The sequence below is a fragment of the Molothrus aeneus genome, chromosome Z, assembly GCF_037042795.1.
Source record: "Molothrus aeneus isolate 106 chromosome Z, BPBGC_Maene_1.0, whole genome shotgun sequence".
Classification (NCBI taxonomy): Eukaryota; Metazoa; Chordata; class Aves; order Passeriformes; family Icteridae; genus Molothrus; species Molothrus aeneus.
Window position 1 is genome coordinate 5,577,786 of NC_089680.1, and position 144,179 is coordinate 5,721,964.

A 144,179-nucleotide genomic window follows, 5' to 3' on the forward strand; every position below is an offset into this window, starting at 1 on the left:
GTTGTGCTGTTGTCAGATAATAAAAACAAAATATGTATTTTCTTGTGTTATAATTATCATTGATAAGTATGGTGATTTCAGAGATTTCTGTCTGCCTGTGTCAGTGCTGTGGTGGATGGACAGACAGATTGTTCTGCTGATCCTTCAGATTGACCAAAATCACCTCAGTGAGTGCTCAGCTGTTGAGTTCTCCTAATTTAATCACAGCACTGAGCTAACATATCTGGTTACATTAAAGACTTAAATTTTTTATAAAGGGTGTATAAAAAGAAACACCCTCCATCTTAAAATCAGCAAACAAAAAATATTTTAAAGTACCTCAACTCCTCCTGTGTCCTGCCATGTACAAAATGCTCCTCTTTCTTTTCCTGCTTTGGATTTCTCGTGGGATCTTCACACACCAATTCATATCTACATATCCTATCAGTCAGTGCTTCTTCACAGCCACACTGTGAAGAGAAATACATGCAAGACTTTGAGTTTGCTGCAAGATCCAGAAATGAAACCTCTATGGCTTGACTAGGAATACTCACTAAAGGGCAAGTGCTGTATGCATTCATGTTTTACACCATGGCAAACCAGGGTGGAAGGAGCAGCACCCATTGAATTCAGTTGAATTTAAATTCACTGTCAGTGAATTTAGTCAGTGGCTATCTGGTTTTGGTAGGACTGATATATTTTTTACACTTGTTTGTACCTCCCTCTTTCCTCTCTTTTAGGTGGGTTATTGGGTTGCTCCATGTGAAAGAATGTAAAGTGTGTTTCAGCATGTATATGAAGCATAGCATTCTAATATCCACTGTCACCTTTCCACGAAGCTACAGTAAGATAAATAGAGCAATATCCATATTTTACACTCTATAAAACCCAGATCCTCTTTAAGAAATGCCTTATGTGCAATGCATAGGCTTGCTAGCTTATTTATCAACATACACTTATGCAAAATGTATACAGATAGGACATTTTGGTTTAGTGATAAACCAATATTTACTTGTGGAAAGCACTCAAGTGTATGTCTGAAGAATGGAGGAGAGCCTGAAAAGGTTCAAACACTTTAAGAAACAGTGAGGTATAAAACCTCAACACAACAACCTTGTAATTAACCCTGTATCTCCCTGAAGAGAATATGGATTAGGGTCTGGTTTCCAATGCCCACTTGCAGAAGGGCATCTCCTGAAATTCTGTGTTCTAAGCCAAAGCTGACCACTCATGAAACATATTTCAGAGTAATCTTTCCTTTCTTTTATTGTGATTTTTTTTTTTTTTTGATGGCAGTCAATCTGTTTTGGGGCTGCAATTTAGAAGGTATAAGCCAATAATTTATTTCACAATGAAAACAATCAGCCTGTGGAATAATCTCCCCAGGGAAATGGTGGATTCTCCAATGCTGGAGACTTTTAAGGTTCAGTTGGACAGGGTGCTGGGCCATCCAAGGCTGGGCTTGCTTTTTCCAAGATGTGCTGAATCAGATGATGTTTGAGTTCCCTTCCAACCACGGAATATTCTGTGATTCAATAGGGTCTTGTATCTACATTCAGATTGGGAGCTAAGTTTGCATTATTATTGGAACTGCATTATTTTTGAAAGACTTTAAATACATGAAGATTCCTTAGAGACCACTATAACTTTCAACTCTCCTGAAGACCTAAAGTAGATCTCAACTCCCTCACACGCGAGAACTGCAAAGACAAAGGTCCTAGCTGTTTCTCCTTTCTGTCCCCAGTTTCAGACAATATAGATTGTAGATATAATATCGGAACTGAGAAAAAGGAACAGTTAATGAAGCCTGAACTTGAATTTATGAAGATATGGGTCATTAGGCAGGGCTTCAAAGTTTGTATGGTGAATCGGTATTTCACCAGAATTTTTGAGAACAGAACTTGACTTTGAATTTGACTTAAAGAAGTTAAAAAAAAAAAAAAGGTAAGGCAAAAAAAAAAAATCTTAAAAATTCTTAAAAGTATATAGGGTAAGAAGCTTTTAAATCCTGTTTTTCCCCCCTCTTTTTTTTTTTAATATTTCTTTCTGGAACTGATTGCACCACATAAAAGATCTGTGAATGCAGATAAAATTCACAAGTCCAAATTCAGTTTGGTTCTTCCCAGTGTTGATATGGTATACTTAGAGTACTAACTTTTACATTGGTAAGATCATTTTATGTGACTCATCTCCAGTTGCTTTATAAAAGCTGTGGAGAAGTGCTTTAGAGTTCTTGGAAGAGCTGCAACATCTTCTATTTTGGGGTGAATTTCGCAGTTGTACTATGAAAAACTTTTCCAGTCATTCTCAAGACTTTTGTTATATCATGGGAGCTGAAAAATCCATTTTTCTGAGTGATTTATCAAAATTGGTGTCCTGTTTTTGTCCCTTCTGGGAATTTCATCAATGTGTTCTGGATCCCATCAATGTAACAAAACAAAAACAAAAAACCCAAAGCAAATAAAATTAACCCACCAGAACCATCCCCCCCCCTCCCCGCCAAAAAAATTGCATATTTTCTCAAATAGTGGTGAAACATTTCCCTTACTTTTTCCTCTCCTCAGGATCTCTTCTTCCTTTATTTCTGTATGTGGCCCCAACTGCTGGAGCTAACAGAGTGAGACACTGAGCTGAAAGTTGCCTATAGTACCAGAAGACATTGTGACACTGAGGATACATGGATTTAAAGATCTTTGTGAATTGGCAATGGCATGCATGTAATTTTCAAGGATTCTGAAAGTAGGTAGTATATGCAAGTGATTTATAAATTAGAACCTTAATCTCTCAGTTGATTGTACTAAACACCAGATTAGGCTGATTGTTATTTTGAATTAGTCTTGTTATGTGATTATAGCCAGGCTTAAGGATTCACATTAAAATAGCTTCAGCTTAGAAAGGATTCTCTATCACACTAGGAACAATGGAACCTCTTGACTAGTTCAAATTTGGGTTTATTTTGCAACACTGTATTCTCATCATCAGTGCTCCAAATTTGTCTTTGAGACTGTATATTCTGTTTTGCCACTAATTTGGACTTTCAGCTGCATTGAACACTACTGCAGACTGTTCCTATCATTCATATCCCACTGCATTATGCAAATTGCTGATTCCCAGGTGTAGTGGGTTGACCCTGGCTCGATGTCAGGCACCTCCCAAAGCTGCTGTGCCACTCCTCTGCTCAGCTGGAGAGGGGAGAAAAAAATATAACAAAGGGTTCATGAGTTGAGATAAGGACCCAGAGAGATCAAGACAGACAGACAAGTTATGAAAAATTTTAGGTCAACTTCCAAACTGTACTTTGGAATTAAAGGGTAAAGTGGAAAAAGAGAAGCCTACAGATTTGGGAATTTTATCTAAACTCAGGATATTCCCTTATAATTTATTAGTTTAAAATAACCTGTAGAAACAGGCAAAAAGAAAACTGCAACAAAAACTTGTCTTGCTAATTAAAACACCCCTGAAGCATAGCCAGTAGGTGAGATATTTAACAAACATTAAAGAAATTGTAAAGGATTTATTTCTCAGATAAACTCTCCCGATAAGCTCTGAGGTTTTAAAATTGTTTTCTGGAAATCAGACATCAGACACAACTCAGGAGTTTCCAGGAAGTCTCTGGGCAATTATTTGCACTTACACCAAATATGCTGCCTCACAGATCACTGTGCTCAGCGGTCCCAGTGCCCTGAGAGTGCTCTCCTCCACTTTTACTTTGGATACCCACACTTAAGCACAGCTCTCTGATATGACTCAGATGTCTAATTTTGGTTGAGTCTGTTGTGTAAAAGTATTCGGGTGAAGCATCTTCAGGGGCTCCCTGTTCTTGAAATTTGCTTTATTTAGTTCCTCTGAGCTGTAGGAGCTCTGTTGCACTGTGTGGCAGCCGTGCCCATGCCTGGTTGCTCTCCCTGTTACTACAGGCCCTTTCCTGAATGCTGATTTACAAACCTGACTCCCCAGCTCGATGTCAGGCACACCCCATTTTCTTGGACACTATTGGCTGTCATGGGACATGATTTTGACCCAGGTTACTGTCTCCAGCTCTCACCCTGATCTGGGATTGCTTATTTGCCTTGGATTTGTCTCAGCATTTGGAACCTGTTTGGAGACCACTGGATGATGACCTCAGCCTAGTTACCCTCCCTAGACCTTCTCCCTGGCTGGACACTAAACATCTCTCCTGCAATGGGAAACAGAAGAGATGGACTCTGGAACCCTGAACTTTTGCTTTTTGAGAGTGTTGTAATTATTGGCCTCTTCTTCTGCTCAGGGCCCAGAATGTGGATACTTCTGTTTGTTATGCCCAAATTTAAGATCACACTGATGTAGAACATGCAAACTTGGCTTGTCTGGGGATTTCAGGACTTCTTTCTCTTTTGTAGGATGGTGATTTGTCTCAGTGTTTAGGGAGGTGCCATTGTAACTTTGCATTTCAAAATTCAGATGGATTTAATTAATCTGGCTTCTGAATTAGGTGATTATTAACTAAGGATTTTGTAGACTTGAAATCAGGTACCCTGTACCTTGCCTTCTGAGAGTTCAACTAACTGACTTTGGGAGCACCTTCTGGTTTAGGTAGCATAACTAATCTAAAAGAAAAATTGGTAACTACAACTCCATATTTGGACACAAATATTAACTTCTAAAATATAGCACCTTAGTTCTTCTCGAAGGTAGGGACAAACTCCCAAACATTTAATTTTAAATGAAGTGGCCTGAGTTTTAATTTTCAGATAAAAGCACAGACTATCCAAGGTTTAAGATTTCTAAAAGGCTGTTTCTCCCATTCCTTCTTCATGTTAAAGACCATGGACTTCAGCTGTTTTTGTGTTGGGTGTAAATTAAGGGCCAGATGGATTCAGGGAAAGCTTCTTCCTTACTGCAATATTGCCCAATTAGATGACATACTGCAATTGCAATTAAAAAGTCAACACTTGCCACAGCACAATATGAAAGACACAGCACAGAAAAATAAAGCAATACATCAGATACTATGGTTTAGTGACTGTAACTGATGGCATTTTAATGACACTTATATTGTTATTTTAAGTCTTTATTGGGAATATCTAGTAGAACCAGATTAAAGTAGCAGTCACAGTTATTCTGTGTATTATATTATTCTGACTTATTCATTTAGCTGTGTAATTATTGCTCAGTTTTGGATATGAAGCCAATCCATAAGATTTCAAAAAAAAGTTCTGCAGGATGATGGTTTTTTGGGACGAAAACAATGCCATTAAAAAAAAATGCTAAACTGAACTCTCTCTGTTGATATATCAAGGTGTTTCATTTTGCTTGTGATGCTATGTACATAAACTATTTTTAATAGAGAAATAAAATCTGAAGAAAAAACATAATGTAAACCTCTCATTTGTATGGAGATAAAAATATTTTCCCTTCAAAGTCAAAGCTTCATCAGACCTAATATTGTCCCATGGGATATTTTTACTCTTGATAAGGGAAAATGTTTAGCTTATTATGTAGATTCAAATTTAATTCTATTTACTTTACGAGAGACAGAGGTGTAACAGCTTTTTAAAATTATTATTATTATTTTATTTTTATGATACTTCCCGTGGCTTGCTTTTAAGTCATTATGTGACAAGGAAAATTCTGCAAAGACTCTTTCACTCTATCATAAATAAGCCTTTTTAAAGTAGATGTATCTAATCTTGCAAGTTTCAGGATAGCTTCCATTGTCTCTTTTACAAAGCTACAATTCATTACAAATATGGCAACTACCATGACTCATTTTTCGTTATTTATTATGTCCAAACCCAGTGGTGGATTCTACATGCATTTTCAGGCATCCAGCCACAGAGATTTATGAGTCAGTGCAGCCCTATTTATGGGTGGAGTTTGGCTCAGAAGATATTCAGGATAATGAATGAGTTGCTATGTTTGGTATCAACCAAATATTGGGACAATGCTGCAGAAATAGAATAAGAGAGGAAAAGGAAAAATAAAAATCAACACTTGCTCATAAAGTGATAAAATATAAGACTAAGTCCTTAAGACCTTCCTACTTTTATTTTTCTGATTATTTCACTTATCCTCAGGGACAAGCCTCTGGGAATACTAAGGTTTTCCACTTGTTTGTTTTTACTTTGTTTTGTTTTGTTTTCCCAGGATGAATAAAAATTGAATAAGAACTTAAGTTTATCTTATTATGTTATGATTTTTTACCACAAGATTGAAAACAGGTACCATACTCATGGAAAGAACTAGGAGTTAAATCTCCTAGAATTTCTGCATTTCTGCGCAAATGATTGTTGAATGCTTAAGTGTCTCAATTTTCCTTGACTTAAAGCAGACTCTCACCATAAAATTATTAATTGTGTTTGATTAATTGTCATTTTAAAATAACAGTAAGCAATTTAGATTAAAATAATTCCCCAAGGATTATAGGGGAATTCAGGTCCTGGCCCTTCACAGGACACCCCAATAATCACACCTTTTTTTTTTTCTTGAGAGCATTGTCCAAATGCTTCTTGAACTCTTTCTGACTTAGAGTTGTGAACACTTCCCTGGGGAGCCTGTTCCAGTGCCCAACCAGTCTTGGGTGAAGAGCCTTTTCTGGATATCCAACATAACCCTCCCTTGACACAAAATCAGGCCATTCCCTCAGGTCACCAGAGAGAAAAGATCAGTGCCTGCCCCTCCTCTTCCCCAAACTTCCACAGCAGGGTGGGAGAAGGGAGGATGAGCCTGTGGCTCTGCCCTCCATCTCACAGCTCTGAGCTCAACTTAAAGAAACACAACAGGCCTGTGGCACCTCTGTGAAACCTGCAGTGGGTCTTGGTGCAGCCAGGAATTGACCACATCATCTGACTTTGCTCCTGGAGGGGTGATCACTGGTGGAGAAAAGATGTGAAGGGCTAAATGGCAGCAGTATTTTTACCTCTTCTGCTGTTTAGTCAATGGCTTTAACTCTGGTCCCTGTGTTTTGTCTGAAAAGGAGGACTTGGCACCAGATGAGGCTCTTTTTTGAGCTGCCTGAAGACACACAATGTCATTTGACTTTCCACATTTCAGTTTCTTCCCCACTGAACAGGGAGACCTGCAAAACCCTTCAAGTGAGTTAAACACCAAACTACTTTTGATTCAAAAAGCATCTCATAGTCAGCACGTTTTCCTTCTTCTACAATTCACATGGTACAATTTGCTTTTTTTTAGAAGGTTTTAGATAACAATAAAAATCAAAACAGCTAATTAAATTTGATTGTAGGTCCACATGGTGGGTAGAGGGGTAGATAGGGTGGGCCTGACTACAGATATGTCAACATCAATAGGAAATGAGGGCTCCTAGTTCGTCTCCTTTGTTCCCTCAAAATTAGTGAACACCCAGGGAGCTGGCAGGGTAAAGAGAGAAGATAAATCACCTGGCTACAGACCTTGTGAAATGCAAGCACATTCCACACTTCTCTTTCTTAATAAAATACATACCAGTCCCCAGGAGACACCACTGGTAGGGAGCTGGGGAGAAAGTCATTTTTAATGGGTTCATTTCATTTATGAATGGAACGCTTTCTCCATTCTGCCTCCCCTCTCTCTCTGACAAAACATTCGGCTTCTTGAGATGTGAAATAGGTGAAAGAAAATACAGTTTGGGACCATTAATTATGCTTTCTTATTGAGTATATAAATTTGCTGTCAAGCAGGCCAGGCTGAATGGTATATATTTATTTCAAAAATATCTCTGTGAGGCATTGCTGCATCATCCTATTGATTTAGGTATTTTTGTTATTGTGCTTGATGCTTTTATGAAAGGCAGGCTATTAACAAACTAAATTGAAAAACTAGTGAGTCAGACTTATCTCAGATGATCCTGAGTGCTACTTGCAAGCAGCTTTAAATTGGAAAATACTGTAAAAGACTTTTTTTTTTTTTAATGGGGCAGTCTCCTCTTTGCAATCCACATGCCTAATTTGTTGTAAAGAAAAAAATAAAAGAAAGAAAAACAAGATAGAATTCTCATGCTCCACTGCAAGTTACCTATTTTTCTCTCCTATCTATAAAATTGTTAATCTTTCCATTTCAAAGGGTCACTATTTTCGACCTTGTTGGACGCTTGTATTAAAATCCTGTGTAAAACATGGTCGCCTTAAAAGAGCAACATTGAATATTTTGTGTTCATGCAAACAGGACCCAAGAAGCAGCAGATTGCTGCTTTCCTTGCTTTCCTTTCAAACACAAATTTATGCAGTTAAACCTGGGTGGGCTGGTGTCAAAGGAACCGAAGGAATGAGGCTGACTCTTTTGGTGCCACTTGCAGCGGCTTCCTTCCTTTCTCCACCACCCTCTTCCTTCTCACTGCTCATAGTGAGTTCTGAATTTCATAATCAAAGAATTGAAAAAAAAGTCTCAAAGGAAAATTAATCAAAACTCTAATATTTCACTTAGTTACTTTGGGAAATCAAGAATCACCACGTGGAAGTAGATCAGCTGAAAAAGTCTTGGGAACCTTTGTCACAGGGTAAGTCCAAATCTTGTTGCTCTTTCTTGTGTGAAAAAGAAAAATTGGTGAATAGTGCAACTGTAGGGACTCTATCAGTCTGTTATCACAAATCATGAGCAATGGGGGGTAGTCTTTGGCTTTGGTATCTGGTGGCAGTTTGAATATCAGGGTTAATTTTTTACCCAAACCTGTAAGCACAGAGGAGTAATTTATTTTCTTTCTCTCTCTTTTTCCCTTCCAGTATAGGAAAGACTTACTGGATCAGATTGAAGTTCTGCCCACAGCAGAATAGCAATAAAGGATACTTATAAACCATATAATAAGTGAGGTGACACTACTGATGCTGATTCCATCACACTCTTTTATAAGTTGGAGCTCCAGGAGCTGTGCAGTCAAATATGGAATATTCATGTTTCAGCAAATTTTTCTTCCAATAGTTTTCCCAGTTACCCTTTCAAGTTACAAAACCTTTCAATGCCCACAATACCTTTTGGTATTAAGTATAACTCTGCTCTGTTGGAGAAACTCTCCTTTGCTCTTTGTTTTGAGTCTCTGTGCTCCAGCTATGATCATCAACTGGGGTCATGTTTGAGAGAAACAAGCAAGCAAAAAACACTGCTCCCCAAAACCTCAAAATGAGAAATTTGATTAGGCAGGACCACAGTGTGTTTTGGTTGCTAACTACCAGCTTGAACCAAAACAGCAAATAGTGAAAAGCATTGCAAAAAAAAAAAAAAAAAAATCAGAAGATTCCGAAGTCATGCTGGTCTTATTGTAAGATTATTTGCAAAATATTTGTAGATTTTTTGGTGATAAGCCCAGAAAACTTATTTCTGAAGGTTCTTGGATACTTCCAAATCAAATATATACCAAATCACCAGCTGTGTGGTTTGGATTTTTAGCTGTCCTTCAGCTCTTAGATGAGATACAGCATGAACCTAAACACTGAACCTTGGCCACAGGCTTGAATTCCTCCCAAATGCTTTGGAGTGTCCTTATCCAAATTGTACCCTGAAAAATCATTTTGATATGGCCAATGTTAACTTTCATTTTACCCTGAACTTTCTAATGGCAGAACACCTTGAAGATACTGATTCCAGTTTTTTTGGCACAGGATAGAGAGCCTTGAATTTTCTATGTCCCTGTTTCAGGTCCTCACTTGTAATTAAAGTATAACAAAACATAGCATACATAACAAAAGGAGAAGTGTATTTCTGATTTTAAGCAGTGTAAACTTCAGATGGGAGAGAAATGTTTTCTGTGTCTCAGGAAGAGTGACTAAACACAGTGTTTAGTCTGTATTTTTACCTATCAGAACTAGTGGCTTTGCTAGCTGTAAGTCTGACCCCAGTTACATGTAAAATTGTACTGGCTGCATTGGTACTACCATGATGTCTTTGTAAATTGTAAACAGGACATCAAATTAAGCCTTCTTCCAGCTCACCCCTTTTCCCAAGGTTAATAGAAAAGCTGCAAGGAAGAAGGTAATGTACACAAGCAGGATTGCTGTTAGCTGGCAGCTATCAGAGAGTTCCAGCTGCAGTCAGGCTCCCCTGTCTCCAGCTGAGGGAGGGGAATGCCCATTATTGCACCCCCACTCTGGACAGCAAGGGCACCCATCACTGCCTGACTGTCTGGGGATAATCACAAGTTTATTGATATTATTGCTCCCATTACACAGACAAACAAGCTGACAGCAAGGGCATTCAGGATTTGGAAATCTGCCTTGTTTCCAGGTATGTCAGGTCTCAGAAGTGGTTCTTTCTTTTCTCCCAATCCTACATTGAAATGCTGCGAAAACACCTGATTTTTAGAGAGGTAGAAAGAAGCATAAGCAGTATGTTTTTTTCCTTTTTGTCCTCTTCTCACTTTCTTAGCACAAGACTTCATGGTTTTGCAGTCGTCTGTTCAAAATGTCAGGATTTCTGACCCTCCAGTTGAAAGAGTGTGTTGGCTGAACCAATAAAGAAATAGTTGGTAGAAACAATAGAGCATAGAAAGCTGCTGTAATGAAATTTTTGAGGAACAGAAATGCTGTCTCTGTCCCTCCTAAATAAAAAGGCTTTTGATTTTAATATGCCCATGCCAACATTAGAAAGAATCCTAATCAAAGAAAAGAGATGTTAACCCAAAGGAGACAAATTAGATGCACTTATCAGGAACACACAGATTAAAATATTTTCTCATTCAGAGTGTGGATGTTTCAGAAAATTTCCTTTTCCAACAGGTATTGAAACATAACAAAAGGTGATTATAAACACATCTTTTAATTTAGTCCCCAGCTCCTTCTGGGATGCAAGGAATTCAGGGTTGTTGCTTCCATACAAAAACTCTCCGACAACCTCAGATAGAACAAATCCTATTTCTGGCTGAACCCTGTCTCCCACCTCCTGACAGATCATACCCTCTCAGCCTCAAAAAGCAGTACCAGTGTTTGAAGATAGTTCTCCTCACTAGCAAAAGCACTGGCAGAGATTGTGCTGTAGCAGCAGCAAAGTGGTTATCAGAGCAGGGAAGGTAAGGAAAAATGAAGCTGATACCAGCACAGTGGGGTATATGGTCTCCCTGTGTGTCTTTAAAGGGGCACCATCAACTCAAAAATCACTCTTCTGTCTGGAGCTTCCTTATCACCTGCTGTTAAAAGTAGCACTGTCAAGTGCCATAGCTGAGAGAAAGCATACGTGGAGTTTTCCGGTGTATTTTTGTTTATTTGTTTGTTTGATTAGTGTCAGTTCGCTCCTTTCTTTCATTATCAGTGTAGGCTCTAAAAGCTCCTTAATTACGCCTCTGGCAGAGTCCAATCAGTCACCAGTTTGTGTGGGCTTTCATCTCAATGGAAGAGATGGGTTTGTGTGAAGGCGGGGGGTGGTGGCGAAAAGAAGAGAGAGAACATGATTCAAGAAAAGGTGAGGAAAAGTTAAAAATAACAGTCACCCTTATAGAAATTAACACCTTTTTTTGAGTACCTTTTTTTGAGCATGGAATTCAGACCAAAAGTGAGGGAGTTGGCAGCAGCTTCATGAGTATAATCTGTCAAGAGCTAGGACACTGAGGAAGTAGCTTTTGCTTCAGACTTGCAGGTTACCTTCTTCTGTAATGTAGTATTGAGGACCCATTTTTCCATAAAATAATCCTAAACTCTTTATACGAGGGGAGGTTTTTCATGTTAGTAAATGGAAATTTGAGCCCAGCTGTAGCAGATTTTTTTTTTTTTTTGACCTATAGTACTGTATTAGGGGAATTATGCTGTACAAGTAAAAGAGAAGAAATAGCTTAAATGGCAGCCTACCCCCCAAGGGAAACCTGACTTCACTAGTAAACTTTAACTCAATTTCAGCTCCTTCGAGGTCAAATCTACTTCAGTTTTGCTTGGTTTCTTTTTTCCTTTTTTTTCCCTATCCATATTCTTTAGTTTTCCTCTTTCCCACTGACATTTATTTTGAACAGCATCTTTATATCTTGTTTAATTTCTTTTCTCCTATCATACAAAAATAAAAGATCACTCTCTTTCCATCCTCCCCATCTGCTTGAAGATGAAAGTCATGAGCCTCACTCGCCCTAGAAAGGAAATAATGATAATAATAATAACAACAATAATAATAATAATAGCATCTTCAATTTAAATAGTGCCTTTCATCCCAAAGCTGATTACATGTCGGGCCAATTTGTGCTTCCAGTTATATGGCTATGCCTCCAGAATAAATCTGTCAGAATCAGTAGTGTCTCTCTGGACTTATCCCAGAATTTATTTCTATAGGATTTAGGTATGTAGAGGTCACTGCATCATCTTTTTTTTCCTCCAGCAGATGCTCAGCATTCACCAGCAGCATATCAGGCCCCAGCCAGCCCATCCTTGTCTGTACATGTTCTCTGTCATGGCTTGAGCAGGAGCATAGCAGATTCTTGCTGCACAAACCCTCAATTTTAGTCTGTCAACTGATGTCAAGGATTCTGGATACCCCAGACAAATTTTCTTTGCTCTGATGGAAGGTGTAGCATGGTGGTAGTGTGTGTTTATTTAAAAAATCCTTCTGCACTCCACTCTGGGTAGTCCCAGCCCTCATTGTTACACAGTAGTGCAGGTAGAAAAGAATAACAGAGACAATAGGTGCAAATGGAGCTGTTAAATAGCCTGGGCAACATGCCAAGGATAGGATTTCCAACCACTTCCCAGTGCTCTGCCTCCTCCTCGGAGTTACCTTTTTATGTCAAATTGAAGATCTGGAGTCACAGTTTTTCTTCCCATTGCTCTATAATGCCTGGCATGGGAATGATGCCCCTAAATGTTAGTACAAGAAGTTAAAAGTGATGTTCAAATGTTACTGCAATGTTTATATAAGTTGGAGGATGAAGGAACAACTGTACTGAGGTGCACATTTTGATGGTTCACAGGCTGCTTGTCAGGGTGGGGCTTGGCCATGTGTCATGCCCTAGAGTGCCTCAGTTTCCATGCAACAAAACCCCAGCATAGGGCAGGAGTAGGTTGACATTACAAACTCAGCAACATTGTCACTCACTGTGAATGCTCAGGGACAGAGAGGCGTGGAGCATGGCAGAATGCCTGTGCTCAGCAATCATGCTACCATCTGAAATATTTCAAATTAGGTGATATCAGTCACACTTTGCTTAAGATGCCAATGATTTATGTTTTCTGGTGTAACCTCTTATTATTATGTCTTGTTCAATTCAAGTCTTTGTAGATACCACTTGAAATGCAGCCTTGCATTTGTGGGCTCTCCCAGAAATCTCACCTGAATTGCATTCTTATTTATCCAGACAAGCTTTCCTGGAGATCAGTCCAATAGTGTGTTTCCTCTTGGTATTTCTGGTACTTTCTACTTCAATGCTTGGTTGAAAATACCATGAGAACAATCTATTTCACAGCACTTTTGCATGAAAATGAAACTTAAAACTGAATGAAGTTCTTTCTAAGTGGGAGAAAGTGGTGTTTGGATCAAGTTCAGTTTGAAGTTTGAAGGGTGAGGATAAGGAGGATTTATTCTATCCAGAGAAATTGGCTTGGTCACCTTCAGTTATAGACTGTACAAAACTCACAATATCAAGTAGCTGGTTCTTGTATAAATAGATTGTACACTTACAAAGAGAAGGATTAAAACCATCTTCCTTAATTACATCCTATAATTCATACCAGGATAACCTTGTAAAAGATCAAACAGTAATGGGGGCAGAAAGGGCTTAGTGCACAGCACAGAAGAACAGCAAGAGTTTGCCCTTTCCAATATACAGTCTGCAAAGAATCATGTAGGACATGACCACTTAGAAACTTAGAGACAAGAGGAGGGAGAGGGGACAATAACTACTGCAGGGGCTGAAGCTGTAAATGTTTATTCATGCAGCAATCAATTTTAGCTAGCTACCTCTGATGCAGACACACACATATGTGAGCTCTCTGTATCACAACAGATCTCAATAATTTATAGGCTTCTCTACACAACATCTTTATGAAGGAGGGTGTTTTTTCTTCTGCTGCTCTTCAGAGTAAGGGGCTGAGTGCAAGGACACTAGTACTGAAATATTTTCTATTACCAGGAAATCATTCATGTCCTCCAGATACAGAAAATAATTCAGATTTTTCCCTCAGTAGTTAATTTCTAGAATCTGAGATTCAGAGGAGTTAGAAACCTTGCATGATAAAATAAGATTAGTCTCACTCTAAATTGTATTTTGGTGCATCCAAGTTAATTTTTTTAACTGTAGTGAGAGTGTGTCTACCCCTCCACCCCAGAATTTACTTGATGCCATATTATATTGTTGATGTGATTCTCCACAGAGTGGATGATGCAAATTTGCTTTATTTTGTCTAAGGATCCCTTACTCCATGATTGCATGTTAGTCAAAAGGTGGGCATGCAAAAGTTTTGTTGCTGTCACCTTGAAAAGCTACTCAGTTTCAGAATAGTAGTTCCACTGTCCTTAGTGCCTGTACTTCTTTGTGAAGCAGTAGGTCTGGTTAAGGGCACACAGCTGGTTTGTTTCAACTTCAAATACACAACTGATAGATTTATATTTTAGGGCTGTTCTCTCCCACCTCTAAAAGATCACAGATCTGCCCCAAAATTAACATTAAAATCAACAGTTCAACCAGCATATGGCATAAGAGTGCAAAGTTAATCCATCAGCCCCATTTAGCAGGATCTATCAGAAGTTTCTTTAGGTCTGTGATCAGCAATCTGCCCACAAAGAGCTGCCAGGAGATATCCCAGTCTTCATGGTGACTAGCTCTCCTCTGCTGCCTGCTCTGCACATGGCTTTGCTGATTTACTGCATTTACTGGAAGACAGCAGACCCCACACTTGGGTTACAAATCACTTTCCTGGAAAGAGTCTTGAAACTTACCAGAGACAGCCCAATGCTGGATCTGAAGGATCCAATGTGTCCACTGTGGGCCTCACCTCCAGCTGCCTGTCTGAAATCATACAGGAAATCTGAAAAGAATGATGAGCTTATGTGTTTAACTAGCTTCTATCCCAGAAAAGGTTATAGTCTGAATACACTAGCACTGCTATTATGCCCTGGGGTAAAAATTATGCAAACCTTTATTTGTTCTTTTTTTTTAATCTCAGTTTTATATGATTTTTCTTTTTCATCCCCTGCAACTTCTACGACATTTGAATGTATCTCAGTTTTGTCTCTCAGCTTCTCCATTTTATGTTTTTTCTTTCAGCTTGTGACAATGATTCAAACCTAATGTACTTTTCTTGTGATTTCATTGCTTCAGTGGAGAGCAGAGGGAAAGACTCCAGCTGTTTATATGCAGTATGTAACAATTAAAAATTTAATTTCCAGAACCTTTCTCAGGTGTAGTAGAAGTGCCAGGAGAGTGAAGACAGATAGTTACAATTTCACTGGGTAAGTTGTCATCTTTGAACCCATATAGTCAGCTTCCAGAAGAAACACTGACCATATACTAATAATGGTAATGTGCTACTATCCAGCTTCTTTCCTGCAAGAGCCCAGTAACTGCCAAACATGGAAGGTGTAATCTACCACCAAAGAAATTACAGGTAAGGGACAAATAATTTATTATCAGATTTATCTGGGCTGTTCCCATTTTTGAGGTAGGAAACTCCACTTTCATGATCCCAACTTTCTGAGGCCACTGATGATGGGCAATCATTTTTCTTTCTGAAATCTGATTTTCAGCCATACTGTCTGTGAAGTAATTAATATAATCATTTTCTTGCAGCAACACTGGCTCTGTCTTGCATAACTTCTCCTTAACTGCCCCAATAGTCTGACCTCAATGTACATATAGAGAAAAAATATATTTTTACTCAGCCCTTATTTCCCCAGGTTAAACCTTACTTTCTCTCAAGGAATGGATCCTTCACAGCCAAATCATTGCTCTAGTCCAACCTAGACTGATTTTTCCAAATACCTTCATTCAAATCAGAATAAGAGAACTGCATGAAGTCAACATCAGACTTTGTTGTAAGATTGTAGTAATTTCTTCTTTGAATAGATTATTATTATTATTATTATTATTATTATTATTATTATTATTACTACTACTACTACTACTACTACTACTACTACTACTACTACTGCTACCACTTCATGTTGGTGATCCATAGCTGCTGATGGATAAAACATGCAGGTTTTTATCCCTCATTACTTCCTTCTTCTGTGTTCCTTATAACTTTGAACATAGAGCACAAATGAAATTATTTGTGCCTCAACACAAGACTGCTTTACTAAAAATGTTTCTTTCTAGTTCTAGTTTCTTCCTCTTCTTCCATCGCAAACTTAACTCTGATTCCACTATGTGCTGACAGTCTCTGGCTTTGTGTCACTAGCAGTCTGAAATAACATACTCTGGTTTCCAAGTAAAGAAAAGGGAGCAGTGGTTCTAGCCTATCTGATCAAGAACTCTGTTGCCCTTCCCTAATAATTCACCAGCCAGCTCCTTACATATTTATAGCTCCTCATCTAACTCCTCAACTAATCCCCATCCCCTCTAGCTTTGATAAAAATTTCTAGCATGGACCATATTAAATGTTTTCTTGAAGTCCAGGTAGATTAGATCTATTAAATTTCACTTGTCTAGAAAAATCAGTTATCTTATCATAGAATGGTATCAGTTCAGTTTGGAAGTCTATCACTGGTAAACCCATCTATTTTTTCTTTCTTATCTTTCCATCTTTAATATTTTCTTTCAGAGTATGTCCTAAAACTTGCTTACTATAGAGCCTAAACCCAGTGGTCTATATTTCCCCAGGCCAGAGATCTGGTTTTAAAAAAAACAGGATGATCTTTTCTTTCAGAAAAGTTTCAAGAAATTAGTCCCAACCTGGCCTAACTGAGGAGAAACAATCTGTGCAGAGAATATGATATGTTTCTTCCTGAGACAAGTGACGACCTTCTCAAGCACAGCTGGTCTTGAAAAGCAGACTTTTGAGTGTCTGTTGAGCATCCTTGGCTTATGCAGTTCATGAGCTCATTCCAGAGTGCTCCTCTTCTCATTGTTTCTGGCTTCTGCAGAGGACTGCTACTGTCATGCCTAATTCTGCCCTGTCTGATTTCAGACAGAGGAAGGAACAAAAGAAAAGGAAAGGAAATCATAACAGGAAAAAAAAAAAGAAAAATAAAGAAAATAAAAGCACAGAGGAGGAGAGGAAAGAGGGGATTGTAAAAAAAAAAAAGAGTGGGAGGAAAGAAGAGAAGGATGATGGAAAAGGGGACAAAGTGTTTAATTGAAGTGTACTTGTCACTTTCAGGGAGCTTTATGATCTGTACACACTAGAAATCTCTTAATTCTGCTCCTCAGGATGTCTCCTAAATAGCACAAATTGTTATGTTAGCTTTCCTCCTGGGAGTTTTCACTTCTCATATCTGCAGCCACCCCAGTTTAAGCAGACTTTTATCTTGAGACTCACTCAAAGACAACATCCCAAAAGATGTTTTCCCCTGTCCAAAAGATGGCTTGGTCTTCACTGCATCAGTCAAGACTCCTTGTCTGCATCAAATTGCAAGGCTCTCTACTCCCTCTTGCTTTACTTTTTTTTTTCTTTAAATACAGCGGCTTTCTAAGTTTCCCCGTTCCCATGACACTATGATGAGTTTTGGATCATTCACTGTGTTTAAACCTTTCAAGAACATTTTCCACATGGAGAATCCTCTTAAAGTGAATACATCATTGTACATGATTATCCATGCTTAAAGGAACAATCAGCAGAACAATATGTCCTGTTCTCAGCACTGCCTGTGAACTGCACTTTCTTCTTCCTATTTCTCACCCCTCCTAGCTTGTTGCAATTTGCTCATCTACATAGTTGCTGGGTTGGAAAGCAGCTGTTGGTAAATTTTCCATCAACAGGCCATAAAATTTTACTTTCATGAGAGACAGCACGCTTCAAAAAATTTCAATGTGAGTTTGGTGCTCTTTCTATCCCTCAAATCATCATAGAATCACAATATTACAGTATCATTTGGGCTGGAAAAGATTTCTGAGATCACTGAGTCAAACACCACCGTCAACAAGACCAGCTAGAAGGCAACACTTGTCAATGAGAGCCAAGCATTGAGTGCCATGACCAGTCATTTTTTAACATTTCTGGTGGGTGACTCCATCACTTCCCTGGACAGTCCATTCCAATGTTTCCTAACCTTTTCTGCGAAAAAAATTCTCCTGATGTCCAACTTGATCCTGCTCCGAGGCTTCATCCTCGTGTCCTGCCACTCATTGCTGGGAGCAGAGGCCAAACCCTACCTGGCTGCTCCTTCTGCCAGGGAGTTCTGGAGAGGCAAAAGGTCCCCCCTGAGCCTCCTTTTCTCCAGGCTGAGGGCCCTGCAGCTCCCTCAGCTGCTCCTCACCAGTCTTGTCCTCCAGACCCTTCCCCAGCTCTGTTGCTCTCCTCTGGACACGCTCCAGCCCCTCAATGTCTTTCCTCTTGTGAGGAGCAAACAAAGCTGAGCACAGATTCCAGGTGTGGCCTCAGCCGTGCCCCCAGCCCAGGGGGACGGGCCCTGCCCTGCTCCTGCCGGCCCCTCCATGGCTGACACAGGCCCAGGGCCTTTGGCCTTTTGGGTCATTTGGGCACTTTGCAGCTCATATTCAGCCACTGCAGCTCCAGGTCCTTTTCTGCTGCCTCTTTTTCCAATCACTCTGCCCTCAGCCCATAAGTGCTCTCTGTGGTTGTTGTGGTTAATCATGATATGAGCTGATCAGCAAATGCCCCACCTGGCAAAAAACTTCTTCAAATCAGTTTCCTGCTTTCTATAGTTTCTCCATTTCTTGTTTGTTTCACCCTTCTCCTTTTCAGCTTTCTCTGAACACCAAAAAAGTGCTGAAGCTCCAAGCCTCCATTTTTCTTCGTCTTCTATATATCCTTAATCACAATGATCTGCACATACTGCGAAGAAGTCTGTTAGAAAAGGGATGAATCTCTGGAAGCTGTGGGACTCTATCACTTCCCCTGCAATATGAATTATTTCTCATTCCAAATCACACATAAAGGCTTTTTCTTGAGTGGTTTGGTCCAGGTCATGATGAAGACATGAGTTCTTCCCGCTTCTGTTGTTATTAGTAGAACAGTTCTGAATTCTAAGCCAGCTATAGTAAATTAAACAGTGGCAGATGCACAAACATGTGAATTTAATTTGATGTTTATGGGACAGTTTTCTCCACAGAATTCCCTCTCAGTAAGCAGTGTTATCATTGCACCCTGCTCTGTCATGTGATGGTTGTTCCATTCCCACTGACCAAAGAGCCATCCTGGATGTACTTGCATTGGTAGTACAGGTATATTACAAAAATGTTTTGAACTGTTGGTCTGTTTGGATTCTTGTGGGCTCACAGTGAAGATTCAGGCAGACTACTCATGGTAGCCTCAAATAAGGCTGTGTCAGTTTTATTATACAAATATACCCATAATTGCCATCCTGCATCTCACTTTAGCCTCACTGTTCCCAACTCCTTTCCCCAACCTTGCTGTGGGTGATGTTTTCTTTAAAAACAAAAAAGTAGTTTTTAATTCTAAACAATTAAAAACTACTCACATAGGAATTGTCTATTGATCTACATTGTGTTAGAAAAACTTTAGGAGATGATTAATAATTTAATCAGTTACTTATTTTTTCTACTTTGATGCTAAAGTTGTGTGCTTCTATATCTAGCTGTACATATAGCCATAAAATAAATCTCTAAATTAGAAATATACATTGGAATTTTTTTCTAATAGTAACATATCCAGAAGGTTCAGCTTTCTGTTTTATATTGTATTCTATTTTAGCAGAATACATACTTTTACTTCTGTTTATGCTTTATTTTATTTTTTTCTCCAAAGAGACCAAACCTGCATGTATCTTGCCCTCTTCCTTCAGGCACAGAGGTTTTCAGTGTTTCTTCCTGTGTTCTAATATTTCTAGAAAATGGGGTGTTCATGTGACCACTACAGCCATGTCAGTGTAAAACTTCAAGTTCAGAGTTCAATGGAAACAACACTCAGTTTCAAGTTCCTTATTGTGCTGGAGTTTTCCTTTTGTAAAGTACATACTTTTCCTTGAGCAATGGCAACCGCCCTTATACAGACAGCAATAAAAAAACAAAAAAAAACAAAAAAAACTCCACCTTTATTATAAAATATAAGTTCTGAAAAGGTTACCCATTCACTTCAGCTGTTTGGGCTTAATACCTCAGCCAATTATACCTGACTAACAAATGGATATCTGTAAATAAAAATATTTGTTTTCCTTGTCACTTTATGGTTTGTTTTGTTGTTTGTTGTTCTTTTTTTTATTTTCATTTGTTGTTCTTTTTCTCTTTTTCCTTCCATTTTTTTCTCATTAATAAATTGTTTGCATATGTTTTTCACCATACAGGAAATTTGTCCCAAGTTTCAGGTTCTACAAATTTAGTCATCTTTGTGAAGCAGTCTTCTGAAGTATTTTCCTAAATATCTTAGGCACAGCTATTTATAACCACTGTAAATATTTGCATAAATAGATATATGCACACTCAGGGGCACGTATGCATGTGTGGGTATCCATGTAAAGTGCCCTATATATGATCTGCAGTCATTAAAACAGGGATTCTGAACATCATGTTGCTGACTGAGGTAAGTTGCAGTTCACCTGATTTTATAGTGTTAAAAGCTGTGTGAATAATTAATTTTGTTTGCTTTCCTATACATTCAGTAGAGACTGTAGGGGGCTGTTCATGCCAGCTCTCATAAATATTTGCCTTAGGCTAACTCTTCCCTCATTCCAATACATGGGGAGGACACAAGAATGACTCATCAGCTCAATTTTTCATAATAAGACTCAGCCTAGGTAAATGTATATTTAAGTGCATATATTTAGCTTTTTATCAGGGAAGATTCATCGTTGCTACCATGAAGTTTCTGTACTCCAAGTTAGGCTGTGCTGTTCCACTCTGTATGAAAGCTTGAAACTGAAGACTTTGCTCACACAAGCAAATTGAATTGCACAAGATGCTTTAGTATTCATGAGATTTGTCTCCTTGTTTGCTGTGCAGTATCACAGGTCAAAGATAAAAATCAAGGCTGCATCTCCATGATTAGGGAAGTGATTTTTGGTGTCCAGGCACTGGGACCTTCTGAGAGAAAAGGCAATGTTTAAATGTGAAGATATCACTGATAGTTATTATCAATAATAATAATAATACTAAATAACATTCTGAAAGAATACTAGCTTTCTCGTGATGAAAAAAATATTTAGCCAGTGGTCTTTTCATATTAATGAGATTCGATTTTTCAATCAGTATGAAGGACATCACCTGTGCTCCTTGCCTCCAGGTTTATCTACATGGGTGGAATAGATTCTGAAAACTAGCACTTAGAGAACTTTCTCAGAAAGATATTTCCAAATGTCAGCATTTTCTATTACTTTGTCATTGACTTCTAATGTGTTTTCAGAATGATTTGGTCCTTTCTTGGGTAAGGAAGAAAAATGGAAATCAAAAAAAACTTATTCATTATTATGCAGCTTTCATATTGCAAAACACAATTTATAGCGAAGCACTCACCTTCCTTTCTGCTGTGCCACTTCAAATGTCCAATGCTAAACAGAAAGTGCTATAAAAATGTCTGCCCTCACTCTATGAGATTCAAATAATTGACAATAAAGTGGAAAACTGTTAAACATGTAACCTTGGCACAAGTTCCATGGGATATTTATTATCCCACTGTTGTATTCTTCAGTTTGTTTTGTTGTTTTATTGGATTGTATTCTATCCAGTTGTGCCTTGCAGCATCTATGCATGAGTTGAACGCCTGCAGTGGGGCACACGACAGAGATAAAGCAACAGGAGGCAGCTCACAGAGACTGAACCTGGGTACCATGGGCTGCCTCAAAACTTCAGGGACCTGTAACTCTCTACTGTGAGGGGCAGCATTCATTCCACACTGCCTGGGAAGGAGCTGCAGAAATCCTGGAAAGTTGGATGGGCATGATCATTTCCTGTTACCTGCCACCCTGAGGCAGAAAGTTACCTCATGGAGTTTAGTGGCTAGTTTGTGCTTGAACAGCTTTCTTTGGGTGATGAGCAAGTTTAGGCTGGCACCTTGGGGCTGCTCACTGGTGTAATGCTGGCTGAGTAGCTGCTCCAATCCCATAGGCAAGTGCAGCAATCCTCAGTAGGAGAATTGGGAATGTTTACTCTTCCTTCCCCCTGCACGCACTTTTCTGTCAGTTCAAATACTGCTTTTTCAGCCTAGTCCTATATACCTTAAAAAAACCAGAGGTGACAATAAATTAAATCTGAAAGAATTCTTATGCTTGAGAAGGTATTTAAACATCCACTGTACTGATTGCAGCCTATTGTTTCTCTACCTTTGTAGGATTTTTTTTCCTCTTTCCAGGGTAAAATTATGAGTTATGATTTTTCCCAGAAAATAACTTCAAAATGTATCTACCTCAAAAATAATATGTGAAATATGATATTTCCAGAGAATGTTGTTGGTTTTGTTTTGGTTTGGTTTGGTTTTTTTTTCCAATGGTTATTGTAAAACGCCAATGGGATTCAGTGTGAAGGAGATAAAAAACAAGTAATGAACAATGACAACAGTCATGACTCTAATGTACAAATATCAAAATAATAATAAAATAAGGAATATAAAGTAATCTTCCGTGTCCAGTTATGATAAATAAAAAACGTAATGCACTGACTTCACTGATGCTGAGTGCATTAAGATTTGATGGAGATGCAAAACAGATGAGATTTTTCACCTTGGAAAAAATGGAGGGTTCCCATGTAAAAGGCTAAAACACTCTTAATTCCTTGATAAATCCATGCTGGTGCACTGTTATTTCCATGACAGGGATAATCCTTTGGCTGTGAGTAAGACAGCTTTCCATTCATGGTTCATGTTCTCAGTGACCATTGTGTGTGGTGTCACTGCGTCCTGAGCTATGGTCCTCAGAACTAAAGAGAAACTCACTTTATCCAGAATATGTCCTAGTTCCTCAGGTGGTCCTAGAAAATCCAACTCTTCACTGCTACAAGAACTAGTTCAGTTAGTTAAATCATCTAGAGATGATCTATGTCAGAAATTTACTCCTGTTTAAGTGCTTGACTTTGTAATCCAAGTATCTTTGAACATAAGGCATAGGGAGAAGGATTGCTGTATCCTATGAGGCACAGAGAACCGGTGAGTTTTGCTCTTTAGGCTGTTTTTCTCAATTATGTTTTCCTATTCTTCTCCTTTTTCTTTCTTTTCCTCCCCATTTCTGGGGATGACACAGGCTATTCACATAGACTAGCAATGTTAATTCCTAGTCTTCTTATATGATGATGGTGAGAGCTACATCTCCCTGCGGGACAATTCAGAGTCCAGACAGCATTCCAAATCACCCTCTGGAGGTTCTTTTTCAATAGGCTTTTCCATTGCCTGTTGAACAGAGACTGATACCCATAAGATTAACATTAACCTTTGTGTATTTTATGTTTCCCAGCATGAAGGCTTTGTATCTTATTTAAACAATGGTTTAAACAAATTATTTTGGTAAACTGCCTCAAGAAGAATGATAAGCATGTTGCTTGGCAAAAGGTTTCCTGTTGAAGAAAATCTTTGCTTCTGTTTAAAGGATACAACTCAAGTTTCCTGTTGGAGGCAAAGGAACATAACTCCTTTTCCTCAAACAAGGGAAATAACAAAGTAGAGAATAGCAAGGAAAAAAACAAAGTAGGAGCAGGTTAATAATGGGAAGAGTTTAATACATGATAAAAATGCCCAATGCAACACTGTCACTTTCAGAAGTTTGTTTTTTCAGCTCCCTACAACTTTTCAAGTGCTACATTCCCAGGAAAATATTAATCCCAATTTCCTTGTTACAGGAAGAGTTCAATTAAGTAAGTCCGTTTGTTTGTGTGTTCCTATTTATTTCTCTGACCACCACATTGGTGTCTAAGTACATGAATATAAGTTCTATAAAGATCTTGAAAGGCCAACAGCTTAAAAGGAACAGGAGATTTTCCACAAGTAGGGCAGTGCATTTGAATGCTCTGAATGTTAATTTTCTGGTTTAGACACAAGGTTTTTCAGAGATTCCATGGTAAGGAGAACCACCACAGCACAATGAGCTTTAATAGGGCAGATTTTCAAAGGTGGGCTTTACATCTTCCTTCTGCTAAGACTGTCCCATGCTACCTGTTTGTTTTTGTATTTTTTTCTCTTACAGGGTAGCACAATTCTATCAGCATAAAAAAACCTTATGGCACTAAAAAATTTTCTGGCTACCTTTGACTCATGTTATGCCTTGCCCCATGTTCCATTCCTTTTCTCTTGCTAGGCGAATATCAGAGGAAAAATAACGTGGCAGAGTCACAGATAAAAACACATTAGCCACTACACATTCCACAGTGCGGCTAAGCTAGACCTCAGTAACCAAATCATTCAATACAGCTCCATCACAGAATGGAATTATTTCTTGGCACACTGTCTTCATTTTTAAAAGCTGCCTCCTATTTTGTTTGTGCATGGGTTCTTCTTCTTGGGATTCAGCATGAGATATTTTTTACTGAATATCTTGCATATGTAATGCTCTGAGCTTGTTTAGCCGTATTGATCAGTGAATCACAGTGTCCCAATTGAAATATAAAGCCTAATTTAATGTCATTTTCTTTAAAAATGGATGGTATATAGTTTATGAAAAGGAATGCTAAAAATGCAGTGATAGTAGTAATGATAATAATAATAATAATAATAGTAATAAACAATTTCTAAAATTCTGCTTCTTTTCACTGGCTTCTCACTCAATTAGGAAGTAGTGCTTCCTTAATAAGATGGAGAAGCCAGTAATATGATAGGAAGTCATTAATACAATATAATCACAGCCCAAGATCAAACTCATCTCCTGTCTCTTTACCTTGTCAAGTGTTTCAATATTTTATGTTGTAATGTGATGACCAGAACTGATCACTGTAATCTAAGTGTGGATCTGACTAATGCAATGTATAATCAAAGATTTTCATCTGACTTAAATTCATTTGCATTTTCTTGCTCTTATTGTAAAAAGGCACCCTTAAGACTTAGTGTGGTTAAAGATCATATTTCATCATAGTTTCTGTTCTGAAAGGCTATTAAATTCCTTTTTGGCCTTGAAAGTCTGCATCAAATGTTTAGGTATATTTGCTTTTTTCTCCCTCTTTCATTTTCTCACTGTCTTGGATTTTCTTCCCGTCTTCATCTCATATTTCTCTTACATATTATTTAAAATTTGCCCATTTATTTCCAGAAGGACAAGAGGGAAATATAATCATGTGCTTTTCATCTCTTTCTTTTGGTCTATTTTTCAAATACCTTCATTTTTATTAATTTCATTTGTTTTATATATTATTATTATTTATTGCTTCATTTTGATTGGTAAGAAAAAGAAGTATTAATTTCAACTCATGATAAGGAGAAACAAAAGAATTGTGACCTGTACTATCTTCCCTCTTTCCAGATGACATATGAGGCCTTTAGACAAATTGGTGTTCAGAACAAGCCCAAGTAGAACAAGCCCCAGTCCTTCATACTGGTAGTGCCCTAGAGATCAGCAAAGGAATCTGTTCATAACACTGAGGCTGATCCAACCTACTCCAATAAATGCCTCAGACACCTAAAATCATTTTATAAAATGGAAGATGACTTTTTTACCCTCTCTTGGAACAATTTTCTGGTCATATCTGAGTTAAACATTGTTATGACACTCATTAAATAATTTTAGTGGCAATGGTACTCAGGCTTCTTTTAGTTCTATTTTTTCAGGCTTTCATATGCATAAGAAATAGCCTTGCAAATATTTTGAAGTTGTCATTCACAATTTTTTTCCGTGCTAAGAAAAAGAAAAGGTGGAGCTCATTATTCACTGCTTTTAGAATTAATCTAAACATTTAACTGGATGATTTGAAACTGTTAATTTTCTATACCAAGGGGTTTTATTTGATGTTTTTTCCTGTTCTTATAATTTTTGGGTTTTAAACATGCATCTACAGAAAAATATGTCCCTCTTCAGATAAAAATAAAGAAAATGTTGTGGTTTCTCAGCTCCAAAGTTTTTGAAAGCATTATATAGTACTGTTACTTCAAGTGAAGTAACTTCTAGTTGGCTCAGCAAAAGACAGCTCCAAAGGGAATCTGCCTTTTGTTTGGGGAATCTACAGTGCTATTCCTAATTATGTGCTTTTGAATTTTTATCATCATACAAGAGATGAAAGGTCGAATGGTTTTATAACAATCTTGGTGGGAGATTTAAATTTCCATAGGTGAATTTCAGAATATTGACAGAAATTGCAGGTCAGAATTGTCAATTGACTTGAGCTGTAGCTCCGAGTTATCGGTTTGAGTGGAACAGCTAAGAGCATATAAAGTTGAACACAAGCATAAGGACCTACAGTAGGACCACAGCCACAAAACTTAGAAGAAGGCATTTATATAAGTCCTCAAGAAAAATTTGAAAATACTATCTGGGTACATGAAATCAGCAATACTTTAAGGTTTCCAGAGTCAACACAAAAGACAAAGTTTCACTTATTGTAAGAACTTCCTGACAAGGATATAACAAGACAGGAATAATATAAGTTTTATACAAGGTCTAGAAAACACATAAATGTGTAAGAAATTATCACTAAACATTTATAACATTTAATTGAAAATTATAGCCTTTCTATTGTTTTTATCCATCTTTCTGAGTTTTATAGAAAAGATAAAATTTTCTATTTAGTGTTCTAAAGCAGTGGAAAAAAAGCCAAATGAAATGTTTTCATTCCCTGTTATATTCTCTAAGACTTTTTGTTCTGAAGTGGCAGTTTCTGTGTTTCTCACTGCTAACCTAGTGGACTTAATAGCTGAGCTTCAACAAAATGACCAAGAACCCTGATATTTCTCTACTTAGTCACAATGGCACTTTAGGTTAAACAATCATTGGCTCAGTTGTGAAAAATGAGATAAATTAAAATAATTTTCTTCGCGAGGACCAAAGACTTGGCAAGTAATGTATTGAAGAAATTTCCTGGACATAATGGGTTACATTAATTTTCAACTGCAAAACAATTCCTTCAGCATTATTTTTCAAGCAAGAAAAAAAGCCCACACAACTTGCTATTTGCTGTATTTATTTCTTATTGAAAAGTGAAAATACATTTCAAAGAAGGAATTAAGTGTATCAGGAAATGTTAAAAAAAAAATTACTGTAAAGTATTTGAGCTAATTGGTCACCCATTTTCCTTCATCCAAATGTAGTCAGTCTTAGCTATGATGGAATACAAAAAAAAAAGTCTCTGAGTTATTTTCATCTTAATATAATTTACTTGTTTATTTTAAACAAACCTTTACAGAAATCCATCTATTCTTCATGAAACTCCTTCTTCACTCCCATTATGGTTCTTTGTCATTTGAATAAGTTGAAGAGAATGCCATTTCTGCTCAAGGCTTCAGCTCTCAACCTCCTCCTGCAAAACAACTGATAACAAATGTTGTTGTTCTCTGATCTCAATGGCCTCTCACTGCCCTATTTTAAATGAATGCAGTGATTACAGACCTGTTTCAATAACTCTGGGCTTTATTCACTTCTGGTCTAAATTGGCATTGCTTGTTGCAGTTAATGGAGCTGTGATGACTTTGATCTGTAGAGAATTCAGCCATCAGGGAGCCCATCACTCAAATTATCCCTGAAATTGCTGTTAATTGGGACCTCTGTGGGCAGTCGCAGCAGAGGGGCCAAGGTGTGAATGAGCAGAGGTCTGATCTCTGATCCCTTCAAGCCGTGAGCAGAAGAATGAGCAGAGGAGAAGCCAGAGCAGGTCACACCAAGACACGACCAGCCATGTCTAGCCCAGTGTCCTGCTCCCATCAATGACCAATTGCAGATGCCTGGAGGGGCAAATAATATTAGGACAAACATTTTCCTGATATGTTCTCACACTCACCAGTTGTTCATGTGCGCAGCAACTTTCTGAGACATAACTGGCATCTCTGTAGCACAGGACTCCTTAAAATTTTCTTCCTTCAGTTTCTTTTTGTCTTCATTTTCTGTTTATGCATGCACTTTTCATACACTACATTTTACAGCTTAACTCTGGACTATGGACAAAATCATTATATAATCTATATGCATTTATGTGGAGCTTGCCACAGCTTCTTATATCATTTTTTTGGTGGCTAAACTGAAACTAAGTGCTTAATTTTGCACCTAAAGAATCAAAATGCTCTTTTAAGAGGAAAAAAAAAAACCAAACAACACCAGTGCACAGGCATATCAGTAATTTATATCAGTAATATTAAAAAATATTGAAGTTTTCTAATGTCCACATGAATTGTCCAAAATGAATCTATCACCTCTGATATACTTCAATAGTGAATAAATACACATATTTCTTTGAGCTGCTAAAATTAATCCCAGAAATCCTTTGATATCGTGGGCTTCAGGAGCAGTTCTGATTCCATAGCAATTATGTTATTTAAAAATAAAATAAAAAAAAATTGAAACTGTCATGAGAACATGTCTATTGATAGTATTAATATTAGCATTCTTGGCCTGCATGATCAATATCAAAACCAGTCCTTACTGTAATAAAATATACTTCAACTCTCAATAGTTTGTCAAGATATAAGAGAAACCCTCGTTTCCTTTACGTAACTTAGCCTCCCGATTCAATCATTTCTCCTTTAAGCATACTTCCTCCCCCAAAAAATGAAAAAGTTGTTTGTCTTTTCTTCTTTTATGCAAAAATGCCAACACTGAAAAATGATTCTCCATTCCAAGACATGGCACAACTTAAATATTATCACTGAATGAATAAACATCGAATTATTCAGAGAGGAACTGTAAAAATAAAAATGTCAAAAAATCCTTAAAATTAAACAATCCAAGGGGATTATATGTCAACATTTTTACAACTATTTTTATTGTATTTGAAAAATGCATGGCTTTTCTTGAAGGTCATTTTGAAATGGAAATATCAGTTTAAGTTGACTACTTCATTTCAGTTTATCAAATAAGGGGCATTATTTAAAATAAATAATATTCATCAAAAGACATTTCCATCAAGAAACATATTCCTTTAGAATTTTTAGTATGTTGATTGTTATCCCTTTTTTGGTATATATATTCATGTTAATATTTGTACAACATCACTCTCTACCACTTCCTAATAGATTTTTAATATGGATATATTTATTGAATTTATTCTAAAAAATGGAGATAAAAATGTATTGAAGATGTTAATTTGTTTTTGATTTATTTATGGAGCTATGTTGTGGACTATTATGGGATGTCTCAAAGCAGAAATTATCATATGGAAAAACTGTCTTCATTGCTTTAAATACTGTCCAGTTTAATACAACTTAAAAAATAAACACAGACTCAATATAATAGTGTGGGAATAGGAAACTAGAGCAGAAGATAACAAACACACAAAGTGTGAGATGGGGTTATTTTCACCTTGACCTGTGCCATGCGTTTCTTAGACATGTCATCTCAGCCCAGAAAAATCTGCCCTATTGCACAATTGCAATTACCATTGTAATTAGTAGCTGATGGAGACAAAAAGGCAAGTCCAGAGAGAGATTTACCCCATCTCTGAGGTACAGAACTCTCTGGAAACACCTGTTCTTGCTCTGTACTGAAGATGGAGCCCAAGATGTCTACACTTTTATATTAGTGTCTTGACTAAATTCATAGACTCACAAGGATGGTGGAGGGCCTTAAGGGGAAGCCATAGGAGGAGCAGCTTGGTTTTTTCCAGCCTGAAGAAGAAGAGACTGAGGGGAGACCTCATTCTGGTCTTCAACAGCTTCACAAAGAGAAGCAAATGGGCAGGCACTGATCTTTTTCCTGTGGTGACCAGTGACAGGACTTCAGGAGACAGCCTGAGTCTGAGTCAGGGGAGGTTTAGGTTGGGTATCAGGAAAAGGTTCTGTACCCAGGGGGTGTTTGGGCACTGGAACAGGCTCTCCAGGGAAGTGATTGCAGCACCAAGCCTGCTGGAATTCAAGAAGTGTTTGGACAACGCTCTCAGGCACAGGATATGACTCTTGGTCTGTCCTGTGCAGGGACAGGAGCTGGGCTCAGTGATCTTGATTGGTACCTTCCAAGTCAGCATATTCTATGATTCCATGATTCCATAAAATCAGGTAGACTAAATCTAGGCCACAGCTTTTTGGAGTGTCTTAGAAATGTTGTAGAGATAAATATCTAAATCTATCCACTAATAGAAGCTATATAAATACTTAAGATGATAGCTAAATGCCATCTGAATAAATTAATTGATGCCTGTGACAAAGCAAGTTCTTTAATTTTTTGATGCTTGACATGCAAGACATCATTGCCTTACCCAAGTTATTGAAATTCAGATATAATTAAACTTCCAGGTGCATTCTGATCCCAGAGAGTGCATGGGAAGCAGATAAATTAGAATTTGCACAATAAAAATTTGGTGAAGCCAAGGTGTAATGTGATTAATGTTTTAAGGAAATACACCCGGACACCTTCAAGAATGAGTCATGATTAAGTAAATTTGGTGTAAATTAATTTGGTATAAATGTTTCAGATACCTGAATAGAGGTTCAGGAAGTCCTTGTGAGACAGATAATAGAACAAAAAGTAAGTGTGGATGGGTTCAAGTATCATACCATGTTCTAGAACATCAAAAATGTATGTATTCTGAAGAACAGGAATGTTTGATTTACAGCAAGTTAATGGCTTCAAATTCAGTGATTTTTTTATAACATTTAGGAATTTTGCAAGATACAAATTAAAAACCACGAGACAGTTTGCCTGGATTTTTCATCTTGTCAACAGAGAATTTAAACTTAATCATTTTGGGGTCATTGTGGCCAAAACAGCCACCAGCTCCACCTCACTTACATAAGATTAAGGCTCAAGAATATACAGAGGTAAATGGCTGAACCAAAATCAGATATTTGCACAAGAAAAGTCCTTTCTGTGCAAAAAGAAGGTTGATAGTTTCAATTTTTTTTTTCCTCTGAAATCTGCTATTTATATAATTTGGGGATGTTTCACTGATGCTCTTGAAAGAAAAAACTTTTGCAATTAGTTTGAAAAGTTTTAAAATAAATTTTTGTTTATTTTCACTAAAACCAATACTTAATATAAGACACTTGCATTCTTATCCGATTAACTATCATTATTTGAAAGGTCTTAATATCAGGAGAAAAAACCATATTTTTTACATGTTAACATCATGCCTGAACCATGACAAATAAAAAAAAAATAAGCCAGACTGGATTGTAACTTTATCTAAGTAAAACTTGAGTTGTTATTTTTTGTTACTTTATTTCAATTAATAAATTTATACTTTTTCTTTTATATTTTATTTTAATTTTTTAAACTATGTGTATAGTTTGTCACCTGCATAATATTTAAATCATTTCTGGTTGTTGTCTTTATTAAAATACAGTTTTTCTATGTTCCTCATATATATTTTTTTCTCTTTTTACAAGCAAGTGGTGAAAATGATATTTTTAACACTGTGTCCAACACCAAATATCCTCAGAGAGGCAGGATTTGATGCAGTTTGGGGCTGATATCTCAAGCTTCAATATTTCTAATCTCAGCTAAAATGACTTTGATCTTAATTCATTGATGTAAAATTAACCAACATGAATGTGTTTTTGGTTGAGCTGAAGAATCTCTTTGAGTTGTGGGTCTTTCAAAGAGTTTTAAGGTCACTTCACATGCAGATACCACTGACATACAACTTTCTAGGTTTGGGTAAACGTGGGTTTCCTTTGCTTTGTTCCCCTAAGCTTTATTGGAGTTCTGGCCTCCCTTTCTCCTGGTGCTGACAGCATTGGATAACACTAACAGTTCCCTTTCTCTCAGGTTTTGAAGTGGAGATTAAAAGACAACAAAAGGTTTAAAATTTATGCTGTATTGCACAGCAGAATCATCACATGGGCTGACTGTGTATCCAAACTTCAACCTCATCCTAGTACAAGTTACAACCGCAGGGATGGGACTTGTACAGAAAATCTGTGCTCCTTCTTTCAAAGGCTGTGTGATCCAGTCACTGACCCTGCAGTGCATCACCAGCAGATATTTATCTCTGAAGTCCTGAAGATGCGTCCATTCCATATTTTCCTGCTGACATAATTTTGACATTTGCTTTATTGGGTCTGACCTCGTGTTAGCCTTCATTTTATTACTATGGTCCAACTTGGAGAGAGAGCCTAATTTACAGTGGGGTCTATCAACCTCTTCTGGAGCAGTTTTCATAAGCGTAGAAGGCCATTGGGATTTATAGAACTAAATGGCTTGGTGAAATACAAGGATCCATGCCACATGAGCTGGGAAAGAGTGATTCCTCATCCGTGAGCGGAGCCTGCATTCTGTGAGACCCAAAATCCATCGCTGGAGCTGTGGCTCCAGCACAAGTTAACATCTGTGAAAGGATATGGAGTAAAGTATGGTCCCTTATGTCACTGCCGCAGCTGGGCTTCCTGCAGCTTAATTTGCCCTCTCAGCATGTTGCACTGATTATAAATACAATGCTGATCTTGTTGCCAGAGGCCATGACATATCGCTTGGCACTTTGCAACCCTCAGAACAAATTTTTCCCTTTCCCTGTTCACCTCAGTCAATCACGGCTTCAGAAAGCAGCCCTCTGCCACCCAGCATAGGATTACATGTCATTTATAATTTTACTCGCTTCAAAAAGCTAATGCTTAAGTTAATAAAGTGGAAAGATAGCAAGTACAGTGTCCCAACCAGGGAGAGCCAGATTGAAGTTGTTGTTGTTATTATTTGGGTTGTGGGGCACGGTAGGGGTCAGGAAAAGGGAGACATAAAAATAAAAATCTAATAGCCTCTCTGGTGTCAAGAAGAAAGAGAAAAGGAAGCAGCTCTTCAGCAAGACATAAAATATTAATAGCTCTCATTGGGAAAAAAAAAAAAGCTGCTCCTCTTTTTCTTTTATTCATTTAAAAATATACATGCATTTCTAAGCATAAAGTTTATACAAGTGAAAGCTTTCTGCTGGGTGTTTTATTCACGTGAGAATTCAGAGAATTTCCTGAACTTCTTGTAATTTACTTAATGGTTAAACTGGTTGTATAAAGTTTGAAAAGAATAGATACTTTTCTAACTTAAATCTGACTCACCTTAGAAATCTGAAGTTTGTTTGTGCCTGTGTTGTAGGGATTGGAGGTTTGCTGAAATATTTTTTCTTCAAAACTAAGTTTAAAAGAGATGCTGTAACTCAATCCCTGACAATACTTTAAATTCAAATACTTGGTGACAAGGAGAATTACTTTCAGTTATGCAGGGGAAAAAACGATTTTTTTTTCCCAAACCCAACTGATTTAAATATCATTGGATCAGGTTCATAATGAGCTAAGAATTAACAAAACTAGTAATCATATATGTAGACAAATTGAAGCAGTAAACTTTATTGAGCAAGTTAGACAGGATTTAAAATACAACAGTAGATGTTGAAAATAAGATTTATAAGCAAACAAACCAAAATCAAAACATATTAATCCTTGAAAATAAGTACTCATTTTGCCAGATAGTCAGAAATACGTAAGAACTGACTTGCTTTTTTTGATTTTAAAGAATATTGTTTGTGTATATCCTTTAATTCACAGTGGGTCTAAAATATCTTAATGCCAATGGACTGTAAAGATGCAGTTAGAGTAGTGTGCACTTCAGAGTTTTTAACTTCAAGATCAATGATTAAGTGCATTGCTCATCTGACTAACCAGATCAGGTCAACATTTCATTTATTTGCTGATACAGACCCAGCAAACACATGAAACAAACTGCAGTCTCACTAACTTACCAAAAGAACAGATAGCAAATTACTTCATACTTTTTTACAGTTCCTCTCCTTGTTCATCCATGTTGTTTTGACTAATGGATTAAAAATATGTGAACATATGCTCAGAAATTTGGTTGATAAGTGTTGTACAAAAGGCTGATTCAATGGCAAAATCTATCCAGATTTAAATAAATACCCTTATATGCAACACTTAGTATCAGGTTTTTATTTCTACTGCACACCTACTGACAAAGAACAATCGGACAAAATGGAGCCGTGTCCATGGTGTTTTCTAGAAAAAAAATAATATTCAACATACGGGTTTGCAAAGCAAAAAAAAAAGTGTGTATATCAATTGCATTGAACATCTTCAACAAGAAGAAAAGTGATTTGTGCCAGTGACAAGAAACCATCAGGAGAATTTGATCAAAAAAGTTCCATGTCTTCCATGTATGCAACTGTCCTTAGTCCTGAGCTATTGGATAATTCAGGGTGGTATATTTCATCTTTTTTTTCTGTTTGATTGCTTTTTGGTGGTTTGTTTGTTGTGGGTTTGATTTTTTTTAGGGGGAGGGGGGTTAGTTATAAATCAAGGAGTTTCATTTTACAGTAGAATGAAAATGAATTTCACATGTTTTCTCTCTTTTTTTTTTTTTTTCCTTTCTCTTTTTAAATCATAATTCTTGTCTTTAAACACTTCTATCAGGGCCTGATTATTCTCTTATTTGACCAAGTCCTATACTGGGGCAAATCTTTACCTTATGCTAATTGTGCAAGTTTTGTTTATTTTGCCTTGGTCTATCCCAAATGATTGGAAGTTGTGATGTCCTTTAAAGCATCTGAAATAGAAAATAAAACCAGATTTTGAATATGAATTTCACTGATATTTACTACTGTATTTTTATTTTCTGAAGTAAAGACTGTCACTTTAAACAGTCTTGTGTACTGTACTTTTGGCACCATGGTCAATCAAAAATTAGTTTCATCTTCTGTTCCCAGTGATGAAGGATACAGAAAGTACTTTTGCTTTCTCAAACTCATGTAAAAACCACTGGCCTATGAGTTCTAACTTAAAATTATTAGCACTACTTTAACCTTACCTGAACTTAAAATATACAAATTGGAACAGACCAAGCAACTTCTTCAGCTTAGTTTCCATTCTCACTCATGCAGTCAGGTCCCAAGAAAGACCCTAATTAGAAGGTAAGTATATTTTTTATATTGTGCAGAAGTTTCTTATCACTGAAATGATTTTTAGAAAAAAAAAATCAAAACAAAACAAAACAAACAAACAAAAAACCCCATCGACAACCAAACAACCAACTAAACAAAAAAGCAAAACAAAAGAAACAAAAATAACCAAAAAATTCCAAACAAAGCCCCCTCCATTTTCTTCCCTAGAGCTTGTTTCCTTGCATCTAACAGATTTCATTGAATTTCTCTTCCATGACCATATCCAATCATTTCTGTAATACATATAAAATTGCAATAACTGCTGCATCCTGAAGCAAGGAGTTTCACAATGTAATTATTTGATGCACTTTCATACTCTTAGGCATATATGTTTCAATAGAGGAAAAGAATTGCATTATGTTATTAGGAAAGCCATAATTGTTGGAGATGGCGTTGATCTTATCTAGTTTAACTGTCCAAAAATAAGGAGTGCTCCAAACTAACTGTTTAGGTTCTGAACAATTATGAGAATGACAGAAATGTACAGGTCAGCTCTTTTGAGTGAACTCTCACAGAGTGAATCACCCTGTACATATGTCACTTTATCTCCATTAGCTAAACCTGGAGCCAGGACAACTAATTCTGAGGTGCCAGAAATTTTTATCCACTGAATGTGAATGAGGTGAATCATTCCCCATATGGCTTTGGAGAGGACAAGTCTTCACTTGACCTCAAAAGTATCTAAAACTCCAAACATTAAATTAACATTTTTTGTGCTACATAGTCTTTGTATGCCTCCTAAAGCATGAATGTATTCTCAGGTATTTCAGAATGGATCAGGAAAACACAATGTCTTTTTGCTAGGGGAGTAAACAGGAGCTTCATTATTGCCAATGGACAGACTTAGTATTTGAATCTTAGTAGATGGAGATATCTTAATCTTTAATTCATTATGGAAGAGGGAGATATTGATGCAACAAAATTAGTTTAACTGAAGATTGCCCTATGTTAGCCAAAACTGTCCTGATTAACTTGAATTGAGGAAATCTTAAATTTATTGGCAAAGGTTTGGAACAACCTTCTGAGATATATTTTTGAAAGCCTTTTTGCTGCCTCTTATTCTTTCAAAACACTTCTTAGGGTAATCTCATTACACAGGATAGCATTAGCAATTAATAGATTTTCTAGGATTATCAAGAGGGTTTTAAAGCAACATAAATGAGGGAAAATGGTGCTATGACAATCAAGTGGCACATACTTAAAAATTAAAGCCAGCCTGTAGGCTCCTTATTATGACAAATCCCTTTACAAAAAGTTATAAAGGAACACAACCTTTAGCTGTGCATCCATTAAGGGAAGCATCTGAGAACAGTACTTAGGATACCTAATTCAGGTGTTTAATTTGCACCTAAATTTTAAAAATCTTAAAACAGTCATTGTTACTATAGATCTCTTGCTCAAATGTCTGAAAAAATGTACAATGAAGAACCCAAGACAAAGCTGTTTTACAACAGAAGAAAATGTTTTTCTTCTATTAATTTAATGGAGGATCATAACAAAACTGATTATAAGAACTATGATTTGTCAACCTTGGCATTTGCAGCCTTCTGGGCACTAAAGCTTATGATCTTTCTACATTGATTTTTTTTTTTTGGTGTTACCTTTCTAGTTATTTTTAAAACCAATACTGGGGTAGTTTAAAAAGTTTTAAAATAATTATTGCCAAAATTTCAAATCTGAAATATAAATAAAAACATTGTAGCTATTTAAGCATGTTCCACGTTGTCCATTAGTAGTCAAACTTCAAAGATTTATGATGTTTTCATCTTATTTAAAAAGGATCTAGGATCTGAAAGTCTGAGTTTTAATAGTCTTTGTAAGGTTTCAATATAAAAGGGAAATAGGGAAATATATGGTAAAAAATAAGGATCGCCAGTTATAACATAGACATAATATAGACATCAGATTAGAAAAGTAAAAAAATACCCGTTGACTAATGGCAATTATGAAAGAAGAAATTATTTTAAAATATGATATGAACAAAAAGGAACGTCTGCTAGTTGCAGATGGTAAAAATATAAATAGGGACTTATAAAAAAGCACAACTACTTGGTATATGTTTCTGTTCTATATTTGTAACTAAGGAGGAGGATGTATCTATGTCATATGATACTGAGGATAAAATACAACATTTACCATCTGTAACAAAGAGAGATGTGAGACAGCACTTCTGGGCTGAGAAAGTTTTCCAGACTAAGGCATTAACAGTTCTCTTTGACCACGTTGGCAAAACCAAGATAGAGGCTTCACCTTTGTCTGAAATCTTTTACACAAACAAAAGTGTAAGCTACTCAGGGACCTTTCTTACCAACCAAAGCATTACACAGAAACCAACAAATAGACACAGAAATTAATACATTTCAGCCCTGGAAAATAATTTAATTTATTTTACAAGACATGAGAATAATTAAATGTGCAATTGGATGAAGAGTCCTTAAAAGGCACAGAATGTAATTCTAACATGAGCAGTTTAATTCTTGATGTCCTGGACCTTGTGCTCTGGGATAAAGGATAGGTGCAAACCTGGGCTGTTCTGGTACAACTTCCTGGTTTTGCATCTCTCAAGTCTCCTTCTTTCAGCGGTTTGGCTGCCCATAAGTGACTGTTATGTGTAAGTTAACAATTCCTTACTTGAGGGCTGAAGTTCAATGTGGAAGTGCAAGATACATTGGACACTTTTAATTGGTGACCTCTTAATCCCTTTTTTCACAAAACAGAGGATGCAAGTCTTATTTCTTGCTCAGAAACTTGCCAGAGGGGCTAAGCAGAAAACAAAATCCCCCTTTCTAGAGCAGGAGGATGTACCTAGTGATGCTTCTCAGGGGTTTGCAGAGAAGGAGTTATGCTTTTTTCTAGATATTTCTTCACATCCAGACCAGCTACAAAGTTATATGCAACCATAAACCTCTTTAGAGAGACTCTCTAATACACAGACACCCCCAAGGGTCACTATTGAAAATAGGAGTTACGGACAAGCATTTATTGCCTATGTTAATGTTAAGAGAATTGCTGTAATGTTATAAGATATTCATCATTTTATTTCTAAAATAAGGAGGAAAAAAGAAATAAATGAAAATGAAAAAAAAAAAAAAAAAGCAAGCCACAAAGCACTTATCAAAGTCACCGTGCTGGTTGGATTCTTTCAAATCCCTTAAGGGTTTGGATGTATTAGTCTTGTGGTGGCGTTGTTTTCTGGGCTTGCATTAATTTGATCCATTCTTTTAGAACATGTGTATAACACTACAAAAAAGTATTATTGGTTTATAAATTACACTTGTTGTTTCAGGGCGATAAACAGAATGATGAATGCAGTCTTTGTTCAATCACCTTTTTATTCATGAAAGGCAAAACCATGGATTCTAAAAACATTTATCTACATCAGTAGTAAGCCATAAACCTTTCAAAAATGCTCCCAGTAATCCAGGAAGGAGCTGCTGATTACTGTCATAACAAAGAGGATTCAATAATGCTAATGACTTTTCTTATGATAATCAATAACCTGGTGAAGGCAGCTTGAATCTTAACAAATTTTCCAGATGTAGCCCACTTCTTAAGAAAATAGAAAGGGTTAGTGTGTGTGCATGATAATACTTGAGACTATCAGATTAATCATAGAAAGATGGACATGTTTCCACAAATGAGAACTTCATGCTAGTGGCAGATGAGCCTGAAAGAAGTTTCTAATTTCAAAGTTGGGAAGTCAGCCTACTGTTTACGTAAGCAGCTTCTGCTTGCTGTCTCTTGAACCTCCGAAGACAGACTCAGAAATAAATCACAGCCAGAAAAATATAAGTTTAGGCACCTGATCTTCAGACCCTGATGAAGTATGGTACTACCTGTCCTTACTTTAGAGTTTTTGCTGTATATTTTTAGTATGATTTGTAATTCAGCCTTTTCTTATCTGAGATTTTCTTCCTTGGCTGCATGATCAGGGCAAGATAGATTTTGTTTAACTTCACTTGTATTTGTGTATATATATATATATATATATATATATATATATATATATATATATATATATACACATATATATACACACACATATATATATATGTATCTATACATACATTATATATACATACACACACACAGGGCCATTCAAGACCATGAAAAGGGAGGGGAATATTTCCCTTCCAGAGGCCCTTTGTCCACCTCTCTTCGACAAATATTTTGGGAAGTACTAAGTAATCTTCTTGAGGGTCATGCCAATGAAAGGTGTAACAAATTACGAGTTTATGAGCAGTATCCTTTAGACAGTGAAAGTTATGCAGTATCAAGCTTGCTTATGGTGTACTTGCTGTAGTCTCAAGAGTACACAGAGATAAAAATCAATCAGTTTGGGGGAAAATATACACTGAAATACTGAAATTTCCATTGCATTTGGAAACTTTCACTTTCTCTCTTATATAACCAATTTAGTATCTTTTGAGACATTATGTGTATCCTTGTATTTATCTTCTCTCTTTCATTTGTTTCATTCAAGGTTTGGGGCTTTTTAACATTATTTACTATTTTTATTTTCCTTATTTTTCTTTATTATGATTGTAAATCTAAGCCGTGAAATTTTGATGAAACCACACAAAATCTGAAACACACAACACTTTCTGAGGTAGTATATGTGGGATAAATAAATGTCCCTGGCCAACCTAATATATGTTACCATCATAAATGCTATCATCATGAGTGAACTTAATCAAAGTCCAAGGGCAAGATTTTTTTTTCAATTTTTTTTCCCTCCTTCAATCTTTCGATCTTCTTTTCTTTGCTTCAAATAATGCTATTTAGCCATGCAGAGTTTGCCTAAATATAAGCAAATAGATCCTCAGTTTGCAAAGCATGTGCTGCAGCTAATGCCTGGAATCCTGATCCTGTGTGGTGATTGCCATGTTCTTAAACATTTAGTTAATTGTGCATAAATCATCGGCTGTCAAAAGGATGCAAAAAAGTTGAAGACTCGAATTCACATCTATTTTACATACAGGGATAAATCATCGGCATGAGGGAGACTAACCTTGAGAAATAATCCTGGGTTTAGCATTTCTCTGCAGAGTTACATCTTGACTGATTAATTGATTAATTGGTTGGTTTGTTTTGCTTTGTTTTATAAGAAAGGTGTCAGGCCTGACGGTGTCTTTTCCACCTCCATGCCTCAGGTCTCTCTCTGCAAGTTTTCTTCTTGTTTTTGAATATTTGAAGAGAGTAGCCTCCTCTGTTCTTAATTTAATGGTTTTGTTTTTCCTATTAGCTACATGGCTACTAGTTGATTGGACAGCCAAGGATCATTACACAGTTCTTGCCATGTCTGAAAATCTGTAATTACCTTACAACATTTGTAGAAGTAGAGAACTGTTGCTAATGCTACACTACACATGTGGAACAGAACAGATATAAAGGCCTTATCAATGTCCACTGAGTCATGAAGACTAAATTAAACATATGTGACTACAAAAGCCAGCCCATTAATAAACATCCTCAAAATCCCCATATCAATAAAATAAAAAAAACCCAGCGACCAAATGAACAATCACCGTGCCACAACTGGAAGTTAAGTTTGTCTAGGATCTTGGTTTTATTTCAGTAAAACCATACCTATCTTCCTTTAAAAAAATCATTTAAAAATTACAGATTCTACAATCCTTAGGAATTATTAAGAAATAGTGAGATTGACATTAATATTAATTTTGCAGAGAAATAGAGGGGCAAATTCAGGATTGCATCTTCAGAATAAGCCTTACAGAAAGGCAAGCAGGAATCCAAATCCAAAATATTTTAGGTACATAAAGCAATTTTGTCAACAATATTTTTTTTTAACAAGATCTTGGCGAAATGATGCTGATTCCTCTGAAATCTGTGGTTAAAAGCCTAATTTGTATATAAGAATTACTGAAGTCAGAGTCCATCTGGAGTTTCTGCATCTCTTGACAAATCTCATAATGTGATATAAGCCACAACCTTATATGTGTAACCCTTTCATGTACAGGAGCAGCTGCCATACAGGTGGTACAGAGCTGGCAGTGAGAGCTTTCTTTTTTATTCTCCATTAAATTTCCCATGAGACTTCTGCAAAAGTAGCAAACAAATAAATAAATAAATGACGCCTTGTAGTAGGCCATTAAACCAAGTCTGATTGGAATGCCAAACATACCTTTCCCTTCCATTTTTCTAGAAAGGTTTGTATAGCTTTAGTGTAAGCAACTTAAATGGTCTCATTACTTACTCTTTCCTGGTAAATAAATTAACAATAATATGAAACTGAATGCTAGACTGATTAGTTATTCCATCCTGTCTGTCATGTATCTAATAATGCCTACTCAATGTACCTTGTGCAGAAAACATTTTCTGTGCCCTTAAAGGTGAGAGTATAATAATAAATTGGATGGTATTCTGAACTAAGCTGTCTTTGAAATTAGCAGTTTCATCCACTTGAATGTACCAAAGCAAATTTATGATGATTAATTGTATTACAATGAACACCAAAGCACGTAATAATGATTTGCTACTTATTATAAAGCTTTGCCAATATTTTGTAAACCCAAGCGACATGATACGCAAGAAATCCAATGAAACCTTCTTAAACAAACAAAGGAGAAAGGGAAGAAAGGACAGGTCTTGCAACACTAAACATTTCTGAGGACAAACAGAGGCCACAGGAACTTTTATTTTCTATGCCAAAACTTTGCTAGGTTATCTTCCTTTAAACTGAAAGAAGGGGGAAGAGGAGAACTGACAAGAATTGATATAAACTTTTAGTCAATATTAAAACTCTTATTCAAACAGAGTCTTAGTGAATTAGGACACTACTCCATTTTTTCATATGTTATTAGTTTTAATCTTGTCATCATTAAGGCTATTATCTTTGTACTTTTTTCTGCATTCGGACTTCTGTTCAAGAAGCCAAAGTGGCATCTACTTCAGCATCTAACATTAGATTCAGTGAATTACTCTTGTATCTACCTCAATAACTATTACATAACTGGAAAAAAACATCACCTAAATGTATGTTGTCCTCAACTGGCGACTACTCAGCTGAGTAGTCACCTACCTGGATTTAATACTGAAAAATATCTGTTCGTGATTTGGCAGCCATGAAGCTTTTTTAGTGCAGTGAAACTCCTTTCCTGCTCTTATTGAATTGTTCTAGTTTTGCCTGGGGTAGAGTTAATGTTTTTCCCAGTGGCTGACATGAGGCTCCGTTTTGGATTTGTGCTGAACAAAGCATGGATAACACAGAGATGTTTTTGTACTGTCAGGTTAGGGAAGAGACTGGGGGTGTTTGGGAGGTTGGAAGGAGACACAGACAGGACAGGTGACCCAAAATGGTCAAAAGAATGTTCCAGACCATGTGACATCATGCTCAGTAGGTAAAGTGAGAGGAAGAGGGAGGAGGAAAGAACATTTGAAGTGGTGAAGTTTATCTTCATTATTTTTGATGGTGCCCTGCTCTCCTGGACATGGCTGAACACCTGCCTGCTCATGGGAAGACTGAATTAATCTCTTGTGTGTGAGTCTTTTGCTTTCCATAGTAAATTGTTTTTATCTTTACCCATGAGTTTTCCAGCTTTTACCTTTCCAGTTGTCTCCTGCATTCTGCTGGTGGGGGAATGAGCAAATGGCTCTGTGGGTCTTGATGGCTGGCTAGGGTGAAACCTCAACATAAAGAGATATGTAATAGAAAGCAGTTTGGATAGATTTTAATCCCAGGTTTTAAAAAAATTACAGTTTGGAAGGCAACTTGTTAGAGATCTGCTTTTCTGGCCAAGAACCCATACCACTTAAAAAATCACTTAGTCAGAATATGTCATCAGAAAGGACACATTGCAATTCTTTAGGTAAATTTCAGGGGATTAAGAGGGGGAAGGAAGTGGTGGCAGTGGCAGCAGTGATGGAAGGAAGGAAGTGGTGGAAGGAAGTGGCAGAAGAAAGTGGCGGAAGTGGCGGAAGGAAGGAAGTGGTGGAAGGAAGTGGCGGAAGGAAGGAAGGAAGTGGCGGAAGGAAGTGGCGGAAGGAAGTGGCGGAAGGAAGTGGCGGAAGGAAGGAAGTGGCGGAAGGAAGGAAGGAAGTGGCGGAAGGAAGGAAGGAAGTGGCGGAAGGAAGGAAGGAAGTGGCGGAAGGAAGTGGCGGAAGGAAGGAAGTGGTGGAAGGAAGTGGCAGAAGGAAGGAAGTGGCGGAAGGAAGTGGCGGAAGGAAGGAAGTGGCGGAAGGAAGGAAGGAAGTGGCGGAAGGAAGGAAGGAAGTGGCGGAAGGAAGTGGCGGAAGGAAGTGGCGGAAGGAAGGAAGTGGCGGAAGGAAGTGGCGGAAGGAAGTGGTGGAAGGAAGGAAGTGGCGGAAGGAAGTGGCGGAAGGAAGGAAGGAAGTGGCGGAAGGAAGGAAGGAAGTGGCGGAAGGAAGGAAGGAAGTGGCGGAAGGAAGGAAGTGGCGGAAGGAAGGAAGTGGCGGAAGGAAGTGGCGGAAGGAAGTGGCGGAAGGAAGTGGCGGAAGGAAGGAAGGAAGGAAGGAAGTGGCGGAAGGAAGTGGCGGAAGGAAGGAAGTGGCGGAAGGAAGTGGCGGAAGGAAGTGGCGGAAGTGGCGGAAGTGGCGGAAGTGGCGGAAGTGGCGGAAGTGGCGGAAGTGGCGGAAGTGGCGGAAGGAAGGAAGGAAGGAAGGAAGGAAGGAAGGAAGGAAGGAAGGAAGGAAGGAAGGAAGGAAGGAAGGAAGGAAGGAAGGAAGGAAGGAAGGAAGGAAGGAAGGAAGGAAGGAAGGAAGTGGCGGAAGGAAGGAAGGAAGTGGCGGAAGGAAGGAAGGAAGGAAGTGGCGGAAGGAAGTGGCGGAAGGAAGTGGCGGAAGGAAGTGGCGGAAGGAAGTGGCGGAAGGAAGGAAGTGGCGGAAGGAAGGAAGTGGCGGAAGGAAGGAAGTGGCGGAAGGAAGGAAGTGGCGGAAGGAAGGAAGGAAGGAAGGAAGGAAGGAAGGAAGGAAGGAAGGAAGGAAGGAAGGAAGGAAGGAAGGAAGGAAGGAAGGAAGGAAGGAAGGAAGGAAGGAAGGAAGGAAGGAAGGAAGGAAGTGGCGGAAGGAAGTGGCGGAAGGAAGGAAGTGGCGGAAGGAAGGAAGTGGCGGAAGGAAGGAAGGAAGTGGCGGAAGGAAGTGGCGGAAGGAAGGAAGTGGCGGAAGGAAGGAAGGAAGTGGCGGAAGGAAGGAAGGAAGTGGTGGAAGGAAGGAAGTGGCGGAAGGAAGTGGCGGAAGGAAGTGGCGGAAGGAAGTGGCGGAAGGAAGTGGCGGAAGGAAGGAAGGAAGGAAGGAAGGAAGGAAGGAAGTGGCGGAAGGAAGGAAGGAAGGAAGGAAGGAAGGAAGGAAGGAAGGAAGGAAGGAAGGAAGGAAGGAAGGAAGAAAGAAAGAAAGAAAGAAAGAAAGAAAGAAAGAAAGAAAGAAAGAAAGAAAGAAAGAAAGAAAGAAAGAAAGAAAGAAAGAAAGAAAGAAAGAAAGAAAGAAAGAAAGAAAGAAAGAAAGAAAGAAAGAAAGAAAGAAAGAAAGAAAGAAAGAAAGAAAGAAAGAAAGAAAGAAAGAAAGAAAGAAAGAAAGAAAGAAAGCGTACGAGATTGCTTGTCAGTGAAGTAGAATGAATTGTACATTCATGACCTTCCCTGTAATATTATTTCTAGGAACAATAAAACAATCCCGTAATTATGAAGAGTGTCCAGTCATGCCGGGAACACTCACCTGAGGAGTTCTCTAGCCTACTGGTCTCTGATCCATGCATTTGTGTTATAATATTGGCTTCAGAAATGTCACACTGTTCTTTATTCTGACATTTGTCAGGTTACTTTCTCATTCAGAATACTTCCATTCACAAATAAAAAAATAAATGAGCATGTTTTATTTTAAACTGTATACCTCCTCTAGTTTAAATAAAGATGCCAAAATGCTGAAATGAAACAGAAAATATCTGTATTTTTCTGAAAGATTAAATACACAATGAATTATCTCTTTTCAAATTAAGAAGCCTCCATTCCCCCTCTGTCTTTTCCTAAGTAATCTAGACTGTGCTTTTTCTCTGCCTTAGTAATAAAGAATTCAGCTTATAAAAGAGATAAATATTTTGGGTTTTCTTTTCTCAGAAATTGTCTGTATTGTGTTAGACACACCATTTATGCATGCTTCTCTTTCACTTTATATGTATTGACATTATCCAGCTTAAAAACCATGTGTCAATATCAATTCTTTAATCATTGTAAACTACTTTGAGAAACCACTTCTAATGCTTTTAGAGTGAGGAAAAGGTTAAGACTGTGGAGGAGAAAAAACCAAAAAATTATGAGAGGCTAGAACAACATTCGAACTACAATTTGACTAAAAAAGGGAGAAAAGCAATAAACACAACAGCAAAAATATTTTACAAAAGGAGGAATGGTTTCACCAACAAAAGCAAGGTGTCACCCTGGAACTAAGACAAAGTCACTGCCACTCATAGGCAGTTCCTTGTAACCCAGGAGAACAAAGAAAGGACTGAGGCAAATAAAACTCTGTGGCTTAATGCTCTTTTCCATACAGAAAAAAACAGTGGGGAACTGGGCAAAACAAAGCCCAAAGCTATTTTGTTTGAAAGGATTCTCTTTGCCAAGGTGCCAGTGTGGATCCATGTGGCAGCGGCCAGCAAGAGCTGCAAACAATGCCCTGGTGGCCAGCAAAAAGGGCAGGGGGTACCAGGCAGTGTCTGTGGCAGCTGGTGGTGGTGGTACCACAGGCGCTCCCTCTCCAAGCCCACAGTTTGGGATTGTTAAAGAAAATCCAGCTTCCCAGGCTATGATGACCTCAGGTCACCATGTCCACTTATGAAGTACAACTTCCCACAGTGTGAGTCAAGGACCTCCCTTGGGAATAGTGGAGAGAGAACAACCCCTGCATTCTGATTCCCTGACTTTAAAGGGGTTCAGAATTACTTCTCTTCCACAAATGGGGTAAGAAATAACATTCCACTTCCAATACCAGCTAACACTGCTGAAAACTTCAGAAACTTCCCCCACCACACACACATGGCTGTGACATAAAACGGTATTTAATAAACAGCACTTAAAACGCTTTCCCTTCACTCTGTATCTGGAACACCACTCTAAAATTATGGCCATATATACTTAAAACTCAAAATATGTGCAGATGTTCACAAACAACCAGATTCCAAGGGATTCATGGTTTGTCAGCTGAGGTGCAAGGGTTGGATGTGCTCTTCAACAGCAACACAAACAAGTTTCCTTCAATTAGGTTAAGGGGGGAAAAAATAAAAAGGCAAAAGTAAAATGCAAACTCTGGCTGGTTTGATTCTGCCAAAGTTGATTTGGATTTTGTCATATTTTGAACAAATTAATGTGTTTTTTAGCTTTCCACCCAGGGGGATCTAAGCTTTTTGCAAGGAAAATAAATTAACACATGAAGAATGCTCTGGTAATGTGATCAACATATGAAAAGAGATTTGTTTTTCTAGTCTTGCTGGACAGAGAAAAATGTCACTCTATCTTTCTGTTGACTTTTGATTGACTTTGGAGCAGGTCGATAATCAGCTCTGTTCAAGTAATGAAAATGTTTCTCTATAGATAATTAGAAAGTAGAACAACCCTGCAGAAATGTAGGAAAATCTCCAAATTGCATTTACCTTGGCTGATTTTTTTTTCCTCCCACTGCTTTTTGCAAATTTTTTGGTAGGATGCCTCATAAATTATGGCTAAGGCAATCAGATATGGTATTTTCCTTCTATTCCAGATTCCTGATGGCAAATGTTACCCTGAGTTTATTCTATTTTAAGTTAATCTTCTGTTATTTAGTGCTTAACTTTTCCTCACATTTTCTAGATGCCTTGCCTTCTTCAGACAAATTCTTAAATATCTCTGGTTAGTAATAGAATGTTAATAATTTGATTTACTGATATTTTACAGCCCACTACCTCTAAGAGCTGGAGTCTGACAAATTTTTTATCATAGATTCAAGGCAGGTGGTGTCTGTTTCCTGAGTAACAGCTATTACTGGCAAAAGATTGTCCTTCCCAAAGTAAGTAATGGCCTCCTTATATCACTCCCTCTACACACTGATGCTATAAAACTCCACATCCACATTGCATCAACAGAGCCCATTCTCTCTCTATCCTGAGTCTAGATAATAACACTTTAAATTAAAGAACTTTAATTTAATCACTTAACTGTTGAAACCTTTACTGGCATCTTACTGGCTGCCATTCCTGTGATATAGGAGGGAACTTATATGGATACCCTTACTACCAGACAAAACAAAGACAAAATTAAAGAATGTACCCAAGATTAGAAAGGCATTTCATCTATCCACTCCCATAAAAGATATCTAATTTTTCTAAATAAGTATGTTCAATATCTTCTGTGCCAGGAAATTATTGCAAACTATAGATTAGTAAAATAATCATTTTCTATTTTTCATTTAGTATTTGTCCTCTAATATGGTTCTCATTCCGCAAGAATGCAATAAAACCAGAAAATGAGTCATGTACTTTTAAAAATCATCCCATAAAAGAGATTTTTTTCTCTTACTGAATAAGCTTATCATGAAGATAAAATTTAGACTACATATCTGGCCAGAAATAGTTAACTTTTCTCAAAAGGGAAATTGAGAAAAAACCAATTTTCAGCCCACAGCATGGCCTAAAAGACAATGAGAAAACTTGATTAATTCAAGTGTTTAACTTAGTAGCAGACTCAAATCTGTGTGACTCATGTTAAAAGGTGTTCAAGCCCTCAGTGTTTTTACTGGACATTCAGTTGTGAGGGTGTAGTTCAAACACTCTGCATGGCTGGAAACATTTCAGATGTTCCACTAATACTCCAGAATAAACGAGTGTTCAAAAGGCCCTGTACTGATGTTGCAGCTAGTTTGGAGTTATGACATTAGATTTTTGCATAGGAGCTAGAGAGTTTACACTGATAACTGACCACTCAATGAACTTGCTGTTCAGGAGCTTCTGTGAGGGCAGGGTAGACCATATTGTGTCCTCAGGACTGAACTTAATGGCAGAGTCTCTTATAGGGTCTAGGTAGTGGGGTTTAGTGGGTATGATGGTATTCAGTCAAAGGTTGGACTTGGAGATCTTTTCCAGATTTTTAATGCTTTTGTGATTCTCCAAAAATAGTAAAATATAGAAATCTAACATGAAAACTTTAAAGTCTTCAAATATGTTTGGAATACTACCCAAGAAATATTTTATTTTCTACCAAAGTTCACTTAGGTTGGCTAGTTCATTTAGACAAAGATTAAAAAAAAAATTCAATGACATATTTTTCAGGGTTTGTTTATTGGGGTATATCCCTCTCTGCAGCATGGAAGGTGCCTATTTCCTTCTTTGAGAGATTCTGAATACTTTTTATAACAAATTTTTTTTGTTAACACAAAACCCCATTAGCTGCTAATGCAGCATCTTTCTAATTCCGTAGCACAAATTACCCAATGCAGAAAAAAGAAATAATTACAGAATTACACAATAAATCATCTGTCCTTAGCCAGTCAATATTAATTCTTAAGTAAAAACATGGCTATTGCAAACTCAGCTGAAAGGCTGGCCAATCTCAGCTCCTTTATGCCAAGAACAAAGCAAATTCAAAATAAGTTCTTAAGATAATAAGATTAAAGTTGTGAGAATTACTTCCCTCGAGAATCAAATAAAAGCAAGTTATCTGTCTGTAGTGGTCTGTAATGGAACCTAATCTGCATAAGTTAGGTATCTAAGATTGCCTGATTTTCAGATGTTTTATGTTTCTTTGAAGTCCTCTGGATCAGGAAAAGATTCTCTCTGTCCAACAAAGACACCTGAATGTAGCCAAGCAGAACCAACTCTTGGATGGTTTCAAATACCTTTATTCTGATATTGCTAGACAACAAGCTCGGTAATTTTTCTGCCCATTGGTAGAGAAGTTACTTTTTCAAAGAATTTCCAGAAACAAAGTTGCTGTAAGATTCTATAAGGTACTTATATGGGCAATTGAAAAAAGTGCCCAGCTTACAAATCATGAGCACTCAGAACAAAGCCATCATTCTCAATTGCCCAACCTTTGATGATTCCCTAGACCTTTGAAGAACCCATTTTGAACAGCAACAACAACAACAACAACAACAACATCAACGAAACCCAAAAAAATAAACCAAAAACAAACACTCCCCAGTCACAAACAAAAAACCCCTCACCAACAAAAAATACCCATAAACTGGTTTTAAAACAATCTGGAAGAGTATCAAGCTAGCTGTGAAGCACTGACCTTCTCACTTGGATTTTGGATAATTTTGCCAAATCTCATAAAACTCAGTTTTTCAAAAAAACTTCATCGGTTCTGGAGATATAAGAATTTGGCAGCTTAGTTTGTCAGTCTGTCCATTAAAACTGGTTAAAAGTCAATTATTTTTGGAACAAAATTTATATGATGCATTCATTTCTGACTTGGAACAAATAAACCTCTGCATTTCACTCTGGCAACAGAGGATTAGGACTAGAAAACTAGAGGACTAGGCCACTTGGCTGACCTCCCTTGGGAATACATTAAATGTATTTATTTACTCCAAGCCACTGCCAAGTGTACTATGGAGACACATTTATCAAATAGATCCAGATCAAATTGATCCAGACTGCTCACAGATTAAAGAAGAATCTAGATCCTGATCATTACTTTGTTCTACCTGAACAACATGTTTGGTTTTAGTGACTGAAAAACTATAGGTCAAAGCAACAGCCTGACCCCCTGCCCTGAAGGGGGGTCAGGGTGCATCCCTCATCACAGAGATGCACACTCCATTTTCATGCAGCAAAACAGCTCAGGCATCATTTCTCAGGTTAGGAGGGCAGATCCTCCACCACTCAGATTGGCTGGGACTGCCAATCGGCCAGGTGCCAGATTACACCAGCTGTGTGATGTGTGATTTTGGTGTTGTGCTTACTGGTCTGAAACTACCAGTTCAGCTGAGGATCACTGACACGCTAGGATCACATCAGAGAGTAAAAAAGCCAGGTTAACCTAAGCACAAGATTTTAAGAGGCAGTTTGCTGGTGAGGCAAAAGAAAGTGAAGGTAAGAAACACATCCAGCAAGTCCAGGCTGTTTCTGGATGTGCAGTGTGATGTCTGGATGTGTTTTCTGTAGTTTGTGGTAGTTCAGGAATTAGATGATTTTTAAGATCCCTTCCAACTCAAACTGCCCCATGATTCTATGATTTTAATTTTCAGTGGAAGATTTGGCTCATTAAATGTTAAGACGGCAATACCTTTAATGTTTTATGTAATATCTTTGTTTAATATTTGATATGAAACAAATCATTGCTGTGTCATTTTTCACCCTTTTGTTTGCTAATGAAAAAGCAGTAAGAGACACATAACAGTAAAGGATCACTTTCTCTAGGGAATAAAACAATGCTCTGAGTTGTCCAATCCCATTAAAATCTGAAAAAGAAAAGGACCAGAATGAACATAGGGGAAGCATGTTCCCTGAAAGTCAAAATGTCCCTATTTTCCAGGGTTCTTCCATCATTTCTGAAGGTTTCCAGTGTCTTTAATTAACTGGGGTGCTGATTAATGTTCTTGTTTCTGTAAGAACCTCTTCAATGACATTATATGGATGAAGGTTGAAAGGGATCAATAAAGTTACATCAGGATCAACAGAGATTTCTATAACCACTGATATTTGTGGTAGAAATGGCATGAAACCGGACGACAGTGATGGGTGTTAGGGGATAGGGGGTGGGTTTGGCGGGGTTAATCAGAAATGTCCATGAGTTTTCATGCCTTCATCCACCCCAGGCCCCACACCTTCCTGTGCACACACATGCACGTGCACACACACACACACAGGCTGATCATACAGATACTCATATCTGCTGCTTGCACCTGTGACAGTGATAAACAGGGTTCTGCTAGCAACAATTTAGCTGGTAATAAATCACTCTGGTAGGGGCTAGTGTGCACAGGTGAATTGCCATGATGCAAGGATATAATTGTGCATAATCAATGCAAACATGCTCTGTTGGAACGTGACAAAGACTTACTTAAGCACATTTAGCCAGTGCCTAAAGGTTAAGGCAGAATCAAGGTGATGGGGGGGTCTCAGATAACACCAGGATATCTTGCTAATGCCACGCCAAAGGGAAGCATAACACAGACTTTGGCTGAACTGATGTAAGGAAAAATATGAAGGAATAGTCTCTGTGACCCTCAGGAAGCAGCCTGTCAACATTCCTCAGGATTCCCCACCATCTCAGGAGCCTGGAAAATACAAAGTACTATACATAGTACCTAAAGCAACCATAAATTATGATCGGTTCTTGCAGAACAGAGAATATCGTCCTAAGAAACTACTTCAGATTTTAGTTTGGTGTTGTCTCCCTTCACTGCCCCCAGATGAAACAGATTCTTTAATGAGGAAATGTTTTGTTAGAGTCATAAATTTCCCACTGAGATGTATTTATTTCAACTAAACTTTCATTATGAGAAACTTCTCAAGTCCTCAGTGGGATTTATGGGCAAACCTCAAATCTTAGAAAAGATGCCACTTCATAATTAAATAATTTGGGTACTATGTTATGAAAGATAAGGTAAAAACCCATTCCTGATTAAATCAGATTAAGGGGAAAAAATACTCATGCTGCAGATGATTATTCTATTAACCAAAGAAATGATACCAGATATTTTATTATTTGCTGTAAGGGTTGTTTTCACAGTTTCAATCCAGGTAGCCCAGTCTGCAGTCATAGGAGAGAAGTGCTATTTCTTGAGAGACACCTTCAATCCATCCAAAATCTGACTGACCTCTACTATTGCTTCTCTCTTACATCTAACTCTACAGGGATGACAGAGCAACAAAGCATCCTGTGCTGAGGCCTAAGAATACATAACATAAAATTAGACTATTCCATCTTAGAAATCTGTACCATCACATAGAGGACTGAGTGACTGATAGATGTTCACCTGCATGAGTGACTAGAAAGATCACTTGAGAAGTGGGTGACCCAATGTCTAGTGCCTGTAAATAAATCAGAAATTCTGATTTCTGTCTTAAAGTCACTGGATAAATCTCCTTGGAGCTGTCCTAGTGTAACATTCCTCCTTTTCCTGCTTTGAAGACACCTTTGGGGAGGGATTGCTGATTCCATATGAGGACAGGACATGAACAATTTTGGAAATCTCAGAAAAAATAATTACTACAGTACAGGAAAACCATCTCTTCCTTGGATCTATGTACAAGGAAACAGACCTATCTTTTCTCTCTGGGGGCATTAAGATAAAAAAGATAATAAAAGAACTGTTCTGAAGCAAAATGCTGCATAGATTTCTTTTTTAAAAATGCAGACTATGATCTACAACTAGCAAATTGCCCTATTAGTGTAGGTTTAAAGAAAAGGGTTGAAAGGTGCAAATTGGAAAGAAACTTGCTCCCAGGAATCAATAGGTCCAGAAGAGTCTATTATAATAACATCATGTCCCTGAGAGGGCATCAGGGATATGTATGTTATTGCTAAATTAGGTGGTGCCATCTTTGCAAGGAAAACAGAAATGTAATGTTTGCTAATTGAACTATAAAAATAATAATTACCTTTGATGTAGGGGAAGGCAAAGTCACTCAGCAATGTCTCTGATTGTATAAATTAAAGCTGTTATCATCAGAGCCCAAACTAGATTAAAGCTAGCTTCTCAAATTACATTTGGATGAGACCAAATGTACACAAGTCTTTGAATGTTTTCAGTACAGGAGAAACAGCTTTTCTCTTCCCAGCTCCCTTACCAAATAGCCACATTTTCTTATCTGTAGCAGCAACTTCTTCCCAGTAGTGTGTACTTCTTTAATCAGCTTCCTTTCATATGTATTTTTTTCCTGTAGAAAATGCAGCTTACAAACCAATATTAACTTAGAAAATATTTTGCTTTATTGGTTATAACTATAACCAAGAACTTCGTTGGTCGTGATTTCTTTACAGTTCAGGATATTCTATAGGCATGTTGCCATGATTTTAAATGGAAGAGGTGTTTTTTTTCAGAATGCTGGTCCCAGTTTTACTTCTGATGCTATCAATTTGTTACTAATTTTCTACTGTTTATAAAAGGTAGACTGACTGTATCTGGATAAGCCAGTTGTGAAGGGAATTTGCAAGGAATCAAAAGCAGATTTTGTAGAAGGTTATGTTTGGTTTTTTTTCAGTTCAGTGTTATACACAATAATATGTTGCCTTTGGTGAGATATTAGTTGAACAGTGAAATTATTAATTTTATTCTCAAAAGCTTAAAGATCTTTTTTACTTGAACTGTGTTTAAAACAAAGGGATTTCATGCCAGTAGAGTAAAAAACAGATCTCTTTGATCAAGAACCATAAAGTGAAAAAATTCTTGGGCAAGCCAGGATAATTTTCTGATCCTATGAAGGAAAACCCATTTAAGAAACAAACAAAAAAACCCCAACAAAATGAGCAGAGGACAGAGAAAGAATTGGAGTGGGAAGTGTGCAGCTAGTGGCCAGCATAAACAAGACACTGAATAACAATTCCCTATGTGTAGAGATAGATTTATGAGCAGATATACTGTTAGAAAGGAAAGGACCTTTCTGCTCTCAGTAGATCTTCAATATGGAAAATCAGGGAAACAGTCTGAAGACACAGTTCAACAATAAACTAGAAATATTCAAAGGTAATATACACTTGTTGGTAATGATGAAAGTCCCAGTGAAACAAGGTCTCCAGCTGAAGAAGTCAGAAAAAAATCGTGAGATGTCTTCTTTACTATGTGGATTAAAAAGTGGTTTTGGAAATGCAAAGGGTAAGATATCCTGAAGAGTCCAAGCCCAAGGCACTAGAGCCATGGATAAAGCTTGTGGAAAATTTTAAAGTTATTTTGCTAAAGGTCTTTTTGCCGATGGTTTATATTCTTAATTGCAGTGTATGTAAAAGATTTTAGGGAATCCAAATAAGGGTACAGGAGAAAACAACCCATCAAATTTTCTTAGAAATCTCTTCTGTCTTGTAAATGCAGAACAGACACAAGATAAAATTCTGAAAGTGGAAAACAGTAAAAATATGTTCCTCCTAAATTTAAAATACTGTGTGAAGAAATTTTGAGTACATTCAATCAAAACTTAAAATTTTGGTGAGTTCTCTTTCAAAAATTCAAAATAAGAAATCTGGACAAGTAAGTTGGCTAGAAAGAAACAAAGGGTAAAATTATTTCTCCATATGACTAAAAGCCTATTAAAAAAATTATATGACTTCTCAATGTCATATTTTGCCTAAAATTTCCTATTTGTGTGTATATTTAAATGAGTTAAGGCCATGAGTGATGTCTGCCAAAAAAACCCCCAAAATTCTATTGCCTCAAATGTTTACCTTATATCACATAGTATATGAAACCATATTTAAATCATCACTTAATTTGTATATCCAGAACTAAACACACATGCAAGCAAACGTGCCTGTTGGAAAACCCATAATATGGAAGAGTGAAAGTTGATTACTTAGGAAAAAATAAATCCTGCATATTAAAATACTCTCATGGGAAATTGTATTCAAGACTGTACATATGCCCTAGCTAGTGGCTACCCTAGATTGGTTCTTCTGACAAAAAATAAACCTGGAAATAAAAAAGTTTTAAATGAGAGTTTAATTGAAACCTCTACCTAATCCTATAAAATTTTAGTTTTTGATTAAAACTTAATTAGTACATAGAAATAAGTTGCAATGATTGTAGTCAGACAGGTGTTAAACTGAGAAAGAAAAGGGGTGAAAAATAGGAACAAACATGTACTCACTTAGAACAAAATCAGACTGTTGAGAACCAAATTAAACAAAACACTGAAAGACATGAGGAGAAGAAATTATTTAATTACATGTACACCACTGCTTGGAGCCTGGATAACAAACACAAGCAATGGCAATTGCTCATTTATGAGCATAAATTTGACCTAGTTGGTATTACTGAAACCTGGTGTGAAGAGTTACATGACTGGAATATTAAAATAAGTTGATGTAACTTTTTAAATATGTATACAGTGGACAAGATTGAGCAGAGAATGACAATCTATCTTATAGGAAAAAAAGAAAAGAAAAATAAATTTTAATTGGCTAACACCTAGCAATCAGTGTCTTTCTTCTCTGTAGTTGAAGAAAAGTTAAAAGTTGTTTATAGGTCACTGGATGTTGGGACTGAAACTTTGCTTTCATAAACTAATTATAGAGAAAGTAAAGAAGAAAGAAAAACCCCAAAATAGTTTAAAAGTTTCAAAAAAGCTGGGTGAAGTTTTATCTGGAATTTAATGGATAACAGAAAGTCTTGTGGCACTGAAAAATCACCAAAGATCAGGAAAAATTCTAAGTACAGAAACATTTAGAAAGGAAAATGGGATGACTCTGATAAATGTCCTTTTGTCAGTTTAAAGTTAACCTAAGGCAAACAATAAAAAGGCTAATATGAGATTTAATTAAAATAGAATTAAAGGAAGGTAATATAACTAATATCAAATAAAATTGGTTTATGAAAATAGACCTACAGTAATTTGGTGTCTTTTTGTAAAGTATAAGAGAACACTGATGATGATAATTCTGATGATCTAATATTTAAACTTCCAAGGATTCAATCTGATCTCAGAAATTTTTTTTTTCAAGAAATAAGAGCACTATAAAGTCAACAAGTTATCTTCAAAATAAGCTAGGTCTCAAAATTAAATGAAATTGAGACATCTTCTTAAAACAGGTATGCTTTTGAGCAAGAACACCATCCTTGAGTAGACTTTCTTAATGTAGAACATTAAAAAAAGACAATTGACAAGTGAACAGTATACACACATAAATCTGTTTTCATTTACACGTATTTAAATGTATCTCTGCCAATATACCTTATACATTATGGAATATAAAACTGTACTTAGAGAACTAGGAACTTGAGATATTATTAGAGAGCAGGGAGACGCAACTTTTAGGATGCATGATTCTGAAAAGGATTTCATTACAATGGTTGAAAGGTCTCTTTTGGACTGCACTTAGAAAGAGCAGAAGTTAAGAGAAGACTCATCAGCTTATTCAGTATTAAATCCAGATGATGAATGTTGAGCAAACATGTTTTCCATCCACCTTAACTGTTCTTGATAAGTCTCTCTATTTCTCCTCCAGCTGCTGGGGAAAAACGAGGCCATTACACCTGGAAGAGTTTCATTTTGGTACTTGAAGTTAGATCAGATTACTTTAGGATCTTTAGACTAAGAATTGTGTTAATTCTTTTCATTTATTTTCATCTGTAGAAGCATTCAACTGTTCAAAAAATTTACAGTGCACTGTTATTTGTGCTTCCTTGTTATGAGTCTCCAGGTGAAAACAGGTGAAAACAGTCAAGATTTCCATTTGTTTCTCTTACCCAAAATAAATAATGTAATTTAAATGAATGTTGATATCTTCAATCCCTACTGCTTGCGCTTTTCAGAAGTCTTACTATGGTTTCAGAGTTCTTCTTGAGACTGTATCTGAATGCATACACCAGGCAGTGGAATGTGACATGAAATATCTGCTTTGTGGTGATCACATCTGTTATGTCCACACAGCTTTAGTGAGGTTTAGCTCAGGTACAGAATGAACACATCAGTACAATTACTTTTTAATATTCATTGGGCTCATTAGATGAAATCCTGCCAATAATCTCTCATTGTTTCACTGTTATACCCTGTGAATTGTAACATATTAACTATCTCAAAATCTGTGTGGATAGAGCAGGGAATTAAGGTCAATCTGGAAACCTTCACAGTTCCTTTATTTCAACCCATGGACTGCAACATCCTTTGATACCAAGGGACACTACAAGCTGCTCTAAGTTGAAGGCCTCTCCCACAAAAGAAGAGAACATACGCCTTTGCCTTTTAGGCAAACCTTCTTTCATTCTCATCATGGAGAGTCACTATCCTTATCAGCATATCAAAATTTAAATCCAAAAGTCCATGAGGTGAGCTTGATCTCAGTGCCAGGCCCAAACCCATCAGAGGCACATCTCAACCTCCTGATATTGCTTCTGTCCAGTAGGAAAGACCAGCAGACCTTTCACTCTGACTAATTTTTTCCTCTCTTTGGACTATGTAACTGACTTGGGAGACCTTTCATTTTCATTCCAAACAAAAATTATTTCCGCCCTCTGACCGCTAAGAATTGTCTCATCTACTACATTTTTATTTCTTTTTTATGATGGATGGTCAAAGGTGTCCTTTGTGGAGACTGTTGCAAAAAGAATATGATCTGTGAGCAGAAATTTGAGGGATGGTCAGCTGTGTAAGATTTTCTATCCCATAAATGGGTTTATGGATATTAGATGAGGGGTAATGTTGAACCAAAGTTTTGTTTTTTATTTAAGGTCTCTTGGTAACTGCTTCTCCTTCGTTCTCTTCACATTTATTTGGAATATATTATCTCCTTCTTTCAATAGCTAATAATAAAAAAAAAATTAAACTTGTGTCTTTCCTCATTTCATTGGCAGGATTTGGATTATCCCTCAGACTTCTGTATTTTCTATCAAATTTGATTGAAATTGTCCAGAGGCTTCAGTGATATGAGATATGATATGAGATATATACCTTCCCAGAATCACACAGGACAGCAGGGCCATGAAAGCAGCAGTGCCTTCGGGAAAAAAAAAAAAAGGTATTTATCTGACACAGCATGAGGAAAATCATTGGGCTAAAAACAAAACAGTAATTAGATATGCAGACTGAGGTTCACATTTCTTTATGCTCTTTTAACTCTTTTAGTGTGTGTTCCAAAATTTGTTCATATCAGCAGGAACTTTCCACCAACTTGAAAAGAGTTTGAAGAAGGCTTCTAACAAAAGGAAGTGAAAGGCATGTAAATTCAAACTGCAAAATATAATTATGTTGACTGATTGCACATGCTGAATAAATACCCAGGATAAACCCATCATTTTCTTATTTTTCCTATTGCAGATTTTTTTTTCCCCTGGACCTAACAAGATGTTAAATCACCATACAGTGTTTTCTGATAGTAACTTAAAAATGAGTAACAGCATAATTGAATAGAAAGATAATTAACATGTGGCTCTATTCAGTGATGAAGTGCCACTCCAATTCTCCAAGGTTGAGAGTCACTGCTGTAGATATTCTCTTTTCTAGCACAAGTGACACTTTTCAGTTTCACCTGCAGGAATGTTTTCTTGGAATTACTCAAGGCCTCACTTGCAAAAAACATCTGTTTGCCCCATGTACCAAAAGTATTGCTTCAGGGTCCTAGCACCTGAGAATCATTGATTAGGAGAAAAAAAAGACAAAACAGCCTTGAATAGCTGATATTCTATTACAGGAGAAAAGAAGGGAAGAAAGTCAGGGGGGAGGTTATAGTAGGATAAAAACCACATAGCTGGTGAAAAGATTGAAATTTTAATATGAATCAAGTTGAAGATGAAAGGAAAGGATGAGTTTTGTTATCAGCTTCCGATGAAATGGAGACACCTGATTTGATCATAGTGTTTTAAAAAGTCTTAATGGCATATTAGTAGAAATTATGCATATATTTCTAAAGTACTGATTTCAGAGTGTATGAATTCGAGCTATAAATATCCTTCTGAATGGAAATTGCTAGCTTTTGTGAGACAGTTCTGTTCCCTCCATAGAGAAGCACAGCTTCAGCTTCAGTCCATTAGGGTTTTCCTGTTTAACAGCTTTGTCTCAGTGAAGTTCAGATATTGTCCTTGAGGGCTGCTGTTCACAGAATTTTTGAGAGTGGGGTCAGAACTCCTCTCCAGAGCTGAACATGAACTTCTGTTAGAGCTCCTCTGGAACAATTTTGGACTCTGTTCCCCTGTAGGTGCTCAGATGTGGGCAGGGGTGCATTGGCTGTTTTACAGGCTGGTGTCTGCTCCTCTAACTGCAAGTTAAATACTTTTCAGTGTATGAGAATACTGCCAATATCACATGTAGAAGTAATACAGTATCTTGTGGGTAAAGCACTGTGGTTGTCTGGCTAGCAGATACCTGTCTGATTACCTTCCTTGGTAAACATTAGAAAAATTAGCTTGTTTGCTTTTATTTCCCTCTTAAATAGCTAACTACGAATGGTCGCAAGGTTTAGCACTTCTGTGTTTTTCTCTGCTGTCTGTCCAAAGCTGTTCAATTCTCTCTAAAAGTGGGAAGTAAACAGGGAAAAGAGGAGTATTCTACTGACAGAACACTGTCAAATATGAAGCAGTTTTCATGAAGTTCAAGTACATTACAAAATAAAATTAAACAAAAAATAGAATCCAGCTAACAGGAGGCCTTTTTTGTTTGTTTGCTACAAGATGCACATTATTACTGCAATAGTTATTTTTAAAGGATATTTTGCATTTTTACTGCAAATTTCTCTCAGTGTCACAAGCTGTAATTAGTGCTAATCATCCTCTACTCCTGGTAAAATAACTGAACAGAATTCCATTACCTTTCCAGCCAAAAAGGTTTTCTGCTTGCCAGCTTCTTTATACTAATGCTTTAAGCCCTGTAAATGGAATGGAAGCCACATAAATAAAGTGGAAAACTGAAGAGGGCACTTCTGTAAATTAGGGTGGTTTGAAGCAGTTGTGGGGGTATGCCTCCGTGGGCAGAACCCCTACTCGAAACTTAAAAGACATAAGCTACCACAGGTAGAGAATCTGTGTAAGCACATTAACACACTGCAGTAACCAAGATAATATGTAATTTTCTAGGATCAATCCACTGCAGTGGGAAGCTTAAGGGTCAGATTTGACTCAGAGCCAATCAACTACTCTGCAAGATTTTACCCAGAAAGCCATGGCCTTTTGTTCTTTTTTTCAGTTGTTTTTCATGAGATTGTGCAGGATAAATATGAAAAACTAACAATATGTCTGAGCGTAAAACATGCAGATCATGGTAGAGAGCTGCACGACTTTTCAAAGATGTTTTAACTCCCATTAAGCATCCATTTAGAGTGGTATCTTGCCCTTTAATAGATAGTTCTTCCAGGAAAGCATAACTTTTAAACTGTTTTTTGTGTCTGTCTGGAAGTTCAGTTTAATACAAATTGCAGCAATTCTTAAGGCCATTAAAATGTCTGGTGATCATCACAACTGAGTGCTGCATCTTAGTTTGAATCCTCCCATTTTCTTTAACTTCCTTCATAGCCTTTTGATTTCTAGGAAACATCATTGATTTAAAAGTAAATAAAACAAGTGGAAAAGTAAAAGTATACTTCTGCAATTGTTCTTATTTTAAATTTCCCTGCAACATTTCTTATGTTTGCACCTCTTTGGGCAATTCCCCAAACAGAGCTGAAAAATTATCTGAATAGAAGCTGCTGCTAGATTTTGACCATAGTGGCTCTTTTGTCTAATTCACTTTAAAGATTCACACATTCTAAAGAGTTTGAAAAATTTCTTAGCTAAATAATTTCTATTTTAAATTCTTCCTGAGATCAAATATTAACAGCTGCAGAATCCTGAAAATCAAAATCTACATTGTCACTTCTGTGCCCTTCCATAAATATATAATTTATAAATTTATAATTTATAAATACCCACTTAAAACTCTACCTGCCTAAAAATCACTGCCATATAGTATTGTTTAGGGATCAACAGAGCTGTGGATGTTTGAGGAGTTATTGCTTATCATCTGAATCAAGTAACTGCTCATAAATTCTTAGCTTGTTCCAAATGGGAGATGAGTTAACACAACATTCTTAGGAGAAGAAAAAAAATAAATTAAATAACCTAGAAATTTGAGGGCAATTTTCAGGTACTTATCAGAAATATCCATGTTACATTTTATATGGCAACCCGAACTGCTGATATGAGCATACCTATATTGGATTCCTAAATCTGGTAGTATTTACAACCACTTAGAATAGCAAAGAATTTAAATTAGGCAAATCCTTTTTTCCTATTCTAATGTATTATTCTCTCTGTGGACCTCATTTGATGCTTTATTTACTTGTCTGATAATATTGAAATCTTAATTTAAGAATTTTAACAGAGAGAGGACTGGTTTTTGTGTTTGCTGCTTCATTTGATAATTATGCTTCAAATGATTTGCAAGGAGAAGAAATTTCCAAGTAATTCACAATTAATAGGGAATGCAAAAGCAGAAAAGCCACTATTTACAATCCAAAAAGAGAGTTGACCACAGAAACTAAAGTAATAGTAATAACACTGGATCAGAGATTGCATGATGAAGGATTAAAAAAGCAAAACTTTACACCAACCCAGGAATTGACTTGTTTGGTAAAGTCCAAAGGAAGAAAAAGACTTCCTTGCTTTACTTGATTACAGCTTGACTTTGAAGCATCCACAGGGCTATGGAAAAAGTAAATGCAGTTCTAAGAGATGTCTGTAGTAGAGGTAAGGAAGAGCTAATGTTGTTATGCAAGTAATTTATGTGATCTTCCCAGGAATATTGAATTCCAACTTTGTGACTTTTACCAAGAAAAAAACCCACTTGAACTCAGAAAGAGGATCACCAGTGCAATGGAAAGACTGTTCAATTAAGGGGAGAGATATATTTGAGATCAGAAAGGAGACTTCTGAAGGAAATACAGAACTTAATGGGCATCTCTAAATGTTCTGTAGCTTTACTTATTGTTTCTGGACTTGAAATTTAGCATGTCAAATCTATCCTGGGTATTCAACACCCAGGTAGGCACTTTCAGCTTGCAGAAACACTTAAATCTGCATGAGGATTCTCTGATGGAGTCTAGCAAGCTGATGGCTCTCCAGCAGATGCTGCCCAAAAATACCTCTCCTTTAATCTGAATTCTAGCTTCTATTCCAAAATATAATACAGCACAACCAAATGTTATTGAACAGCTTAAGAAACCATTAAGAAAACTTAAAATATTCACTAGAAGGATAAAGAGATGCACAAATAAACTAGATTTTTTTTTTCCACAGAAACTACTTAAATTACATCAGTGCAAAATCAGGAAAGAGTCATTTTGAGGCCTTGTGCACCAACTTTGCATGCAGTATTGCAAATACAGACTAAAGGGAACGTGCTGCATCTGATCTTGTCATGTAAAAATCTGGAAGCCAGGGTCTTTTTCATAGACTGATATTCTTTTTACCTGTATGGAACAGAAAACTCAATGTAAGGAAAAGCTTCAGAAGTACCTCCTGAGGTGCAGGGCTCCTTTTCCCCACAGCTGTGACAGCATTAATAGCCATGTAGCTAATTCTTTCATGGACTGCCACAGTACAGACCCCGACTTCACACTTGCCTGTTTTCTTCCTTTGTCTTTTTTAATTAATAACCATCAAATTGTGTCCGGTTGGTTCTTCTTTCTTTTTGCCGTTCCCACAACACCCACACTCAATCAGTCAGCAAGGGGGAGGGAAAACAGAAAGGCAGGGTGGGGGTAGGGGGTGGGGGAGATGCCAGCTTGAAATTAACAGAGACAATTGCAGTTGACATAATGATACCACATAATCCTAGCAATTAAGTCACAGAGCGGCACAACGAGTTCATACCCAGCGCTCGGGGCGCTGCTTCCCCCTTCCCCTTCCCGCCTTACGCTGCGTGCAGGAAACAAGGGGTGACAGAAGGCACGGCTCTCTTTAAGGAGCCTGCTCTCCAAGACTTCGGCCGTGCTGGCTGTCATGCATGGATGTGGGAGCTGGACGCAGCCGTCCATCCACTCGGGCCATTGGCTGACAGCAGATGACTTTGCACAGGGGTGGCACTTGGATTTACCCCGGGGGGGCCGGGCGGGGGCTGAGGCTGCACACAGCTGTGCCATCTGTTCCAATAATGCCACATTACTCTCTAAACTCAGTAATGAAGGCTCTTGAGTAATCTTTCATCAGAATGACTTCACAGCATTAAAAATGCATTTCAATACATCGCTTGTTTAAATATTTAACCCTCTTTGGCTTCGAGAGATTGATTCAGATCTGTGATGTTTATATGTGTAAAAAACGTTGATTTTCATATGTAGACCTGCATTAATTCATGAAGACATGAGTATGCATAGAGAGATATGTGATAAACGAATTCTCAAACTTTAGAATGTGAGGGGGGACAATTGGTCTCCTGGCTTTGATTTTCCTCAGTGAGAACTTTTCCTGAAGAAGAGTTTCACATTGGACTACATAAAATAAACACATAGACTAATATCCAATTAGTCTAAATGGGAGTTGTATCAGTCTCATTTACCTGTACCCTCTTTTTGTGCCATTCTTTGTCTCTTGCCTTGATTTTCAGCCTGTCTGGCATTGTCATTTGAAGCAGTGTACTTTTACTAATACTTAGTTTTCTATTTCTTTTTTTTGGTGGGGTGGAAATTTCCTTTTAGGTTTCTGACATATTTAACCAGTAGAAATGAGCACTGCTCTAAAGCTGTCAGGCCTTATTATGGCATGGAGGGCCTGACACATGCAGGGCTGTCACCTCTGCTGTTGGTGTGGAATGATTGGGTGCTAGGCACAACCCTTAGGCTTTTCCCATTTGTGGGTAAGCCCAGGGTGAGGACTTCATGGGAGTCATTATGAATGCGCATCCCTCAAGTCATGCCTTTGGCTCTTTGGCACACAAATTTTGGAAAGATAAAGCACCAATATTTGTAAGGAAAACCATACCCTGTGGGAACGTGAGCTGTGACATGGATGAGGTATTACTCTACAAGTTTTGTTCTTATTAAATAGTCATTATGAGGATTGGTAAAGAGAGAACTGATCAAAATCACAGAAATGCTTGCTGTGTAGTGTAGATACTTAGACTAAACATGATACACCTGGCATAATTGTACTTAGTGTACAATTCATGGGTGTCAGAATTTGTTCATCCCACAAAAATTTCTCAAATTCTAGCAGTGATAAAATGTACTGGTTTTGCCTGGGGTAAGGAAAATTTTATCCATAGGAGATGTTATGGGACTGCATTTTGGATTTGTGTTGGAAACTGATTATAATATATGGATATTTTTATTATTGCCAAGCAGGGTTTACACAGAGCCAGGGCCTTTTCTGCTTCTCTCATGGCCCAGTGAGGAGGCTTGGGGTGCACAAGAAGGTAGGAGAGGACACATTTTGCAAAAACATGAGCCAATTCCAGAAAGGAAGATAGGACATATTTTTAGTATGACTTTAAGTCCAAACTAAACCTTGGAGGTTCGTTATGAAGAGTCTGAAAAAGCTTAAGGGTGGTGACATGTTTGGAGATTTAGACATATTCCAGTATTAGATATAATTGTACAGTTGTAATCTTGCATAATGACTGGACAGATTTCTCTTCTCATTGCTACCCCACAAATGCTCTCCACTGTTCCTCTCTCCTGATGTATAATTTGGATCCTGTCTTCTGATACATATGCCTGCAAGGTTCATCAGAGCCACTGTCAATGACTGACCCTGCCATCTGCCTCTTCTTCATCTAAAACATAAGTGGTACAAAGAATCAAAAATACATCAACCATGGGCCAAACAGCTCAACTTGCAGAGCAAAAACAGCAGTGTGAAATGTTGAGCAATAATGTATTATCTTAAAGTTATTGCATGATTATTGTTCTGAAAAAAACAGTGGGCTTGTTATTTAGTAGCGTTTATTTATCCTTTCAGAAATCTAAGCAGAGCTGTTCTTTTCTACGTGTATATTGTCCTATGTGCTCACAAGCAAATACATACATTTTATGCATATATAAACACACCTATTCACTCAGAGATGCAGAAATATGCAGCTCTCCATAAAAATCTGGCTGTAACATTACCCATCTCCATGAACTGGATACCACAATTGTCCTATATCAGCAAGTGCCTGTTGACTCCAATTAAACACTGCTCAGTGGGACACACGATATAGCTCCCAGCTGCAAGGGGTTAAGGAGGTTTTTTGTGGGAAGGCAGATTACTGCATTACTTGGTGGACTATAATTGATTTTTATCAGATTTTAAGGCAGAGTCTGAAACAAGTATCTAGTTGATCTAGCATGCTTGTGTATTCTTCAGATTTTTTTAAAATTAGCATATGTTAGATACGTATTTGCAAATATGAAGTGTTAGTTTATTTGCAATGTTTTATGCACTGCATTTTAATTTCACTTTTGCTCATGTGCCGTTTTTTTCTCTTCTTTTGCTCATCCATTCCCCATGTTGTACAAGTGCTAATAATAATAATTCAACTTAATAACATCAATCCTTGCAGAGCACTTGAGCCCATTCACTCCTCAAGGGCACCTAACCCTTCATGTCCCCAACTTGCAGCTTCTTTATCACACTTGAACCACCCTCATAAACTACATCTTCTTCAGACCTTGTCAGGAAGGGCAAGTCCAACATAATGGAAATGAACTGAGAAAAATACAACCTTCAGGTATGTCATCTCTTGATATTACAATTTCTCTTCCTGTTTTTTTATTTTTTTTTTTTTTTTGCTGTGGGCACTGAAACAGGTATTCTTGTTTTTCTGTTCAGGCTTTTAGGATCTCAATTTTGCTGTCACACTTCTATCACAGTCTGAGCTAGAAAAATGTCCTTTCTTTCTGGGGTTAGGGGAATTCTTTGGAAGCATTTCACTTGCCCAAACTTCTGACATGAATCTGATCAAGTTGCTGATATAACTCATGCGACTTTAGTGATCATAGAGGGTGTTGAGGACTTTTTTATTGATGCTTTTTGGGATTTTATCTCTATTTTGTCTTCATGTGAGAGAATATTGTGTGCAAAGACAGGACTCTCCATAGGAAAGGTATCCTAAAGGAATTAAATTTTGTGCCAAGCCTTATACTTTTTCACCTTCATTCAACAAAAATTTTAGGCACTTTATTTATAGTACATTAGTTTATTAAGTCTGGAGAAGAACAAAACTTAATGGATCTAACTTGTTCCGTGTTTCTGGTGTCTTCTTTTTGCTTCTCCTAATTTGTCAGATAACCTTACAGTGCAAAGTTACAGACAAGGAAGATTGATATCAGGAACAATTTGGACAGTCTTTGTTTTGTCTACATGGTGGGCTGCCTCAGAATAAACACTTGCTCTAGGGTTCTTCTCTAGAGAACCCTACCTTATTTATCCTTTAAAAATAAAAATCAATCAATAAAAATCAATCAAAATCTTGATCAGAGGATAATCCTGATTAAGTATAACCAACAGGATGCTAAGGTAGGGAAACCATGACTCAGGAAATATCCCACAATTAATACTTCCTTTCACACATGGTTGGATCATTTCTTAGGATGACGAGGATGTAATACCATGGTAAATTGTGTTCAGCCTGGATAAGGATGTTGGCGGAAAAAATTCTGAGAGAAAGGGGAATTTCAACATCCATTGGAGTAGACACAGGAAGTTAAAGGCAAAATATTTTGAATATTTGCCACCCAGAGGATGGTTGGAAATTGGAACAGGCTTCCCAGGGAAGTGGTCACAGCACCAATCCTCTTCAAGAAGCATTTGAACAATGCTCTCAGACCCACCTTGTGACTCTTGGGAATGGTTTTGTGCAGGGCCAGGAGCTGGACTCAATCATCCTTGTGGGTCTCTTCCAACTCAGGATGCATTGTGATCTGTGATTTTAAATTATACATGGATCTCCCCGTCCATTGTACAGCAAGAGGGATGAGGGATGGAATACCTCTTGTATGAGGACAGGCTGAGAGATCTAAGTCTGGAGAAGTCTCCAGGGGGACCGTGTTGTGACTTTCTAGTACTTTAAGGAGTTTTAGAAAAAGGAAAGAGAAGAATTTTTTATTCAAGCAGATAGTGAGAGTACAAGGGAGAATAGTTTTAAATTGAAGGGGCTCAGGTTTGGATTACATATCAGGAAGAAATTATTTCCTCAGAATGTGGCAAAGAGAGACCAGGGAACTTGTCGATGCTCTGTTCCAAGAACAGTTCAAGGCCACGTTGGATAGAGCTCTAAACAACCTTTCAAACCCATGTTCTAGTGGGAACGGTCCCAGTCCATGGCAGGATTTTGAAATGAGATGGTCTTTATTGTCCCTTTCAACAAACTACTATATAATATTGTGAAAGATCAAAATTTCTCCACATTTGTTGTTGCTAATGTTATGGATTATTTGTTTTATCTGCTGGAGGTTGATCCAGCCAGACTCCTTAAACTTAGAATTACTCTTGGTTTTTTTTGGACTTTCATGGAGTAGTTTTTCTGAGTTAATTTCTGGGTTTTGCATTTTCTTTTGTTTTGTTTTGTTTTTGAAATTCGACAGAGGTCACACTAAAACTTTAAAAAAAGGGAAAAAAAAAAGAGGTTATGAATTAATGCCATAATGCTATTTCTTTTTTGGAACATACAGCCAGAATTACTGATCTGAATGTCTAAATGTTAGATGTGTAGGTCTCAACAGCAGGTTATCCTCCTCTTATACCTAGTGGAGAGAAACCAGCACTTTTCAAGAGTAAGCTGTCTGGTGCTCCTGCTTCACAGAAAAACTCAAAGTTATGCAAGTTCTCATTGTAAGAGAGTGACTTGTTAAAAAATCATGCATTGTATTAATGACAAAATAAAACCCAGGCTCCTTGAATTCCACGTCTGTATCATAGTCATTAGGGCAGGCAGCCTAATGACTACTTAGTAGAATAGAATGCATTACCAAACAGCCTTACACAGACAAATCTGTTGTTCAACTAAATTATTAAGGTATGTTCAAGAGTAAGGATCTGGAGCATAAAACTCAAATAAAATTCATAAACGCCATTTTGCTTGCCTGAATGAACTCAGGGTTCTGCTATATATAGCTAGTTTAATCAGGTGGAAGGTACTGCAGGATGTTAATTGTGTACATTTGGATTTGTCTCATATGCAAAATTTCTGAGGATTTCAGTTACTTCAGAATATGTAAATATATTGTTTGGGTTTCTTGTTTGTCTTTTGTATTCCTATAATGCATAAAACCACACCTGGATAGGAAACTAAGGTGTATAATGCCATCAACAAAATGGTCACAATTAGTCTTAAAAAAAAAAAAAGAGAGAGCAGGCCAAACCAGCAAGGAAATGTCAGATTACCTAAATCATTTGCACTCATTGTTCTTGATAGAAGGCTCTTCCAGAATAAAACTTCTCTGATGGTTAGGAATTTCAATAACTTCCAGCAGAAATGCAGAAATACCTTTGGATAGTCATTTGTATTAAGTGCGGTACCTCCATTTACTAGGACATTAGTAAAATGGAATGTTGGTGTTTTGGTGTTTTTTCTTTAACAGGGAACAGTTAATACCTTCTCTGCCTTTGTTTTGCTGATCTAAACCAGTCAAATTAATTTACTAAAATAAATACTCCTTTCCTAGATAATTCCTGGAGCTTTTTAATAACTTGATTCAATTTGACATTTATGTTTCTTGGAAAAGAGTGGTCATATTTTGGGCAATACTACCAAATGCTATCTGAGTTACATTAATGCTCTCTTTACTTTGATTTCACCTGAATGGATGTGGTGTGCCAGTTCTTCCTTCCCTAAAAGAATTCTGGTTTAGCCTATATTTGATGCAATCCAATAAAAGCAGAACATTGAGATACCAGTGAAGAAAGAATGTTTATTGGGAAGATAGGGTCAATTTTTAGTACCAGGCAGAAAGATATTAATGAGCTTCAGCAAGGGGGCTTGTGGCTTATCAGAATTTGAGTTGAGGGCTAGAGATTTGTGTCTGCACAGAAAGTTCTTCCACTGTTGATGGAGCCAGTAAAAATTTCCTGAGGTCCCCTAAATTTTGTGTCCATCATCAGCATAAGAGAGATAGAGAGAAGAGATAACCTCCTTTAGTTTAAGTGCTTGCAGCCTCATGCAAGCAGAGACAACACCATGTGAGTGGACCCAATATCCTCCCACCCTGCTCTTTTTGTCTGACTTTAAGGACATTAAAAAAAGTTTTTTCAAGGAAGAAAAAGAAAAATTAAAGTAAGTTTTGATTCCTTTATTAAAAATTAACATCAGAGTGGGAGGATGTAGAGAGGAAAAGGATGGAGAAAACCCTTTAAAGTTTCCTCATCTCATACCTTAGACAAACTTGAGACCTTGACAGGCCTCCTCCACCCTTGACTGCACAGGGATGGAACACCTAAACACAAACTGAAATCTACACATGTTGGATTTTTGCAGGTACCTGATTGAATTTCCAGCAGATGCCTACCAAGCCATTTCAGTTTTCAGCCCCGAGCAGGTAATGAGAATTTATCAACTCTTCACATTCCCAACTTATCTATCACCAGTGCCTCTCCATAAATATAGCTCTTATTTTTCTGGGTGCATTTTGAAATAGCAGCTTGTTTTATTTCAAGTGGTTTGTGTTTATTTGTAGTATTTGTATTTATTTGAAGTATTTGGGGTTTTTTGCCTTTTTTTTTTTCTTTGTGTGTTTTTATTTATTTGGTTTACACAGGCAGGATAAATAACAATATATTGTTTATGTATAACTCTGTCCTCACAAGTGACACTGTGGATGGAGACCTCAGCAGAGCCAACGCTTGCATTGACGTCAGCAGCAATAATTGCATTAATGGCGAGACACAACAATCTCATGGGTGTTTTGCCCAGGATAGATAGCATGGGGCTGAGATCCATTGTTTCATAAAAAATAAAGAAACCTATAATTTTATTGAAAGCAGAAGGGCACAAAAATGATATTGTTTAGAAACTACTCGAAATAATAGCCGCTATGTCACCAGGCTTATCAACCTTTGTGTCAGCTCAGGAAAACTGCGAAGAAAAAATAAATCTATAAGTGCTCAGACAAGTATAACATTGGACTTGAGAGGTTACATGAGGTCTTAGGAAGAATCTTAAGCTCCTGTGTTTTTGCAACACTTTCCCCAACTAAGTTTAAGTTCAGAGATGGGCTAGGGAAGTCCTGGGAAGGTTGCTAAGTAATACAGATTTGATTATAAATTTAAAATAAATAAAATTAAATTAAATACTTTAGATTGGTGTTCTGTGCTAAGGAACAATATTAATTCTTAAGTCTGTTATGTGGACAAACTGGAGCTATATTTGCTTTGCTAAAATAAAAATGATTTCACTTAATTTTATTCAGCAAGGTTTTACTTCCTGTGAGAGAGGAAAGTTTTTCAGCCTATTTCATAGGAAGAAAAATGGCTTTTACACAGTGAATTCTCCAAACATTTCAAAAGTCACATTTGATTCCGTTCTTCAGAGCATGGCATAAACGACCTGGTGTATCTAAGAGATTTTTCCATTCTCTTGTATGCTGCATTGAGATCTGAGTGAATCTGGAGATTAGGAGAAGCATCTACTTTCAAGTGAGTGAAGAAATTGAACAGAAGAGGGACATGTAGGAAGAATTGGAGTTATTGCTTGATTATAATTCAAGTTTTGGAATTCAAGTTGGAAATTAAGAAATTATGTCTTTTAGTTTCCATGCTCCTTTTTTTTGCATATTTTTTGACATTAAATACATTTTAATTGAAACTTTAGGATCCTTCTGTTTGTTGGACACCAGCTACAGACTTTGCCTTATCAACGTAATCTTTACATTTTTCTTTGCTGCTGCAGTGGCTGGATAGGTGTTTACGTAGTGTTGGGGGAATGAAATTTGTGTTTGTACTCTTTCTATCTAAGCCAAAAGATTAGGTAAAGTTCACTTCAGATTCACTATGAGCTTGGCCTTGAGTTGCATCAAAAAAAGTATTTTTCTGTGACTTTCAATAAATTTGATGAGTTTTATTGTTTGGGACATCAAAAAAAAAAAAAGACAAAGGGAATAATTGAATAATCTCAATACTTTCCATCATCAAAGAAAGAAGAAATAAAGAATGAAGAGGTCCAGTTTATGACTGACCCACTTCAACAAAGCAGAAATGAAAGTGTGACATACCTTTCTTGTTAGAAACACAGACTTGGAGAAGACTCATAGAATTATTAAGTACTATCTTTCACCATTATAAATAAAACATTACACAATCCTTTGATAATAGGTTTACTATTCTTTTAAAAGTGTTTAGGTATTATGTCATTCTTTCCTATCCTTGTTTCTCCTATTTGAAGGCTGATTGTTGAAAACCTCCTTCTAATGTTCAATTTCAGTGCATTATTCACAAAATGTTGCGTGTCTCCCCTGGCCCACCAGCACATCCTGAAGTTACCAAAGCCTTGCTAACTTTTACAAACCCAGAGATACTTTTCAGGAGATCAGCATAAAGCTGAATGATGGATGCCACGGAACTGTTGCATTGACATAAATCAACAGCAGCACCAACAGTAATTGTGACATGCCATTCTCAGCCCTTGTTATTGGAGCGGTGTCGCTGTATCCTCTGAAACCACCCCCAGGCTACCGTGGCTTCACATATTGCTGCTAATTCCATTTTCTAATGATACTGGGACAAATTTAATCACTTCAGAGGCTGAGGATGACAAAACTTTATTTAACCTAGAGGCACGGAGATCTGTGTGTCTCAACCTCTAACTCTCAGAAGCCACACAGGTTGTTTCTTTTTCCAGCTTTGAAGTATTTATCTGCCTACATGCCTTGCTTTTGTGTGCAAACTAGAATTAGCACCCAAGAGTCCTACTCTCCTACTGCCCTCTCATCAGTGATGGTCAGTGTTTGATACTTGAGAGGAACTGACTCTGACATGCAGCTAGAAGAACCAATTGCTCACTATTATACTTCAGGGAAAAAAAGTTAAAATGTCTTTCATCTTTCTTAAAAAATTCTTGCCCTGAAGCACGGGGGTTGAGGTCCCCTGTTGTTTTATCCTTGCTAGAGCCACTGATTCACAGCTACTGGATTTTTCATGATGCTTCACCCTGTGAAATTTCACTCTGACTTCCTAGAACACTGATCCTGTCATGGCAGAGTCAAGTGTTGACTCTGAGCTCTCATGCAATGACTGTACTGCTCGTGACCCAGGCTCTCAGTCAGGTATTGATCCAAATACTCCTTATTCCAGTCACACCCAGATGTTTCTCATGCAGCTTCAACTGGGAGCTCTGAGTGTTAATTTGGTCTAGGCATGGTTCAACTTAAATGTTAGATCTTGGAAAATTCACACCTTCTTATCTATCAGACTTGATCTGCATGTGTAATTGTTTCTTTGTGTGTATTCCAGACTGGTTTTCTAAGTAAATGAACATGATAAAATAGAATTCCTCAGTTACGTCGATGGGGGCACATTTTTTTTGTTTCTCTCTGTGTCAGCACTCCTTCTTCAACAGCTTGTGAACTGGAAACTAGCTTGGTGCACAACTAATAGGTAAGATATTTACAGCTATTAATATCCAATATGTTCCATGAAAATAATGCTTAAAAATACCCCGAAATAAACACCTTATTAACTCATATGATCATCTGAGTGGTAAGATCATGACATCTATCCTTAATAGCCCCACTAGAAACCACATGGAAAAGAGGAAATATGAGGCTTTTTCCCAAAATCCAAATAGTTTTCTTGCAACGCAAACAATAAACTCCAGAAAGAGGAAATACTGCAATGGATGTTTTTACTCTACAAGACTTCATAAAGTTCAGCCATCTGACATAAAGCCATGTTATTTATGCTACCCACGATTCTTCTGTATCGACTGACACAAGATTCAAGACCAGATCTTGGCACGCTTCCCTCAGAGATCAGGAAACAGGAGTGTGGTTGATACTCATGTAACTGTGTAAAGGGAAAGGAGAAAGTTATCTGAGCTGTCATCTTTCTTTACCCTGCTTGGGATCAGACCCATTATAGCAATTTTTGGTCTTTATATAGCACTTTTCACTCAGATTTCACAGCACTTTTCAAGCAAATAGAAGATTCTTTGACAAAACCACATTCCCATCAGCATTGAGCAGTTCACTCAAAAATTAAACACTTTACAAAATTGGGTCAGATTCAATATAACATTGTTCAGAAGAAAAATGGGATAAAAGCTCTCACAATTCAACACACTACATTTTGATATTGTTTGAAATAAGCTATTTCTTTCTTTTTTTGATCTTTCCTCTGAAATTGCTTTCCATTTCTGTGTTTTAGTATTACATAACACACCGTACAATACCATTCCATAACATCCCACATCACAATACAAATGATGAAATGTCAATTGAAATGTTTCAAATGTGTCGTAACGATACAAACCAGATTTTTTTCTTGATGAGAAAATAACAATTTCAGTTCTCCTCTCAAACCATATACAGCTGAAATTGGCAATTCTGTCAGCTTTCATTAAGTTGTAATTACATCTTCTGTATAACCAGAGCAAGTGTACTTATTCTTGTTTTACAAATGAGAAATTTGAGTCATGAAGAAGAAAAGAACTAAAGCTCAGAAAATAAATGTTGACAGATCTGGAGGTAGAAATTGTAGTTCTGAATAGAGCTGAACATCCAGAGGTTATCTTTGCAGACAGACTTTTTTTTCCAAATTTCTAGTATTTTTCTTTCAACCCATTGCAATAAAATCAGTATTTATTAATTTATCTATATAATTTTTTACTCAATACTTCACTAAATGGATGAAATCCAGAACCTCCAGCAGCCAAAACCTTGAAATATGGATCTAATATATCAAAGAATGAAAGTCTGGATAAATTCTGTCTGGAGCAAAACAGATTTGCACAAAAGAACCTAAGGGAACTACAAGGTTTTCCAATTGATGTATGAGCATTTTTAAGTGAAAACCAATTTTATCTGTATATTTTCAGCTATATTCTTAAGTCTTAGTACTTCATTTCCTGCAGGATTTAAAATCATACTTCTCTATCTTGTGGTAAGAAATAAGATTATCAAATGAGAAAAAGACTAGGAGCTGATTTGAGGGTGACCTAGCCATTGCAACACCAAAATTCTGGCATACAGGGATCTGTTATAAGCTTATCTCATTTGACTAAAACTGCAGAAAAGGACCTGGCAGTCTTGGTGGGTGACAGGTTGGCCAGGAGTCAGTGATGTGCCCCTGTATCCAAGAGGGCCAATGGGATCCTGGGGATGTCTTTTATGAGGAAACACTGCAGGGGCTGGGCCTGTTTAGTCTGGAGAAAGGACATTTGATAGGGGACCTCCCCCATGCATTCAAATATCTCGAAGGTGGGGGATGGTGCCAGGCTTTTCCATGGTGCTCAGTGGCAGGACGGGGAGCGGCGGCCGTGAAATTAAACAGGGGGACACGAGAAGTTCCACCTCAGCATGAGGAAGAACTTTGCTGTGCGGAGGGTGGCAGAGCACTGGAGCAGCTGCCCAGGGAGATGTAGAGGCTCCCTCTCCGGAGACGTTCCAGCCCCACTGGGATGGGTTCCTGTGTCTCTGGCTCTGGGTGACCCTGCCTGGGCTGGGAGCTGGGTTGAGTGATTTCCAGAGATCCTTTCCCACTGTAACAATTCTGTGGTTCTGTGAAAATACAGGAGAGTAAACCAAGAACAATAAAGAGGGGTCCTCAACATTCCAGAAGTGTCTCTGAGAAGACTTCTGCTTAAATCTTGAAGAAATTTTTGAGCTCATATGTTAATAAGAGGGTTCAGATTTTCATCAGTAAACTATATTGCCATCACTTCTTTTAGGCTTCCTTGTTTTGTTTTCATTATTTTTTTAAATTATTGTAAAAAATCAAGACATTTATCACTATGTTTTTTGAGAAAAAGTAAGATTTCCTCTTTGAAAAACCTATGCAAAAAAAAAAGTATTTGAAAACAACAATTTCAAATTTTTTTTCTAAAAAATGTTGAATAGTTGGATGAAAAGCAACATTTATTTCAATTAAAAATAAGATTTTAACATTTCACTTTGTCAAAATCCTTTCACAAATTTTGTGTAAATATGCAAAACAAAAATCCATTACTTTCATTCTTTTTTCTTTTTAATTTTCATTCTGTCTTTCTAGTCTTTCATGTCCTCTAAAATGTCTAAGCTGAGGAGGAACAAATCCACTTCTTTAATTTTAAATTATATATGACCTTTAAGCATGTTTTATATTATATATGTTATATATAATTATATAATATTATTTATATTATGTGTACTCTTTAAGCATGGTTTTGGCAATATGAATCTATGCTGAATGCACACAATGAAGTTTATATTAATGTTTTATTGCATGTCTATGAATTGCAGACTATGTTTACTGTGTGTAGAATCAGTGTAAGGGTTCAGATGTTAATCTGATGTTGCTCTTTGTCCTGCAGATATGTAGATGCAGTTTATAAAGTGTGGCTTGCTCACACAAAGTGTAGAAAAAGACCTCTGAGAGCTTATGGGGTAGACCCTCAGTATGTGTAATTTCTTGTCAATTTACATCTGTCTGGATGTAAATCTGAGGTGTGAGAGGACAGATTTCATTTTGAATTCTGTGTGTTTGAGTAAAGGATTTTCCAGCAATTATTTTTTGTTCATCCGCATGTGCTGTGTAAAGAATGTTGGCAGGGTATTGCTTTACACCTACATTTTCATGGCAACAAAAAGGAAAAGGGAAAATAAAAAGAGAAAATAGATTTTGTCCTTTAGATGACAATAGATTCCCTGTGTGAGAAAGAAGCATTAAATCCATCCATTTTAAAACCTGTCTTTACACATGGTGCAGGTGATATTTACAGTCTAGAGAGTGGTGACATTTATGGAAGAAAGACGGTTTAGCCACAGATCAAACCCTTATGTTGGAAGACATTCTTCCATCCTGAGCTCCCTACAGATTGTATCCAGACTGCCTAAATTCAATTTCAATGCCAATCCTCTTCTGTACAACAGGTACACATTATTGAAAACAGGCATAGCTTTTTGAATAGTGAAAAGATAGTGGTGTTCATGGGGAAGACTTAATTCACCCTCTGGCTCAGACACTCCCAGGCCTTCAGCATCTTTCGATGCAGCATTCAGAAACCTGGATATTCCTGCTCTCTTTTCCATTAGACAATGGAAAGAAGGGAATATCTCAGCCAAGAGTTTTGAATTAGTTGTATGACGTTGGCATTTGCAGGCTTACATAAGTCTGAACAGGCTAGTAATATTCCTTCTTCTTAATCATGATTTATCTTGCAAACTCCCTGATGAATATAAGATTATTTTTCCTGTCAAAATGTCCATACAAAGTAAACTAGACCCAGATATATTAAGCCTGTATTTACTTCTAACACATGGTCTAGGAGTACAATTAAAATTTCATTTTTAGCATCTTTCAGATTTTTCCTCTTTTCTTCTGCTCAGGCCCTGAAATCAGATTTGATTCAGCACAGTGGCTTAATTGCTGAGGTTTCTTGCAATGCCACCTCTATTCTGTCTAGCTTGTAAGAGCTGGGTAATACAAAAAATTAGAACACAAGCATTTGAGTAGTTGAGTGCTCTGAAGTCTGAAAACTCACACTGTACCACATCTCTGAGTCTGTTTACCACCAGATATTAAAGTTTTTAGGAGATGGCCCTAGCTTTCTAAATTATTCTTGCATGGTTGTGCTGCTGCTCAGGGGTGTGAGACACTCTTCCTGTGCAATCTGTCAAAGCCAAGGGCTGATCTGTGGTGGGACTTCCCTCACTGAATGTTGTTCTGGGGCAAGAAAGGTCTCACCACAGAAATGACACTGCTGAGAGAGTCTTAAATTTAAGTGGATTTAAAGAGGAGAATGGGATAAATCTGTGTTGTTCTTTAAAACATGTCTAAAATGGTATAAAAGAGGAGATGACACTCCATGTCTTTCACTAAGGTAATTCCTCATCATTGCCCCTTTATTTCATCATATTTTCTTAGCCATATGGTCTTCCTACAGAGATGTGTGGCATAAAACACCACAAACTGAAAGTCAAGTGAGCAGGACAAGCTAAGGGTCTTTCAGTTGTTGGAGAAAGAAAATAGTAACACCCATAAAGCTATTCATCCAGATTTAAATTAATTTCTAAATTAAATAATTTCCTAGAGGCATCCAATCAGCTGCACTGATCATAGGTGGGAGTAGTCTTCTCTTTGCTAATGCTATGTATACATAACTTTGATAACTAAATCTAGGTGAGATGGAACATGCCTTCAAGAAACTCCATGATAATTCTATAAACCATATCCTTTTATGCTCCCTTTCTCTCCTGCTGTTTCTTTTCTTCACTTGTCACTTCTCATTTTCATGTCAGGTATCTAAACAAAGACAGTAAGGTCTTCAAAGCAGAAACCAGGCCTGAATATTTGTCTCAACACTAAATAATCAACTTAATCTACTATTAAGAAAGGCATCTGTAGAGTGCCTAAGATATTGTAAAGAAGTTAAATATATATTACTAGATTTTTATTAGAAAATCTGCTTCCTTTTTCTAACAAATCAGAAAAAAAAAAGTCCAGTATTAATAAATTGTACTGAGTTTTATTTTTTTTACACTGAGTAGTGTTTTAATTATTTTTTTCATTTATTGTTCTGATTTTTTTTACTATAAAACCATGGTTTATAAATATAACAGTATTAAGTAATAAAAGATTCCTGATCCAGCTAAGTAAAACATCCCACTACAACTGAATGAAATCAGTCAACATGGGACCATTAGGAAAAAGTGATGGGTCAACATAACACAATGAAAATGAGTAAAACCTAAGTGGTATGCAACGTTATAGCTAAATCGTCATTACTGTTGAAATTTTTGGCACAAGAAATATTTTTTCTCTGTAATAATTAGATCCGAACTAATAATTATAATACTGATGGGTTTTCAATTACACTAACAATAAATTCTTGGGTTTATAAGAGATGGACATAAAGAAGGTATGACCTTTTTTCAGTGTTAAGGGTTTTTTTAGGTTAACTGAAAGTGTTGCTATAAACAAAACTGTAATTTTAACATAATTAATCACTGGAGTATTTACCTGCAAAATCTGAGAAAATTCAGCAAGTAACATCCAAAAGTATTGAAACTTGACATAATTGCAAGGTCTCGCAGTATACTTAGTTCACTCTCCACCCTACCCCCAATATTATTTTACTGTAAGATTTATCAAAAACCTGTAAAGACCTGCCCTTGGTTCAGTTAACATCGGAATATGAATCTAAATGTTTGTTTTACATCTATCAGGTACCTTTATGTCAACATCTTATACCCAGAAAATATACCAGAAAATACCTTCAGGACATAGACTTTGTTTAAAGAGCAAGTGAAGAAAACAAAGTACATTTCTAAAGAAAAGGTTTTGTCATTTTTCTCTCGGAATACTGAGCTTTTAAATAATAAAGATTGTTATTGCTCTGAAAACAGCATTTTTACTCAGGTAAAGAACGTCTCACACAATCCTCCAAATCCACCTCCACATACAAAAATCTGGACTAGGCAATGTTTTATATGTTTTGTATCACACCAGGCAGCATGTTTTAGAAGGAGAGTCAAGGATGATTAGCTCAGAACAGCCAGCACAGCTTTACATGCCAACATTTAGGTGAAAGGAACTCTAACTGAAATAGAGTCCTCTCCTGCATTCTCAGATAGACTTAAGGGGCAAGGAAAACTACTTCATCCACAAACAGGCCCAGATAATGGCATCAGCTTTAGAGATCAGGAAGAATACTTCCACTAGGGCACAGAAAGTTTGTGACCTTCTGTGAGGTTTGGATTCCAGACATTTATCATGTAAAGTACATAAATTTTGCTGCTTACTGGAAATAAGTGAATGTTTTTTTCCACCGCAAGCGTGCTTCTATTTTGTCTTTCAAACATCCTCCTGGCATTTCTTGCTGCCAGGGAACACAAATATGGAGTTAGAGAGGTATTTTGGTAAGGCTAAGAAAGCCCATAACAAGCACACAATTTGACCTCCTAATCACAAGCCAACAAATTTTACCAAGTAATTCTTGCATGAGGCCTTATCCTGCATGTGCTATAGGCAGCGTTTTAGAAAGACACCCAGGTTACATTTTCACCTCGGTATTTCCTGAGGCTCCTCAGTAATTTTCACGTATCTGACCCCTCACGATACCAGCAGGGGCTTTGGAAAATTATCAGAGAGTGCTTTCAAACCTAGAGGCTTGCAGTGTGATTATAGGTTCCAAAAGCAGTGACGCAGACAGCAAGCCAGGGGAGCAGATCCACCCGCATTGTCTGAAGGTCTCGCAATAGAAATATTCTTACAGAGCCTCTTCACTGAAGAACAAGAGATATAATTTAGAATGTAGCACTGCCAGGAAGGCAAATGGCTGAAAACTAATTGTTTTTCCCATTACAGAGAACACCCGTGATTGTACCAGTGTCAGTCTCCCTCAGAAAACATTGGAGACAAACATTTTATTATTATGCACAGCAATAATGATTGTAATGATACATTTTGCTGTGCAGTGACATCCATCCTGATGAACCAAAGTGCTTTCAAATCTTGGTGATCTGTTTCCTTCAATGACTGACCTAGACCCTGGATAATTAGATAACAAATTGTGATCTTAGCTTGCAAAGAATTGAGAAAACATCCCCAACTTTGCTGATTTTTTACCCAAAACCTTGTCAAGTCTCACTTGTTTGTCTTCTTTCATCAAATTTTTCCCCTGGGGAACATGAATACTTAAAAAAATTTAACATCCAAATCACCTAGGACTGGAGAATAGACAGTTTGTTCAGTGCCACCTTGATTCAGCTTTTAGTTTTAGTACAGTATGACTATTTTAATTACTATTGTCAGTAGTTATTCACAGCTTTGCTGCTAGGATATACAATGATCATTGTTATTAATTTGGCAATGAATATTGCTCTTATTCAACTTAGTGTTTTAATTCTTGTTTCTGCAGTGTGAATGCTAAAATTAAAATTTTAATAAAACTAATGGCAACATGAAATATAATGATAATAATAATGATGTTCTATGGAGGAACGTAGTTCATTACAGATCCTAAAACATTCTCTTTCAATAAGAGTTCCTAGCAATCCAAGAAGTAAGCATGCTCTCAACTTATGATAAAGAAATAACCAGATTTGAGCAGTAACATATTTTCAAATGCCAATGACAAACTCCTCTTAATTTCAACAATGCAACACTTTTCTTTGATAATAAAATTATCAATTATATTTGGAAAAGAAAAGGAACTAAAATTAAATTCATAAGGAAGGTGGTATATACTTTCTGTACGTGAACAAAATTAGTCAATTATGTGTTTCACCTCATCTACTCAGCTTTGTAAATACTAGATGTTGAGTCCAAGTTGGTCATACAGGCTCCCTCTATTTGTCATGGAAACATCTCCTCCTAAGAAAACTCTTTGTCAGCTGAAGCATCTCTGAAGGCTTCTTCCTCTACTGATTTTCTAATGACAGAGCCCAAATACACACACCTTAATTCTGCAGAAGACAAGTCACAGCTCGAAATTTTTTTCCTGAGTGATTATGTGCTTTCAAGGGGATTTAACAAGTGTGTCTGTATAATTCCCTTTTTTTGGTTTTCTCTTTGGAGGAAAAATTAATACAAAAAGTTATGTGCACCTGAGGGGTCTAAAATAATTTATGGGATTGAGGCAATGGAATGGAGGGTTTTCAGCTAAAGTCAATAAAGTTACAAAGGAAGAGATTTCTAGAGGTGATTGCCATCTGAAATATCCATCTCCTATACCACCTTGGTCCTTTTTTTTTTCCATTAAAGTACTGCACCAGCCTACGTCTAAGAGTAGAATGGACCAGAAAATCTAGTAATATGACAGTTCAAGAAATGAGAACATTTCAGATGTTGTAACGTTTGATCTGAGAAGATGTGTTTAAGCAAGGACCCCTCTAAAATTGATTTTCTAGGTGCACATTGATAGACAAACAAGGTGAAGCTGAACAGAATTGTTGGGAGAGTACTCAGTGTCTCAAGGTGTCTTGATCCACAGAGTTCATCCCTCTGTGTTGAGATGCACACCTGTTTTTATTTGATGCTGCAATCTTCTTTCCAAATTAATTTGGTTAATAACTATACCTAACTTTTTTAAGGAACAGCTATTCCTCAGATTGGAGTTTTGAAGTAATGTGCAGGTTTGAACCTACCCTACCAGAAGCACCAAGCAACATGAACTAACACATACCTTCAGTCAATCTCCTGTTTCTCTAATTCCATGTGCTTAAGTTTAAGGGATTTTAGGTTTAAGGTCACAATAGAAATCACTTTTTCCCAGATAGTCCAGAAGTCTGTACTTGAAATGGAGGCTGACTTTTGTCCTAGATGTCATTTTGGCCTCAGCCCTTCTACAATGCATTAGAGAAAAATAGGCAAGGAGAAAAACACAAGCTGCAAAATGGGCAAAAGAGAAGGAATAATTACTTTTTTCAATCTTCAAAGTTTCCAAAATATGAAGGGCTTAGTCAAGAAAAGTAGTTGGTTTATACCTATACTAGCTGCATTTAAGAAAAAATGAATAAAAGCTCCTGCATCCCCCCAAAAAAAAATATAAGATATAATAAAATATCTTATCATTGTCTAATTTCATAAGTCAGTCTTTGGTTTTTTGCTACCATTTCTGGATTCTAAATTTGGGCTAAATGCCTTATTGTTTCAACTTGAGTCTTAAATGTGAAATGTAGGATTTAGGTAAGTTAAATGCAGTGAAGCCTCTAAAACATTCCTGACAGTGTTTTGAATGGAATTAATAAGTGCATGTACAAATTACATCTTATTATTCAGCAGATGAATTTTTGCAAGGTTGAATTCTCACTTATCAAGGTTATCCATCTTTCTGCCTAGACTATTTGTGACGGAGATATAACGCTGATATTCTCCAGGGATTAAAACTTTTCTGATGAAAGAGACATCACCTCTAAACTCAAGCAACACGAGAATGTCATGATCTCAGGTTATCTTGATGCACAGATGAGTCTGAGATTACAAAAGAGGAAAACCTCTTTTTATGGTTGCACACAACCACAGGGATAAACCAATTCTGCCTGAAACTCACAACTCAATTTGGGAAAAAAATATGAGCTAAAAGAAAGAAAAAAACAAACTCGAAACATCCTACATGTTGGTTTGAAGGCATAGCATTTCATCATGTCCTGCAAGAAGGATCCTTCTACTTCGACATTCAATAGGCTGCCCTTCTAAGGCAGAGAGCTTAAAACCAGGTGCCTAAAGTTTTGAGAACTCCAGATTAATTTGGGGGATCCCAGACACAGTTATCCTATGGAAAGCCTTTACAGTCTGAAAAGCTATCCTAAACAGTCATTGAGAAACAATTGCAGTATTCTACACTTAATTTAGTTTTCTGTTATGTTTGTGTGTTATGAATTATAAAGGAGAAATTGAATAGAGTGATGCTACAGTAATTTTACGCAATTATCTTTAAAGAACGTAGCTGGTATGACAAGACAAGCTGAACCAAGGATTTTCTAAAAGGAGAGGAGACAAACCAAGACTTTTTATAGTCTAAGAATAAAACAAATGCATCAAGTTATAGCATTTGCAGATCCACTGAGTTCTGTGGGTGGCAGGTCCTTTGGATTTTTTGATCATTGTCTTTAATTAGTGAAATTTGAAATCCAAATGATGTAAGTTTCACTAAGTTATGAGTAGAATCGGAAGTCTACCTTTGAGTAGACACGAATAATATGAAGTGACTATAACTGCAAAATTATTTTTTCTTCTCATACACATATTCTTTGCCCCTGGTAACACTATTTATGACCATGGTCAACAAAACAGAAAAACATGTAGTTAGAGTCTGCTGAAGAGAGATGTTCCCATGAAAAAATGTTCTAGAATTATGTGATTTCAGAAACTGGTTCCCAACATATTGATAGAGGTAAGATGCTAACTTTAAATATTCTCTAGAATCTGGAAATAATTCAGGCCAGCTTTACTCTTCTCATAAACATGCAGTAACATAGAGTATTTTAAGAAAATAAAGTCCTCAACAAAATCAATTTGTTCAGAAAGATCCAGAACTGCTTATTATGTGGCTAAGTAAAAAGCCCCAAAATTTAGTAAATATGGTGAGGAGACAGGGCTACAGCTTAGGAGAAGGTATTAAGAGAATAAACTCTTGCGTTTTTGATGCAGGAATTCTGCACATCATAAGTTAACTTGAGAAAATAATCTAAGCCTTTCCTCTGAAAGAGCATTCAAATGCATACCCATTTTATTTAGGTTCCATTTGTGCTTATAACTTACATGCTTACAAAAATGCAATCATTCAAGTTCCTTTTACAAAAGACATATTTGCAGGAAATTTTATTGTGTATCATGGGGTTCTTAAGTTCTTTTTCTTCCAGTCTCTGTTAAAAAAGCTTAGATGCCTTATTTTGATTAGACATCATCAGATAGGTCTCGTTCAGACTTGACTAAACAAAGTCATCAGTCTACAGCATTAAACACAGATGGAGGGCAGAGTAACCATGTTTCTCTATTAAACACTTAAATTCCAACTCTGAACTTTATGTTGGTTGAAAAAATCAGCTTGGGGAACAATATGGAAACAGATATCTCCTAACTGGTAAAACATGTTCATCAAAAATGCAGTGCAGGTTCCAGCACACAGGTAATTCCCACATATTAATCTGTTTATAAATATGTAGGTTCTTAGATTTGAGGGTCATGAGGATAGGACATAATCTTACCAAGCTGGACTTATAAGGCTATTCCTCCTCCTACATAATGACCATACTTATTGGTCAGAAATGAGCCTTTCATCTCTCCAATAAATTTCTAATATTTTTTATCTGTATTAATACAAAATAATATCATTTGAGGGGCTGTAGTGAGTGTAGAAATGTGAGTGTGTGAAAAGACAAAGTATGCAAAGATCCTGTGTGTTGGTGTAGGAAAGGGATGGGTAGTTTTGTATGTTCAAGGAGGTCTGTGATGAGCTTATGAGTAAAACCTGAGGGGGTAAGTTGTTTGTGTATGGCAGTTTGTTCCTTCACAAACCCCACTTTTTATTTGTGTTAGTCTGTGAGCACAAGAGAGTGGGAGGCTGCACATGCACTCTAGAGAAAAAGGAAGAAGCAGTGCATGTGACAGAATATACTTGTATACATGTGTGCAGAGGCACACACTTTGCCCTAGGCAAGTTCAGCTCTTAGCTGGAAACTTGAGAAATTTACTTTACTGGGATTTGAAAGAGATCTCAGGCGAACTAAACCTGTCTGCTTTCTTTTCCCAGTAGTGCAGCCAAAATGGATTCTCAGTCTAATAAGGTTTGACAAGACCTGGCACTGGAGGCAGGTGCCAAGGAATCCAACTAGTCAAAAGTGTTAGAGACACCATGGGCACTAGAGGACAGAGGTGTTGCCATGGGAACAGAACTAAAGATGCTCCATGGTGGCTGGTTAGGAGGTTTGTTTAAGAGGGAGCCAAGCAACTGCAGCCTTGCTATCACGCTATGCTTGAACAACAGTAGGTAAACTCCATCCTCCTCCATTCTCTGCCAGGAAGTGAGGAATTTAATTCTTCCTCCTTACGTGAACAATGTTGAGATCACTCACATCGCTGCAGGCTCCCAAATGGTTTGTGCTGCAAAAGAAGATGGTTTGGTACTCAATGCCTGATCTGCAATGGATTATTGAGGGCATGGAAGATATTTTTTTAAAGAATTAGAGGACATATTTTTTACTTTAAAAGCTATGAATCTCCCTTTCTCTGTCTTCTTCTCCCACCCTCTGATGCAAACTCTTTCTTCACTCCTTAAAAAATATTCAGCCCCTTCCAAGAAGCCAGAGAAAGAAAAACTTATTATGAAATCAAGGTCTGCTTCAAGGGGAATTTATGAAAATATTGTCCCTTCCAGAAGAATCATACAGGGGCTTTTTATTGTTACTTTCTTTTGTTTTTTGCATCCTCAAGTCTATAAAGATGGAAATAATGTGTGTGGAAAGAAAAAGAGAACTTTTCTGGCTCCGACTAAAATACCAGCTGAGCAGCTGCAATATTGTAATTATAATAATTTGCATTTCAGTGATGTCTAGAATCCTCTGATAATACCACAACTTCATGGTGCTAGATGCAGTACATAATGCAGCTGGAGACAATGAGTGGCCAGCAGTGTTTCAAAATAAGATTAAAAAAACCCAACAAAGCAACATAAAGCTAAAAGCCAAATCTGAAAAAAAAAATCATTTTTGTATCACATCAGAAAAGAAGTAGTAGGATTAATAGGGAAATGATTCCAATTATTTATTAAACAGCACTTAAGGATAATGTAGCAATGTTAAGTAAACAACAGCCTCTGGATACAACCTCTCATTAAAGTTGTCTGTTTGTCAGCAGCCAGAGTCTCAGGTTAATGATCATGGTACACAAACATACGCACCCATACCTCAATCCCTCTGTGGATATGTGTGTGTTTCTATCTGCCCATTTAGTTTCTGATAAATGCTGCCTCAGAACTAACCAGACCCAGAGACAAGACAGCTTTTGTTCAAACCAGTGTAAATACTCTTAATTAGATATCTGCAACTTCTGTTTATGAAGTCCTACTCAGTCCATTATGTTGCTGCCCTCATTTAAACAGATGTTTGCAATTTTTATAATACCGAGAAAGTCATGGGCTCAGTAACAAGTAAATCACAACAAAAGTATGATGCTGAATTATCTAGATATTTAAATTTAAAACTGAAGGATTGCATTGAAAGGGGTGTATTCACTCATAAATGACAAACATTTCCTCTTTATGCAATTTATCTGCTGAACTTGTTCAAGAATGTTTCCAGCTTTTAAAACCAGTTTTAAGTCCTGAGGACGTATGTGATTTCTAAAGTCCTGCTGCTCTTTAAGTCTGCCTTAATGGACTTTGCAAACTTGGGTCTCTCATGGGCTTCAATTGTCTGACCACTGAATTAATGTTATCTTTTGGATTAATGTTATCCTTAGGGATGACATTTACAATGGTGTCTCAGGCAGGCAAGGGTCAAAGAGCTCTTAAATGTCAAAGAAAATATTTTTTTTTTAATAGCCTAATGATAAACTGTAAATTAAGCTCTATTATTGTAGGCAGCCAAGCTTGCATATGTTGGCCAGATCAAGCGAGTTCCTGCTGTAATGTCAGTACATGCAAGACAGATTAAACATAACCATGGGTGGTATGGAGAAGGTGAATAACAAACTATTCTCATAGTTTTTTCCAACTTACCACATCTTAAATTAATGCTTAATTATATTTTATGCAATAAAAAAATGAATTTTTTTTTGTTACATAAATTTCATGTCTATAAATGTTGAAATGGTTTCAAAAGAGAAATAATTTAAAAACCATACTTTTTCAAGGTAACATACAGAAAGATATCACTTCTCCCAAAGCAAATCCCTCTAAAAATTTTGGAGGTCAGGATAGTACTGGGGTCAAGTGCCATTCAATGACTGACATGTTTTATACCAAACATCTATGGTTGGCTGTGTTGGAGACAGCTTAACAGGATGGTCTGTCTTGGTAGATCCTATATTCTTTTTTTTTACCATGGTTGTGAATCTATTCTGAGATTAAACAGTGTTACAGAAGTTATGTAAGAAAGTGATAGGTGACTGCAGACTCATGTTTAAGAGCTTGTAAGTAGACAGAATTTTCAGAAGATTCAGAATTTGCTAAAGTTTTTTTTCTTCCATCAGAAATGTGGACAAATTCAGTCTCTTTTCTATAAAGTCTGAGTCACTTTTTTTTTTCTTCTTGCAGACACCTAAGAGCAATCCATTTGCTGACCTAGAATTGGGTCATTTTTGATCCTTGACATTTTCTCCATAAACATGAGACATCTTTCCTAAAGCAAAAAACATCTCAGGTTCCTCTCTTATATATCTGAGTGAGCTTGTTTAATTAAATAATATGTTGCAAAATAAATAAAACCTCCCCCGGAACAAAACTTGTAAAGCAGCATTAAAAAGCTAGCTCCATGCAAGTAATTTCCTATATGAGTTTGGGGAAAAGGGACAGAAGTGACTACAATTAGATTTATAAAGAGACACTTTGCACTTTGGTAGTGTAGTCACCATTTCATTTCCATCCTAATGGGGTGACTCAGTGTCTGGGTTGCACTATTTGCTGTCAAATAATGAATATTCCTGTATCTATAATAAAATGGAAAGGGTTGGATTTCCGTTTGTTTGGGATTTTTCTTCTGTTTTTGGAAGTCTGATTCATTAAAATTTTTTTTATGTCCCTTATGTAGTCAGGATTCCATAAATAACAAAGAATTCCTATCTTAAAAAGAACAACAACAACAAAACCCCACAACTAAAACAAAACAAACAAAGAAAAACCTACCAATCAACCAAAAAATGCCACACCATAAAAAAACCCAAACAAAACCAAAACCAAACTGCAAACCAAACCAAAAACAAAAACAAAAACCAAACCAAGCCAATGCAAAAAAAATTAAACCCGAAGCAAAATAAATCAACAAAAATCACCCATCTGATGTACTAAAACAGCAAGTTAAATCCACTTTTGCTCCAAAACAAATTCCACTTCTTCATATTCCACTCTCAAAATTTTCTTGCTGTTTGTGACTAAAGCTCAGTGCAGAATGTGTGCAAGCTCTGAAATTCAGTGATGCATTCCTCTTAGTCACCTGACTGAAAATTAAAGGTGTGTAAACACATCATTCACAGGAATAAAACACAGGTAACATTGTCTAGGAGTAATGGCTTGCCCGTAACCTCAAACTCTTAGAAAAGAGGCTAAGAGAGATGTCTAGGATTTTTAATTAAATTCTTGGTCAGAGAGCAATAATTGCATAGTTACAGTCACTTGTCCATTGAAATAAGTGAAATATAAATACTGGTATGAATATACATTCTTTTTTTATCCAGTCTGTTGAGGTTAGTGAGAGTGCTGAGGCACTGGCCCATAGGTTTTGCAGAGAAGTTGTGGCTGCCCCATCCCTGGAAGTATCCAAGGCCAGGATAGAGGGGGCTTGGAGCAACCTCAGATAGTGGAAGATAGCCCTGACCATGTCAGGAGATCAAAACAAGATGCTTTTAAGGACCCTTCAAATCAAATCCATTTTGAAATTCTGTGGTTTCATTTATTTCATGGAAGCATATAAAGTGTTTATTTAAGTTAACTCACTTCAAATATATTTTCAAAATCCCACTTCCAATTTGTTCTTTTTTTTTCCCCTTTTAACGGACCTATCATTTCTTATCTGTAAACCAGTATTGATAATCCTCCTTTGCACAGCTAGATGTATTTATTAATATATTTTCACTACCTACACAGCCTATTTTCAGGATTTGTAGGTAGTTATAATATTTGTCACCATTTCATCTCTCCTGGCTCTTCTACAGCTTCACACACCACTACTCTAGAAATCCTCTCAGACACTATTTCATCGGCATCTTATGGCTTGAAAAAAACAGGGAATTTGTATTATTTTAAGAAGCTGAGGTATGAAAAGATGAAAGATAACTGATGAAGGATACACAAAGTTTGGGAAGACCGGGAAATGTCATTCTTATTGTTAATGGCTATCTTTTTTTCTTTTATCCCCCAAATGATTCTTCATTAGATCACAGAATAATATGGCCTAAAGAGATTTCAAGAGGTTGGATGGGCTGACTCTATGGCCCAGTGCCAAGTCCAGTCTAAGGCATTCAGAAATTCTTTCAGAGTTGGAACTCCCAGCATTTCTGTATAAAACTGTACTCTTGCCCCTAACTAGCCTCACCATTGGGAAACCTTCTTATCTCAAAGCTGGTATCTCCCCTGCAGCAATTTAAATGAGCAACTTCTTGTTCTGTCTGTCACAAGAGGAAGGGATTATTTCCAACTTCTGTAGGACTTGACAGTGTTATCGCACCCCAAAGACAGATTTCTAAGCTCTCCAATAATTTCTTCTTCCAAAATCTCTGCAGATGGTGGATCTATTTCTTGAAGTATGTTACTGAAAACAAGGTGAAAGACTGAGCTAAACTGCAAACTTTTGTGTTACAGAGAGAAAATCACCTACTTTTCTGATATTTTCTTGACACAATGCATTATGAGCAGGTGTGGAAATCATGATTCATATATTATTTTTTTCACACCATTGGCACAAATTTCTAATGTATTTCTTATTTTGTATTGCTTCATTTTTCATATTTCATTTAATTTCTTGCCAAAGTATTAACTATGAATTTGGTGTATTTTGTAATAGAAAACAACTGTTTTAACTTTTAATATTAAATATTTATTTAAAAAAATGTAGATCAAAAAGATGGAAATATCCTTGACTTTTTCTTTCATTTGTTTCTTTTTCTTTTTTTTCCTACTAGCAAGTGCATTTCACTGAAAATATTATTGCAAATCTGAAGCATAAAAGACCTTCTTTATAATAGACAAATTGCTTGAAAACATCCTTCATATTTCTTTATATTTCCAGTATTTTTCCTTTCTATAAATGTATGTTCGAGGTGAAAAAAGGTTATCACTTCCAAAAGTATATTTGAAATTGTGATTAGAATATTTATTTAAAGATAGGGATTTCTGAGAACAAGCATCACAAGCAGTTTTGTTTTGTTTTGTTTTGTTTTTTTACATTCTACTTGACCTTGCTTATTTCTGGTCTTAAAAAGAGAAAAAACCCAAACCAACAAACACTAGATTTTTTGATGTTCATTTTTATGGCCTTCAACAAAACCCTGGCTGCCAAGTGTGTATTCAAGAAACTTCTTTGCAGTTGTTCAGGGTCACAGCAGATCAATTAATCTGAAATTAAATCCCAGTCATCCATTCACAGCAACACTGTAAAACGTACACAACATTTCTTAGTCTTGTCCATCAGTCACCACTTCATTGCAGAGCCGGTCAGTCGAGCCCAGGAAGGGTCTCTGCAGAGAGAGTTGGACTCTGGGGACAAATTGTAGGGGGTATTTTAGGAGCTACACTCTGTATTCTCTCTTTGTTTTTAACATTTTCCACACATAACAGCTGGAGAGCTCCAGAGAAAGTGTGCATTGAAGGAAGGCTCCCAGTTGGGTGGCTGTCAGAGGAGGGCAGGAGAGAGGGAGAGAATGGGATTTTTTCTTCCAAGAAATCTGACATAGATACTGCTATTGACATGGATTTTGGCCTGGATTCATCCTAGCTAGCCAAGGGAACCCCGCAGATACCAAAGTTAGAAGTCCAGCCACAGTAGGCTCCCCCCATAATCGATGAAAAGAAATAGAAGCCTCTCAAGGTTGGGCTGTCTCATGCAGGGACTGCAAAGATTTTATGTCTTTCCAGTGACCGTGGAAAAAAAGCTAAAATAATTGTATATATTGAAGATGTGGTTTTTGCTATATCAGTGGAGTGTAATCTGGGAATCTGGGTCTTAATATGCCACTTACTAAGACAGCAAAATGCTGATGAACTAAAACAAGTCTTCAGAAGAAACTAGAAGCATATTTACCACAAAAAATGCAGAGTTTTGAGCTGCAGTTTCTCTTTTTTTGTTTGCTTGTTTGTCTTCATGCTACATTTCTTTCACAGATATGAAAAAATATTTTGATGTTGCCTTACATTTTTAATGAAAGATTGAACCTGTTAACATGTATCTGTATGTCAAACAGAATTAAAAGACATAGAACTAACACAATCATCTTCTTCAGCCTACTGGTCTTGTGTTGTCTACCCTATCACTTTTTAGGAAAAGCATGGAAGTCAAAGAAACTTCCTTCATCCACCCTACCCTCTTAAACACCCAAAACAAATGGAACCAAATTTTTAATTTTCAGTATGGACTTCCAAAAATCCAAGTGTTCTCCTCAGGCCTTTGCTGGCCAACCTCATGATGAAAACAGAACCTCCCACTTAATGTTTTTTTTTTTTTTAGTTTTATACTCATCATCACACAGTCCCAGTTTTCTTCAAGCTTTTGAATATTGTTGGAAAATGGTCACAAATTACTGAAAAAAATTGCCATAAAATTTTTCTTCAGAATTCCAGGAAGGAAAACAACTGAAAAAATCCCAGAGAAAACATATCTTTTATTTCTCCTTCCTAATATTTTATGTTTTTATAAAATTTGAAGAGTATTCTTTTTTTTTTTTTTTTGCTTGTTCCTTCCTTTTATTGCAAGGATCAAAAAAAAAAGCTCATTGAAAATTATTTTTAAGAGATTTTGGATTCTATATAAAAATCAATATTAAAAAAAAAAAGTTATTTTTATTACAAATCTGGCTCTAAAGACAACCTACCAAATTCTGTATCTTGAAACTTTCTCAAACTTCTTTGGATGCTGTATATTCTAGTGGAAATTCAGCAGGACTTTTCTCCTGGACCCTGATGCATTGGGAAATTGTAGATTTACATGCACATAGCCTGAGAAGTTACTCCCCATCAGTAAATGCAAGAAACAAGAACGAGAAAGCTGTAAAGGTTACTTCTTTTCTCTCAAATGCCCTCATATGCAGCAGTGTACTCCAAATACTTGATTTCTTTGTGCAGGTTCATGTCTCTGTGCAAACCTCACTGTTCTTGTACCATAATGATGTCAAAATGATGTCTCAGTGCAGACTGAAGAGAAAAAGGAAAGTGAAGGGAGAGAGAAGTTCTAAAGGTGGGAGGGGGAGGATTTATCATTTGTTTCACATACCCTAGGCTCAATTAACACATCTTGAGGATTCTTATTACACTGCCAACAAAAAATTAATGCAGAAGTTATGCATTTTACCTTTTATCTCAATTGTGTTGCACGAGTCTGGCAAAGTTGAAAAGCTGCTAATTTAGTAGTCAGCAGTGTCAAATAAAATTTCTAAACTGTATGTCTATAAAAGAACATCTTTGCAATAAGGCATAGCAAATATGCTTGCAAAACAGTTCAGTCAGCAAACCTGTTTTAGGTTTTGAAATATTTGGCAATGACATTTATTAGAACAAAACTATAATATATCAGTGATATAAAGAGCTGTCTCTTCATCACTGGTGCTTTATTATAGGTACTAATTTTGTGCAAAATCCTTTAGAATCTTTGCAAAACACCTGCTGAACTTAAAGAAATATGGTTACTGCTTGTGCTGAGACAGATGTAGCTTAATCACATAATACTGAATTTGACTTTTCAGTGCCTCACAATAAATGAACTGAACATACCAGTGCAGGAGATTTAAATCTTGTTTCAATTTGAATATCACGTTTGCTGACTGGAGGGTCTAAGCTACAGCCAGCTTCCCCTGGTGTCCAACATTACACAGAACACTTCTGTTTAAGACACTGTATCTCTAGTTTAATTTTAAAAAGAAAAAAAAAAAGAAAAACAAGAAAAAACCCTCAGAGAGTATACTTTAAAAAGTTGAAATTCTTTGTAGATTATTTTGATTTCTGTTACTTCCTTGCCTGTTTCAATCTAGCCAGTATTGAGCTTTCCTCTAGCTGTATTGTTTCCTTTAAGCACTCTTTGTCAGCTTTTTTTTTTTTTTTTTTTGATATTTGAAGGCTCCATGTGTAAAAGGAATTTGTTCTGGAGGCAGCTAATTTGAACATCTTGACCTGAGAATGAAATAAGACAGACTGTTTCATCAGCTGTGCGTGATTATTTTTATGTATTGACTGATTTTTGGTGGTAGAATAAGTCAATTTCTATGAATTTCGGTCAACATGTAGTGTCCAGGTTGAGATTCAAACTTGCTTAATCTTTTCACTGTTGTATTTATGGATAAGGGAGATTCTGAGAATATGTGCACATATGCTTTTGAGTGTAACAGTTTTATGTGTGTGACTGTATATGCTTGTAAAAGAATGTCTAACAATCCAGCTACGCAGTCATACATATATTCATAGAATGGCTTGAGTTGGAAGAGACCCTAAAAATCCTCTAGTTCTGACCCCCGAAGTTGGCACACAATATAGAGAAGCACACAACCCAGCACAGAGCACACATTTTCAAATGCATGGATACCCATACACATATTTATAGAATATGTATGTTACATTTTACAGTGCATATATTTTTGTCTCCCTCTGTTGAGTCTTATTTACACTATAATGTTAAATAATAGTACTTTAATTTTACTTCTTCAGATAAGCTGTGTGCTTCATAAAAAAGCATAAAACAATGAAAGCTCATGAATATTTATATCAATGGTTACATAGCATTACAGTTATAATCTCTGGAACTGGTTCTCACCGGTTCAGAATTAATTATCAAGTTCAGTTTTAATTGCATTCTTCTAAATTATAACAAAAAAAAAAAAAAAAAAGGAAAAACCCCCATAATGAATTAGCTCATGAGTACTCTGCTGGGCCTGGTATCTGAGACTGCTTTCTGTAACCCCATCCTTTATGTGTAATGATGAGCCAAAGACACATGATTCAGAGGCTCCTCTTGAAACCAACTTGCTTAAATGTTAATGTCTCTCCCACTTTAAAGATAAAATAAAAATTCTGTTTCTAGTTCCTTCAGCAGACATGTTGAACTGAATATTCCTTAAAATAGCCTCTTTTTTTCTCTTTAGCTAGTTTTGATATATGATTGCATGCTACATTACATACCAAATATATTTCAGTAGTGTTGGCTGAAAAAAGTCTGGGGGAAAAGTAACTTTCTGGAGAGAAAACTCCTGCCATTTAAGCCCTGTCCATCAGTAGTTTTCTGCATTAAGCTCCAAAGGATCTCTGATTGTCTTTAATTCAATAGAATTTTTATCTAATTCTTAATGAAACAAAAAATTCTCTATAAAATCCTTCTATATAAAAGACAAAACATGCAGACTAACAAGATTTTAAGGGGTTTTCAGATGGAGTGGGAATATGGAGCACAGCTCCTCCCAGGTCCTGGTCACTCCCCCAAGGCATCTGATAATCTGGCAGTCCTGTGGCCTCAGCACTCCCTTTTCTTTCTCTCTTCCCATCCACACAACCGCAGCAAAGGTCACTGACCACCCCATCCTCAAACAAGACTTCCAAGCAGCTTAGAGCAACGCCACAACCTAATGAGCTGAATTTCATTCCTTTATCTCCTCATCCTCCTCCTGTTTAGGGAAGGCTCATAGAGTCCTTCTTCCTTTGAGTCATCAGCTCCGGCGTGCACACATGTAAAAAATAGTAAAAATCAAATGTTTTTTTAGTTCTCTCTGGTTCAGTCATCCAAAGATCCTATGGCCTGTTTCCCAGCTGTGTAATCACAGAATGTTTGCTACTCTCATCATTTCTTGCAGATGAAGGTCCTGACAGCACCTCAAGCTATTACCCTGTTCAGGCCGAGTGTGAAATGGAAGATTCAAGATTCATACTCCCTGTGTATAGCTGCTGATCTGTATCCAAAAGTCTTGCAAATGATCTGAGCTGATCTTTCAAAGAAAAGAAAAGGAGGGGGGGGAAAAAAGGAAAATAAGAAAAAAAAAGTACCAAAATAGTATCCAAAAAAAGCAGGGAAAATTCTGGATCTTTCCTCTCAAGTGCCTGTTTACTTTTTAAAGTCAAATCCTACTCAAGAGGAGTCACATTCCCTCCTGCCTGAATACAGGGAAATTATATCATTTAAGCATTAGCAACTGTTTTTGGAGATAAATCTGGAGATTTGTTCCCAGGATGTACACGAGACATTTCACTCACTCGGCTGCTCACTAGGCAAACAGTGTAACCTGTAATGCCTAATAACACATTGATTTAATCATGATTCCTCTGGCTTATGGGATACCTGTTCAATCCCTACACAGAAAAGGATCTAAATTATAAACAGTGGAGGAAGCACTAGTCAGGTTTTAATTTTAAGATAATTTGAAAGAAGCTGAACATGAGATTATATATTAAAATTCAGATCTGTATAGAAATACTAAAAAATCCCACTAATGCTGAAAGCAGCATCACCTCTGAGTTTGTTAGAGAGAAGGAAGGAGAAAAGTAAATAGAAAAAAAACCAGTTGATGGCAAATTCCACTGATCAGAAAAATAACCCAGAGAAAACCTCCAAACCCCCCACCTAAATGCCTCAATTAAGTACCATGAGAGATAACCAAAAGACCTGTTATCCTGAAAGTAGTCTGGCAAAAGAGAGTTAGAAACAGCATCAATATCTACTTGTTACTGTAACCTAATGATCTGAAGAAAAACAGGCTGTGACACTTTCTTATTCCTACCAAAAAAGCACAGCAATACTTGTTTCAAACTACCCTCTAATATATTAACTTTCTCTCACTAAAATAATATTTATTTTGTCTCTAATTTTAGATCACTCAGGCTGCTTATTTTTTTTTTGGATTTACTGGTTGTTTTTACAATATAAGGTGTCCTTCAGAGAAAGATATTTTTTTTATATTAATGCAGAAGCACTTGTTGCACATATAGCTTAATAGGACATTTTCTAACTGAAGTTCCCAGTCACTACCACAGAAAAAAGAACAGACACAAAATTGGAAAGATGGGAAAAGAAAGTATTAAAGAAAGAGTGAAAGAAAAGTCCAGACTAAAACTATACTTGAAGTGGGATACAGGTAAGTTGTGTCCCAGGAAGAATCAATAAAGGCAATCATGTACAATCAACACTTATGTGGATTTAAGTCACATGGCTCTAAAGCTTAAAATAGAGATGCATTACAGCAGATGGCAGCTTGTGGAGAAAAAAAACATAGGTGCAAGAAATGCTGTCCTTTGAGGACGTTTCATAGAGGTGTTATTGGCAGGGAGAATATATTTTTTTTTTTCCTTTCACCCAGAAGTAAGAGAGGTAAGTTTTTGAGAAAATCATAGTCCAAGACAGTTTTAAGGGGTTGTATGAGCAAGGAATTTCAGAGATGTTTAAGTGCATTTATATGCAGTATGGCTGAATGAAGAGGAAAAAAAAAAAAAGAGAGTTGAAGGCCTTCTGTCAAGCAGTTCTCCTTCCTTTCTTTTCCTTTCTTCTTTTTTTTCCACCTTCCTTTCACAGCCAATTTGCTGCAAGTTGGATCTTGAAAAGAATGCTCTGACATCTAGCAGTGTGGCTAACCTGTTAGGGAGCTTTTCAATATTTATATATTGTAACCCCTGATAAGACTGTCTTTTTCCAAATAAAGTCCTGCATCCCTCCCTGGGGACCTTTTAGAACATTTTTGTAATTTAAAATCTGCATTCGTCTTTACATTTTGGTTTTTATTCAGTAACCATTTTCTCTTTCTTTCTTTCTTTCTTTCTTTCTTTCTTTCTTTCTTTCTTTCTTTCTTTCTTTCTTTCTTTCTTTCTTTTTTCTTTCTTTCTTTCTTTCTTTCTTTCTTTCTTTCTTTCTTTCTTTCTTTCTTTCTTTCTTTCTTTCTTTCTTTCTTTCTTTCTTTCCTTCTTTCCTTCTTTCCTTCTTTCTTTCTTTCCTTCTTCCTTCTTTCCTTCTTTCCTTCCTTCTTTTCTTCTTTTTTTCCTTCTTTCCTTAATTCTTGATGTTCCATCTCCTCCATGGAGTTACATCTGCCTGTTTTCTTGCATTTTTAATTTGAAGGAAATAACCACATAGCTTCATTATGGTGGGGTAGTGGGTGTGACTAGCAGCCACCTCCTCTTGGAGATAATGAGGGAACAATTAAATGGTCCTTTCCTAGGAAGCAGCTGAAACAATGGGAGCCACAACAGGTCACACACAAAATAAATCAGAAATGTGGACCTTGTGGGTGGAAAAATTCATAGTGGTCTGAATCAGAATACAGCAGTGGTGGGGAAGGAGGAAGGGTGAATTTGTCTGCAGCTGTTCAGAAAAAAAAAGGGGTGGGAATGAAAGGTTGAAAGGGCAGAAGCAGAAATAGATGTAATAGAAAGGGAAAGTCAGCAAGAAAAGGCCTGGATATCTGGGTAATTAAAAAAAAAAAAAGGAAATAGAGACAGAAAAGAAGGAGAAATATAACCATGCCCTGGTAAAAGAGAGGAACTATCAAAGGTTTTTCTGTGACTCCAGACTCTCTGTGTTGTGAAGTCAGGCTTGTGCATACGTTCAGTTCAAACCACAGTGAAAAACTAACATCTTATTCCCTATGGTCTTTGGAGTTAAGCAAGGTTCAGACCCTCTCAGTTTTTTTTTTTCCATTTTTATCCTTATGAATTGTTTTTGGGTGAGAAAAATTATAATCTTCATATCTTTTCAGAGGATAGATATATGGGCTTCTAGCTATGGTGTAATTCAGTATTTTTCAGAGACCTATTCTGTGTGGATGGGATGGTCTCTTATCCCTGAGACAAGAGGAAGGGAAACCAAGCATCTGAATTCACATTGCAAAATTCTCATCCTGAGTAGGTCTGTCTGAGCTTGTCTGTTTACAAGGGACATTTAAAGATTTAACATAAAATTATTTTTGAAAATGCAGGGACTTTATGTATTAGAGATGTAAAATTAAAACCACTAAAGTAAATTCTTTAATTTCCTTTGCCATTCTCTTAATCAAATTGATAAAAATCCTCATGACCTGCTAAACAGGTTTGTCTGGGCTTGTTAGCTGCCCTGGTCTGGTTGAGAGAGATTTTCCCTTCTTTGATGGTTTGGAACTGTTCAGTCTTGGATCTTGCTAGTTTTTCAAGTTTTATTAATAAACCAAATGGAAGCATTGCCTCTTTTGTTCTCCCCATGAATTTTCCAGAGATGAACAGAAACAGAAACTTTTCATTTTGAGTCTGAATGTAATTTTGCCATTTCATGTATATTGCATTTCATTTTTCTGTCCTTATATCAGATAGCTTCTTTTTCTTTCTTTGTTATGTTAAATGAGAAATTGCTCAATTTTGTCACTGGGAAAGTAACAGCCCGTGTTAATTTCTGACAACCAGCTGGTATTTAGTTTTGGCTGATATGCACTATATTTCTTTGGCTACACTGAAATTCAAAATACATTAGAAACGAGGAAGAAAAGAAAAGAAAAGAAAAAAGAAAAGAAAAGAAAGAAAAAGAAAAGATCAAACAGAACAAAACAAACTAAAAACTTTCCAGCAAATTATAAAGGAGAGTTCTAATAGTACATGGCATAAATGACAATATCCAAAAAGCGTTTTGTAGTTTCTCAAGTCATTTCCCCTCAAAAAGAAAAAGTCAATCTAAAATATTAAAAATTAAGTAAGAGTTCCTATTCACTCAACCTTCAACTTTTGTTTGTTTTTTTCTGTGATGTTTTTAATTGACATTTTTTGCTCCTCAAGTGGAAAAAAAATCTCATTGCTTTCTTTGAGTTTTTTTATTTCAGAATTGTTTTCTTCCTGTTCCTCACTTCCATCTTATCTGTATTGATATTAGGGATGGAAAGTGAGGAAAAGTAAATATTAGGAGTGCACCAGTGGGAGGAAAATGGAAAGTCACTTATATTATTTTGTTTTTCTACAACACCTCCAAGATGTCACTCTCTTCACATCACATAACTCAAAACCAGAATCAAGCCCAAAACCATTATTTTAAACACAAAAGACACACAAAAGTTTATGAAAAAGAAAATGCAGTATTTCATTTAATTACCACAAATGCCCAAATGCTGGGAAGCTATAGCTTAACAGCTGTATGACTGATAGAAGAGATGCCACAAACCAGCTTAGAACCTCCTGGCTGGGGTTTTCAGAGTGAAACCCTTAAAAAAGGGTTGTTTCCTTTACATTTAAAGAGCAATTTATTATTAGCCTCCTCTGCACAGTATGGAATAAATGTCTCTATCTCCTTTGGACCTTTGGACAAGCGCTGGGGTTGATACTTTGGACATTCCTCCTTCACAGGAACAGGAGCAAGGTATGGAGGGAGTCCCTAGGGGTAGGCTTTTGCTTCAAGTGAAGCATTTTGCACTTCTACCCCTCTGCAACAAGAAGGAGATGTGTTTCTATTTCACTGCTCTTTGAAAAGACACTAATTCATAGTGCATTCCCCCTCCCCACTCACCCCTTTATCAGGAGAGTGATAGATTTATCAAGCCAGGTCTTCATCTGGTGTAAATTGGCATTGCTGCATTGATTCCTGTGGGCCTGCCTTGATTTATGCCAGTTGAGGATCTGGTCCATTTTCCTGATATTTGAACATCAATCCTTGCATCTGCTTTTCCCATCCGTAGGCTTTTTCTGTCACGCTTCTGAGAAGAAAACGCAAATGAGTTAAGGGGCTGTCATCAACCCAGGGAAGAATTTGCTATTCTTTCTTTGTGACTAGGGTCTCTCCTGTTAATTTCCATGGCAGGTCCCTCTCAAGTTTCTCCAAAACCTGTTACCATGTCCTCCTGAGGATGTCAGCTACTGTTGCAGGCTGAAACATTAACAGGAGAAGTTATTAGCTATTCTCTTTACATACTGCCTTTCTTTATATCTGAATTAATAGAAGTATGAATGCTGGTCATCAAAAGAAATAATGAGTTTTAGAAAGTGAAAATGACACTGACAAAAACAAAAGAAATCTGATCTCAGCAGAGGGGTCCACAGAGAAGAGGAACAAAGAGGTAGAAGATAAAAAAGAAAAATTGAGAACCTAAAAGGAAAAGAAAAGAAAAGAAAGAAAGGGGAAAAGAGAAGAAAAGAGAAGAAAAGGGATGCTTGGAATGAGAAAGAGCAAACGAGTTCTTCAGCAGAATTGAAAGCAGTCATGGTGCAGGCAGATGGAAGAGAACTTATCAGATTTTAAAAGACATTTTCTTCTCCCTCCCATTTGACTGAACAATATAAATACATGTTGTTAAACCTCCTTACTGGATGATCTGTTTGCAAATTTTCCTTTGATTATTCCAGACTGGACAGAAGACCACACACTCCGAAGAAAAATGCCACAGAAGCGCAATGTCCTACACCCACACAAAGCCTGAACAGCCCCCTTCCACCCTTCCCCTCACAGCCCAAAAATCCTGCCCACTGTATCAATCAAAACCACTGCTGGATATCAGGCGTGCATTTGCTGTGGCAAAACTGCTTCTATTTGAGGAAGCAGCACAAGAGCAAAGAGAGCAAAGGAAGAGTGGAGGGAGGGAAAAGAAAAAAAACAAACCAACCAAACAAAAAGAAACAAAAAACTACACAGAAAGCCAAAACCAAACCACACAGAAAACCACACACAAAACCAAAAAATTCCCCCAAAAAACCCACAGAAAGCCAACCTGCCAAGAAATCTTTTTACCCCTGTCTTTCTTGGTTTATAATTTATGAAGTCTGGTTACACCTTTCCCTAGGAAAAGGGTCTTTTTGATCACTCCTAATACAGACACATCTTTTTTTTTTTTTTTTTTTTGATCCCTTTTCCTCCATTCTGCTGATAAAATAAAAAAGCTGAAAGGAGTAAAAAATTAATGTGAATATTTTAACTATACTTATCTAACTGCATCTACTTTCCACAGTTTAAGTAATTGATTTCCTCAGCTTGAGGCCGTACAGGCTCCTCTTAAAGCACTATCTCTAGTTTACTTGTTTGACACCTGCCTATCTGCTGTTTCAGGAAGTAGAGGCAGTTGGATTAGCAGTGCTGCAATCATACAAGTGTTAAGGTTGGAAAAGAACTCTACAATCATTGAGTCCAACCATTAATCCAGCACTGCTCTGTTACCACTAAACCATGTCTCTGAGTTCTACATCCATACATTTTCTAAACACTTCCAGGGATGGTGATTCTACTTTACCATTACTTGAATATCCTTTCAGTGAAGAAATGTTTCTGAATATCATTCAAATTCCTGCTTTGCCACAACTCTTCCGGATGGTCACAGCTATGCCACTTACTCTCTCTGGTCTGAGTTTCTTTTTATCATAAAAGTCATGCTGGTTTTCAACCTTCTAGGGAAGAGAGGGAAGAAATAAGAAAATAATCTAGAAGTGAAAATGTACCACAGGGGTCCTTGATTTAAGATTGTTTTATAGAACCAGCAATGACCATTGCACTTCTGAATAATGTGTGTAGTTTGATATTCCTCCTGCAGACTTTATCTATCTCCTTCTCTTCTGCAGTATTCAGAGTGGACATTTTTAACTCATATTTCATTATGTGATTAAAAACACTGGAATCATTTATGTGAAGACCAAATACGATAATGGAAGATTCTCAAGAAAATAGCAAACTATTGTTTTTTGTACTACCTTGAGGTGCTACACTCCCTGTCTTAATATTTTACACCCTTATGCACTTTAGATTGATGCTGGGAACATTTCAAGCAGTGCGGCATGAAATTTCTGGTTCTTCCCTACTGGGGGATGATGGAAATTCCTCCTGGAGGGCTTTCCATGTGTCGCTATCTATATCTCTGTCTCTGTCTATCACACCTTCGACTGCCCCCAAAGTCTTCAGCTTAAAAGGTGTCATGCTGTTAAACTGTAAAACAGAGTCTACGAGTTTTTAAATCTTGGGTGGATTGTTTGCCATGGAGAAATACGAATGCACTGCAATATATCTAATATTTGAACCTTGAACCAAATTTATGGAAATATACCAGTGTGACATTTGAGACATCCAGAGACACTCAGGACTACCTTTTCCATGACCGTGGTTCCTTCATAATCCTGCTGGGTAATTGAAAGAGGTCATTAATGAATCTTGAGTAGGGGTTATCTTGATTTTTTTTTTCTTTTTAAACTCTTCTTCACAAGCTATGAGATATTTCTTGTTTCTGAACCTACTAATTGATGCAAATTTGTGTGATATCCTCCTGGGAGTCACTTACCTTGTATCACAGATGGTCTCTGGGGAGATACGGATCTCAGCTGCAGTCCTGTGAAGAAAAGCTAAGTGAGCCTCTACTGTAGAAGAACTGTGATCAAGACACTCTATAATACAAAGAGAAAGAATCTCAGGACACCTGATACAAGCTGCATAGAATAATGAAATATGGAAAGGCAAAGTAACTAATGTAAATTATAAAAAATACACTCTTAAGACTGTTTGATACCTCTCTTTGAAGGTTTCAAATGAAAAGAGATAAAAGCTTGTTGGGAAAGTCTGCTTTTCAGTATGACAGATTTGGAAAAAAAATAGCTATTTTATTATACTCTTTATCAAAAGTCTTCTTCAGAATTGTTGTCTGCAGTATATTAAAAAAATTAAAAATCCATAAACCAACGCTCTTTTTATATTATCAGGAATTGAACAGGTAAAATTAACTGGTGTTTTAGCAACCACAAATCATTATACTAAAAAGGAAAAATAAAAAAGCCAAAAAAAACTAGTGTCCTTTTAATAAATATTGAATTTCTAAGTAACTTTTTAAAATTTTAATATTTTAGATATAATATTTATGACACGGAGAGATTTTTCTTCATTAAATACACCTTAATAAGCCTAAGAAATATTTTTTATAAAGTTAAAAACCAGTTTCTATCTGTTTTTTGTGTATTTCAAATCAGAGAAAACAAATTTACATAATCACAAATTAATTTAGTAGCCTCTGTCCCATGATAAGGCAATGACCAGGAGCTATTGGGAATTCAGACCTTTTGACCCTGTGTAGGACTCTTTCATCACCAAGATAAGCTATGCCCTTGAAAAACCTATCATTTCATCTCAGAGCAATGTGTACTGCACAGACAAGAATTATGTTGATGGCTACATAGTTCTTCCTTGATTTTAATAGGGTTATTTTAATTTCATTTCAGTTACTACTGAAGAAGCCTTTCACAGGATGTCTTAGTGAGATGTTGGGTCTCAGTTTGCAAACAATGTTTCTGGCTTTTTCACATTTGGTTTGAGTTGAGATCATCAAACGAGGCCAGCACTGACTTCTGACTTACTTCAAGATATACGATAAATTATTATGATGTGTCACTTACTTAATCATACTCAAGGGTGTTAATATTTTGTGACATGTCAAGAATGAGGAGGTGCTGTAACTCAGAAGTTGCTTTCTGTCACAGCTGTCAAGCAGGACATGAAATCTGGTCCCTCTGGTAAAATTTACTTATCTCCCTATCTAATTTAGGACCAACACTTCAATATGCCATTCCTGTACTACCCCAGAGAAGTATTGTGTTAATGAAGAAGTTAAGGAAAAGGTTTTTCAGTCTCTATACACATCACCTGTGAGTTTGGCCACTGAATTAGGGGGTGCTGTTGCATGCACCAGATCCTTTCCCTCCACCATTTATATGAAAAATCCATTTATCAGAGCAAAAAAAAGATCAGCTCTCATATACTCCTCTTGCAACCAATGAGTTACAGATTACACTGACACCAAGACTGTCAACATGGAAGAGAAGTACAGCCAAGAGCATTAGTGTTACACCTCCACAGATAATGAAGCAGCAGCAGTCTTTAAAATAAAATTGTTACAAAGGGTTGTAAATATAGTCATTGTTCTTCCCCTTAGTAAAAGACCCATGGATCAAACAGTGGAATTATTAGGCACTTGAGTAAATATATATTTACTTTTTTTCCTGTCCTCTGTAACTCTTTGGCACAGCCTGTAACAGAAAACAAAAGTATACTTTAACTGCAAAGCAATTATATTTATTTCCAAAAAAATGCATTTCTTATAGAGCTATATTGTTGATGAATATTGTTGTAAGTCTTATCAGCAAGACCTAATTTTAATTACGGCAATTTTAGGCAATGCCAATGGGCTGATCCAACCATTAGGTGCTAATGAATAAAAGGAATACAGATGTTTCTTTTCCTGGAAAGTTATATTTGATGGATGGGAGGACTGCAGGTGCAAGACGTATTAGTGCTCTTCCTTAAAAGATTACCAAAATTTCTCTGGTAAGGTCAGTTCAATTCAACAAACAGTTTTTGTGTGGTTAGTATGGAAAATTTGGTCAACCTACATAGCAGCTCTAGTAGAAGTGATCTTCTCAGAATCATGGAAAACTTTGGGTTTGAAGGCACCTTAAAGATCACCCAGTTTCAGTGGCCCTGCCATGGGCAGGGTCTCTTTCCACTAAACCAGGTTTCTCCAAGTCACCTCCATCCTGGCCTCGGACACTTCCAGGGATTTTCCAGTTACAGTTTCTTTGGGCAAGCAGTTCCAGGGCCTCAATACCCTCACAGGAAAGAATTAATTCCTAAATCTAATCTAAACCACTGAATTTGAATTTGAACCCGTTCCCCCTTGTTCTGTTACTCTGTGTCTTCATAAAAATTCCCTTTCCATTACTCTTGTAGATCCTGTAGGTACTGGCAGGTTCCAGAAGTCCTTCCCAGAGGCTTCTCCAGGTTGAACAAAGAAATGGTCTCAGCCTATCTCCAAAACAGTGATTGTACATCCTACAGATCATTTGGTGGCCTTCTCTGCACTCATTCCAGCAAGTCCATGTCTTTCTTATACTGGAACACATTCTAGTAAAGACTAAGGAAAAAAAAAATTGTTGAACATCTCAGCAACTTCCACCTAACCAGTCCCAGGTAGTCAGGCCTCCAATTTTCTTCCAGAAAGGGCCTACATTTTCCCTGACTTTCCTTTTACCATCAATGTCCCTAGAGAAGTTTTTCTTGCTGCCCTTGACTGAATACTGTTCTAACTTTTGCGTGTCTTTTAATCTTAGTATAGGTCAAAGAAAAGTCCCAAATCTGTGTGTTTTCCTGAGGCTTTCTGAGCATTAGGTTATGGTTCCAAATTTTCTTGTCTACACCCATCTCTCTTCCAAACACATAAAAAATAATAGCAGGAGGTCAGGGGCCAATTATTATAATTAGTCACCAAGGTCAGAACTAGAAGTAATGGGATGAAGTTGCAACAAAGGGGAAATTTTAGTTAATGGTTAAAACAAACTTTATAAATACTAGGATAGCTAGATCCATGGAACAAACTGCCAAGGGAGGTCACATTGCTTTCACTGAGAAGCATTCAAGGACAGACTTATAATCAGTCTCACAGTAATGTCTTACGGAAAATTAATTCAGTCCTGCTATGAAGCACAAGCACAAAACATGCCACTCACTAGGGTCCCTGTTCCAACTCTAATGTTTTAACACTGAACCTGTGCAAAAAACCAGAAATTCTCTCTTCCTATAGGAAAGAAGTTTGAGGAGAGAACGCTGCTAATGCATATTTTGACTAATACTTTACTAATGCTCCTAGCATGTCTGAATGCCACCACATATAAGAGATTTTAAAGAATGTTAATAGTGATTCTGCCCAATATTTATTAGTTTTATCCAGGCATCTCAAACCTCATTGCAAGCTTTGTGAAGCTCGATTAACCTATCAAACTTCACCACAGGAGCATGTTGTACCCAGGTGGTTATTGTGACAAAAGCAGCTGTGTCATGAGAATTGAGGATTTATTTCTAAATCATAATAAATAGCTTGAAGCAGTGCCAAATTCAGGATTGAGTTGAAAAGGTTGAGTGTATCAGGGAAAATAGGTGCTATTTTAAAGGCAGTTAGACAATTAACAGTGCACCCTTGATCCTCTGGGCTATGTCCTGAGAGCTAACTTAGTTGGGCCGGAAGCAAAAAAACATATGGCTGAACTCCTCATGGTCACTTTTGTCCTTGGTTAAATCTTGGGCCAAAAAAAGCATTGCTGACAGTGTAATTTCTTTAGCTTTCTGAACAAAGGAAAACCTCTTTCCACAAAGAAAGCCCTAGGAGTTCCTTATATTAATTCCCACATTGAGTCCAAAATCTCTGTTTGAAGTAGGGAAAGAACAGCAAACCCATTTAAAGAACACCCAGAGATGGAATATCTATCATCATCTTTGGTAAATAGCTCCCATGGTTAACAGCTTTACTGTTTAAATCTGTATTTTATTTTCAGTTTGAATTTCTGTAGCTTTAACAACTAGCCATTGAACACTACTGCAACATTGTCCACAATGTTCTTTACGGAGATATTTACAGACTAATCAAATCTCCACATGTGTTTTACCTCTGCCAAGTCAAATCAAATGAAATACCAAATTCGTAAGGGGGTGAGTAAGAAAAAAAATATCTGAACCCTGATATGAAAAGACTGTACAAAGGATGAATAGCAGTTATAACCATGTTTAAAAATTGCTAATTCCTTGCACAGGCCTTCTGTTTATACAGTCAGTTTCAATTCTGGTTCTTCCCTGGATTTGTAATGGCGCATTTGGTCCCAACTGTTTTCTTACACCCAGCTTACCAATCAAGCAGTCGAGAGAGATCAAAGTCAGTCATCCATTCTGCTCATTATTTACTGCTGCACCCAAATTTATGTCAACTAAAAATGCTCTCAGTAAATTATTTTGTGCCTACTTTTTTCCCCATGTCCTTGTTAAAACTATTTAATCATGATAGATATGAACCATGACCTCACTGGAATTCCAACAAAAGGAATTTTTGAGGGCTGATTGCACATTTTATGTGGTATTTTGGAATCCAGTACTCAATATATTTTTTGATTGGCCAAAAGTAATCTATATTAATTATTCAAACCAAGAGTATCAACTACTTCTTCCACTTATTCTTAGAAAAGTGTTCTAACTTATTCTTGCAAAAACATTCTTATCATTGACCAACCTTTATCTGGGACTTTGAAGCTTTTGTCTGAAAATCAGTATTTCCAAGTTATAATGACTAATGCATTAAAAATGAATTTAGTCTATTTCATACTTCACAATGTCTGATCATAAAAAATCAGTTATTAGCGTGGGGTTTTTTTGTTTGTTTTTGGTTTTAGGGTTTTTTTTGTTTTGTTTTGTTTTTTGTTCCTTTTTTTTGGTGGGAGATGGCAGAGTTGCGTGAAAAATACCTTTTTCCAGCATCCTTCAAATGACTTTAGTTTCCCAGAACAAGTTAAGTGCGCATGAGAAGCATGAAAAGTGTCAAAGGACACTTTTATTCTGGCTATTTCACAGCAGCTGTAGAAGCCAAGGAGGGAGTATGCAGAAACTGCAGTTTTGGTAAGCACCAAAGTTAGACCATATAAAGGCAAGGTCTGGAAAATAAAGGCTATGCACACTATCCTTAGACCAGGAGAGGGAGAAGTTACTCACTTCCCCTTCATTTTAAAAATTCTTGTCTTCTTTTTAGCCTGGAGCAGAGGAGATGGAGAGGGGTTCTTATCACTGTAAGTGTCTGGCGGGAGGGTGTCAAGAGGATGGATCCAGGCTCTACTCAGTAATGCCAAGCAATGGAATCTCAGAAACTGGCAGATGGGAAGTTCCATGTGAACTTGAGGAAGAATCTCTTTAATGTGTGGGTGACGGAGCCCTAGAACAGATTGCCCAGAAAGGCTGTGTGGTCTCCTTCCCTGTGGAAACTCCAAAGACATCTGGACACAATCACACAATCCTGAGCAATGTGCTGAGAGGACCCTACTGGAGTAGGCAGGCTGGAGTAGATGAATTCCAGACCCTCCCAACCATTAGTTAATTTACGAAAAAAAAAAAAAAAAAAAAAAGAGCTGCAGCTCCAAGTCTTAGAAACGTAGGTACAGCAACAATTTGAACAGAACAATTATGCTAAAATTGAGAGACTGGACACTGATCAGCAATGTGACAATTGAACCCATTGCTGCACACAAAATGCTGTTATAAATGTTCAAAAGACAGTGAAGGGAGAGAAGAGGAGGAAAAGAAAGAGAGGATATTCATTTTTACCACATTAGGATTGATTTAAAGATTGTTTGGGAGCTACTTTCATTTTCATTTTAATATTATTAGGGGATAGCAGCATGTAACAGGCTTTGACACTGAATGCTATGCTTTGCATCGGTTGCAGAAGATGCCTGGGGAAGCAGCGGGGAGCAGGGAGGAATTGATCAGGTTCTTTCTTTTTTCATATGGGAGGGAAAAGTTGTGTGACATTTACAAAGTCAACTGTCACCTGGACAACAGGCTGGAAGAGAAGTTCCTGCATTTCGGGCTTTATGTCTTATTTTAACCCATACACAACCATTTTTCTTGACCTGGAGTTAAAGGGAACATGCTACTTAAAACTATGAAAATAAGCTATTTCTACTTATTCATCCATTATCTCTCTCTTCTGTCATTCTATCTTCTTTCATTCAATGCTCTGCTGCATTGTTCTTTCCACCTCAGACCTGTTGTCATCATGTTTTCAGTTGAAAACAAGCATTCGTACCTGGACTTGCACTAACCTACCAGCCTCTAATAAAACCTTGCCAATAGTTGTTAAGGCATTTTACAAATAATTCTAATAACGAGATTTGAGATTTTCGACGTGTCTTATTTTGAGGGCTTGATTATATTTTTGATGGGGAATTTGGCAAAAAAGGGGCATGGAATCTACTTACAGGTCCTAAATGGTGACATAACAAACTGGAACTCCTGAATCCCAAGTCTGGGCTTTGCAGCACAGTTTATCAGCATACAGCATACCATTTACGTTAATAGTATGGTTTGACTATGTGCTTTTAAGGACACTGTCTTTAAATTCTCTCTCTTTTTTTTTTTTCCTTCGTTTGCAGACATTTTTTCATCCATTTAATCCTAAATCCCCAAACAACCTACCCAGTGATAGACTGTTAAAATCTGATCGGGGTTACACTGCTTGAGGAGGAAAGAAGGTGACTAAGGATCACAGAATCATAGGATTGTTTAGGTTGGAAAAGACCTTGAAGGTCATTGAGGTAATACAGCACTGCCAAGTTGCCACTAAACCATGTCCTCAAATGACATATCCACACTTAAAAAAAGAAATAAATTCCAGGGATGGGGACTTCACCACTTCCCTGAGCAGTCTGTTTCAATACCTGACTACCCTTCAGGGAAGGAAAAAATTCTAATATAAAATCTTAATTTCCCCTGCCCAACCTTGGGGCTGTTTCCTGTCATCTTGTCTCTAATTATCTGGGAGAACAGAGTGACTTTCACCCATCTGCAATCACCTTTCAGGTTTGATTCCTGAGATGGATCTGTCAGAGCAGAAGACTATGGAAGAGCCTAAACCACTGAAGAACCAGCCTAGGTGTGATCTGTGTGTCACTGTGCAGTACCTCATGCTCTCCTGTGGGTTTTAATTCCCTGCTCTTTGTGCCTTCTTAATGAAGACCCTGATGCTTCGCCTGGACATCAGCTTGGGCTTTACTGCTTGAATTGAGTAGTGAAACTGTTGCTTCTTCCTCCATTTGGAGTCTGCAGAGTGGACAGGGGGTGAAAGGAAGAATCTGGAATCTTTAGCTTATCATCATGGCCAATTAAATCTGAGAGAGAGCATAGTATTGATGGACCCAAAAATACATGGAAATGACCACAGTGTAAGCAGCTGGACTCTTCCAAATGGCATTGTTCTTCTCTCCTTTCCTGAAATATCTAGGATAACAGATACACTTATGACCCCCCACCAGAGCTGGTCTGCAGCAGCTTCTTGCTTTAAATGCGGAACAGCTTCTTCAGTGACAACACTGTGCATGGCAAGCAGAATAAGAAATCAGTCAGTTTGCAGATCGATGGTACGTTTCCAGTTGCATCCCAGCCTGGGGGAACATGCATGTTTCTGCTAAAGTCAGACACCTTCCCAGAGGGAGCCTACATGTCTCATTCTCTCGTGGAAATCATAGGTCTCATCAGTGCAGTAATTCAGTATGTCTCAAATATTTCAGATTAGACAGGACAGCTTTAATCTTTTTCTTTTACTTCTTCCCCAGAGGAAGGAAATGGCTTTATTTGCTGAGCTGTGTCTATGTCTGTTTCTCTACATGTGAAGAAATTATTGAGCTAGAGTTAAAGTTTGCACTTGAGTTTGAATGTGATTTGTCTAAAAGCATGGCCAGACTAGAAAACAGCACAATTTGAAGGAGCTCACTGGTCAGGCAGATAGGAATACAGGGAACTATTATTGCATGAGAGGTGGATAGAAGGCTGACTTCTTCTCTAATTATTTCTACATAACCCAGATGCCTCGGAATAGTGGAGATGAGAAACAATCTACTGCTTTCAGCTGCTGGCAAGATTTATTTTCTCCAAGGTGGATGACATTGTTAGCAGGCTGAATATTCATAATTGGGTTTACCGTCTCTCCCATTTACCTTGGTTTAAATAAGAATAATCAACTGTTACAGTTAAATTCTTCACATAGGTAGGAATTGCTTGTAAGTATTATCAGAAGAGTAATATATGGTTGAAGCCATGAAGGCCTAGCCCCTGCAACAGAAGGGATCACAGCCTACTGTTGTTGACTTCTAAATAAATAAGTTTTCTATGTTCTGACTTTGATTTTAATCCTGTTTCAATGGACCCCTATCATTAGAAGTTTTCAGATAGATATTGTCTTTTATAATTTCAAGTACTTGGTTTTCTTTATCAGATGTGATCCCTGGGATCATAGCTCTGGGCTGTGCTTCCACTGCAGAGGGAATTGTAATTCCAGCGGATCAGTCAGGATAAAGTGTGTTGCCCTACCAGCTACCGCATACTGCACTAGCTTCAAAATCTGACCTATGTACCTTGAGTAATTTGCTTTCAATTAAAATACCTGAAGAACATCTCTGTGATCAGTATTAAAGTGAGTGTGTGAGTGGTAAGAATCATATCCTTAGCTTGAATGAGATCCAGCACCTGGTTGAGCAAAAACAAGCTCTGATTGAAGCTTCACCGGTGCAGAAATAGTTATGTCAAGTTTATGCTCTTGTAACCTAAACTGCAGTCTATCCATCTGACTTTATTCTTATAAGAGTCAATCCTCTTTACATTTACAGTTTAGATGACATCCTTCCCTTTGGATGACTTTCATTCTGCACTGAATTATTACCTTTCAATGGAGCAGAATTAGCTCAGACTCTCTCTGTCAAAGTTCATTACTATTGTGTTACAAACCTCATCTGCAGACACATCCAAGCAAATGTAATCATTTGTTCTCCTAGCACTCTGAATTTAAAACCACTACAAATAATTATGATTGTGCTAAGTAACTAGAGCAAAGGCTGTTCAGGATAAGTTTTTACAGCTCTGGGTCAAATCTGTTGTAGGTGTAAATTGAGGAATAGAGTAAGACTTACACTAGCTAAAGAGTGCAGCAAATCTTGACAAGGAGTCTGGCCCCTAAGAGCAGGCACAAAAGCCTCGGGCCAGCTGTTCTGTCTGGTTTATGATGAACCACCACCTCTGATCAGAGAAGAGGGGCTGAGGTGTGCTGAGATGTGATGAGGTTTATTAACTGCAGGTGTAACATTCAAGCGTGTTGGCCCCAGAGGAACTTTACAGTCTGTGGTGACACCAGTGGGATTACAGCTGCAGTACTCGTGGCCCACCACCTTTCAGATCCATCATGTAAATACCAAATTTCATTTCTAGTAATGACACTGCAGGTAGATTGCTAAAATAAGTTGCCCACATGGGAGGACCAGGAGATGTTTATAGCTTCATGTCTCTGTTTCTTGCCCATGTTTTTCATGCTCTTTTCCTCAGGACTATGCACTTTCCATTTTGCTGCTTTTCCCTGTAGTACAAATCTCTTCCCTCAATTTGCTCCCTTGAACCTCATTTTCTGCTATTTTAACTTCTACTCTTAGCACTATCTATGCTTCATCAATAAATCCCTCCTACTCATTTATCACTTTTGCTCTCTACCAAGAAGCCCCTTTCTAGTGTGACATCCCAGCACACTTAATCACAACTTGGGCTAGGGAGATGCCTTCCTTCAGTGTGGTTGGCACAGCACAGAGAAAAATTTGTGGCCAACAATAAGCAGTAAACCAGATGATTATAATGATGGAATGGTATCTTTAGCACATCCAAGAGGTTTTGAGCCACTTCAGAACATTTTTAGGGAATTTGTGAAGCTGAAGGTGGCACCTGGATTGTCAGACTCAGGTTCTATCTACTCTGGAAGGTATTGCTTTTTAGAAAAGTCAAAAGCTAAACCTGCAGATTGCTACAAAGTGCCAAAGGTGTTTCCCCCCTTTTCCAGCTACTATATTCATTTGGGCCAATAGGGGACACAAAAAGACAGTTACAGATTCAATAGCCCTTGAATTTAACATGTCATTACATTCAGTACTTTGGGTTTCCTTCTTCTTTTAAATTATATGGCTGTATGAACTCAATTACGGAGGAATTTTGTTTTGTACACCTTCTGAAACTCACTTTACATTGTTTTGCAAGAAAAAAAGACAGAAAAGACTTTATACACTCACATACACAAAAAAAGCTTATAGATCTGCATGCCCTTGTGCGTAAGTGTATCTAATCATCTGAGATCTGGGCTGAAAAAGCTTCACTTTGGCTTGGTTTATAACACATTTTACTGCTTATAACACCTTTTACTATTTAGGAAAAATATGTTATGTATTGTCTTTTCAAAGAAAATCTCCAACTCCTGGAGATTTTCAGTGGGTGATGTATACTCAACTGAGTTTGGCACTCTCAACTTATTATTGCATACACATGAAAATTATTTAGAGACTTTCAGTGAAAAAAAACTAGTATTTATGAAAGACATTTCATTCAGTATCTGGCATATTTGAAAATGAATAATGTATTGTATACAGTGTTGTATTCCATAAAACTGAAATAACAGAGACCATGTGGATTCTTACCCATGCCTTCATTTATTTAAAAAAAAAAAAAAAATTCTCATTTACACAATCTGGAATTCACAAGGAGGAGAAGAAATATCTACATATTTTGTGATGAAAGAAAGTTTGCATATATGAAAAAGTATATTTTTGTAATATTAAGGATCATTTGAAAAGGACAATGTTTGTCTAAAACAACAAAGTCAGGATCTACATCAAATGCCTTCCACTCCTCTTTAGATGCACTTTTGTCTCCTTTGTTTACCAGAGACTGAATTGTGCTGGAACTGTATGCAATAATCAGAGACATCTAGTGGCTGCCTGATAGACTGCAAACAAACATCATCACATTCCTCTCTCCACAAGCCTCCAGACACACAAACAACCATAGCTCTCCTCGTGTTCTAAGGATCCCTTTTCCCAGTCCTTTCAAATGGGACACTAGGGACTCATATAATTTCCCCACTGATGGAAATGCAGGTGATGCTTCAGAGATACCTTCCTGTAGTTCTCTCCAGTGAAAATGATCAGGGATCCTCTTTCACCTCTGTGGTCTGTGCTTCACTTAATGCATTCCTGTCTAATCACTTACAGTGCACTTCTGCAAACAAACAATTAAAAATGAAAAGGCTACACTAAAGTGATGGATGCTTGTTTTGACCCAGAAAAATAAAGCAGTGGAGGCATAAACTGTGTAGAAATTATAGGCTAAAGCTACTTCCAGAATAATAGAAATATCTCTGGTTTCCAATTTTGTCTTACTTTGAAATTTCCCTGATATGTTACAGCTTATGGGAAGAGAAAATACAAACTGAGATTTTTCCCACTTTTTCTTCCCCTCACTCTTACCCTGCCCTCTCCCTAACCCCAAAAGCTGGCCAAGATTTTTGCCCAGGTTTTGTTGGGTTCTGAGGGGTTTTGTTGTTGTTGTTGATTTGTCTATATTTGTTTCCTTGAGGGCTTTACTAAGGAAATTTTCTTCTTTAAAAATGCAGTCTTCCTACCCTGACAGGCCAGATGCTGATATAAACCTTTAGAATAAATATAAGTAACCCTAAATATCATAACTATCAATTCCAATTTCCATGGTCCTCACAGAAAATACATTTGTGGCTGGTTTCTTTTTTTTTAGTTTTACAGGTGTTTATGTTAAAAAATAACAAATTACTTAAATCAGTTTGTTGTTTGGGGAAAAAAATTTAAAAAATCAAAAAAACACACTCAGAGGAATTATTTAGAAATTATTTTACAGAGGATTTTATTCTTTCTTCCTAAAGAATTATTTTTGCAATGGACCTGTAACCAGGAAACAAGTGATGAACACTTTTTGCATGAGACATTCCTACATCTATAGAGGGAAAAAACAGACAAAGCTCCGGAGAAAGTGGTGTCTGGAGAGAAGAGAAGCTCCTTGTTTGAAGCAGCTGGCACAGTCACACCATAAGTTTCCATCTAGTTAAATCCCTGCCTTCCCTTAAAGCAAACAAACTCCAAAATCACTCAGAAAAAACACACTCCAGTCCAAACCAAGTCAAGGCAGCAAGAAAATACACAATAGAAAACACCAGGCAATTAGACTTCTAAAGTCAGTTTAAACACAGGCACAGCAGATCAGCAAACATTTCCTTCCTCTTATAGAAAACAAAGACAGGAGGCAACCACTCTGCTCGGGCTGGCAGCCCTGGACCCCACATCCCCAGGGGAAGGAGGGTCATGCCTCTCCCATGACATACTGTTCTCTCTTTTTCTGGTTTCCTGACTGGGAAAGAAAATATTGATGCAATTTTGCTAATTAGGGTTGTCTATATGCTTTTCTTATAGTAGTTGTGTTATGTAATTATATTTTATTGGGTGGTTGGGGAAGGAAACAGCTTGGCAAAAGAGGATATGGAGTGGACATGATCAGCCGTGTCTCAGGGCATGAGACAACAGTGCAGCAAAGAAGGTCAGCAGCGTCCTGGGCTGCATTAGACGGAGGAAGTGGTTTGAGGAAAGAGATCCTTCTCTGCTCAACACTGGTGAGACACCTCTAGAGAGCTCTTCTCTCCAGGACATGAGAGTCATGGGTACATCACAGTCCAGCAAAGCACCACTCAGATGGCCAAGGATCTGGAAAACAATGTGAACACGGAGAGCTTGATGGAGATTATGTCTGTTCACCCTGGAGAGAAGACAAACGAGAGGTTTGGGGCTTTATTATGTCTTTGATAAATTCATAGTTACTTAAAAAATATGAAATTAGGTTATTCCCGGAGATGTCCAATGGAAAAATGAGAGAGAACACAGGGAAGATAAATATTGCTTTCTCCATTTCTGCATTAGAATAGAGTATACATCTTTAATTTCACACTTAGCCCAAGAGAGACATCCCTGCTCTCTACAATTACCTAAAAGGATATAGTAGATCGATGGGAGTCAATCTCTTTTCCCCCATAACAAGAAATAGGACAGGAAGAAATATTCTCAAGTTGCACCAAGGAAAATTTAGAATGGATATTAGGAATAACTTCTTCACTGAAAGGGTGCTCAGGCATTGGAACAGGATGCCCAGGGAAGTGGTGGAATTCCCATCCCCTAGAAGTGTTCAAAAAATATATGAATGTGGTGCTTAGAGTCACACTTGGTGGTAAACTTGTCACTGCTGGATAAATGATTGAACTCGATGGTTTTAGAGGTCACTTCCAACCTTAAAAATCCTATTATTCTGATTAAATATTTGTCATGTGCAATGCTAGCAACAAGAGCTTTTGTAACAGATGTGACAAGCTTCAGTTTTAACAGCATGCCATGTACAACAGTACCACTTATTTACAATGGAAGATGCAAAAACTAGATATGAGCTATCTGAAATATTCCCACAGTCCCATAAGATGCCAGTGGGACAGGGCTTCAATTTACATAATGCAACTTCTACTGAAGTTCCTAAAACCCTTTTTTCCAAAATGAGACTTTAGGGTCAATACTAAGGCTGAGGAGTTATAGAATAATATAATTTGGAAGGGACCTTAAAGATAATCCCACTCCATTCCCCTTCCATGGGCTGCGCCACCTTCTATTAGATCAGGTTCCTCCAAGCCCCATCCAAGAATCCATGTGGCTGTTTTCCAAATTTCAGGGGAGTTTCCCACCTTCTTTACAAGCATCTAAACATCTGTGCTGTAACAGAACTAAGTTAAGGGAACATTCACAGACCTTTTATACTGGAGTTAGACCATTCTTGTCTCACCTAGAGCTATTTGGAGGAATAATGTTCCTGATGTGAGTAAACATATAATGGGATTGTGCATTTACAGAATTACTTCTACAGATATTTCTTTATTACTTAGGAAGTCATACTCAAGCCAGAAAGCTCAAGTAATTCCTAAAACAGAAGAAGAAGAAGAAAAAAAAAGTCCTAGATATTGTTATATTCCTATAAAGGCCTTATAAACCTGAGCTCAGAAGTGTGCCTTCTTATACAGCTTCCTGACATCTGTCCTTGCTTTTCAGTAACTTCCAGCAGACAATTGTGTGAGTAAACCAGTGATGCATTTATGTCTCAGTCCAACTGGACAAGGTGCTTCACTTTAGCATATGGAATTGAAGCAGACTCTAACCTGAATGTTTTTCTTTTGCGTTCAACATTGCAAAAACCCATTTTCAGCAGCCAAAAAATCACAATTTAAATTTTGTGCGTGAGGTGAAATACCTGCCTCAGCTTGTTTTCTTTATGTGTCCTGGGTTGTCACAGACAGCAAATACTGTGACCATATTGCAATGTAGGTAATTCAGTTTCCTAACAGTATAAACGAATACCAACAATGAATTTACAAGTTACTCTTTGTTCTTTTATTTTAACAGATAAATTAATTTCTCCAATAAAAAAATGTAAGAAACATTTGAAATATATATTCTGGTATGCTTTATGTAAGAGCAAGCTTTTGATATTTGCCAGCTATAGAGGGGAAAACCAGTAGAAAGTGTGAGTTGCAGTAATGATGAAAATTAATTCTTTAAAAAATTCAGATGATTTGTGTGTACTAATTACTTTCAGGTATTAGTCTGATAACATTGGCCTTTTACCTGCCCTTTAAATCACATAATGTGGAAGGTGCTGGAAAAAAAAAAGGTAACTTAACAGTCCTTGCCTCAAAGAATAGACTACTGGACCTCTAGGGCACCTCAGCTGTTCTGTATGATGAAATAAAGGTATAAGGCACCTCAAAGAGTGTTTTCACACAGAAAAGTCAAGGGATGAGAAAGGAGAAAAAACCCCACGCTGAATACTGAGGTTTGTCAGAAAATCCTGGCCATATGTCAGACTCAAGCTACTGATCAAGACTGCAGGCATCTGCTTCAATCACCTGGAATCTGGTAGCCAGGACCCCGCAGCAGGGGCAGTCTCATACACCTCTTCTTTGAATTAAATGCATATGGCTCACTTCTTTTAAGGGAGACAAGAGGTGTTCTACCACACACCTCTCTTCTGATCTCTCACTGCCTATGACATTCTCCACGAGCCTAAAATCTCCATTCCTGAATGCAGAATGCAACTTCCCTGCTCCTCAGGTTGTGCTGGGTGGACTGAGGGGATCCCCAAGTGGAAGAATCCACATTCCCTACGTCCTCCCCAAGTGCCCGTGGGGGGCTACTGGACACTACCCAGGGGGAGAACTCCAATAGCTGGGGCTGCACAGGTATTTTCAAATTACTGAGACAGTTCTGGGGGAGATACCACAGCCAGAAACCACTTCACAGATTTGATCAAGGTGAGCACCCCTGGAGAGGGGCAATACTACAGCCATGTCCTGTGCAGCAGACAGAGATGCAGGAGGTGAGTCATTTATTTATTATTGCTTCAGGAGCATGAGAAATCTGTCTGCCTAATGTTTTGGATGTGCCTCCATGTAGCAGAGGAGAGTCCACTGTGGGTGAACCTTGTGGTCAGAGAAGAAGGCTCAGTGATTTCATCCAATTGAAGACCATCTTTCACCACTGGATAACAGCACCAGAACTTCCCCATCCCATCTGCACAAGTTTGTTTTTAAGAAGCTTCTTGGCTTTAATGTATGACCAGCAACTGCAGGTCCAGAGGCAGAGGAAAATATCAAAATTTTCAACTATTTAATGGATGTCAGGGACAGAAACCAAGGCTAGAGTCCTCCCTCTTTCTTCATCCTGTTCCAATCCAACAGGCAAGCCAATAAGAGGGGTTTCATTAATGTCAGTAGGGAGTATTTAAGCTCCACATGTTGTGAGAACATTAATTAGAGTCATCAACCAATGAAGAAAATGGGTTTCTTTTAGCACTATACTGAAATGCTACTTGCAAAGAAAATTTTTCCATTTGACTAAAAATGTTGACTTTGATTTGACTCTCCTGGTTTTCCTTTCTGGGAAAGGAGAGACAAATGAAAATTATACTTTTAAAAAATAAGGGCTTTTTTTTTTTTAAACTTAATGAAATTTAAACCTAAAAATAATACACAACAAATTAACTTGCTTTCCTGTTCCAATTTTTTTTTTCTTTTGAAAACTGTATTATTTGCATTTTAGGTTTAGATTAAAGTAAAATGGAATTTTATTATGTGACAAAAATCCAAAGGCACAAAGGAACAGGTTTTTATGTAGCTTGGTTTAGAAAGGTGTGTTTATGTCAGGAATTTAGAGGAAAATTTTAAATAAAATCCCCTGATAATCACTGCTGGTTTTGATTACCCTTAGCAGTGAGACAGATGTGTAGATTTATTATTTATTTTATGTGATTTTTTAATGAACTGTGGTTTTCATCTTTACTACATAGGGGAGTTTCTGCTTAATGTTTTACTTTTTTTTTTCCTACCTGATGTGTATGAGGGTCTGCAGTAGCAGTGATTTCCTTGGCTTGTTTGCAGGTTTTACTACAGATAATGTAATACTCCCAGTGATGTATCAGAAAACTTCATGGTGGTACGTGACGTACAACTACTGAGTGAAAATATGGCCCTCGAAAAGTGAGGCAGGAGAAAACAGAGAAGGGAGAAGAGAAGCAAAGAAGGGAAAAAAGAGAGAAAGAGAAAAGAAAGCGAGAAAGTGAGGGAGGAAGGAAGTGGCGGAAGGAAGTGGCAGAAGGAAGGAAGGAAGGAAGGAAGGAAGGAAGGAAGGAAGGAAGGAAGGAAGGAAGGAAGGAAGGAAGGAAGGAAGGAAGGAAGGAAGGAAGGAAGGAAGGAAGGAAGGAAGGAAGGAAGGAAGGAAGGGAAAGTCAAGACAAAAAGGACAACACATAACTAATTGTTCAATGTAGAGTTCAGTCTCTTTTGGCTCTCATAGCAATTCATTCCCAGTATGAAAAATAAAGTGTGAATTAATAAGCTCTAGGAGAAATTATTCACAGCCTGATAAAAGTGAATAAAAATGTCTGTTGTGATTAAAAATCTTTTTTTTTTTATTTTATGGGCTATATTCCTCCAAAGAATGGAATGGTGGCACTAATGGGACAACACCCATTTACACCACTAATCAGATGTATCTGTTAGAACATAAATTAACCCTGAGATATGGTATGTAACTAAAATTCGTTTTTTTGGCAAATGGAATTGCACAGCCAAAGAATTACACAAATTTTAATTCTGGAGAGTACAAACAGTTTAGGCAATACTATCATAGAGAGTTCTAAGATGTGTTTACACCAATATATATCTAGTTCAACTTGCCTTCCTTTGGAGAAGACTGTAGTTAATTCTTCATGCCAAATTCATGGGTTTGTTTTTACCCTTCTTTCTGGTTTTGGCTATTAAAATGGATTCACAGAATCTAAGCTTAGAAAATAGAAGAATATCTTACAATGTTGTGCTGATGTCTTTTATTCTGTACAAAAGAAGAAGGGTGGGATAAACATAGGGGAAAAAAAAATTCATTGGCCTCTTCTTTCACTGTTCTCTTCCCTTTCTCTTCTTTTCCTTATCAGCCCAAACCATTGACAGCCCTTTGCTTCCAGGGGCCAGAAGGGTTAAATTCCCTCCACTTCACCCGGTCTGTCTTGAAGCTGGAGTTACACTCATCAAGGATCTAGCATGGGGAGGGATGGATTTCTTCAGACAGCCTGAGGGTTCCAACAGCAGCCTTCGCTTTCAATCAATGTCGAGAGGCACGAGTGGAAATTCATTCACTGAGCAGTCGGAGGTCTTCGCCTGTCCATGCAGCCGCCTGGCACACAATCCCAAGCACAAACTGGTGGCGTCTCAGCTGGAGACCTGACATTTTGCCGAACCACTGTTTGCTTGAGAACTGATAATTAAACACTCTCTCTCCTTTAAAGAAAAATAATAAATAAAAAGGTAGATTAAAAAAAAAATATTAAGTCAACTCAGGTGGTAACCTTGAAGGCATTCTTTTGTCAAGGTCTCAATATATGCCAAAATATATTTTGTTCGGGATTGGTCCTGGCGGTACAATTGCTTTTTCTGTTACCTGACTGTATTATTCTGACTGTTTTCATTTGACTTGCCTCTAGGATGCTGTGCTGCTCTGGCAGAGAGATCTGTGCACTGGCAGAGTTCATGAACTCACGCTTGCAAGCTGATCTTTGCCCCGTGTATTTCTAAATATTTTGGTGTGTATGTAACATGACAGAATGTGACTTTGCACTGAAAAGCCAGATAGAGGAAGGAACATCTCACATCCCCTCCTTCCTCCACATCTCCCCCCTCCTCCAATCCTGCCAAGTTTTATTATGCTCAGAAGGCAACCAGGTGAGTCATAATATTTAACCAATATCGGGGGAAGGGAGAGGTTTTAATTAATTTCATTACACATTAACAAAGTCCAGCTCATGACAGAGTGAATGTCTATATAGTCTTGCAGACAGATGGGTGCTTACCCTCTCTGTCCTCTGATTTTTCCTGGATGAGGTGGAGATGTATTAACACAGTTTTTTAGCTGTTCTGCAGTGCTGCTTAAAGTCTAATGCCAGTGCAAGACAAGGCAAGCAATCCATAGTTTGGTCAACTCATACTGAAACGCACTAATTTGGGTTGTTTTGTTTTTTTTTGTTTTTTTGGGTTTTTTTTTTTTTGTTTTTGTAATTCTAGCCACAGGTAAAAAAGCTGAAAATTGTAAGCATATCTGGAGGTGTCTCTTAAAATCTCAGAAAAACATCCCTGGTGTTCTGTATGATCAGATGTCACCTGTTTCAAATCAGCTATGATCAGAGCAACCTGAAGCCTGGTTCTGATGGGGGAAAGTAATCAAACCTAGACAATAAAAGGCCAGAGGCAACTGACATACTGCATAGTTTCACATCAGAAATGGAATGTGGCCAGGGAAGAAGACTGGAGTAGGGGCTCTGCCCTCTGAAAACACTTCTTATTTGGGCCATCTTTGACATCACTACCTGAAGGCAGTCTTGGTCTACTTAGATTCCCGTCTTGTTTCCAGATTGTTTTCTCTCTCCTTCTCTCCTTCTCTCCTTTTTCTCTGTCTCTTTCTTTTCTCTCCTTTTTCTCTCTCTATTTCTCTCTTTTTTCCTCTCTTTCTCCCCTTCTCTCTCTTTCTTTCTTCTCTCTCTCTCTTTTTTTTTTTTTTTGGTTTTTTCCACTTTTTTTTTATTTTGAAACTTGTGCAAAAAGAAAATTAAAAAAAAATCTTTTTCCAAGAAGCTCACCTCATAAAGAACAGGCCTTATACCTGTACTCCAGGTTTCTTAGAGGTGCCAGCTGAAAGTTAGGAAATTCCTACACAATGGATGTGCAGGTGAATCTGAGTCTCTAAGAAGGAATGACACTGATGTTGTACCAGGATGTAAACAGCTAGAAAGGCTCAGAATTCCTTGTGACTAGGCAGAGCCTAAAAGTTTTAACAGAGCAGATTATTAAGCTATATGCTCTGCTTCTTCCCTTTTATTTAAGAATATATTTGTAGGCAAAATGAGCATTGAGCCATTACTCTCTATATCTCACTTAATTTTCCTCTGCACTTCAATGTCTTTTGTTGCATGAGCAAGCCCAAGGCCAGGGTAAGAATTTCTGGAGCTCTGCACTTCCTCAATTAAACTCAGAGTACAAAAAGCTCCAAGGTCAAGCAATGGAGTCCAGCTTCATGCCAAGAGTCATGTCAAACTAAATAACTAAATTAAACAAAAAAATTTAAAAGTGGACTAAAGAAATAATAAAAATTAAATTAAATTCTGCTTAAGTACTGCTCTCTGAATGTCTTTATCCTGGACTAGCAGAGAGAGCAGGAAGTCTCCCAGCCTTTGACTCCAGGTTGCTGCAAAACCTTTACTGCTCCTCTCTGGGTCACCCAGAGGCAGCAGTCCCACTGAGGGAGCAGAAGTTGGAGTATTCATCTGCACTGCCAGTTTGGGGATGAACCAGTTGGGTGGTGGACTCCACTTTTCCAGACAGGAATTTTCTCCTCTTCTCTTTGCTCCTCCACTTGTCAGATCAAGCAAGAAGCATTAAAGAGACAGTGCTTCAGGGAAATGTAAGCTAGGGTAGTGCCTGCTGGGTCAGGAAAGCTTCTGTACACAGCATTTTTTAGGGCAGTGCTCTAAGATGTTCTGAAGACAGCAGCAAAATCTGTGTGCCCATAGCTCTCCAAGTCTGTAATTTTACCCTTAACCCATTAATTGGGAAATGCAAATGTCCAAACAAATAAAATCAGAGGCACAAACTAATGAATAGTATTTACAAGAGATACATTCAGAAGTGACCATCTCTATTTTTTAGTTTTTTTAAAGAATTTTCATTGGGTATCTTCAGCATGTCACAAAGCACTGAGAGCAACTGAGCCCTCCTCCACTCAACCACCCTGTTTCAGAGCCAGCTCTGTCTGTCCTTGGTGCCCATCAACCAGCTTCTCTGCCTGGTTTTCTCACACACCACATCCCCCTGAGATGCTGCACACAGAACAAATAGCAGCACTGCACTAAGCCAAACACTCCTTGTCAAGTGAGTGCCATTACAATGTAACGATTGATTTGCTGGTGGAGGTCTTGCATATCTGCAGAGATGGAAGCCACAGCCAGGGTTAACAAGTTTCTACATGGAAAATTTATTTACAGCACAATAACAAAAGGACGATTCCTGTTGTTACCTGTTAGATCCCAGCTATTGCAGATCTGGGTTGGCCTCAAAACTTCCTGGGATGAGACGAAGAGAGGGTTATATTTATACAGTCCCAGCACCTCTTCCAGGCAAGTGCTTCCAGCAGGTAGCTGTCTCTTTGGATATTAATGTTCACATATCCTCATTTTTGTTGTCAGCTGCAGCCTCTAGCAACCCGCCTCTGGTAATAACCTTGTCAGTACTCCCTGGACAAGCTGGGAAAGTTGTTTTCTGAATAAGAGCTGCAGTGACATCACCCAACTTTGTGGGAAATGCTGCTGGTGATGCACAAGTGGCATCGACTTCTCCCCTGCCAATTATGTCTGGCACCAGAGCCAGAATATTGAGCTTTGAAAGAACACCATGTTCTAGATAAGACACTGAATCATTACTTGTTTTAGTAACAGGTCTTCTCTCACTGGAAAAAGTAGAATGGAGTCAGTTGTTCAACTTGACTCAATCCTTCAAATGCCATTTGGATGACAAGGTCTTGAGATCTTTACCACACACTCAATTTCTCTCAGCATGGAGGCTGCCTTTGGTTCTCCCTTTCCAGAAGGAAAGGGAGGTTAACAAGGGAATTTGACCAAGTTTGCAGGAGGTGTTATGTGATCAATGGGCTCAGATTTGGTATTGACTAGACATTTTTAAGGCAGTGGATTGGGTTGGATTGAAAAAAAACATCATTTTCACCCTTTATATCTATGATTCTAGAAGATCCTTACAGCTAAGAAAAAGGCCAATTAACGCAACAATGGGATAACGCATAAAATTTAGAATTATGCCTTTATTTTTGTTGTTCTTTGAATGAAAAATTGGATCTTGAATTATTATTTTTTCCTGTTTTTGAAAGAGATGCATGATCTTTAAATACCACAGAGCTCCAGTGATATTTACTTTGGAAATACCACAGGACTTTGGAAAATATTTCCAGATGGATAAATCTAGTTTTAAACCAAAACCACAGAATTAAAATGTTGATTGATGTTGTAGGAGATTCTCCTTATTAGGAAACTACCACATTAATAAACTTTTTATTTGTCACTTGGATTCTTTAGAGAGGAATACTTCATATCAATGCCTATGTGGTAAAAGAAAGTAACATTCATGTGACTTTGACTCATGAGGCTGTAAAACATCTTGGAATTTTTTGTACATTGTAGGTGAGGCTTGATCTGGAGCAACAGGCACATTTTGCCCTTGGTGGTCAAAAGGAAAATTACAGTGTTTTATGTAAAATCACGGTGTTAATTTTCTTGTCAATGCTACACTTAATCCTTTCAGAATTCTGTATATATTATATAGAAATGTCACCCATAACTTTCACCTGTCTGCAATGCTCTTCCCCCACCTGCACACAGTCACACCACATTGCCATGCCCTGGGCCCTGTGGATCAAAATTTGTCATCATCAATCTTACAGAAGGATTCAAATCAGAGCTGTGTTAAACAGCTGTGGTCCAGTTCTGAAGAACTGTCAAAAAAAGGTAAACATTTCTATTCAAAAAGTGTTTAAAGCTGCCTTACATTTTTAAGGTGCTCAAAAATCTTGAAGCTGAAGGCATTCAAGAGGGTTTTTTTTAAGCACTTTTTTTTTTTTTAAGGCTTAAGCACATCATTTAGTAGGCAGTGAAGAATTGCCATCATAGTGTAAGGTTTTGTGGAAAAATTAAACAATTGACAAGCATTACTTTGTGAACAAATTGTAGGTCATTCATGGGGATTAAAGGCCATTTCAGAGATTATTATTTTTCCCTGTGTTTATTTATTTTGGTCTTCTGAAAGCTCAAACAATCTAGAGGTCATTGAGTCTTCCAAGCCTAGGGAGAAATATTTGTAAGAAATTCCTTTAAAAATATTAAGAACAAAATAAGATGGAAATGATTTAATGCAATGGAAAAAGAATAATTTTTAAGAGGAAATAATGTTCAATGTTGAAAATTGTAACAATGTTCATTATTCTGTTGGATTTCAGAATAGGCAGCTCCTTCTCACATATTTGCCATTAAAAATGATATAGCCATGCTGTTTGTTCTTTAATTAGTTTTCTAAACACATAAAAAACTAAACTGAATAAATCAAAATGACCTTTAAATTCCCAGAATTACAGCCTATTTAAATGGCCTTAATAAGGTAATAATAACCCAAGCTAATGGTAGTTCTACTTCTCTACCCTGTGTCCTGCCACGTGATAAGCGACATTACTAATTTTAGTGTGATTACAAATTATTCCCATAGTTCAGGTTTAATACAGTATTGATGTTGTTACTAATATAGATTTGTCAGTAAAGATACAAAGAAAAGTCAGTCCCACTTAATGTTGGCTGACAAAACAACTAAAAGAAAAAGAAAACACAAGGGAAAGAACAAAGAAAAAACTGCTGCTGCCTTACAGATTAATACACAGGAGGAGAAAGAAGTGAAAAATAATGAGTCAATTTCATTAAAGGTGTACTTTACCTGAAATAGGGAACATAAAGGGGGAGAAATGTTACATGTAGCAAGTATCTGCTATTACTGGGCTTTTAGAATGAGAGCAAGTATTTAATGCTCCTCCTATGCCCTGGTAGTTGATGTCATGCATCAACCATTTTGCTGGTATGAATACAGTAAAACTTAGTTTTTTCCTAAATTTATATCATGTACCTTAAAGCAGAATTTGATGCAGAGGTATCTGACATTATATGGTTACTTATTCTACAATATATCTGCAAAATCATACCAGTTCTGCACAGTTTTGTGTTGTCCTGGGCTTGCCTGGCCCTTGGTTCAACCTGTTCTGTTGTGTGCTTTACCTACAGCACTCTATCTCTGAGCTGAAACGTAGCAGGTACCATAATCTCTGGAAAATTATGTTGTTGTTTGCTAGATCCCCATTGAGTGCTGTAGCGGGTCTAAAAGCTCATCTCTCTTGTTCCATTCTAATTTGAAGACAAACAAGCTAATGCAAAACACAGATGCTCTGAAATAACCTGTTTGACCATACTCTACACCAGGAGATAAATTAACATGTATCCATTTACCAGTTCACAAAAGGGCAGTCATTGTACTGCATTTCAGCTCTTAGTTTCCCAAATTTCTTTCCATTTGGTTTACATTTAATTTATCAGGGAGCAAAATGTCCTCTGGATAACTTAGTTTCTTGTTATTTTTTTTTTTACCTGTAGAGTATACCAGGAGCAATAACAGACATTGCCTATACAAGAGGTTTGGGTTATCCTCCAGTTAAGTCCAGTGCAACTAATATCCCTTACCTTATTAGAAAGCATTAAAAGTCATGTGTGTGAAGGCTCAAGCATGTGAATATGAAGGAGTAACAAATGTTCCTGTGTCAGCTCAGCTGGGACTGCTCACGTATATTTACCCTGTAGCAAATATGAGGTAATATGCACTAAGCTTTTAAAAGAAAGACTTTACCCTACTTACCTTGTATTCATCCAGGACTAAGAGTGTCTACATGGATTTGTTATCACAGTTTAGCTCACGTTTTTAACTAATTACATAAATAAATTATTTGTGCACCTGGCACACTAGGCCAGATGTTGTTCATATGCATAATAAAGAATCCTATCTTGCCTCCAGAACTTGCTTTTTAATCAAACAAGGCAAAGGGTGGTTGTTATTCCCTATTTTGCAAGAGGGTGAACAGAAACGCCATGTGACTGGGAAGCTGACTTGTCCTAGGTAGCTCTACTAATCTGAGGGAAGACACAGGACTGAATTCAGATATCTAATGAGATAGCTGTGAAATCATTTTTCTGATCAGTAGCAGGCATTCCCACCAGAGTAACTCCCTGTTTTTTTCTCACAAATGTGTGAGAAAATATGAGAAAAATATCTGAATACTCGAGAGAAGTATCCCCTATTATTATATAGGGATGATGGATTATAGGGATAAAGCATTCCATGGGGTTTATGGACTCTCTCTTGCAGACTGTGGCGCTTGTGTCAAAGGGGAAGGAAGCTCATTGCTAGCACAGCCCTCTTTACAGGTGTGCTCAGCACGTGTGGTTTAAGAACAACACTCAGAAGTTGGTTTGGTTAGATTCAGGCTTCTGCTTGCCCAAAATTCAGAAGAACTCAAGGAAAATATCACAAAAGGATTGTGGATATATTGTCCATATTAAAAGTGTCACCTTAAACATCCTCCAGCAAAATCATCAGCAAAAGCTTTCCAGTGAGGAGAATCCAAGAAACTCAATTTGCAGCCATATGTGCTCACTACTCTACAAGATCCACGGTTTATATAACAACCTGGTCTTAAATATGGTACTTATTTGCTCTAGTACAGATAATTAAACAAGCAGAAAAGTCATGGGAATTATGAGGAATGCCCATTAGTCAAGCATGTGTTTTTTGACCTAATAATTTTACTTAATTCTGTTTAAATCTCATTTTATTTTACAATAAATAAATATATAAATATAGTCTTACAGCAGAGATTAACAGCAATTTCATTCGACATCTGGAGATACCAGAGCAATTAGGTTTTCACTTGAAGAAAATTCTTCAAACTGATGTTTCTCAACCCTGAAATTAAAAGTAATAGTAAGAAATATTGAAAGGCATCTATTTTTATCCTCCTTTCATCCCAATGAAACTAATTTCCTTTATCCTAGAGATAACAAGTACCTAGTAAATATACATGTCCATACTTCCCATAGAGACCATGCTACATCCCATCCTAAACTTGCCACTCCTTCAAAGATGATGAGCAAAAATCCATTCAAATTCCCCATACAAATATGCTAAAGACCAAGTAATGAATAGTGCTTCCCTTTTGCATGTTTGCTGTATTCAAAGAGCACAAATCTTTAGAAGGGGTGTTTTTCCAGGGGTTGATTTTCTGGGGTCTTTTTCTCACTTAAATGAATGGGGTTTTTTTTCATATGGGAACCTGTGCTGACAAATCTTATCCAGTAGAATAAAGAAAAAGAGAAGGGAATTAAATGGAGGGAGACAACATGGCCTAGTAAATAAAGAAACAGACTTGGGGGAATCAGGAGACCTAGATACTATTCCCAGCTCTTCCCTGCAGTGTGACTTTAGGCAAGTCTCTGAGCAAGTTTTCCCTCACCACTCTGTTGTCTATTTACGTTGTAAACTCTTCAGAGCAAGCACCATCCTTTGCTGCATGTTTCTGCAACACCAGCTACAAAGGAACTCTGTTCCGCATTGAAACATCCTACAAACAGTAATTGAAGTAAGCCACCATGATCCACTTGTCAGTGAAAATGTTAATTTACCTTTCTGCAGAAAATTTTTGATAGTAAGCAGTGTCCAGATCATAGGAAAAAAAAAAAAAACCACCAAAACTGTCCCAAGAATAGACACAGGAATTTAATGACATCAGAAATTCCAGTGCAATGTCCTACTGCAAAAAAAAAAAAAATGGGTTCTGAAAAAATATCAATATAGTGTTTAATAAGAGTACAAGCATGTGTTTTTTCATCTAGAGATAAAGTACATGAGTTCCAAGGAAAAAAATGAGAGGCCTGGTGTTCTAAAAGCACAGTATGCTTGATAGAGAGGAATGATTTTCTTCTTGGGAAAAGAGTTGGAGGGAATAAAGGGACCCAAGTCCTTTCTGTTATCATTTCCCTATGTGCTGGGCATGCTTTGCCTCAGATAAAGTAGCAGAAGCTGTGTTCACCCTTGTACTTCATCCTTCCCTAAAGGAAATTAATATAGACAGAGTGTGTGGAATTGTGTATTTTATCCTCACAGAAAAGTATTAAAATAAAAAAAAGATGGAGCCTGGCAAGAGAGGGTTATCTACATAACTCTAACACCCACTACAAGGACAGGAGGTTAAATTCTTCTGGCACAGAGCATTAAGTTGAAATGTGGGTGCTTTCCTGCATAGGACACTCTTGTGGATGTTCTTCACTGAACATTTGGAGAAGTGTGCAGGGCTTGAACTTCATGCTGCATCACAGACATAAAGCTAAGTAATCCTCAAATACAGTCTTATTGTTTTTTCTTTAATGCAGTAATTTCTGATGTCTACTTGTATAGGCATTCCTAGTTTTAACCGAAAGACCACATTGTGATTTAAGCACAAATCTGAGCTTATTCTTTGCTCAGAATTCAATCACCATTTACATAGTCATTTTTTGCACCTCAGTGAGAGTGGGGAACAGTGCAAATTTTGGAACTTGTGTGGAACAAATCCCAGGTTATCTCAAGCCCTAAAACGAGAGCCATGCACCATGAGCTCTGATCAAAGGAGACACATACAGAACACAACATACAAGAGCTTAGTCCTACATCAAGCATGACCATATTAGCCCTTCCTAGCGGCAATGTGGCTTTATCAAGCCCAGTCTGCAGATTGTGACAGCCAGCATGTATTGGATAACAAAAGGTCCCTGCAACTCAATATGTATAACTTAACATAAATGCTGCAGGTGCATATAACCCAGTGGACTCAGGTAGTTATATCACATTTCCAATAGTTTTGAGCTCAGCCCTGTCTAATCATCAAACACTGGCTCCCTTCCCAGAGGGACTTTGCAGCCCTTGCTGCAACTGATGAACACCTGTGGTGGGTGGACCACAGCCAGCAAACTAAGCACCCACCCTGATTCTCACTCACATCTGTCCCCAGCAGGATGGGGGAGGAAATAGAAGCAGCAAAACCAATAAAACTTGTTCAAGGTTCTAGAGAAGGCAAGAGGGGAAAACCCAAGTGATACAGAGTCAATTGCCATATCCCACAACAAGAATGATGCCCTGCCTGTCTCCAAGCAGCAGCTGACTTAGAAGACAACCCACACATCCTCCAGTTTTTTATTGCTGAGCATGAGGTGCTATGTGGTAAGGAATACCAAACTGTGGTTAGTTTGGGTCAGCTGTCCCAGCTGTGAACCTCCCAACCTCTGGCCCATTCCCAGGCTGGTCACTGCGAGGGGGCAGAGCAAGAAACAGGAGAAGCTTTGACACAGAAAACACTGCTCAGCAACAGCTAAAACAGTGGTGTGTTGCCAGCATTGCTTTAGTCAGAAATCCCACACACAAATATACAGTGTGTGAAGAAAGTTATTTCATACCAGGCAGATCCAGTAAAACAACAGAAATTAATTTCAGTTTGATATATTTGCCCTCATCACCCCTTCTCAGCCTGACCCTTGTGTTTGAAAGAGGGCCAAATACAATCCTGGGATAAACTCTCAGTGAGTTTATTATAATTGTTGAATTTCTTTGAGATCCTTTTAAGAAAAGTGCCATTCAGGACACTATGTCAACCAGTGACTTTCAATGGAGGATTTAATAGTGTATCAGAGGAGCCAGCTAAGTAGGAGGTATACAAAAATCTGTCCATGGATCAAAAAATTTTAGAAGTCTGCAAGCGGGGAGCAGAGAGGGAGAGAAAAATTGACTTTAGGAAAATTTCAAGATCATATTGATAATGAAATTTATTTTTGATTAGTATAACACTTTAATTTTAATGTCAGAGACAAAACAATCAAGTGCATTAACAATGCACATACACGAAAAGTTTTTACATTACCAGTGAAGTTTCTTGTCAGCTTCATTTAAAATTATTTCTTTCTATCCTTTGACATATTTATTTGTCTTTGCAATTTTTTTTAATTTACTTGTTTAAAAGTTTTCTACGTTCAATACCAGCTGGAATCCTAAAATGAAATTAAAACCATGTAGGTGCCAATATATATATTCAATAGATATGAGACTAAATTAAACTAATTGACATTTTATTAATACTGTGCTGTTTGTTCCCGCAGAGTTAAAATCGTACTCTAGATCCCATTACATGAAGATATACTTTGGACCATCTGGTGGCCAAACATTTCTGATTATAAATAAGTCAATTTTTGTTAATTATTTATTTGGGACCTTTTGTTTATTGCACGAAAATCTGGAAAGGGAGAAGAAATGGCTGAATGTGCTGGGGTTTATAATACATCATTCATAAACAAAACTATTTTTTACAGGAAAATCTGGTTGAGGTAGGAGAGAACACTGAATATTTATTTGCACTAGAAAACTCTCTGAAATGATTCTTGTTTGCAGCCCTTTTGGCTTCATTTTGTATGAACACACAGGCAGTTGGAGAAGACACAGAAGCAGTAAACACTTAGCTGTAATGGTAAGCTCTAAGAAGGAGGGAAACTATTTGTTTATCACAGAGAATAAAAGGGGACAGACATTTTATGACATAAAAAATAAAGAAAAAAGGTAAATCCCTTTGATAATGATAATGAAATTTGGGGAGTATTAGCAAAGGAAAGTTGAAGGCTTTTCATCACTGGAGGTCTTCAAGAACTTATGAACTACTATCAGAAATTATTTGGATAGAACCAATCTTTTATTGAGGATGTACATTTGAATTTTTAACAATGGACGACTCAGATTCTCAATACAAATGCCAGCTGAGTTTTCAGGACTCACAACTATGTATCTCCATATGTTTTTGATAACTGGCATAATTTTGAGCTTTTAACCTTTGATCAAAGTCTTTAATACTGTGAAATATAAAAAGATCATGAGAATTGGCTAGTCATTGGCTTCAAATTAAGTTTGAAATAAATACCAAATTTCATTTGGTTCATTAAAACCCCTGAATTTCTTGCTTTTTCTCATATCCTTTTCAAATGTCCACATTGAAGGAATATAAAAGGCTATAATGTCCAAGAAGCCTTAATAAATGGAACAGTTATTTATCATCCATATCTGAAGCAAAGGCAATACTTATTTCTGAGCTTTGGACAAAACCTAGATCAACCATAGCCACCCAAAACTGGAGGTCTTTGGTCTGGGGCTTTGGAAGCTAGGAAAATTCCTCTCTGACTGCAAAGGAATAAATATGTTGCAGTTAAAAAAATGTCCAGCCATTGAAACCAAGTCATTGAAGGCACTTTTGAAGGAAAATCAGTAGTTACAATGATAAAACTGAAGAGGAAATTTGTAGGCAGAGGCAGAGAGCTTAGCAGGAATGCTGCAAGAGTGATAAAGTTTGAAAGATAATATTCCTTACTGAGTAGGAATGACAAGCAAATGAAGAAAACAAAATTTCTGTATGAATTTTTTTATTCCCTGCTTGCAAAACAGAGAATTATTTGCTATCCCTGACAATCCTTAACCACACAGGCAAGAGGAAAGGAATATCAGTCTAGTTCCTCTCAGTTCTTCACCTATTCTCTTGTGCTGGGCTGATTCCATCTCAGTTTTGAGCTCCCTAGTTAAGGGTAATTTCATAATATTTTTTGTCTAAATATTTTTAATCCTAACAGAGCTTACTATCAAGCAATTACCATTCTTATGCTTAATTAAAATATTTTCTTCCACTTATTTCTCATGTTGCTTATAATTATGAAGGTGGCTTCTTTTGCTTCAGAGGGAGTAGCATGTGAAAAGTTAGGGTTGGAGTGAACAGTGTACTCTCCTCTAGATGTACACACATATGATCCTGACGTATATCTGAGGTCCTCAACCAATATTGATATGTACCTCAATCTATTAACATTAATAAAACATGCATAAATATAGAAGTGAACCCAAGTTTAGATGTTTGTTTCCCATTATTATGTGGGTTGTCTCAAAAAACAAGATGCCATAATCAGTACAAAGGGGAAAGAGAATAAATCTGCCTCATTTTATTTTTGTTTGTTTGCTTTTTTTTTATTTAGTTGATTGGTTGGTTTGGTTTGGTTTGGTTTGGTTTGGTTTGGTTTGGTTTGGTTTGGTTTGGTTTGGTTTGGTTTAGTTTGGTTTGGTTTGTTGGTTTGGGTTTTTTTTCCCACTTGATTAGGCCTGTAAATGGGTCTTGGGGAAAAGCCCTGTTTTAGATGAGGGACACAAAGAACTTTACATCACTTCAGTAGCCTTCCAGCCTCAAATGTCTTGTAATAGTCAAAGAAACCATTCCTGACAGCCATTTAAATCACACTCTGTTATAAAACTTTTAATGGTTTATGATGTAAACAGTCTTTGTAGTCATGCAGCACAATTTTCTGTGGAACACAAAATTAGTTCATGAGGCTTTGAGTTAATTCTTCATGGATTATAATGGGTGTTAAACAAAGAAGGAGGATAAGAATAAAGTGGAGGAGGAGGAGAAGGAGGTGGAGGAAAAAAAAGGTGAAGAAAAAGTGCCAGCACTACAGAGTTTACTAGTGACAATATAATTTTTGTTTTGATGGTTTTATTTTGATAGAGTTTTTTTGTTCTTTAGTGTTGTTGTAGGGTTTGGGGCTTTTTGGAGGAGGTGGGGGGTAGGTATTTTTTTCTGTTCAAGTGCTATCCACTGGATATTGCCAGTCCTGTGTTTGTAAGATCAAAGAATCATCTCTTTCCATTTTTTTCTGTGAACACTTACAGTCCAAGTTTTAGTCTTTTTTACAGTGTAAAGTAGTTCGTTATTTACTATGAAGTTGAAAAATAAATAAAAATTTTGGTGGGAACTGGAACAAAAATGTGGCTGCAAACATGGAGCAGTTTATGTTCAATATGAATAGGCAGCGTGAGAACTGGGACACTCAACAGGAAGAAATGTTTGCCATCCCTAGGAAGGTGAAAAGGCCATGACGGATGTGTACATTTTCCCTGGGAAGAAGGAAAGAACAGGGAAGAAAAGCATAGGAAAAGGGATATGAAGTCATCAGAGTGGCACATGCTGGGTGTATTCCCCTGCATGGGGAGCAAACCAGAAGAGAATAAAAATGGACAATAAATGGGGACACAAAGACCCTGATGTAAGGATGCAAGAGTTCCATACATTAAAAGAGCAAGAGGCTCTGGGGCAGTGCAACAGGAGCCTGGCAGGAGCTGTGCCAGATGCAGTGGGTCTGATGGCAGAACCATCCCAGTGGGCAAAACTGAGTGCTGTGAACCATGAAAAGAAGAAAGAAATCTTAACTATAGGAAAGCCTGCGGAAATTCTCTTTGGTTTGCACCATTGCATGTTCCTGAAGTATTTTAGAGCAGTCTGACATCCCAGCTAACCCATTTCAAAATGTGTGTATCTGTAAATAAGCTGCTAGGTCTTCACTTTGGGGGCACTGGTTTTCATAGCAAAATGTACTACAGAACTAGGGGCAGCTAATAGTGCATGTTTCCCACAAACAGTTCTGGAAGAAGTGACCTGCACTTTATCCACCAATCTTGAAACTTCTTTAGATAACATTTTCATCTATTTCCTCTCAGAGTTTGTCAGATTCTGAACTGGATCTACCAGCCTGCCAATATCACAGGGAGGTATTGTTAAGGATTTAGGGGAATTATTCTTCTCCTACAAACCGCAGGGCTGGTTCTGCTTCCTCCCTACAGAGCTAAGGAACTAATTTGCATGATGTTGAAAAAGAGAAATCTTTTCTGATTTTTTTTCTTTGAATGCTTTATGTGTAGAGCAGTGTTCATTCCCTCCATGATGGTGATTATTCTGGAAACCTGAGTGAATAACTGTGCCTAAGTATTTACATTTCAATATTTTATTAAATGATCACTCGTATTATCCACTCAGTACAACAGGAGCCAACTATGTGGCTCCTTCAAGACTAGAAGAGGCAAAACCATAGGAGGCTGCATTTCTTTCTTTAGGACAAAGTCTAACCAGGAAAGTGCATAACCAGTCATGAGCCACTTATGTTATACCAGCCTTGGAGTGAAAACAAAGCTAACCTTTCTGCATTAGCGCAGTTGAAGGATAAAGCTGATGGCTTTTGGGTCTGGCACAATTTTGAGCCATGCTGTTGCTAATCCAGATCAAGGAGAAATAGCAGAGAGGAAGCTGGAACCATTTTTGTGTCCCTGTTTTAAATGTTTACTGCTCTGTTGACAGCCTACTGTGCTGCTGGTGTATTTTGGTGTGGTCATGTCTACAGAAAGTCAAGAGGCACCGTGTGTCTCAGTTTTCCAAACCCTGTATGAGGCCCAACACACTCCACTTACTTGCCTTCAGGCACCTAATATTTCAGCTCATGGATTTCCCAATATTTGAGGTAAATACAATGCCAAAAATATTATGAGATTAGTGTTTGGCTGTACTATTCACTTTAGAATCCCTAATACTCATTTCTCTTAATCTTGACCAGGTCAACAAGAAGAACTCTGCCTGTCCCTAGCAGGGCTGGACTGCTTTGGTGAGTTATTTTATGCTTTCAAAGAGCTGTGTGCATTGTGACTGTCATTACATAGACTGTATGCTTGATCATACAAAATAGGAAATAGTGACCAGAACTAAAGTGAAAAGCTGGCCCTATAACTTCAAAGGAAAGAAGAAAAGGAAAATAAAGTTACCTTCAGAGCCGCTTTTGTACCTGCACACACTAAGGTTAATCAAATCTTATGCTTCAGAGTATATGGCTGATTAGCTTGTGTCTGGAAGCACTTCCCCTTATTTGCCATTCTACTCTTAGCTGCAGAAAGAACAAAGTTCATGTTAGTTCTAGGATATTTTTTTGTCATTTCTTTCCCTCATTCACTTGCTACAGAAACTTTGAAATCTACTGGCTGTACTGAGAAGTGCCCTATACAGAACAGCTCTATTCTGACAGAGAATTTGGGAAGCCTGCAAGCTTTTATATGTATCAGAAAACAAAATTATTTTGCCCTTATTACCGTGAAGTGCCTGCCTTCTTATGAAGCTTTATGACTGAGAATGAATTATACTTCTATGAATCCTAGAGGTAGAGAAGTCTGTTCTCTCCTGCAACCTATGGAGGTATTTTTGAATTATGATTTAAATCATAGAGAGACTAAATGGAGGCTAGTGTTGCATGTTCTGATTTGTTTTGGTTTTAACTTTCCTAATTAAGTAGAAAAGTCCAGGAAAATAAAAATCTCAGGGATTACCTTCCTCCTCTCTCTCACTTTGTCATTTCCATGTGAGATCCTCTTCATCCTGTCAATCTTCAAAGTCCTGTGTCAACTTACCTATTAATTTTGGTGCTCAGTTCTTTTATATTCTCTTTTCTTTTCTTTTCTTTTCTTTTCTTTTTTTTTTGGTTATTTTCACTTGTAGGTTTGAAGAGGCACTAACTCTGTCCATTCAGTACAGCCCTATCAACTTCATTACGGTTCTGGCAATTTACTCTTGGTGAAGAGTTGGCCATGGGGCCTGTAAGGATTTATGATGTCAAGGTCATGCAATTACAGGCATTTATAATTTCATGAAGAGTTTAAGGCGCAGGTAATTTGCAATATAATTGTTAGGTATTTAAGCACCTGTGTGCATGCCTGGCCTCACTGACTGTTGCGGGGTGAAGCACGTACCTGAGCTATCCATAACGTCACAAAGCACCATTGGCAGGGCATGATCTGTTGAGAGTGCTTCTTCCACTCTTTCTCATGCTGCATCCTGGGCATCCCAGCCTATTTCAGGTGATGCAGGTTTTGAATGATTTTGCAAAGTGGATTTTTCCCAAAAAAAATTGGTATCAAACGGAACATTGGATTGTTACATAACCTTAAAAATAAAGTGGGCAAAACTCTCACTGAGAGTATGTGGAAAGTGGGGTTCATGTCAGAGAGCACATTGGACTGTGTGTATTTCATGGCTGTAAATATCAAGAAATCTTGAGATTTATTATGGATTAATTATTCTGCCTTGATAGTCTTGGGAAAGCAAATATATTTTGGCTTCTGAGGACCACTGTGAGTAACAGAAGGGGAAGTTTTAGGCAAGATTTTTTTTTCCTACCTCAGATAAAATTCCTCATGAAGCATCTTGAGAAAAGAAAATTTATGTAACGCCTGACTCTTGTAATTTACTTTCTAACTGCTTAATAAAAACAACAACTGATTTTTTCCTTGAAAAGGCCATAGCTGAATTGACAGGCAATGGTGGTCAAAGGATTTTTGGATAAGTACCCTACGCTATTGTCCTCAAAGCACCTAAATTGCCAGTAAGCAAAAGTGACTTCCTGTAACTACAGAGGTATGTTATATCATGGATGCCATATCATGACACACAACTAAAATAATATTAATTAACTACATATTTATTTTACATAAAACAGTAAGTAACAAACAAAAAACAAAGCCAAAACCAAACCAAAACCAAAGCCAAAACCGTACAACAAACCTTCCTTGACAAGAAAAAAAAATCTTGAAATTATGAAGAAAAGTGAATGAAAGGTAATTACTCAGATGACAGTATATCTGACCTTCTTGGACTCACCTTACTACTTTGACAAAAAATATATAAGAGTAATAAGGTTTTTTTCTAGTCATAAATTGCCATGATTTACTAGATTTAGTCTTATACCTTGTGGAAGAGAAAAAAAAACTATTTCTTCTAACTTGTATAAAGCAGCAGAAAACATTTTTAGTTCTTTTCCTTTGTAAAAAATGTCTCTTGTCATTATCTCTATTATAAACTATAGCTTTGTTTAGAATAGTCCTTAATTAAATTACATTTCTAGTGTTCAATATGTTTACATCTTTATTGAAGGAAAGAGAGCAGCAGTTCACTTTCAGCTTATGTGTCTGCTTGCAACACTTTCCAAACCACCAGAAAGAAGATGAAATTTGGCGAAGCATAAACATTTATTTTTATATTATACCAGATTTTCAGAATATCTTTATGTATTTATTTATAATGTTTATTAGCACTCTAATGCTAATTTAATCTCTTTGAAAAAAATGTGTCATCAGGCTTGTAAGAAATGATAGATTGGGAAATAGGGAATTGATAATGTTTTGCCATTTCAATGTGGTCTGAAATTCTAGTTTAGATCTACACTTAGGAATTATTTATATCCTCTTATGTCATATCAATTTAAATAATATTCCACTCATCGAGGCATAAAGAATAATGTTAATATTAAAGTTTCTATTTAAAATTTGCTAATTGCACATGAAGGGGTTATGTCTGCTGCATTCAGGGTTTTTAAATTTAATTTTATTGTATTAGAAAATCTATGAGGTTAAATCTGCAGAAATTATTGCTTTTAAATGTTGTATAATAAGAATCTTGCTGCTGTTATGAGCACTGAAAAATGTGCCTTCATCTCAAATAAGCCTTGTTAAAGCTACAGTTCTGGAACTGCCAGGATTTAATACTAAATTTGGGCCTGATCCAGCTCAGCTTTACTCATGTGAGTAGCTCTGTCTCCTCTGAAGAAATCTGTGCCTGAGCAAGGGTTACTGGAGATCCCTGTGCAAAGTTATTGATCTGGGGAAAGTCTGGGAATGGAGAAGAAATAAGGATGAGTATATAATTTCCACCCATCCAGGCATTGGCCTCCAAAATTAGCATGTCCCAAAGGAGTCTGTTTTAGAGGCAAGGGATCAAATAAAAAAACCTGAAGCCTGTGACAAAGAATTAAAGGACACTGAAGACTTGTTTTGACCCATCTCCACACACCTGAATCAGGTGGGCAGAGTCACAGGCTAGCAGGAAGGGTGAGGACTTGGCAGCTTCACACAGATGGGAGATTCCTCTGCCCTCTGGCCTCTCTCAGCTCCTACTCAGGGCAGCTGAGGTCCAAAATCACGAAAGCACATTGTCAATAAGAGTTTCCTTGATCAGACCCCTCAGAAGAAGTCACCAGAATCCCTTTATGCCCTGGGAAAGGAAATTATTAAAGCAAGTATGAGTCTATTGACTACTGCACTCATGTAGAAAAGTCATTGACTTCACTCTCAACAGGAAGCAGCCCAATATGCCTGTAGAAGTTATGGACTTAAGTGAGTGACACTTTTCTGGTTGTAATGCCAAAAGACAAATCAAGTTATCTTGCTTTTTGCTCTGAGCACAAATAATAAGTTTGATTCTCTTCCCACTTTCATACAGTGACATCATTCTGGAGGAAAATTCTTGATGACAACAGGATTAAATCATGAGAAAATTGATGAGAGATCAGAACACATTTGATCTATCTATGACTGATATTTTGAAGTTGCTGAAGTTTTTAACTTTCAGATTCACATTGGGCAGGTCTCTGTCTTCTGACAACATATGTTTTTAATTTTTAACCCTAGATGAATCTGAGCAGTTTAATATTTAATTTCAATTAATTATCAAAATATTAGGATTCTTATCCCAATGTCTTAAATTTCCTGAGTTTGAGCTATTTGCCTTGAAATCTTCCCAGGACAACCTACCACCACATTAGATCAGTTTTGTGTCCTAATTGGTACCATGAAGAAAAAACACTAATCAATTAAGTTGTCAATTAACAGACAAACAATTCTTCAGTATCCAGGGAGGTTTTCTTGCAACATGAAGTGGGAACTTTTCTATAATCCCTGGACAATATTTATATTTCCATGTATACATATGTATGTGCATGCGTGCACACACACACACACACACACACACACACACATACACACACACAAAATCACATGCATAATTTAAGGGTCTCCTTAATGTTATTGCAATTATTTCCCCTCCAATCTTTAGTGCTGCTCTAGAAGGAATGCTACTGAGCTCAAACGATGACACTGATAGCTGAGAGGCATTCGTTTTGCAGCAGCTAATTAAGCGTATGAAGGCCACGTGAAGGATTGGTTCTATCAGCACACACTCACCATCAACAGCCTGTCCCCTGCAGGGTTAAGAAGACAGCGTTAAATGATCACCTGTCCCAAACACCAAATGACAGTTTCAGGGTAGTAAATGAAGCCTGGGGTTATTGACAGATAAACTGGATTCTTAGCTTTGCAATCAAAGGAAGAAAACAGTTGAGGAAAATCACCTTCTGAAAGCTTGGAGACCTCTAAACAGAATTTTGCGTTGCCCCCTTTTTATGTGTTTTCCAGACATGCTCCTTGGGAGGAATTCTCATTTCGATGAATGTTCAGGCTATGCAAATCTTGAGCTCACAGCTGACACCCCTTGCAAGCCCCGCCTGCCCTCCTCTAGGGATGAATTACCCCTCCGGTACAAATTACACATGCACACCAGATGGGGTGAATTGAATTCTCTAACTAGGAACAGAGGGAGAATGATCTTGTGTTTAATATGAAGGTCAGGGACTCAAGAGACTTTGATTCTATTCCTGGCTCTGCCCCAGACCTTGTATAACTTTGGGTGACTTGTTTAATCGTTCTGCCTTGGTTCTTCTCATCTATAAAATGGGAATGGTAATACTGTACTACGTTGTCAGGGTGTTTCAAAACTAAATGACTGCTGGTAAGATGAACTGCAATCTATAGCTGAAAGAGAACACGGACAGGCCATTTGTTACTGCTAATAATCATTTGGGGCAGGAACTTCATAACTTTCTTTTGTCTTCTAAACATATATGTATTCAGACTCATAAGTCAATTTTTAGGGGCACTTTGGAGTAGCTTCTCTCTAAGAGTCTTAAAATGACACAAAAAATAAAGTTGTGAGAATATGCGAAAAAATACTTGGGAAATAACTTTAAAAATGTGTGTTGGGTAAGAAGGAGGGGAGAATTGTTTTGTTCTACTCAAGGTTACTTTTCAAACAATGAAAAAAAAACAACAAACCAACAAAAAACCCCCAACATAACCCCCAAACAAACAAAAAACCCCCAACCAACCAGACAAAAAAGCCAACGAACAAAAACCCAAACAAATAAACAAACAAAACAAAGCAGGGAAGAAATTACCTCACCTTCTGGAATATCCAGTTTACTTGTTGCCTTTTGAAACCTATATCTTGTCTATCTCAATTGCAAAAAGAAACAACCTACTCATCAAGTAATGATATTCCACACGCACAGACACACATAGCTTTTTTGAAGATAATGTCTCAGCAAAGTGTTTGACTATTCAGGCATATTTTTGTCATATTTTATTTCTAGACAGGCCCACCAACCAAATTTTTTACTGGTTTCCTTTTCTTGCCTGTTCCCACATTGCTTCTGTTGTTAGAAAATTTAAAAACTAAAAATATCTCCCTGCCTTAATGGATAGAAATGAACAGATTGACTAAATTACAATTATTGTATTCTATATAATGTTATCGACGAATGACAGCTCTCTAAATAATCTCTGGATTACAGTGCCACTTTGCCATTATATAGGATCTCGACATCAGAGAATTTCAAAACATTTTATAGAAAGTAATTAATCAATTAACCCTAACCACCCTGTTTTGTCTCCACTGGATTCAAAGGATTTTTTTTTTTTTTTTCACTGATTTCAATGGCAGCTGGAGGTCAGGCTGTATGATTAGTACTCCTGTAATTTGTCCACTGCCAGCTCTCCCCAGAACAAAAAGGCAACACATCTCTCTCTTTCATAGACTCCACTGTCTAAAAGCCTTATCCAGGTAACTTCCTGCATACTGATCTGCTCCTGAATTCAGTCAGACACCTCTGAGGGAGTTTTAGCAGGATCTGGCCCTGCATAATCAAATGCCCTCTCTGATTTGCTCTTGTTGGTAAAGTTTCGAATATCAAATATTCTGATACAAATTCTCGCCTGGATTGAGAAGTGATTTATTTTAATGGAATGGTATCAAGGCCCCCTTTTGTTCCTCCCCCCGTACACCTAGGAAAGAAAGGACATCCTTTTTCTCCCTCAATGAGCCTGCAAATCACTATTCCCCCTGGAGTCTGAATAACTATTCAAAAAAAAGTAGCTAACTCAGAATCTGTTCTCATCTTCTCGTTCCTATAATTAAAGTTTTAAATCCTCAACTGTAGAGGTCAAATAGCACATGTAGAACATTTTCACTCTAGCTTACTGACTGTCAGCACAGGGCCAAATCCTTAAGTTTTTTATGCAGTCAATGTAGTTGACAGAATTTTTCCTAGAGTTAGGGCCAGATTCAGGCTATTCCTATTTTTCAGATCAGTAAACTAAGGCACAGAATGATTATGGATAGGCACACATACCTGCTCGTGGCATAAGAATGAACAGTTCAGGGTGTCAAATCTTGGGTTTCAAATGCTAAACCTAAAATGTTGCCAACCTGATATGTGCAAAGGAAAAATAAATCACTCTGTGGCAACAGAAAAAAAGAAAAAGAAAAATTGAGTGAAGAAACCTGGGTTTACTTTGTTGATTCTGTCAAAGATTTTTGATCCTGAAATACTCAGTTACTTGTCAGGTGCTTTAGATTCTCAGTATGCAGCAGGATAAAAACATAGATCTCCCTAACTCCTTGTTGAAGACCATTTCTTCAAGAAAAAAATGAGCAGAATTCCATTTATATGCATGTTCACATACGTATGTATATACATATTTGTATGGCCTCAGAGAGAACTGGAATATATGCGAATTTACATGCTTGAGTTAGTTCAACAAATTGTGTCCCATTCATGCCTGCCCAGGTATGCAGCCTGGAGATTATGAGTCTGCCATGTGACTGGGAGCTGGGAAGGGTTCCTGTGTAAAACTTCTCCTACACTCACCACCAGCCTGTCAACCCTTTGCACCCTCTGCCTGCCCTCTCTGTTGACTCTATAATACAAAAAAAAAAAGTGTTTCATTCTGTATAGTTACAACAGAGAGACAGAGGTGTTCTGAAAACTGGGGTCCATAGGATACTGTAAACTTCAGACAAAAGGAAAGGACTGAAATAGAGGGCAGTTTGAACCTGGCTATCAGTATAATGCAATGTGTCACAGTTTGGCCACTCTCATTTCATGATTTCCTGTTTAAACACAGAGGTTAAAAAATGGAGAATCATAAGCAAACCAGATTAAAACTGCTTAATGGAATGTGTCACAGTTTGGCCACTCTCGTTTCATAATTTCCTGTTTAAATACAGAAGTAAAAAAATAGAGAATCATAAGCAAACCAGATTAAAACTTTTAGATGAAACCATCCACACCACCTAAAATCTCTACTGATGGTGAGCCAAACATATTTAATTATTGTTGACATAAATTGACTTGCCATTAAATGAAATTGACTTTAAAGTGTTTTGTTAGGTGATTTATTGTGTTTTGCCATGATCTGCGCACGATTTCCATGTCTACACTAAAAATCTGAGTTTCTACTTGCATGCTTGCAGAGCCTTGTGGTGAACCAGATTCTGCACCTGTTGCACTATTATCATTAATGCTGCACCTAGTGAGAATAATTTGTTACTTTGTGTTGAACCTCATACAATCATCCCAATGTCAATTTGCTGCCTTTCTCTCTGGGCTAGGGACCAGTATTTTGGACTAAGCCTCTCCCTACATATTTGCTGGGAACACTGGTCAAAATTCTTTCCACTTGTCTTCATCTGATTACCCAAGGGTCTGATTTAGGAATGCCTAAATCTGTGTCTGCCTGGTCTGTGGAGCTGACTGAGAGGAAAGCAAGCAGCCTGGCTGGTGCTAGAGATTTTAAGTGGCCATCACTGTTTTATTATGATTATGCTTGTAGTGAAGCTCTCCTGTGAGGAGATATATATAACCTTGTGTGTGAGGAAGACAGGTGATTGCAGCAGGAGGCGAAGACTACACAATATGCCATCACCCCAGCTGAGTAGTGTGGGAGCAATTTAACTTTACTCACATGAGAATGGAGGCTAATGCACCTTGAGATTTAGTTTCTTTTGCCCTTCCGTTATTAGCAAATGTACATCAGCAGAAAACAGTCATTATTTAGCTAAATTATCATAACAAAACAAAACAAAACAAAAATAAAAGGAAGGGGAGAAGCAAGCATGAAAGTTTTTCTTTTCTAATTTAGGCATAGAGGAAACAAGAAATACAGTTTCTGAAGACTCCTGAGAAATAGGAACAGGCTCCAACAATTGTTCCAGTTATACCTTTCATATTTCAGTTTATTTGAGTTCAAAAATGCAGGCAAAAAAAAACAAAAACAAAAACAAAAAAGACCCCAGGAATATCCAAAGACTTACCAAAAAAACTCAAACCAAACAACAACAAAAAATGACAAATAACCCTCTTTTGCCAACACCTTATTGGAAATCAGAATGCAAATCTCTGAAAAATGAAAGGTTTTCATTTTGCTGTTAAGTAAAATATGCAATACCGGAATTCATTATACACATCCCTTTTTTTTTTTCAGCCAAGTTATAACACTTATGTTATACAAACAAGGGAATTTGTAAGAAGGAAGTTTCAGTCAATACAATCAATATCCATAAGAAAAATTTACTTTAGTCATAAATTTGGTTTGGATTTCATATGGAATAATCTATTTATTTTCACACAGATGCACAAAAACCCCTCACCATAAATAGAACAATCCCGTCACTTTTCTGCTTTGTAACACCCTTGGAAAGGAAGGGAAATTTTGACTCATCTCACACCAAAAAATGTACATTGGGCCATTTTCCATTTCTTCCTCCTCCAGAGCTCAGTTGTCGAGACTACTTACAAATGGCCAAAATAAATCTCAAAAGTTTTCCTATAAACAGAAGTCTCAGTTTCTACTACCTGCTTGAGTTCATTGATTAAGCTATTTTATAAGATAATAAAATAAAATAACCCCTCACACACAAATAGAAAGCATCACTTGCCCTGAGGCATTCCAGTGCTTCACTCTCCTGCAGAAGTTCATAAGTCATAACTGGAGGTGCATAAAAGGTGTTGGGCTCAGGCTATAGCGGGGTGAGCCAAGTCTGGCTGGGTGAGAGGTGAAGGGTGTGTGTGGCTCCATCCCAGGCAGACACAGGGGCACCTTGCAGGCCGTGCTGCTTGGGCACAGCAGATCCCCTTGCACCTGCACTCACAGCCTGAGCTAGACACTCCTCTGCCCTTCGCCTCCCTGGTGCATCCACCACATGGCAAATCAACAGAGCCCATTGAGGACAGACAGCAGACATCCATGAGTCTTTTAGGAAAGACAACAGAGTAAGATGAAAAGGGAAAAAAAACCTCTTTATGGAATTTTTTCTTTTCTTTCAGTTACATAAAGAGCAAGAGATCCCTACTGAGAAAGGCTGAATGGATCACTGCTAAAACCATGATCCACCCAATCACCTCGATCAAGGCTGTGCAGGTATCTCAGGATAAATGTTAACACTCAGGATATCAGCTGAGGCTGCCTACATTTTGTGTTAAATTTCCCTTGCTGTGACCACAAAATAAATACCTAAGATTACCTTATTTCTCACGCAAATTATTTTTTTTTTTTATTTTGTGTGTGCCATTATCTTTCATGCTTTAGTCTGTAGTTAGTATATCATGTCCCAATAGCTGGAACATATGGCAAATGCCATACTTATCTCCAAATATGACATAAGGTCTTCATACACATTAAAAAAAAAATTAAAAAGACCTACCTTTCTCATGTATCAAGTCTTATGTGGACAAACTCAAGAAAAAAGAAAACAAGAGCAGGCTGAACCGGCTAAACCAACTTAATTTATAGAGAG